This window comes from Haliotis asinina, chromosome 15, assembly GCF_037392515.1.
Source record: "Haliotis asinina isolate JCU_RB_2024 chromosome 15, JCU_Hal_asi_v2, whole genome shotgun sequence".
Taxonomy (NCBI): Eukaryota; Metazoa; Mollusca; class Gastropoda; order Lepetellida; family Haliotidae; genus Haliotis; species Haliotis asinina.
Genome location: NC_090294.1, coordinates 43474860 through 43619038, shown reverse-complemented (window position 1 = coordinate 43619038; position 144179 = coordinate 43474860). Strand labels below are relative to the sequence as shown.

The following is a 144179-nucleotide window of genomic DNA, read 5'->3' as shown; positions in this document are numbered from 1 at the left end:
TGTGATATGCTGGTGGCCAAAGCAAAACGAAGTTAAGACTAACGCTTGGTTTAGGGCGTCTTCGCATCATGAACCACAAGTGTATGTCACAAAGTTTTACTCGAAACACAATTAGTTTTTTTGGCGACATATCGCATGCAAACAATATATTCCGACAGTCAAGAAGTAGAACTGCGTTACTTTTAAAGGAAATCGTATTATTTATTGCTAAATAATGACAACATAACAAAGAAGTAGTGTCCTTCATTTAATTCCATTAGTGCTCTCAGTGTTACTTCTGTTTTCGAGGGTATTAGTTTTAGCTTTTTAGATTTCCAAATCAGCTCGAAGATCTTGTTTAAAGCCGTATGCCTTCAGAGATGTATCATAAGTGTTACCTTCAGTCAAATTATTCATATATTTATTTATGTTCAACTACAGTACAACATTTAAATCCAACCTGGCCCATAAAAAGGACAATGAAAGTTCTAAACCTTTCGGCATATCAACTTAGAGAAAATATGAAATTCAAACGTTAAAACAGATTTAAATGCTTCTGTGTTTTGACGTCGTTTCAATGCATATTTGTAGCGTGCCCTTCCGACACATATCGAAAATTCGCCAGCATCTGCCTTTCGTTTTAATCCGTATTAAAACCAATATTTTCTTCGTAAACCGGTTCATTTCAACATTTAAATATCCACAATTGCAATCAGTGCCTGTTAGACTTCAAACTTCCCGCGTTCGGCGTGACTGTCCACAGACTGTCCGCCACCTCTCCAGACACTCTGGCGTCTGAAGACCAGTGTTAGCAGATCGGACACATGCACACACCTCGGACAGTGGCCTGTTTGTAGGACAGATTACCAGATGAAGGAGAAAGTAAATCTCCACTTCTTGTTACACCAATACAACTTAAACAAAGCCCAAAACGGCCCCCAATTATAGGTCTTTTTCGTTAGAGATAATAAAATTTTCGAAATCATTTGGTGCGATATACAGTTTATTTTGCAATTATTTTGCCCAAGTTGTTATTTTAGTCATTTATTATATTAAAATCTATAACACTACCACAATCAAATCTTGGACGCATATTTAAAACTGGAATGCATGAGAAAAGAAAGGGTTGTCAACTTCTTCATTGTAACTTAATGTCTCTGCGTGTATGCTAACTCATTTTCAATCAAACACAATTCTGGTGTCCCCCGCCGCCACAGAACTTGCATATTACTAAAGCGGAGTTAATCCAAACTCACACTAAACGTTTTGAATGCACGCCTTAAGCAGGAGATAACTTCAACATCACTACTTGCGTAAGTTAAATTCGTAGCACTTTCTCAGTTAAGTACACGTTCTAGCATTATTTTTGGTAAGTATTACATCCAGAATTTGAACAAACATCCACTGAGTGGGGCACCTAATGGTCAGCATACAGTCAGACCCAAACAAATGGAACCAACCCAAAGAAATTGTAACCAGACAATAAACAGTCAACATAACGTACTTTGTAAACCTCTGTGATAAGTGAACGTCGCCATGGCTCCATACCAGGGCCTAGATTTTGGAAGGTTTCATAGCGCTAAGGTAGTCGTAACTTAATGTTAATGTATGGCAATTACGACTATCTTAGCGCTAAGGTAGTCGTAACTTAATGTTAATGTATGGCAATTACGACTATCTTAGCGCTAAGGTAGCCGTAACTTAATGTTAATGTATGGCAATTACGACTATCTTAGCGCTAAGACAGCTCGAAAATCTAGCTCCTGAACTAGAGACAATACCTATGAGAAAGTGGTCAAATTTAACGTTAGATTCATAACTGCAGATTACAAGCGATGGCAAGTAATTTAAGGTATTCTCACTTTAAAATTTGTAAAGTTGCCCCCTAGAAAAAAAGCTTAGGGGTTTGTTAGTATATGGAATACATTAGTTTATATAGCTAAGTTTTTTGGGTGAGCCCACAATGTACATAACATGTTACATATATGCTTTGGAGTAAAAGATGCATGTATAAGGGAGATAATTCTTGCAGACATGTCTCGTCAAATGCTTCGTCCATCTGATTTGTAAGTATATATCCTATGTAGACATGTATATAACTAGACAGAAAGAAAATAGCGTCGTTCGTGTTAAATGAGAATCCCCACAACATGTTAAGTCGTTCGTCTTTTTTCATGCACATCCGATTATCTTAGAAGCTTGATCTTAAGTCCTCTCGTTTTCTTAAGTGCAATCAGTAACTGTTAGACTTCAAACTTCCCGCGTTCGGCGTGACTGTCTATAGACTGTCCGCCACCTCTCCAGACAGTCTGGCGTCTGAGGACCAAGATTAGCAGATCGGACACACGGGCACACCTCGGACACTAGGCTGTTTGTAGGACAGATTGATGGACACAAAGACTATAGCGGGGTAAGGTTAAGCTCGTTAACATTAAGCCTAAGACAAAAAAAACTAGTGATATGCAATTATTTACGTCATTCAAATCTCTGAAAGACGCCCGATTTCAAAGAATACGAGTGTGTCGTGTTCACGTTTAAATATCCGATAGAAGCAAAGATAAAGTAAAAAACAAACAAAAAGCCCAAAACACCCGGTTCCTTATTAGAAATCTCATGAATAAATAAAAAATGTACGTACACACGTGAAGATTTAATTTGACCAAAAATATTTAAAAAAAACCCCACATACTTTTTTTCAAACAGTCACTAGGCTGTAAACGCAACCACTCCATGTTTGTTTGTTTCAGCCACTCGTACACATAGGCATTTTTAATTTGCCGGGCACTTTAACTATTTCTATTTGAACAATATTTGGAACAGTTTAATGCTTCGGCACGTTTATCGTTATGATGTTTATTACGTTGTGTAGTTTCTGAAATAATAGGTATTATGTTAACTAACTGACTTTAACAGAACAGCGATGCCGCGTAAATGTTTGAAAAGAGTTTTTGAGAATTAGTAAGTGATATAGTTTTAAACCATCAGAAGTATTCTTACATTGTTAATGTGTTATTACATACATGATATTAAAAAATAAAAATAAGAAAATTTTAGTTTTTCCTTGGAAATCAGGCTTGTGTTTTCACAGCCTAAGTACCATTTTATATGATATTACACGACAATGTGCGTTGGTACAACCATTGTATACATCATTAAACTCTGGATAATCCTCCTAAGGCCTGTGCACATGCGTGTAGCCAACTTTCCCGTTAATCCTTATTTAAAATTATTATTAGTTTTTTTCAAAGTGTAATCAGGCGTTATAAGACTTGAAACTCCCCGTTTTCGGCTTGAGTGAGTCTGTAGACTGTCCGCCACCTCTCCAGACAGTCTGGCGTCTGAGGACCAATATTAGCAGATCGGACACACGGACACACCTCGGACATTGGGCGCTTTGTGGGACAGATTGAGAGAGAGATAAAGACGTAACATCATGAAGACCACACTACTATTGCAACTTTTATGAACTTAAAACCAAATTTAAACTGAAAAAATATGATCATAGAAATGATTACAATATAGAAATTATAAAAATAAACCGAAATTTCTCTAGACGATTTCCTATTTGAAATATTATGTTTTCCAGTCCAGTTATATATAAAATAGCTACACAAAAAATTATATTGTATGCATAATAGTCCATTCTATTATATTTTCTTTAATCATTAGTAAGTTCAATTCATTTCTTAAAAATTGATCACAAACATTAAATTTTAGGCAAAACGTTTTGTTAACCAGCTGATAAAAATACAAACCTCAATAATTTTATCCTTATAGTCGTTTAAATAACATGACAATGTTAAGCTGCAGCAATAATGCAATGAAAACCAATATCACGACAAGTGCACAGGCGACCTAGCCTCCAAAGGTATTGAAATTGAAGAAGAAATCACGGGAAATATTGCCACTTTCTTTCGAAAACATCTCAAACAGACTTGCTATAACACTTGGTGTAATTATGTTTTGCATTAGAGTACAGAAAACGTATCTCGTATTTTACCTACTAGTATACAGTGGTATTTTGTGGCATTTACAAACAGGCCGAATTGCTATGGCAAAAAAAACCTTTTTGATTCTTATTTACATGAGAACATTCGGAATACTTGTGACTTTCTTACATATTAACATGGAAATGATTCGCATACATCACTTTGGTTGATGGATGATGTTTCATAGCCAGTGTAAAACATTGTGTTCTTTATATTGTAGACGACAAAATAATCATAATGATGATGACATGATGATGATGATGATGATGGTGATGATAGTGCTGCTGATGATAAGAACAGACCATGCATGTAGTATTATCCCGACTGAATCACGAGAATGTACTTATAAGCACCAGTATCAACTAGTGATGATACAAAGTATATCCTGTCCCATAGGTGGCGCCTGTCACAGCCACATGCAAAGACAAGCTAGTTGCTCGCTTGTAAAATGTGGTCAAAATCTAAGTACGTAATTTCAGTTCAACTGTAAATATTGTAAAAACCTATATGTGGGAATTTCACTTTTCACTTGAAAAAATAAAGTAGAAGTGTCAATATGGAATAGCATCGGATATCACTTTTGTCACTGATATCACTTTTGGCGATGATGTGTCGAGGTTGGTAAGCATGTTGTGCAACAATATCACTTTTCGTTTCTGCAGTTTTCATCAGTTGTGCTTTTAAAGCAAATAGCGTCATGAAAGCATCAACGCCACTGCACATTTCAACATATATGCCCGTTAAATTTGAGAACAAACGCTTGTTTTCACATATCCTTAAATGATTCAAAGTATTGTTTCTGAATATCTGATGGCAGGGAGTCGAACCTTTCGTACATTTTATATTCGGAATAAATGATAAATTCAACTTCAAGCTCAAAAAGCAATTTTGCATGAATGTTTTTCACCGGGACCCTGAATAAAACCTCCAAATGTTTCATCTATTATTAACATAATGATGTAGAGTTTCAGTTATAACATTCATCGCTTTGCGCTTGCGCTTGGGAGATAAAACTTGTTTGTAAAATACCATCTGTCTAAGTTCAGTCTCAACAAGGAAAACAAATTATACCTCTTAAATGCAATACGAACGCTATATTAAACGTTTCCCCACATGACAGGTCTTAAGCGCCAATTAAGAGTATGTAATAAAAACACCAGATATAATTTATGATAAAACGGGCTTGATTTATTCCAAAACAATAGTCAACAATAAATAATCAAATATACATAGAAAGCAGGTATTCACAACAAACATTTTACCACTGTTGAAACAAAGCTTTCTCTTTCTCCACTTTTATACCACAAATGCCAGAATAATGGGAAATTTAGGTTTACCATTTTTATCTCGTTCCGTGTGTAACATAACAACTGGCTCCCTTGAAACGTTCCGTGTATCTAACCGCGACAACTGCTCGCATTTGGCCAGCGAAAGCCGTAGTGCAGGTTTGTCATCAGTGATTGAGAGTTATGCACCTTGAGTTAGTGAGAGTTATCTTCCACTGCCCACAAGGGGGCGTGACTGTTGACAGGACATACTAGGTAGGTGCCCATGAGTATTCAAGATGTGCGTTGTGTTGGTGTTCTTTTGTGGTCTTCTTCTTCGCTCTCGGATTCAGAATCGGATTCTTCGCCTTGGTAGAGGTCCAGTGTGGCGAGTTTTGCTTGCTGTTGCTCAAAATTCTGCTTGCGCCATTTGATCCTTCGGTTTTGGAACCACACTTTGACTTGTGCTTCCGTCAAGTTGAGCGATGCAGCCAAGTAATATCTGAAATACAGAAATCACATCATTATAGCGTATACCTTAAGCTTATATATGAATCTGACATATCATATACGTCTAAAAATAAAAATAAATGCCAGTTACTTAAATTCAAAAAGTAAAAAAAAATATTACATCTAATATATCTACAATATTTGTATTTTTAAATTTCTCAAAACTTAATGCATTTTCAGTTACACAATTTTAAATATATTTTTATTAGAAATATAATACGAGGCATGTTTATATAAAATATATAGAAGAAAATACCATTTTTGCAAAGTAAAATACAATTGTGACATATTTTGTTTTTATTTAAACGTATTTGATTCATTGAAGAAAGGAATTGGGCACAAAGTTATCCAACTTAATGACATAATTCTTGATGCTTACCTCTCAGTTCCGACCATGTACTGTTGTCTCTCAAACTCTTCCTCGAGCCTTTCCAGCTGTTCAGGGGTGAAGATCGTGCGGACACGTTTTCCTTTGCCGGATGATTTCCTTTCTGATTTGTCTAAAAATAAATATGAAACGTATGCAGTCATTGCATTTCAATCGGCCTGCGACATCATTCATTTTCGAAGAATCAGAAGAATTATGTCAAGGGAATATAATATATAGACATACTTTCCACTCCTAAATGGAATGCATATGTATATTTGATGAAAGCAAACGCGTTCCTTTATTTAGAAAAATAATTTTTAGCATCACTTTAGTATGATATAGGCCTATCAAATTTTATTGTATACAGAAAATCAAAAAGCATTTTTTCAATACTATGATTTTGTAATAAAATATAATATAATATAGTGTGTGTGTGTGTGTCCACACTGTTGTGACGGCGAGCCTTTAGCGTTATTACACAATTATAATTTTGGGATTAAGAAAAAGAAATAAGTTAGAATGAGTTTCCCAATTTTATCAAAAACATATTAATCGTTTATGAAGAAAATGAACACAAAATTATTCTTTTCTCGAAAAAAAAACCCCTTGAATTTCAATGTAATTTCATACGTTGAATTGCTCAACAAAGATAAAATGTTTCACATACCTTTCTGATTAGGGCTCTCCTTTTCATCGCTGAGGGTGGGACTGTGGGTCTGACGGTGGCTGGGGTAGGGGTTGGAGGCCTGTAGACGTTGATGGCGGCGGCTGGTGTACCCAGGGTCCGTATAACGCTGTCTTGGGGTGGTGTCACATCCCGTTGGGTAAGGCTTGTTATCCAGTGCACGTTCTGGAGATTTCCCGTCCCCACTCAAAATGGCATCTATGGTGAACGCAGCGGACTTGGGGGACCCTTTAAATGTCCCTTGGGGTCGACAGTACACTTGACAGGTAGGTAGAGTCTGCATAAATGCGGGATGAAGAGACCAGTCCTCCTGCTTCTGAGCAGGATACATTTGCATGTATGGCCAAAATAGATAAGGCGACATACCATTCTCAGCGTAAGCTCCGGCCTGCATATTGAAGTTTTGATTAAAATCAAATCAAAATTTTAAATCAAAAGTTCCAACTTCTTAATCGGAGAAACAGCAAAGAAATGCCCCGGCAGTAAATGTCCACGAAATAAATCCAAGAATCGAAGTAATCTTGTGATAAATTCGTTTCTTCAAATACAATTAACTTAAAGTGTGCAATGTTTTTAACTCTAAGGCTGATCCTTCCTTGTAGAGAGCCGAGAGTGATATAAACAGCTAGCGTTCTGAGGTAGTTTATAAACCATCGAGGAGGCGGCACTTATTGTGAAGATCTGCAATAACATCACCCCTCGACCCGCAGTTCAATTGACCAATCAGAGCGCAGGGCACGGCCCAAGTCGTTTCTCCTGTCGCGATCCAATTGCAGCTAGCGCGGAGAGAAAATTGAGGGTGAAGAGTTATTGAAAGAACAACAAAAGAAAGAGGAAATGAAACAAGTAATGGACACAAAAGAAATCGCTAAAATCCACGCATTGGCGTGAAATAACGGGCAGCGCAGATCACGGTCTTACAAGAAAACATCCTATTACAGATAACCCTCAATCTCCAAGATACACACTATGCAATTAGCAACACCTAACTGTCGCCGTTTGCGGGTAAACAACCCTTTCACGCGCAGCAAGAGGAATTCATGTAAAACATGTAAATATGTCTGAGACGGTATTAGAAGAAATGGAGCACAATTGCAGTTAAGATGTTCCGGGAGACAGCGACGAATTATCTTATTTTGAATTGAAAATATCTCGTGGCGGAATGTTACACAGTTTAAGAAATAATTCTGTAAAATATTATTGAAGTCTGTCTGGAACGTCTAATATTAATGCACAGTGGTGTGTGAATAACATGCAAGGCTGATTTATACATTATGAAGTTAATAATATTAAAGAATGAACTAGGATAAACGTTCTTTTCCGTGGGACATTTTTCTCGCTAAAGTAGAATAGCAACTGAGGTACGTTGAGACATAAAATTACGAAATAAAACTTACATGCTGAAAAACGACACAAGATGGCTTAATGCTGTAATTTTCTTTAATCGAACATTTTCGTCACTGTTAAATTCAGCATTTTAAAAGGAATATGAATTGTCTTTTCAAAACATTAAAAAAAACCCCAGATGCACTGATCCAGTCACACAGCGAATAGGATATAAATGTTTAAAATATGTAACAGTATTTCACAAGACACACATAACTCCTAATTCAGTGTGGTTCATAAACGATCGAATCGTAAAACTGGTTAATATTCCTTATTTTCTATGAATTGTATTTATTTATTTATTTTTTAAATAATGTACTTGAATTATAAACGTATTTTCGAATGTTTGTATCTAATACGAAGCACGATGTGAACATACTCTATATCAGGTTTCCATGCCATGTTGAATTTGCTGATTTTACATATTTTAAGCGGATATCTTAATTTTATTTCGAAAGGATGTTAGCAGTATTCCCCGAAAAATCACCCACACCCGAACTAATTCCTTAATTGAGGTCACGCGTGACACTTATAATAGCTTACCGGGTTGTAACTGTATAGAAACTGTTAGTAGCATTGTAACAGACAATATCGTGTTAGCGTGGAGATGTATAATTATATATAATTATTTCTACCTGGCCAAATGTTGCCAGCTGCCTTGAGCTATGACGTTGTAATTAACAACTTTTACCGGAAAATATTTACCAACTGAGCAATTATGCCGGTCACATGTTGTTCGGTAATTTGCGTTCGGAAACAGTGAAGGTAATATAACGGATGTGTCATTTCAATCTCTCGTCTCTTGACACAGACTTGATATCTTGTCGATCGCTTCAAGTCTTGACAGCAGTTTTCTCGGTGTTTCGTATCTTTGAGGCTTCATCCTTATACGAAGGCAAAGACTAGAATATATTTTCCTGTTTTCTGTGTAACAATTTCTTCTTTCCAGAAAAAGATAAGTGTATATAGTTTATTTGATCTGGTGGTAGTCGAATGGATGTAGTTTGTACATTTCCTAACGGACGTACTACTTTAGAAGTCATTTTTTTAAACATCAGGACATTTAGAATTCAAATTTGGCATAACCTGGAATATGATATTTTGGAGTGATATAACATAGTAGAATTATTTGTTGAGACAATCGGAAACCAATGCACAGACGCGCTAATCGATATCTCCATAGAATTGAGATTCTTTCGGGCAAAAGAAAGTATGCATCTATGTTTGTTGGCGGCCATAATTATGTATTTGTCATTTAGCTATTTGGTATCAAAGATCCATTTTCTTCCTTCCCTATGCAGTGTTTCGGAGTCTCTATCAACCCAGCAACATTTTGAAAACCTACGTAATGTTTCGGTGAAATCCAATATTCTTTTGTCTGTCAATTTGGAATAAATCCGCTATTGAAACCGTTTTCAGCGTGAAAGACGACGTGATTAAATAGGACATAAAATTCCATTACATCTGTTTCGTAATGTAAAACAGAAAAATATTATCATGTATAGTGACGGGTAGATCTTGCTATCAGAAAAGCATGGACAAATTGAGATTTAAAGCTTTAATATCCATGTTCAACGGAATTGGGAGTAATAATGTACCTAAACATAATGTATAATAAAAATAACAAGTACGTAAAGGTACACAATCAAAATGCTACACTTTCCAGCATCGTATTTAAATTGTTCAAGACTACCCACCAACCGTTTAGACTCTCATAAAGCACTCACCAATATGTTATGTAGATATATATGGTTACATCGACGATGGATTTTTCCAGTAACTTGGGGGAACCAACTGCAAAAATTACGCAGGGGAATTGCACGGGGATCATGCATCAAATTGCTGAAAAGCATCTGCAAATATGTGAACAACTGCGTTTTGATCTAAAGCTGTGTTAAGAATTCGCCAATTTTAACTGAGTTTCGTCATTTATTGGACAATTGACAAAAGTCTTTTTAACGTTACGAATTGATTTTACAGCACATCAGTTCATGTGTAAACAGCACCTAATATTTTACAAAATCTAGACTAGAATAGTTGACTGAAGTAAGTGGCTACATTTACACAACTGAGTCTATACTTTTGAAGGACAGTATATCATGATCACTTGTAAAGATGATGAAAAGCGTCATAATAACACGTACAATTCGTGTCCTTCATTCTGACGGCATCACCACTGAACACGCCGGTTTTTCTTAATTTTGTGACTGTCACTATGGTACGTCAAAATATCTATTTGAAACAGTTTTTATTTACATATTATTATGAACACCAAGTGTTTATTTTGATATATAAATAATCATCATATGGAAGTAAATCTTTGATAAACTCCGATCGATTATTTCAAAACAAGTAAAGATCAATACTTGTGTATTATGAATAAATTGTCGAATGTACGAAAACATCATGGAGTCCTTAAGTGTAATTAAATTGATAAAGGAAAAATACACAAAACAGACAAAATAAGACATCAAAACCTTTTTCTCTATACCCGATAACCCTAAAATAACAACTTTTTCATTTGGGTTTTTCTATTTTAAACTGCATGCATATTGGCATATCTTTTAAGATACACGCCAATAGAGAAATTTATAGTGTATTTTTCTATAACAGAAAAATCTATGAAATATCGCAAGCAAGCATGATTTTCGATTCAAGGACAGTGTTGTAACAAAACGGAGACGATGTTGTTGTTTCCGCGACCACCAGTGAGCGTTATCTCTCTATAACGAAACACAAGTCTGGAATACACTTAAACACTCATTCATCTTTTGTTTATTATAATAGCCTTGTTTACCATAATTGAGACAAAATGCCTCTGGGTACAATCCACCCTCAATCAGTCTCTTTAAGACCAGTTATCGAAGTCACTGGAGGGTTTAGACAGCCCCTTGAGGACTCCACGCATCAACACTCCGCCCTGTACCACAGTGCTAGAGGGTATTGTGGCTTTCCAGTGAACGAATCCGAAAACACAGCGACAATGCTAAGAAAACAGGCCTCCCGGCTTACGAGGTACCCCAGACAAAATCAGGGTGGATCTTCGTCAATAAAGACACCCGTAATTGAATTAACTGTTCAGGGTCTCAAGGAGAAACGGTGTTCACGATAAACCATCTTTTTAATTACCAAGTCGATGAAGTTTGTCGTACGAGCCTCCCGGCATTGGTAGGCTTTACGGGTAGTTAAGCAATGAGCATAGAGAGGTCATACAGAGAAAGATTTCCATAACTTGAAATGCTCTTACTTGCGAAATTTGAGAATCGGCATTCATGGATTGCTTGGAAATGAACATCTAATCTTCTGGGGTATAAGAAGGTTTGGGGGCTTTGGAACACCCACGCTGATGTGCACGTGCAATTCTAATAAACTTTAGCCGATCAAGGAGAGACCCTTAGCTTTTAATGGTGATCCATCTAATTTCCCAGCACAAAGAGGGTTATCAGTAGCAATCAACTTTATTCGGAGAAGTTTGTAAGCTTTGGAGGGTTCGCTACTTTGAGAGTGGTGTAGGTTACAAGATGAAGCTTTGAACTCGAGCTAAACCAATTCACACTATGGTGGCAAGTTCTTGCATAGGCTAAGACCTTCGTAACAACGCATATGGATTGTGGAGTTGAACGTACAGCAAACTGCTTACGTAAATACTGAATGTACGTTTGTTGGGGCGTTAAATGAACGTTTAGTATAACTGACGGAGGCTGTTGTTAGGATTATAATTATAAACGGAAACTTACTTAAAATTTAAAAACAGTGGTTGGGCGGCTGCGGTTATAGTACCGTCAGTTCCGTTCATCGTCCAAATCGTTTATCGGCCCGTCGTTACCTATACCGAAACGTCGCCATTTTTGATATAAAAAATTTGATCATCCATAAAGTTGTGTCATCTCTAAACCAGCAACTTCTAGAACGCCACTCAAACATGTCTCTGTAGGGTCGTCGCTAAGGAAACGTTGCTGAATTTGAGAGAGTCTCTGCGAACCTAGTTTGGGTACAAATTATAAAATATTCAAAAATTGATATACGCGTCTCTTAATACTCACTTAACGACAACTTCACTTTTTTTATTTTGGAAAATGCACTTTAATAATGATTCCATTTCGAAAATAAAAATGGTGATGTTTTCGAGGAGGCTGTAATGCTGTTTTCGATCTGAAAGTGGGATAAACACAGTAACGGTGAAATATTTATTGATTCTTCACAGGCAATAACATTTTGGTTCTTAAAGTTTACAATCGTTTTACAAATTTAAAAAAACACAACAACGCAGTTTAATCCATCCAGAACGCATGGATTGTAGATGGTGCTGGTTTTGTAGAGGGCTGAATCGTTTGCTTGAAAGAACCTATATATTCCCAAGGGCGCTGGGTGGTTTCCACTCTTGATCTTTAATACGTCTTTGCGTTTTCTCAAAGTTCCAGACCAGAGTATGGGTGTTGTAAATGTATACACAAAAATGAACTACAAGCAGAAAACGACAAGGTTTGGTTGACTATAGTTTTGTGCGTTTATTATGATATAGTTCACTCAAGCATTGGGGGCTTGGTAACAGAAGCAAGAGAAGCCCCGGACAGAAATGGATCAAAGTTTCTTTACTTGTTTACCAGTATACCATTGATTCTTGCGTTATGATGGTGAATCCTCCCGCCTGCCTTCAAAACACCATTTTCATTATGTAAACAGACCCCTTATGCGTAAAAAAATCTATAGTGCTTCTCAGCAATGAACAAATGACAAACACTGGAAAAATAGCGAAATATTAAAAGGAACGATATTTGAAGTATCGAGTCAAACCACTATGAATATTTATCGCCCGTATCATCGTCAGTTAGTCTTACACATTAATTGGTTTGATACCCGCTAATTGATTAATTAAAACCCGAACCCCTTTAATGTTATTGACCAGCCATGCGGGTCGCTTATCTCCCTTTGTTAGCCGCCATATTGAAAGCACCAGTCATGAGGGTACATGCGGCATGTTCACACGTATTTAAGACATGCTCAAAACGTGCATTTGCCACGTCAGTCTAAGAATCAATTGGGCATATGAGCAACAATAAATTCATCAATCAGTTTAAGGTTATTAGGGAGAGATAGTCTCGATCAGCGATCGCTGATAGTTTGTAAAATGAGGGTTTCATGGGTAGGATAATTGTTGTAAGTGTTGATCGGAAACAGTCCCTGACTTTAATTTTGGGTTGTATTTGAAATTTGTTGGTGGAAGCAGAGAGTTTAATAAGCGTAACTGGCTTGTAACATGGTACATTGCTTTTCTGTATAATAAGGTACCTCAAAATCGGAGTTTGATTCAGTGAACGTCAGTTTCAACTTGCCGTGAACTTTGAAGCGTGTTGGAAAACAAATGTCATTTGTTTAATTGTTTCAAACGATTCCAAGAAGCGTGACAGCATTAAGAATCAATCGGAAACTAAATACGCAACTACAGTACACATCAGAACAAGATTGATATATAGACTACCGGTATTCAGTCGTGTAAACGTGAAGTCCTAATTGAGCAAGTGCAAGGTACAATACAGAACGTCATTGCAAATTAATACCCACTCTTGACTATCATCAAAACCAAATTCTGGTCCTTGTTAAGGGAAAAATACCCGTGAAAATCATATGGATTGATCAAATGTCATGAATGAGATGACGCTTTGATGGTAATATAAAGTAAAGTGGAAGCTGTCTAAACCGGCACACATCGGGACTGAAGATACAATCCGGTTTAGACAGCATGCCGGATAGTAGAGGTGCCACTGTTACCTACAACTAAAACTGAACCAGTTTTGTCACTCTCACGTACATCGTGTGGGTTTGTCAGTTACTGCATACTGAAACAAGAGTAACTTATCTTTGTGGGCAACCATGTAGTTTCAGCACAGGATAAATGGATGGCAATACGCATCCGTCCGCCTCTTTGCCATGCGCTGGATTAGACATCTCTAATTACTGTATAAATACACATTTTGGGCGGCTCATTTCACACCGAGAGCCAGAGTGGGGAACTGCCGGACTGCAGAGTTTTTAAATGATGATAAAAGAACAAGCCACGAATGTGACGGAGATTTTATGCTGCCGTTGACAACTGCCGGATTGGACAGATGCCGATTTTGAGAGCTTTTTTGGTCGAGTCCAATCTGTTGATGACTCACGCCAAGAAAAGTGTAATCCCAAGTAAAAGTGTAAGAAAGTGTAATATCAAATATGACATGTTACATTTGACCACTTTCTGAATGTGTAATCATGAATGGACCACTGAAAATCAGTGATGACACCAGGTGTTCGCAAAAAATTGTAAGCATGTTATGCTCCACATTGATATTGACATCTGCATTGACGTTTCGAGGCTTTCCCTGGCACCTTCATCGGGTTAGCGTCACCGATGGCTAATCGTACAGCAACTGCTTGTGGTAGATTGTAGGGCATATGTGACTTAGCGTATAGCTGTAGCAGAGTTGTAGCAAACAAACAAACAAAAAAAACCCAAACAAAAGAAAAGAAAAGAAAAGAAAAATACCCCCCCCCCCGAAAAAAACAAAACAAAACAAAACAAAACAAAACAAAACAAAACAAAACAAAACAAAACAAAACAAAAAACAAAAACAAAAACAAAAACAACAACAACAAAAAAAAACAACAAAACCCCAGAAACACCCAAAAGCCAGAAACCCAAAGAAACATGGTTGGGATACGATGATATGTGTAAATTACTTTACTGGCATGGTCACCCGGTCCCGTTACTCACCTCACTTCACCATTACTTATTCGTCAATAATTCGATCAGTACCATTCCTGTCTGTACTTTCAGAACGTTGTGTTATTTTATATCACCCACTAAACCTAAAACTCCATCCTAAATGAAAAAAATGTGCCCGAGAAACATTTAATTATTTTTATGCAGCTCAAGTTACCAGTTGGGTGTCTTGGAACTCTCTTTCTGGATATTATAAGGACCGGGTAGTGTTTGTTATCGGTATAGATTTGTTATTGATACTTCAGAGACATAATGTAGCATTTGCTAACGGTAACGACTGTGCCTTGATTCCTACAAGGACTAATATTGTAGCATTCGTAAACGGTATAAATATAGTCTTAATAATGGTAATACCTGATATTGTTTGTCTTTCTTGACACCTGATAGGTACTGATATTGTAGCGTTTGTCAACGATATAGACTTTATCTTAATAATGGTAATACCTGATATTGTGTGTCTTTCTTGACACCTGATAGGTACTGATATTGTAGCGTTTGTCAACGATATAGACTCTATCTTAATAATGGTAATACCTGATATTGTGTGTCTTTCTTGACACCTGATAGGTACTGATATTGTAGCGTTTGTCAACGATATAGACTCTATCTTAATAATGGTAATACCTGATATTGTGTGTCTTTCTTGACACCTGATAGGTACTGATATTGTAGCGTTTGTCAACGATATAGACTCTATCTTAATAATGGTAATACCTGATATTGTTTGTCTTTCTTGACACCTGATAGGTACTGATATTGTAGCGTTTGTCAACGATATAGACTTTATCTTAATAATGGTAATACCTGATATTGTGTGTCTTTCTTGACACCTGATAGGTACTGATATTGAAGCGTTTGTCAACGATATAGACTCTATCTTAATAATGGTAATACCTGATATTGTGTGTCTTTCTTGACACCTGATAGGTACTGATATTGTAGCGTTTGTCACCGATGTAGACTCTATCTTAATAATGGTAATACCTGATATTGTGTGTCTTTCTTGACACCTGATAGGTACTGATATTGTAGCGTTTGTCAACGATATAGACTCTATCTTAATAATGGTAATACCTGATATTGTGTGTCTTTTTTGACACCTGATAGGTACTGATATTGTAGCGTTTGTCAACGATATAGACTCTGTCTTAATAATGGTAATACCTGATATTGTGTGTCTTTCTTGACACCTGATAGGTACTGATATTGTAACGTTCGTCACCGATGTAGACTCTATCTTAATAATGGTAATACCTGATATTGTTTGTCTTTCTTGACACCTGATAGGTACTGATATTGTAGCGTTTGTCAACGATATAGACTCTATCTTAATACTGTTAGGAACTGATTTTGTAGCTTTTAGAACGGCTTAGTCTCTGCCTTGATGCTACGAGCACTTATTAATCTCACCGATTCTGATCAGATCGACAAGATGTATCTAATGTCTACCTATTAACACCCTGGCGCTGCGGGGCTGTTGTCAGACTGTTAAAATGTTGCTCGGCAATCCAGACAAGAAAATTCTTCACAGTCCGTTTACAATACCACTTAAATTAATTGCCCGCTGAATCAAAGACATCGATCTGTTGTTCAATTAAAGCTCCCACAAAGTTCTCAACGAAAACAGACATGATCGATTTTTGCTAATAGCGTTTCAATACTTCACTCATAATGGATACCTGTAGTTGAATAAAGCATCTATAATTATGATGCCATTTGTTGCCATTTTCCGATGTATTTTTTAATAGCAATATACGGAATGATTGAGAAAAAGGTTAAACAACTTAGGCGCGTGTTTAAAATCCCCAGCGAACATCGATCTATTTCTAATTAGCGTCTTCGTCTTGAAATAGATTTATTGATAATTATTTTCAGAAAATGAACAATTGGTAGGTTTGGATAACGTTAAACCGATAATACGCCCATTAATGATTTTAAAACGCCCGATGAATGCATTCGGTTGGTTATCGTATAATTAATACACCTTAATTGGAACGAAATAGCTGAATTTGAAAAAATATTATTTTCAATTACCCGCGTGTATTGTATACAAACCTAATCGATCTATTAGCTGTACGGTATCGCGTGTTCATATATTTAAACACGGTGTCTCTAATGAAAGTACTATGGTGTGAATACCTAAAGCTTGTGGTATCATACACTTTAATTAGAGTCTGCGATAGAAGGATATATATATATGTTCGTCATTTTTGTTGCATTTTGTTCATTTTGAAAATACGATGGGTTACAGACGTTGTTCAATTATGTAAATATGTCTTGTGTTGTGAGTTTTTGTGTATTTAGGTGCACATTTTCCATAAACACTTAGGGATTTGCTTGCGAACAAAGAATATTTCAGATTCGGAATACTTTAATTTGATCTTCTGGAGGCCACCAGAGGCAGTTTACATTAAGGTAGCATGAATAATTAAATCGAGCTCATTGTCTGTCACAATGGAAATATATTCCGAGAATGTTTTCTGTTCTCATATTTTACCAATGTATTACAACCGTCACAGGTTTATAAAGAAAAATGTTTACTCCTGAAGTTCGAGCATACACAGGATCTGCTTTGTTTGGGGGCAGTGTTAGAAATAGTCGGTGGCCCGTTAGGCCGTGGCTAGTAAAAACCCAGTCGGGCCAGTAAATCACTGGTCAATGGCCCGACTGGCTAGTGAATTTTCATAGTGTCATTTTAAATATATCACTCCCCGGCTCGTTAAGTTATAACTCATGCAACGTTATGTCATTGTAAAATGTTCATCGTGACAGCAGCGTATTGATGAAACCCATGTCGGTCCGAAAAGACCATATCCTAATCTATTTTTATCCTAATCTTTCCAATCCTAATCTTTTGCTCTCTCTCTCTCTCTCTCTCTCTCTCTCTCTCTCTCTCTCTGTGTGTGTGTTCATGGCGAGTGAACTGATTCCTCCTCTTTCTACACAAAACTCATTCCTTTTTGCCACCACCATCATCATCATCATCATCATCATCATCATCATCACCGTTAACGCACATGCACCATTACCAACTATTTTAACACATCACACTTTAATATAACAAATGCGACTGAATATGTGTTTCTTCCTTGTCATCATCATCACCATCATCATCATCACCATCACCATCATCACCATCGTTCTTTTTCTTGGTCGCTCACTGCTTCCGACACATTTCCCTCTCGAGTAATGTCCATTCCATGTAATGATTATAACCTTGTTCTTCGAGTTGGCACCGAGAACTTTACTGTCCAAACAACACGCCACTCTCTTTTCTGCCCCGTCTCCATCTTTGTTTTAACCTCGGTTCGCCTCGGCAAGTTTCCGATCAATCACTTACGGCATTCGGCTAATATCGGTAGTTGCCGGGATGGGATCGTTCGTCCGAATAATGGCGGACTCGGCTGACGTCGACCAAATCAAACTAGCGGGTATTAGATCATAAAAAATGCTGTTGAAGTCAAGAGGGGTCTATTTTCGCTCCAAATGAAGAAATTAATGGCGTGAGATTAGATGTGAGAGGAGATAAATTGAGTGGAAGTCGTAGTAATTGAGGCTTCAGACACGCGGAATTAATCCGAACACCGTCTGTGCCAACGGAATACGACTATGCTTGATGACGCGATGTTTAGCATCTCTCATAACGTACGCTTATTGAATGTTGTCGATAACACTAAATATAGACCATATTTCAATTTATTTAGATAATTTAAGTTATGTTTCAGCAATACATCATCCTGAACATATGTAAATTGTTTAAATTTTAATTACTGGCATTGTTGTCGTGAAAACCTCTGAGATTTCCTATCAAATATCTCGAAATGAAAAAGAAAATTGATTTGAAATGCCATCGCAAATAGTTCATAATACAAATGCATGAACAGAAAATTAAACGCGATACCATTTTTAAACGCTAGATTTATTGTCAAGTTACGTGATGAAAATATTTGAATAATCGAGAACAATTTGTTTTTGGTGTCACAGGGACGATATCTGTATAAATCTACATGAATCTGTATGATTTTCATAATAATAATTCAGATATAAACTTTTGTATAAACAATCATCAATTATAATATTTGTTAATGTTGGAGATGTATATAAGTAGCAATTGAATACATTACTTACAAAATAAAGAATTGTAAGATTATACAATATAGTCAAAACCACAGATGTAATAAATGCACAAATAAATAGCACAAAGACATCATAACTTGCAGTTAAAGTGTAGAAATATAAATTGTATGTACTTTCAGAAGAAAGTTGGTTCAATACGTATAAGACAAAATGAATAATCTAACGCAAATGTCATTTTCATTCTATGGTAGGTGTGGCAGTTTGTAAAGGTAATTTAAAATAAAAATGGAAAAATACTAATTTAGTCTCAGATTGTTTTGTTATAAGCATACTAGGGTGATAAACTTTGTACACCTCTTCCATACACCTAAAAGAATCGAACGTTTTACAGGAAGATCACGAAAATAAATAATTGTATATCATACCCCCACGGTTACCCCTTTACTCTGAGCATCAAGCAGCTGGTCCTTAATTACCCCAAAACGTTAAAGTGAAACGACATTTAATAAGCTTACACAATTAAGATGACAACCATACCAAATGATGTAACTACCATTGTAATATTTTTCTTCAAAAAGTCAGTTGAACATTTCCTTAAAGATAGTATAGTGTCAAAATGTATTTTACCACTGCACGTATATGGATCACACTCATACGTTAATTCCCTGAATACCTTATTTAGTATTTCACTGACTGACACATCAGTTTGTGCTGCCAACGGTTATCGACGCGTATACCCTATAATTACCATCTACCTCGCGAGCATTTCGTTTATCCAGTGTCAACTCGCAAGTATTTACCAGCCTCGAGAGCAATAAATAAACCTGTTGGGTCGGCAGTGGAAATTACATAAGTAAAATGAGCCACAGCTAATTTTCAATTTTCTCTGCCTCGCGAGGCATTGATGAGTTAACCATATTCATTGTTCAATACCTGCCATAACTATTGTAGTCCGTGATTGGATCTCCGCCCCAACAAAAGATTACGGGATTTGGTCAGTCTCTAGCCCTGCGAAATTCTCCCCTGAATACTAATCGCCGGATATACGGTAGGCATCTTCTAGCCTCGAGATAGGAAGCTGATGAAGAGCTGGAATCGAGCAAATAAGGACCTCATTTGAATGTCATTTCCTGAGAGTGAACCTGACTGGCTTTATGAATCAATTGATTGAACAATTGAATCAGGTAGTGCCACACCCACATCGGTTATCTGTTCTCGTGTCACGTCAGCTGTGGTCAATTATGTTGGTCAGTGAGCTTTTAATTGCAGGTACTCCGGACAATTACACAACTACCATAGCATGTTTAAAGTATGCTACCGTATTGGCAATTAAAGATGCATTATAATTTTCAGGTTGTGCACACTTGATATGGAAAGGATAGGGGAAATTGAATCTCCCTGCTGTACCCGATAATGGCTCTTAATAAAAACTTTCATGTGTAACGGTAACCCACTTTAAGTAAGGAGAACGCCACAACGAACAAAGGAGCTTTGTTATTTAATGCCGGAATATAATTTTCAAACGTATTTGTTTTGAAAAATAATTAAGCATGACTTCATATGTTCCAAATTCAACATATTATTTCCAAGTGACTGCGACGACAGCTAAAACATTTAATATATCCGAGAAATCTTGCTTAAAAGCAGAGAACATTATACAATTGAGACATTCATCAGTCTGTGTTTATGGATCACTATCAAATAGTGATGACACCTGGTGGTCAGGGAAAGGTGAACGTATCCTATCTTCTAAATAAAAAAATAGAGCTATCAAAACTTCGTTATATACCTCTGATTTTCAAACACAATATGTTTATTTCCATTCTACCATAATCGCGTTATTCAGAATTTAAAACACATACATACTGTGTTGGAAAATCAGAGGTATATAACGTGATTATATACCTCTAAATGACTTTGATTAACAAATCACAATCCAGTATGTACTGAAGTCATGGCAGAATTTTTATTATATTAGCTGTGTGGGATAGTGGTGTACCAAGTTAAAAATGAAACTCTTGACGAAAAGGAACATGGTTTGTTTTGGAGGTTGCAAACACAAGGGCAAATGTATTTGAGTTTTGGAGACAGAATCAACATGGTACTAAATCAGTTTGTCTGAAATGCCATCTGTACAAAAGCTACTTCGTGATTGTATTTATATAATAAGCATTGTTTGTAATCCTTGAGGCCGGGGTAAAAAGGTCCGTTAGTTTAACCCTACAGTATTTCTCTCTTTGACTGTGGAGTTTTATGGAACTTTAGACTCCAGTACGAAAGAGGAGGAATGTCTTTGGGTTTGAGAGTCGAGTAAAACGTTGAACGTACTCAGGCATGGCTCGAGTAGATTTCTCGGAACCAAACATAATGAATTATGTGGTCAAGTTTACCAAATAAATGGCGTGCCTCCTATACATTCCATCATGGAAGACTGTTGCGATGCAGTCGACAATCTACTGACTGCAGCACTTAAAAACATTCAAACGCTTGCATTTCAATTTCAAGTTATTATATTCTCAAATATAAGCACCCACGGTGGTACAGGTACAAGTTTTCTGTACATAACAATGATGACTACAAGACTTCATGACTACAAGATGGTGGTTATATTGTACAGATAATAGGCGACATTAAGACATTTTGGTTGAAAACAATTATGAAGATTTAAACATAATCAGATAAACATAAAAACCCGTGTAGAAATTCGGCATATATTTACACGATCACATGCACTTGAAGGTACTTACCTATTATGCATATAAATTGTGCAAAGTTCTGGGTGTCATTTACGTTCCTGGTACTGAACGTGTTGTTTTCGCATTTTATTAAATTAGGGAACTTTTATACTTATTTGAGGTGAATTTGGATCTGCCGTCTTAAAACACTTCACATTTAAACATTCAAACAAACACATACGGTTTGTTACGCTCTTGAGGAAAATAGACTGTCGGGAAAACAAGGCATTCCCAGTGTGTGATGAAGACAAAATCTGAATACTATTGTTAGTCGAGGTGATGCATTTAATACGGCTGTCGTTACTGTTTCCATATACCCTGATTTGCTATGCTTTGACTAGTTTCACTTGTAACGCTTTGATAACGTTCGATAGCAAACATGTTCGTGTGTATAATTTCTCTTGTCCGGGAGCGTGCTTTCCTGAAGGTGCCTTAACCCCCGGATACCGCGTGCTTTTTTGTGATGCTTATTTTCATTGGAGGTTGAGGAAAAACGATGACATGATTATATGTCTCTCTGGCATCCAGTTCCTTAACGAAATCTACATTTTAATTTTTAAAAATCCCAACAAATCAAATATCAGTCATGAATAATTCTCCACTGTACAAAGAGTACGTTTCACAGTAAACATCAACGTTTTGGTAAATTTTTCTTTCTTTCTGAAACATACAGAAATTCCTCTCTCTCTCTCTGAGTCATCGTGATATTTCGTTAAAAATACCACCGAGTCGCAATCAAACATGAAACATTGCAAAAAAAGTACATATCCCGTCGGGCCTGAAATTTATAATCAAAAGATCGATTAGCAGTTGATTTAGAACACAAGCTAAATCTCACTTTTGATCTCTGGGATCCATTACTGGGGAAATGAGTACACACGCGTTTATACTTGAGTTACCGATATCGACCTCTGTTGGTGAAGCGAAAGATAGTTATTTCAGGTCCTCCTGGGCGCTGAAGACGTGAGGGACAGTTTCTCTAATTGAATCCTTGATAATGTCAGCGATTGTCAATTACACGGTGATATCATTATATTTCCCCGCTAATCGAGAAACAGAAGGCGGACTCATAAGATAGGAATTCCGCTTTAGATCGAAATGCGCCTTTTAGCGTAAGGTATCCGGGAGACACGAGAATGAAAACATTCGTCTCATTTCCCGTTTCCGAGAGGCCCCTGTGCATCTCGTTTGACCACGATTGACATTGCATTGTGAGGTTAATTAGAGTTATCGACATTATTAGGCTATCAATCAGGAAGTATTAGACGAAATATTGCACGAATTAAAACCCACGTGGTTCGCCAAGCGTTCTCTTGGCCGCCTCAGTGCTCCCTTAGGTACTAGGGGATTTATCATGGGGTTGTGTGTTAGCTAGGGCAAAGGCGAACGGAATGTGCTGGAAACGAAATCCCGGGAAGTCTCGTATAGTCTCATGACCTCATCGCCATGTTAGCGAATGTGTCGCGACGAAGCATTATGAGATACGTTAATGAAGAGGCAATATAAAGCCAGTTGATGAATTTTCTTTGCTGCCATAACATGGTCAGAAAGTTAATGGGTAATGTCAACACTGTAGTTTGCGGACGTTCTTGATATAGTATTATAAGGTTCTGTAATGAAGGAGGTGATTCAGGGTCAATAGACGGCATCAAAGCATGTTCCTTGATCCAGGTCTATAATTACATTATATACTTAGGGAAAAAATAAGGGATCAGATGAAAGCACAAGTGTTCCCCAATTTTCTTCCAGGTTTCTTAACAGCGATACAACGCTTGTGATGAAACCTTAGAATAAATGAAAGGAACACTAAGTCTTGTCCTTTCGTGTCATCATTTATTTTTTCCCCTCAGTATATTATTTTATTTTATTTATTTATCAGACTTATCCAGATGTCTGATTAAACGAGGTTTCCTTAGTTTCCCGACCAGCGGCTCCATATACTTTCATGTATCATTATCAACTCCCTGGGAAGTATACAACCCAAGTTACTTACTGACGCTATTTTGGCTACATCTACCTCACATATGGGGTACTCATTTCTTGCTGGATGAACAGAGGTTCATTTGAACTACATCACTTGACCCTCCCTCACCGACGAGGCCGCCAAAACACATGCAAAGGCGATTCAGTTATACACCCGAAAAAGTAAGACATCCCTTTCATGTCTACAATAAGACATCCAGAAAGCTTTGGTGACGCCTTGAGTGTTGTGACGTTGATGGAACAATAGCATAACTTTGGACAAAGGTCACGTGACGTTTTTAAGGATAAAATATATCGTTAGGGAGAAAGCATTTTTCGACTGCACCTTGAAAAATGTGCAGTAAATTATGAATTCCACGAATAAAAACAAGTTGGTTGGAACTGATTTATTAATGTTGACATAAAGTTGTCATCCTTCTTCTCACACTGTCTTGTTGAGAGTTCTATATCTTTAAACGAAGACTGATGCATACGACTTTTTGTCCATGAGGAATTGCCACAAACCGCTGATTCAAATCGCCTTCAGCGCTTGCGAGTTCAAGACACCGAGAGTTCATATACCAGCTCTGGTGGGTAATGATTCAATAAACACATGTCTCATTTTTAGGGTTGCAGTTGTTATATGTGTTTAACGTAGCTACCATGGTCTAAAGTTGGATCGGTTGGTAGGTTTCAAACAATACGAATAAAAAAGAGTTGATTTGTACAAATCGACAGAAATGACAAAAAAATCTGTATTTTTTATTCTTCTTTATTTAGCTTTTTAGGGATTGACTATCGATTGTATCTGGATAACACCTTTCTGTTGTCTTTTACATTCAGAATTTAGATATACATGTATATGTCACATCTGCTGTCAAAGTTGATTATTTTGACTCCATAACACATGGCCTGGATTGGACATCGAGCTAAGTCAACAGAGAGCAACAGAAAAAAGCACCAGAGAATATCAAAACAGACTGAAACAGATTGTTATTTGTCACAAAGTTAAACACATCTGTCATCAAAATGTTTCTATACTCTTCAATATATGACTGTGTATTCCTAAATGAATTATAAAGAAGAAAGTATATTTACGTCTAGCACAATGTCGTCTTGGTCCTAACTCGGATAAGCCTTTAAAATAAATAGCATTCAAAAGTCTGGTAATACATACTATATACTCAGTGGCAAATGCAAGGGACCCACTGTATTACCGCGTCGTACACCCTCAGATTATTCTATAATTGGCAGCTATACTTCCCGCGCTTTCAGGGTGTATTTGGAAGAAATAGACAACCAACAGTACATTTTACGGGCATCAAAGTACCTGCATGTCCATATTCATTGTTTCTGAAAGCGGACAACATTGGCTCCACTCGGTCGGTACGTATATCTCTGACTGAACGGCCAGCTCCATGAGTCAGAAGATGATGCTAGTTTCTTTGTCGCTGTTTGGAGGACAGCTAGCCTGCCATACAGACCCTGAAACAAATATAGACAGGAAAGCCTATGGAAATCTAGAATATGTGACAATTCATATTACCACAGTGTCTGCAAGTGAAGAAAATGTTTAGGATTTATTTCATTATATTTCATTGTCCTAATTTAGGAACTGTAAAATAATTATGTGCATTTCAGAGACAATAGGTTAGACTAGAACACAGCGGACTTCAACAAGTAAGAAGTCACGGTCGAAGATTCCCCTCAATAATAGCTATCTTCAGCTGCCACCACTGAGGATAATGCTGACAAGAATCTTGATATGATTTGTTTTCACGTCTTTTTATGAAACGTAAATGTCGTGTTCACGTTTTACATAAATTCAGAATGGCAAGCTTTCCGGACCTAGACAACATACACGTACACCATTTTACCCCTTACATCTCAGAACCCAGAAAATATATTGAATACAGATACATAAATACACAAGGTGTTTAAATATACTTGAAGTACAAGCACTGAACACCGAACGGTATTGTGAACTCAAGGCTTGCACCCCCTTCATAAGATCAGCTCCGCTTCCCATGCGAATAGATTTATTTAATATAAAAATCGTATGTACGTCAAATTTGACCTCTACATATCTGTTAAGGATGGGAAATGTTTTATAATAACCTTCAATAAACGTAATAATGTGACAAATTCACAAAAACTATTTTTATGATACTTTTGTTAGCATCGTGCGCTTCAGATATTGAACGATTTGTTTAATGATCTGTGCATACATCACTATCTAGTGCCGTAATTCATTTATGAAATTTGAATATAATCTTGTATTATTAGAAACAAATCAGACCTGGGTTCTCTAAACCTTGGTTTCGTTTGTTGGTGGGGAGAAAGATTTGTTGCAAATGACATCGCTTCTTGTGTAACTTTGCCTACATGTCGTACGCTATCATGCATCAAAACAATGGTAGTTACATGAAGTATGATGTAAATGTAATATGATGTAAATGTAATATGGTGTAAATGTAATATGATGTAAACGTAATATGGTGTAAATGTAATATGGTGTAAATGTAATATGGTGTAAATGTAATATGGTGTAAATGTAATATGATGTACATGTAATATGGTGTAAATGTAATATGATGTACATGTAATATGGTGTAAATGTAATATGATGTAAACGTAATATGGTGTAAATGTAATATGGTGTAAATGTAATATGATGTAAATGTAATATGATGTAAATGTAATATGATGTACATTGTAAATGTAATATGTGCGACTTTACTCTTTACAGCTTTTCTCGTGTGCTGTTCCACTTCACTCTTCCCATCAAAAGTCCCTGACACGTAATCGACCATTAAAAAGAGAAAGATAAATCTATATCTAATTATGAACAAACCTGATAAATTATCATAATCTTGTCGGACTCTTTCCTTTTTAAAGGGAGATATTTATCGTGAGGGTTACGGTATGCAGTATAAATTTGAACCCGATATGATTCTATCTCATGGTGAACATATATTCATAAATATATTCAACACGAAAAAGTGGCGAAATCGATATTATAAACCGCATGTTTTGAGGGAAGCTACCATTTTTATATGAGCGGAATATCGTCACCATAACCTGCATCTCGATGTGTGCATCTCTGTTATAGGGTGGACATAATTCAAAACAAGAATTATACGCAACACGGAAAAGTAGTGAACCACACATTTTGAATTGAATTTATCGGAGGAATATACTCATAACTTGCATTATGAAATGATCCTGTCAGATGATGAACATAACTGAATAAATATGTTCACAGAACAGTCGAGAACTCGCTGTTACAAGCCACAAAGACGAATTTGTAAGAAATAACACAACACAAAGACGGGACCTTAATCAATAACACTCAAACCCGTGTCAAACATGCCACACCAGTGACATATACCGACCATTGGCCATATTGTACCCCACCAACCCGACTAGCCTTCATCGATTAAAATGAAAAATAAACATTCCATGTTTGGCCCCGTGTGTGGCAGCCTAATTGATTGGAAACGGTTGAATAAGGGAGACAACCGAGACCGGATTGTATTATTTAAGTCGAATAAGGGGTTAAAATCAATCCGCGTTGTTGGGCATTCTGAAAACAATCAAGCTGATAGTAAACGCCATTTTCTAGATAAGGTTTGGATTTGAAGGTTTGAGGCGGCGAGAATAAACGCTGTATATTTCTTTGTGTTATGTAATGCAGTGTAAAGTTAAGGCGAGATAATGTACGTATTGATTCTATAATTGAGAGCGTTTGTGGCTTCCTTAAACAAGCCATTCATCAACTGTTTATCTAGATAATTGTCCATGCACCTCGTAACACTTGTAAATTAAGCTGACAACATGGTTTAAATTAATTTTGGGATAATTGTAACTTTATATAGACGTATCTTGTTTCGTTCAGCACTCGACTCCCTTAGGGGGTCCGGGTGGATTAAGCACCCAGTAACTTTGTAAGACGAACGAAAGGGTCGGATGGTCAGGTTTACTCGGTTCATGTCGTGTCACAGTGACCTTAAGGTGTGGAAAATATGACTCATAACATCAATCACTTGCCTGTTCCAAGGTGGATTGTTTTACATGTTGATGTCATATGTGGAGAATTATGTTGGTTGACTGCCCTGTTCAAGTGAAAAATGCAATACCCGTTAAATGAAATAAATATATTATAATGTTCAGTTTGTTTTGTGAGGATTTGTAGCACAAAGTTTAAAATAAGCGTTGAAAGCCCATAGTTTGGCGAGACATACTGACATGCACAAAACATCACACCCTTGAAGGCAGTCGCCAACATTACGACCTTGACGTCTTTGTGACGTCATGTGAAGGTCACCTGTCATTGATACCATGGAATCACCATGGAATATGCATATACATTAACATAAAAAATTACACATTAATCATGTTTGGTTTACTTTAACCAAAATGAAATACGTGTGCGCATATATGTTTTACTTGGTTGTTTAGATAGATAAGTTTCTAATAATAATTTTAGCATGATGTTAAATACTTATCATTAAAAGCAATCATAATAAAGAGGGGAAACTTTTCAATTACAGAGTCTCGCATGCACCGTAACTGTGTCTATGACAATACGAATGGTAGAAATTAAACACATGGCCAATAATATTAGCCTGTTACAATGGTGTATTTTTTGTTTACATGAAGAAGAGATCTTTGAAATCGTCGGTGGGTGTTTGTTATTGATAAATGGTAATCTGTACTTGATATATTGATTTAATTGACAAGACAACAACCACTGAACATCGCTGCTTTATTTCCCAATTAGTATCAGAGAGTCCCTGTGCTTTTCAATCTGTCTTACAAACAGCCCAATCTCCGACTTGTGTCCGTGTGTCCGATCTGCTAATATTGGTCCTCAGACGCCAGACGGTCTGGAGAGGTGGCGGACAGTCTGCAGACAGTCACGCCGAACGCTGGAAGTTTGAAGTCTAACAAGCACTGATTGCAATTGTGAGTCGTTTAGGTTCGACACAGAAATGCAAATTCTTTCCTTAATACGGATTAACAAAAAGGCCGGTGTTGCTTGAGGATTAGTGGAGGACATGGTTTGGAGAGGACAGGGTTCGCAAGAGATTAACGCATAGGTACGATCAACTGGTCTCCGTCTAGTTAGCGTGACGCCCAGCTGCCTGATAACAGAAGATTGTAGTTGTGAGGCAAAATTCTTTGCTGTGGGTTTAGGAAGATGCACGTGTTATCATGCGTGTAGTCACGACGGCAGATTATCCGAGTTTAGACGCTAAGGATTGCAGATCAAAGATGGGACATGGATTAAGGTTACAGCTCATGCTATAGAAACATCGGGTAATGTGGTCTAAAGCACTGCAGAAAAGAAGCCGTGGTATGTTGTTCAAGCTGGCGACATTTGGTCAGTCTTGGTGCTGTCTGTAACCTTCGGCTGTCTAACCTATATATCCACTTAAGGAACGTCTTGGAACGTCATTCTCAAGTTTGAATTAAATATATGATACACGTGAGCATTAAAATATCACCTGTATGTCAAATAATTTAGATACATAATTTATATTTACTTAATGTGTTTGTAATAAAATTTATATCAGGACATAAACAATTATTTTCCTTTGTCATCAACCACAACTGATAGTTTTACCCTATAAAATGACAAAATGACTGATAGTATAAAAAAATCCAACAACGCAAGTCTTGTTTTCAACCAAACTGATCATGTGTCCACATTAGATGTACAGCATTATTGTTTCATGTTACAATGACGCATGACTTGTCCACAGCAAATGTTCTTTGGTATCGTCTCTGTATCTTTGTTATTGGTCTGATCAGTACATGATATATTGATTTAACCGGGGAGACAACAAACAACGTCCATTGCTGCTTTCTTTCTCAATCAGTATCAGAGAGTCCCGCTGTCCGCTGTGTTTATCACCCAATCTGTTCAACCAACAGCACAATGTCCGAGGTGTGTCCGTGTGTCCGATCTGCTAATATTGGTCTTCAGACGCCAGACTGTATGGGGAGATGGCGGACAGTCTATAGACAGTCCCACCGAGCGCGGGAAGTTTGAAGTCTTAACAAGCACTGATTGCAACTGTGGATGTTTAACGGTTGAACCGGACCTAAATGCAAATTCATCCTTTATACGGATTAATAAAAAATGTCCGGTGTTGCTTGAGGATTAGTTAGGGGTAAGGTATGGGAATGGACAGGGTTCGCAAGAGATTAACGCCTAGGTAGGATTAACCATCACTGCTTTCTTACCCAATCACTAGCAGAAAGACGATGTGCTTCTATCACCCAATCTTTCCAACTAACAGCCCAGTGTCCAAGGTGTGTCCGTGTGTCCGATCAGACGCCAGACTGTCTGGAGAGGTGGCGGACAGTCAACAGACATGCATTAGGATTATGAATATCGGATTACATGGGCACAGCTTTTCAGGAGAGGCACCTCGATGTAGCCATTTTGGTAGACCGGTCGGTACTTATTGTTTTCCGCGGCTGTCTTGGAACTGCAAGATCTTCGGTTCCAGTAAAATGTTAATTAAGACACGGATGATGTCTAAAATGAATTGTTAGCTTATATTTAATTCCACCCATGAAGATCCCGTCTTCCACAACCCATTCTTGTCATAAGAGGGGACTAACGGGCACAGCGGGTCGGTATCGCTGACTTGGTTGACACATGTAATGTGTCCCGCTGCTTTCAGGTATTGGATTATATGGTCCAGAATCGATGTTTACAGACCCCCGCCATACAGCTATAGTATTGCTGAGTGCGGCGTTAAACAACAGCCAGACCAGAGGTGGCGGACAGTATACAGACTGGAGTTTAACTTTTGAGTTTAACTTGATACTTTATCAAACCCTAACATCTCAAATCTTCAAGAAACGAACGCTGCCCGGAAACATTGCTCCTGGTTTAGCGATATATCATGTGTGTTTATTGAGTCAAGTATTCTTTTTACGGCTGAAGAAAAGCAGATAGATGTTTCGTATATACAGTTAACATTGCTTGTGTGCAGACAGAATGCGTAATGGTTACTTGGAGATAATATGTGTGTAGCTAGGACTAGTTCAGATGTATGGAACACCGCTATTGGATAAGTAGTGTCTACCACTTTCAAGTACCATAAAGTTGCAGGTTATATATCTGCAGTCACTGTCACTGTGTTTTATCTGCCTACCTATCTATGTGTGTCTGAGCTCGCGTGTGGGCGCCTGACACGTGACAATGAGGTTTAGCAGTCCTGTTTTAAAGAAGAAGAAGAAGAAGAAGAAGAAGAAGAAGAAGAAGAAGAAGAAGAAGAAGAAGAAGAAGAAGAAGAAGAAGAAGAAGAAGAGGGAGCAACTTATTTTATTTTCGTGCTACACACTGTAAGGCAATGTCAATAAGAATACACAAACTTGCATAGTGTCCGGCCAGTATGGCTCATGAGACGAAAAACGCATCATGCATGTAAATATAAACGAAAAATATCAGAGTTCTTACCTACATGTATATATAAAATGAAAGTTATCACCAGTGCAAGATCTAAAGTTAGGAGGAGAACACCCTGATCCTGAGACGAAATACAATGTACACCTAACTAGGTTGGTAGAAAGGAAAGACTGGGACAGTGGGAAACTCGTTAATCCATTCACGCGCGTCACTAATTAGATGACGAGGCATTTGGCTACCTGAAAAGAGTCATAGTTACTAGTGTTTTATCCTTTCCGACCTCGCTATAACCTGCCACTCTTAACATAGTACACAGTATAAGGTGCAAGGCAATGATCAGTGATCACGCACAAGGAAATCGAAATGTATGGAATTGAGTATACTTCCTGATGGAGAATTACCCTTCGCATATCATCTTTCAGCATCCCCCTTGTCTTGTGGCCGCGGGATACAGAAGCGGATTGTCACACCCCTCTCGAAAAAACGTGAAATCATCAGCCATGTTTGGAAGAAGAGAATCTCCAAGGTCAACAAGCAATCCCGTGGGGAAGTATCAGTCTGGTTATAAGACAATATTATTTTTCTGTCGCCACACCGATTGGGTTTGATAATATCCCAAGGACAAAGCCTCAAGGAGTTGAGAACATGTATAACCTTCATGACTACCGATAAATTGTAATATTAAAGAGCTGGTTATCGATTTTGATCATAGAGATCGATAACCGTTAACTAAACCGTTGATTTATCGATAATTGTCGAAGACTTAATATGAGCAAAATGTCTGAAACAAAAGTACATGTGTATTTCACATCGTGGGTGACATGCTTTTGTATGGAGTGTTAACAAAACAGCGTCTTGAAAATAATTTGGAGCAATGATATTTCCGACTATCGATCATTTCAACCAGCCCTATACCCTTCAACATGTGATAGGAATAATCAAGTAAGGTACAATGGTAATATTAGGATCAGTTCGATAACATTGGCAGATTGAAATATAAGCCTATCGAAGTCGTACAGTGAAATTCAATAAAACTATGGTTGTTCGGTATACCTCGTTATAATGCCACCATTTGTCTTGGAGAAAATACGGTAGAATATCCAGGTAGGGCAGTTAGATAACAGAATCGTTGGTGACACGGCACTGTCTTTGCAATCAACAAGGTCATTGAGCTGGTATCTGCTGTAGTTGTGCCTCGACTGAATACAAAGTATCCTTGTGTTATACACTATAAAGATAAACGTAGGTAATTATGTTCCCGAATTAGATAACTTGCTAGTCTAAAATGCTGGTTCAAATCCAGTTACATTTTCTAAATTGATACTTGGCCTGGTTGGGTAGCTTAGTGGGTAAAGCATTTACTAGTCACCCGAAGACCCGGGTTCGATTCCCGCATGTGTGATTCCCTCTCTCGCTCGTAATGGACACATATATATTGTAAACCCAAATGTGTTTTTTAATAAACATTAATGATCTATCCATTCTCTTGTATTGTTAAATCCACTTGCTGATGTGTGCAATCAAAAGTATAATCTTTTACCTTTAAGAACCTGATGGTGTGTCAGTCTGAAGATTAGTCACGTTTTCGATTGTACCAATAATTACGCTTAGTCTGTTTACGTTTTCAGCACATAACAATCCTGTGCATTGGATATGTTTTAAAAAATGGTATTCGGTAAAATGAATAGTGTCCACCCCTACATTCTAACCCGCAGTAACACGTCGGACTGGCTGAAATATTTAAGTCAAACAGATCTGTTTCAAAGTGCTTGGACGGTCTAGAGCGTATAGTGTATACTTAACCGGCATATAGCGCGGTATTTGTGTGGGTGCCTGGCCTTCCTGCTCACAAAAATAGGGGATGGAAATAATAGACCTTTGTTATAAGAAGAAATGCTCTTCAGATACTTGTAATTCCTGTTCGAGAAATCCAGCACTGTATGAACGTTCTAGGTCGGGGGTACCTTCTTTGGTCATATATTTCAACTATGTGGCTTGGTGCATCTCTAAGTTGGTCCATATCCAAACAAAAGATCATCTAGAAGTGTGTGGGTATAACAAAAGCATGTCATGGATTTAATGTTACTTCTGGATGCCGCGTGTTCGTGTTCAGTGCCCAACCGGGTTTTCAATTGTAGTGATTAAAATGAGTCGAGGTGTTACGCTAGTAAACCTGCCCAGATTATACACAGGTCGCTTTAACGTAGAATATTGTCGACTGACGCGTAAAAGAAGAATCAAAAGAATTTGATAGGACTCCTAGATGCGAAGAATATACAACATAGGAGAAAAAAAACAGCATCTGCTTCAAACGCTGTGGTAGACGTGAAAATGAACAAATATTCTATGACTAACACTGTGAATCATGAATAGTTGCAGTTAATTAATCAAAACCAATCTGCATTACAGAATAACGCAAAAATCACACTACCGGTTTTCCACACAGCTTTAGTAAACCCTACTAACAGAGAACCGTGCGTTGTTGGGATGGGACGAGTAATCCGGATACTCGGGACGGATGGGTAATGAGTTAGACCCAGGTACCCGTTTCAATACCCGGACCCGTTATGATCATGTGACCAATAGATTCAACAATGGAATTTGTTATTCGTTCATGATTATCCATTTGTATTGTCTTTGAATACTGACATAATTTTGCAGTCACCTCTTTTGAACATAATGCAAGGTTAAAGATATCGACAAACTCTAAATTTTGCCTCCTACGAGTCCTAGCTGAAGAATATATTGTCGTTTCTTGCAAATTTGACGTCAAGAATTAACACAACGCATACCCGGATAGTGAAAACTAATAGGGGATGGGAAAATTTGTACACGTCCAAGGCCTACTGCAATAAAACATGTCTAGTCGCAGTATTTAGTGTGTAAAGACAAGCGCTTTGTCATTTCCTTGGACTTGGGTTAAACGTGGAGATTTTACGAACACTTCACCTCAAAGAACACTTCACCTCAAAGATGTTTAATTTCATAAATCTCTTTTTTTTGGTACTCCGACTGGGGTCGATGCCCCATCACACACTATACTTTTGAATGTTTATAATAGAGGTGTGCGTGACACAATACTATTTTGTAGCATTATACTATTTTTGCCGCACAAGGCTCAGGGACTCCAAAAACTGGTTCCACAAGTTGGGAATCGAGTGAGTGAGTTTAATTTAGTTTTAGGCTACACTCAGCCAAAATTCCAGCTATACGGCGGTGGTCTGTAAAAATCGAGTATGGACCAGACAGTCCAGTGATCCACAGTATAAGTGGGGAATCGAATCCTTGGTTTCCTTACTGACAAGCTTATAAAAATATTAAATCAGCCAACATTAAGTTTTTTATCAACTGTATTCAGAGATGTGGTTCCCATTTGGATATTTGGAGTTGATCCGTGCCATGTATCAGTAAAAATGAAAACAAAACACAAAAGAATACAGAAAACGAATACATGTATTCATTCATTCACAAACAAACAACAAAACAGAGGGAAAAATAAGACGTTTTTGTGTTTCCTGGCCTTTTTCACAAGTACCTCAAGAGTCTATGAGTCACTTATCACTTATGAGTTTTTTGTGTGTAGATGGTCAACATCAGAGGTCCTTCTTCTTAAACACATTCTTAACTCGTCTGAAGAGGTTAGCCATCCTGGACAGTAAGGTCTTCGGGAAGGGGTGGGGTGGTTGGGCAGCTTCCTCATCACCAAGATCTACTTCCACAAAGTCAGTGTCGTCCACGATGAACTGTCCAGCAATGGTGAGTGACACAGAAGGGACAGAGCTGGGACGAAGGGATTGAGGGATGAGCAGGTCAGACAAGGGGGCAGGGACGGTCTGGGACTCTGACTTGGGGTGCTACAGATTGGGATGGAGGTTGAAAGAAAAGAATGTTACGAAAGATCGTGGGGAGATGGAGTTCATGTAGGAGAAATCAAGTTATTTGTTTCTAATGTATAATGATATTATAGCCCAAAAGCTTGAAGGTATACCGAGATTAATGTGATTTGATGTGAAAGGCATGTGAGAGATTGAGAAGCACAGAGTTGAACATGTTAAACAGTCTTCCAAGAGAATGATAATACTTGAGTTTCCTGATGGGTTTACTTACCAGACTGTTGACAGATTTTGTCGAAAATGATTCATAGAACAATTTAAAAGGTTAGTCCTGGTGCAACAAAAAACCCAGTTGACCAACCAAACCGTGGGTATTTTACTGATCATAAAGGAAGACAGGTAATTGCAGATAAAAGAGAGAAGAACTGAAGGTGAAGGATGTTCTTGGAATTAGCAATGGTCAAAGTCTAGAATACTGATCATCAGTGGACAACATTATTCCTTTGATGGTTAATAACTATTCACCCAGTCTTTCTGCATGTTCAATATTTATAGCAAGTCAGTGAAAACACACTGTAAAATCATTACGTGTTTCCTGTAACACCTACTGGGCAATGGTTGGGATAATTAAAACATGGGCATAAAAACTCCATACATACCCAATATACCGGTTCTCATTAAAATCATTGCAATACGTGTCTTTTGAAAAGCGTACTGCAATATACCTTTAATACCGTGCAGTCATTATTGTAAACATTTCATACATTGTGAGTTTAGTTTTACGCCGCACTCAGCAATATTCCAGCTACATGGCGGCGATCTGTAAATGATCGATTCTGGACCAGACAATCCAGTGATCAACAGCAGGAGCATGAATCTGCGCCACTGGGAACCGATGACAAATGTCAATCAAGTCAGCGAGGATGACTACCCGATCCCGTCAGTCGCCTCTTAAGACAAGCATAGTTGCCTATTATGACAAGCATGGGTTTGCTGAAGACCTATTCTACTCGGGACCTTCATGGTTCTAAGATACATAGCGTTCATTCATGTCAGTGAATGCTATGCACCTTAGTGAAGATCTTCGATGTGAAAAAACGGAAGCATTTCTTATATCCGCAAAGCGCAACATAAGTCTGAACTCAAATATGAAATTGTCTCTTCGCCCTTAATGGACGAAATCCATAAGTGACTTATTTTAAACTATATATAATGACTTGGCATGACATTCCGTCCTCCATATATCTGGGTGGTTACCAGACTATGCTACCTTTGATGTCGTTTTTGTCAATATTCTTGCCATATGAATCCAAAATAATCAATCGAGTAAGCCCATATTGGTAACAACTATACCATTTAAAACGTTTTCATAAACATAAATAAAAAAGACCAATCATTTAAATTATTTCATGCTGATCAATCAACAAAACCCGACACACTAAGCTATACCTATTCATCCAAAAGTCTGCATGCGCAAGGAAAATCGGGTACCAGTTTCGATTACTTTTTTAGATATCGCGTTATTTTATGAGACTTGGTTTCTCCTTGACAACCGTTGTCACATTGATGTGAGCATCGACGCCATTGTTGTTGCTTCATCTGCATTCTGTTCTGAAACTCGGACTGCGTATCCTTTCTTGCTTTTCTTGAACCTGTCACCATGGAAGCGAACAGTTATGTTCGAGGTACAATTTGTATTTAGTTTTGATTTGTTTTTTGTCCTTCTAGATATGTACTGATCGATATTTCATATGTTGCAAGATCTAAATTGTGAGTCTTCAGTTCAACAAAATTGTTTAAACAACCATGTGCTCGTGGTCTTTTTTACTGTATACACTATCTATGTTCACCTTCTATACAATTTATCAGTGTCACACAGTAACAGTCACTGGGTACAGTTACAGAATACCGGATACATGGGCTTGTGTCACGTTACCATTTCCCTAACGCAATCTTTAATCTTACCTAACCCTAACCAAACGTAAACTTGCCTTCTCTCAAACATGGCCGGTGTCCGGTATTCTGTAAACTGGAACAACTGTAAATCATATCACTAACTTACAAAACACAAATTCATAGTGTTTACCGATGTATTCTTTTACCAAAGTATTTACTATGTCTGTGTAACACAACAACACATATCCAGAATATCAGATAGCTAACAGCCATATTGTTTAGTGTCAGTCACCCTTACTCTAATGCTAACCAAAAATTTCTGTAGTCTTACCTTTTTAAGGTGTTATGAGTGCAGGTAAGTTAGACTTGCTAGTGTGCCCCAAAAAGCATAAGCCTGACATCTGATAAGTGGTAACCATTTTTATCATTTTTTACCATTTTGTACTCATGTCATTTCATTTCCCACAGTTGATCGGATGATCTGGTTCCCCCTGCCTTTGTCCCCCTTGACTTACCCTGACCCTTGTCCAGTACGTGTAGGAGGAACGCTTTAATGATGCTACAGTGTTTACAGTAACATGTTGGAAATATTCAACATGCTGAAACAGTTGATGAAATGATTCTTTATTATCCCAAAAAGAATTCGGTCCACTGGCACTGTCTGCTAATCGATCCTCTAGATTTCGTTGTTTATGTTCTGTTCTCCTCTTAATGTATGTTTTCGTCTGCAATCACCTCACTTTCTCTGTAATGAATATATACCCTTAGGACTTTATATTTTTGTAACAGTTGCGGTGTCTTTTTACTAAGGACATTATCAGTTTTCATGACAATTCATTCAACATTCTTTTTCATCATGACTAACCTTTTAGAGAGGACCTGAAATCATTTTGGATGAAACCTGTGAATGTCCTGGAAACTAAACCCATTTGAAAGAGTCATTACACATTTTCTCTTAGATGACCTTTTACAGATACAACTGTATCTTAATATCTCACAAGCCTTTCAAATCAAATCACATTTTTCTTGGTATAATTTTAAGCTTCCAGGCTATATTGTTATACATTAGAGATGAATAATGATTTCTCCTACATGAACTTCATCTACCCACCATCTTTTCTAACATTCCTTTCTTTCAACCTCCATCCCAATCTGTAGCACCCCACATCAGAGTTCCAGACCATCCCTGCCCCTTTGTCTGACCGGCCCGTCCCCACCTCCCTTCATCCCAGCTCTGTCCCTTCTGTGTCACTCACCATTGCTGGACAGTTCATCGTTGATGACACTGACTTTGTGGAAGTAGATCTTGGTGATGAGGAAGCTGCCCAGCCACCCAACTCCTTCCTGAAAACCTTACTGTCCAGGATGGCCAATGTCTTCAGAAGAGTAAAAAATTTGTTTAAGAAGGACCTCTGAAGTCGACCATCTACACAAAAACATTTGTAAATCATTTTAGGACTGTTGATGCACTTGTGAAAATGTTTGGGAAATACAAGAAAAACATGTCTTATTTTACTTCTGTTTTGTTTTGTATTTGTGGATGAATACAGTTTTTGTCTTCAGTATTTTCTTGTGGTTTTGTTTTCCTTTTGTACTGAGAAATGAACAGGACCCAAACAATAAACGTATCTCTGAAAACTGTTTATAAATATTATGTGCTAGCTGATTATGAGTTAGTGAATTTAGTTTTATGCGACACTCAGCCATATTCCAGCCAGATGGCAGTCTGTAAATAATCAAGTCTGGACCAGACAATCAAGTTATCAACAGCATGAGCAACGATCTGCACAACTGCGAACCTAATGTTGTACATCTACACAAAGACATTCCTACACCATCTGGCGACTCTTAAGACACTTGTTAGATTGTGTCAAAATGTACTGCTTGCAGACTTCATGGTAACTGACAAAATTTCTGATTGGTAAGAAGTAGGGCTGTAGGATATTAGCAGTATACTGGTATGTTGCAATATGCTTTTTTTCCTGAGAACTGGTATATTGGGTAAAGATCACTTGTGAAGTTTTTGTGATGTTCTTTATGGTTTCAATTTAAATCTACACATATTTTTATTCACATGTTTTCCTTTGTTATTCAATGACAAAACTGCGTACTGTAACACTAGAAATTATATAAACAGGAAAATAGTATCCATGATTATGCACCTTAATTTTGAGATTGCTGGTTTCAGAACCATAACATATATGTTTTGGGCCTTAAAATGTAGAAATAGGATTGACATGCACAATTAGTGCAACTCATGTCAAACACTTTTATCGCAATATATCGCAATACAGCTACCTATATTGCAAATACAGGTTTGTTGCCAATACACAACCCTAGTAAGAAGTACAAGCCACATTTACACATCATTTGAGATATCCTTGTGGAGACTTTTCATATGATATGACAGGCACTGTAACTAATAGGAAAATTTGAGTTGAGAAATGGCATACATTATTAGATGAACATACTGTTTATTGCTGTGTGTACAGAAGGTTTTCAAACCTTATGCACAAAGCTGAAGATATATTTTTTTTAACTGTTAACTTTTATGTTCCATTGGTCATGCCAGTTGTCCAAAACTGGTAACAGTCAAACTTCTCATTTTGTGAAAAATAACTCTTTCAAGAACCATTTCGGTACATAAACTTATATTGTATGCAAATTCATTGCCATACGGTTTTTGCAGATGAAGTAAAAAACGTCCATGAGCCCCTGAACAATATGTAATCCTCTTGTTAAAACTGGATTTGATTAGAGCAAGAAATGAGCACTTGATAAATGACTTAAAAAGAAACAATGAGTAATACTTATATAATCTTGTTTATTATATAAATCACTAATTTATCACACATATCAATATTCTCATTTGTCTCAGACATGTATCTCATCCGATGTCCTCTTCCATACGCTTTAAAGGACAAAAAGAAACCTTTCATTGTTCATTTTTAAATCCACATTCCCACATGAACATATTTTTCTCAAGACACAAGAAATCTGGGATAACACAAAGGAGCTATGTTCACTTCAAAAACATGCAACCCTATTCTTTGTGTGAGAGTGGAAATGAGAATGTTATTGGGAGATTTTTAACTATTTCACTTTATGCTGTTGCTGTTGTTGAACACTTGAGTCAGCAATATCAACAATAATTGTGTCTGGGCCTGACAATATCCACTGGTTGATATTATGAACAAACGTTCATGATGTTGAAACACAATGACATGTAATCAGTTGTCACCAAACCTTATCAAATAATCTTCACAGAGTGCTCTAAACATTCTTAGTGATCTTCAACTGGCCGTTCAAAACTTCAAAGTCGAATACTAAACTTAATTCCTTGACTTTGTGATGTATGCCCCAATCCAAAAGTGAGGCAGGAATATTAGGGACCCTTGACTTTAATACTAAATTTCATGTGGTGTAGTTCTAAAAATGTTACTAACAGACCTGTTACTGACATGAAACAAATATTCCCAGAAAACCTGATTTTATTAACCAGTTCATATCCATCTTTCCATAAACCCTGGTTTATGACAGAATTCTTTGAAAGACATTCTGTTCTTTCAAAAACAATTAACTCACTAACCTGTCTGGACCAGACGTCATAGTATACAGACCACACTTATGTAACAATACTTTGCTTTGTTAAGCCTTAAAGATAGAGAAAAGCACCTCGCCCTCGTGTCAGATACTTCAACATATTTCTTCAAAATAAAATCTCACATCTTTGTACATTTCCCTGAATCATTTTTTCTTCTTTCTAAAGTTCCTTTTCTTTGGGTATTTCTTGTTGCTGTTGACATTTTCCTGAAATGCCTTGACAAGTTTATGAGTCAACACACCCTGTTTCGCCAGGTTATACAGCACTGCTGCATCTCCTTCCGAAACCACACTTGTGTCATTTGATTTAATAATCCGTTTTAGATCCCCGGAGATGGGTTTTTCCCATTTGTGTGTGTCATTGCTGGACAGTTTGCTAGCCAGTTCAAAGTCACTTCTTTCGGGGTCGGTTTCATTTCTCTCAAATGCCTGGATTTTTCTTTCAATTTCAAAATCGTCCCTGAAGTCTGATGTGACGGTAGACATGTTCTTGCTGACTTTAAGTAACTGGGTGATGTGAGCTACGCCTTCATGGATAAGGACATCCAGTTCCTTCTGCATATCCCTCACAGGTTCTGTATCGGGGAACATGTCTGGGAAACGGTAGCTGGGGAGAAAGAAAGTACAGCTTCATGTTAATGTTATAAATCTAACGCACTATTTATTCCAAGAGCTTCATTTACAACAATATTGGTTACATCTTAATTTCTTTGATCACATGAGCAATACAGAGTTTTATTCTCATTAAATGTTGCTTATCACATGTAAGCCAAAGACCAAACTATACAGCAAAATCAGAAATACATTAAACGCAACTTAAAAGCATGAACAGATTGTTAGTTCACTCCCTCAAGTGACAAGCAATGATTAAGGCCACCTCATCCTACAGAGAGAAATCCTACATGTCATTCTTAATGTTTTGCGCCCATGTCTGAGTCTACTTAGTTCGATGATCACGTAAACAATCCGAGCCAATATGCCAATATCTGACCTATGAGTATGGTTTGTTATTTCATGCTCGTTCTGCAATATTTTAGCTATATGGCTCCGAAGTGTAAATAATCTGTACCAGATACTCCAGTGTTCACTATAGTAATAGACAAGTAATAATCTGGTTACATGGAGCTCATACGAGGGACATAGCCGGCTCACGGTGCTATACACATTACTGCGGGCAGTATCATGAACATCGATCTACGCAGTTGGGGTATGACTTGTGTGTCAACCAAATCAGGGAACTTGACCACCCAATCCTGTTCGTCACCTCTTGTGACAAGCAGGGGTTGCTGAAGACCAATTCTTACTTGATCTTCACAGTTTTCATGAGCATGTCTCTTAGTCTGACAACAGTGCTCCAGGTAATGACTTGTTGATGACATGGTTGGTCTTACAAGTCCAAGTCCCAGATACGACATCCTTATCTTTTCAAATGTTCAAGGACAATTATCAAGCAGGGTTCATTATACTGAAATAAAAATAGAAATTGAGCTCACCTAAGCCACAGGTAGAGGTCAAGGACATCAAACACCCCCTCCAGATGGATGAGATCGTTGATGGTGGCTGGTTGGGCAAAAGGCCAGTTGATTTGAGTCCGAAGCTTTAACAATGTGAGTGGCTCACTGCGGCTGAACTGACGAGCAAACTGTGAAGACAAATTTTGCAAATGTTTTCTATATAGCTTGGACTTGAATTATGAAACGAGAAAATGAGCAGTCATGTTATTGAAGTGAGATGGACAACCGTATCATCAGTACACTGTCCCCATCGGTCTACACAGAAGACAGTACTTTCTGTCGCTGAATCTGCACAAAGCTCTTTGCATTATTTTTAGTTGATTTTTGTGTTATTTTATGGACTGTTATTAGTGGGGCTGCGATTTGACCTTGACCTTAAATTGTTGCACACCTACCTTGTGACACACTCATGTGTATGACAGCCTTTAAATAATTGAATCTGGACCAAACCAGTGATAGATATTATGAACATCAACTCTACACTGGAGACAAACTATTAAGTAAGTTCCAAAGTCTTCACACCTGTTCTAATAAGTTGCCTTGAAAGACACGGTTAGGGTGATGGGGCCTATTCCAACAAGGAATCACTGCCATGCCAAAGATAGTACACCTACCTTGAGGAACATGGTACAGACAAACGGTTGTTTGGTGGGAATTGGGGAACAGCAGAACACATATTTAGCTCGGAGTGGAAGGGGTACATGTTCAATCAGATCAGCCAGGAACTTGAAGTCCTTGACATTACACAGGAAGTACTTGTCCTTGTCCAGCACGGACAGGGAGACAAAGATGTCCTGCAACCATTAAACACAAATTGTAACACAAAAATTACAGTGGTCTGTCATCTGATTTTGTTGAAAAACATGAACGAATGGTATTCAGTTCCCGGTAATTGCAAGACTATCTGTTGTGTATAAACATGTAGTGGTGACATCATTCTAATCATACTGTGATTAGGAAGTCAGAATGACATCACAAATGAACAGTTCCAGATGTCACCAAAGGGAACCAGCTGACACTGCCAGCTAATGACACTTCACTGCTGTACCTATACTTGATGTAAATGAGTGCAGACAGTACAACCCATTTGGGCCTTTTGATTTACTTTTGTGTTTACAATGTTGGTAATATCACATGATACTTTATCTCCAAATGGGAATGTCCTGGAAACCATCATCAAATGCTTAGTGAGATTGGAAAATTGGAGAATATTTTAGATACAATTGTTTCTAAATGAATATCCCAGAATCATCTACTCAAAAAGACTCTTTAAACCTGAACACACACAATGTTGTCCCACTGCCACTAAGCAATATTCCAGCCATATTTTGGCAGTCAATAAATAATTAAGTTTGCTAGACACTCGCGTGATCAAAACATGAGCATCAGTATACATAGTTTAGTTGGCTCTTATGACAAGCATAGTTTGCTGAAGGCCAATTATAACCCTGATCTTAACAGGTCTACTGGGAATAATGCACTGCCTATACTCACAATCAGGTTGGAGAGTGTGGCCTTAGGCAGGTGGTACGCAAACAGTTCAATCTGTTCTGCTGTTGGATGCAAACCTGCTTGCTGCAATATCAACATAGTATTATCATATTCCTTTGTCCACAACCTCCATCAAACAATTTGCTATGAAAAGTCAATCTAATATCATGCAACACCATAACACAGAAATAAATATGATCTTCATGCATCAAGAATTACTTGTATTGGCTCAAATTATAAAATTTTCCTACCAATGCCAAAACAATCAGGAAACATGTAACACCTCCACATCGAGAAATGACGCTACAAATCAATATCATGTTATAACCACTTCACACACAGAAATCAACTTACTTGTAGCGGCTCCACATTCTTGCTGACTGCGTCACCTAGAAGCTGCAGGTCACCTTTTTTGAATGTAGTTACCTCCCCTTTCTCATATGCCGTGTTGTACCTGCCTGCACGACCTGCTATTTGCAGGGTCTGGGACGTACTAATCACCTTCATCTCCATCTCGCCCTCCTCGTTCATGTGGGGCTTAATCATGGTGTAGAAGATGATGCGCTTGATGGCGCTGCAGGAACAAGTGTCACCAACAGTAATCACAAGAACAAAAAGGCCCAGGATGGTTTCATGATGTAACCTTCACTTAGGATAACCTTAGCTCCCATTCTTTAACATTACACTAAGGTTACCTTAGTGACTTATGATCACCCTAGTGCTTAGTGAAAGGAGGCCCAGGTCTGTTTTGGGAGCCTTACATACAGTAGCATTTCTAATACCAGTCTTCATCTGACAATTCCCAAGCAATATTTCAAATGATCTGTAGTATGACCAGTATCACTATTAGAATGAAATCTTGCTACTTATTTTCTAAATTGAACACCCAAGCATCTGTTTTGTCAGCAGATATTATATCTTCCATTTTCTTCAGGACAATACTCTGGGCGGCATATTTTTTTCATATTTCGGATTACACATTCTTGATAAAGTACAGATTCTGGTACTTTGGCTGGGTTGAATTCCATCTGGGAGTCGAACCCACACCCTCAAGAGTCAGGCACCCAATCGCCAGCACACAAAGTCACCTGCAAAGCGCTGGCAATTAGGCGCCTGATTCTGAAGGTGTGAGTTCAAATCTCAGATAGGATTAAACCCAACAAAAGTACTGGAATCTGTACGTCTCCAATTGCCCAGGAAGATTCACTCACAGATTCAGCCCCATTCCTATGGCATCCGTGGCGACCATTATGTTGCAGGGGTCATCTGGGTCATTAAACTTCTTGGACTGTGCCAACTTGGTTCCTGAATGCAAAATAAACTTGTCTAGGAATTCTTCAAAATAATTTTGATACCTTTGTGTACAATCGACAAATCAAACAAAACAACCTGAAAGTAGATGGAGAATGACTTTAACAGGTACAGGGTCAAGTTACCTGTGACCCAAGTTACCCACAGCTTGTTGTAAACCAGTCAGGCTTACTGACTTGGTTGACATATGCCATTGAATCCCAACTGAGGCTTGTGATGTTGATCACTTGATTGTATGGTCCAGATTTGATTGTTTATGGAATGGTGTCTTGTAGCTGGAACACTGTGGTGCTTAACAACAAACAAAACTGGGTCTGTCCAATGAATGCTATGAGTAAAACTTGTATAGGTACAGTTCTCTACACTCCTACTTCACAGGACCTTCATATGGCCATAAAGGGCCCTTAAACTGTAAATTGGGGATCCTAGAACTCCCATATTTGTGAAATGAGGTAAAACCCAAGTTGAAAGTACTGAACTGAACTACAGGACTATATTACCTGGTGGAAGTCCTCCGTAAATGACAGCACATTCCTTATTCCGCATCTCCAGCTGACGGCTGACATGATAGATGTCATTTTTCTTGAAACACACAATGCAATCTCCTGGTAGAACATTGTCAAAAGATTCTGTAACAAAGAGTGATTGAGTGAGTGAGTGGGTTGGGTTTTACTTTTACTTATCGCTTTTAACAATCTTCACAGCAATATCATGGCAAGGGACACCAGAAATTGGCTTCACACATTGTACCCAGGTGGGGAATCAAACCTGGGCCCTCAGCATGACAAACGAATGCTCTAACCACAAGGCTACCTAAACACCTAGTCTGTAACAAAGAATATGAAGAGTGACATAACAATACAGTGTGCCCTCCAAATAAGCTGATTGCAGGGCTACATGACGCTCCTTAGGTATCAACTAGTCACTCAATTGTGTGAGTTATTTCTGATAAGATTTAAAGCTTTGCAAATCAATTCCTTCTTAATGATGGATGAAAGCCCCACAAGGAGCATGTTTCAGATGTTTAAAACTTTGGTGGAACCCACATTGGGTACCCTATGGGTATGGTGCTGACAGATCAAGAATTAAAGATACAAATTGAAAGTAAAATTCTAGGGCTTAATGGATACATGACTTATAATGTCCCTTTCTTTCAATGTGCACTGTGATTTGACTTACATTGTGGATTAATGAGATTTTCAACAACTGGAAAAAACTATATTCCAAATAGTGATAGTAGTCCAGTGTGTGAATCTACCAGGGGATATAGGAAAATAGGGCTTCTGACCTTTCAAATCTGCTTATTTTTTGTGAACAAATGATGTTTACTAAGTCTTGAATGGAAACAAGCAATAAATTGCACATTGCACACTTACAAACATTAGGCAAGGTTACTTTTAACAGAGTCTGCTTATCCTAAAAGAAAAGAGAAATAAAGTATAACCTGAAAAGTTCTATTCAAAGTTCTGTTTTTGCTAAATAAATACTTTCCTTTCAAAAGACATGAGCATCTAAGAGAGCTTGACTAATGCTGTTCATGTAGTAAAGATAAAGAAAATATACAAATGTCTTGAATGAAAGATTCATTTCACTTGGTAAGGCACAAGAAAAATGACAAGGCCAGACAGATTTTATTTGGTGTTATACCGATCTGCCAGTCATATTTTTTTTTCAGGAATAATATAATAGTAATTCTCCCTGCTCGAAAAATAAAATTCTGATGTTTTTATTGGCCAAAAATGTAAGAATTTTTATTTTGGGGGAGGAGGAGATTGTTTTCAGCCCCATTTACACTTAATTAATTGCTAAAAGTAAAATACTTTTCCTTCACTGGTGATTATATTTTTATTTTTTTCCATCCAACCTTTAGATTTTCTGAGGACAAAGATCTGTAAAACAAAAAATAAAATTGGTCTAATCAAGAAAATAAGAAAAAAAACCCCATTCATATAAATAAAATATTTATTAAATGAATGGCGTTTTAAGTAAATAATGTAAACATACCAACAGGTTTATTGGTGTAGGTGAGTGTTGTCAATCTTTTGTACCGCTTCACCTGCAAACACAAAAGGCATTTCAGGTGAAACACAAGCAGGGCATGGGACTCCCCAGCTTGAATCAGTAAGCCAGCTTGGGTAGGCAGGAGCTTACTGAAAAGATACAAATGTGTCTTTCTTCATTGCTTTTCCCCAAACAAAGACAGTCAATCAGGCATTATGTAATCATGGGTATTCATCAAAGATTTGCTTTAACAGTCTCAAATCTAAGTGATTTGCATGCCATGTACAAAACCAAAAGGTATGATTTATGAATATAAGATTGAAAAGCACACTCTTCTGAGTTTTATCATCACATCCTTGGAATTAATTTGAAATCATAAGTGGTTTGTATCATTTCTGCTGGGAAACATTCAACTAATCAGAAGCCTTCATCTCTGACCTGTCCTCTGACCCAGGTCAATATAAAAAGTACCAGCCAATCAGAAACCTTCATTATTCACCTGTGCTGAGTGTAACATTTGACAGACTTCAGTGCTGGGGAGTCTGTATCACAAATGTGTGAAGCCCATTTCTGGTGTCCCCTGTTGTGATATTGCTGGAATATAACTGAAAGCAGTGTAAAATCTTTCTCATTCACTGCTCCATGACAATGTCCAAGTCGACACACAAGGCCTCTGGTGAGTTCCCTGCTGAAGTGTTGCGGAATATCAACAGACTGTCCAAATTCAACCTGACCACCTGGACTATTCAGGAAGACAGTAAGCAGACAACTCTGTCATTGACATTCAACAAAGACTCGCCAAGCAGTTCAATGACATCAAGTGTCAAGCATGAAGCTCCTGTGGTTGTAGATGCATCTCCAACACACAGCACAGTGACAGACCTGAATCCTGATCAACCATTGAGAGGGACTGGCATACAACTCAAAGACCAAACTACTGGTCAGCCTGTGAGTAATCAAAGGAGCGTTGAAAGTGGTAAAGAATATCCATTATTGCTGAAAGAATATTTTGATGAAGGTCAGAATGGTTTGAAGCCTCCCTCCAATCTTACTCCAGAGCCTGTCCAGTCACAGGTGATTATCATCACAGATGACCCTATCATGCCTCTGAAACATGAAATCAATGAACCTGCATCCCCTTTAATATGCAAATCTAAAGTATTACGCTGTACATCAGAAACTGTATCAAATAGTTCTCATCTACTAGATTCTGTTCCAAAGAAGAAAAGGAAAAGGCCACGACAGATCAAGAACAAAGGGGGTGACAACTCTACAGAAAACAAGGAAAATATTGACCCAAATTCTTTGAATGCTAAAATGACAGTAAAACCAGTACGTCTGACAGAAACAAAAGACAAACATTTGCAAGCAGACGCCAACAAAATGGTTTTGAAGGAACAAGAAAAAGACATGAAATCAAAGAATAGCAACACGAAACAATCAAAGAGGCCAGCTGATCAACAAAATGAACAGCCTGAACAACAAGCTGATCAACAAAATGAACAGACTAGCAAATCATCTTCAACAGATCAAAGCACAAGTAAACCAAAACCGAAAAAGCAAAAGTCCACCAACAAAGCTAATAGACAGGTTACGAAGGCGAGAAAGAGTTCATCCAAGATACCAACAGTCGGATACTATCTTGACATGGCCCTCTTTCACATTGACCTTGACCCAAGGAACATTCTTCATTATGACCGTATGTACAGTATCCTGGATCATTATGACAATTTCTTCACTCTCAGATACAACTCAGTAGTAGATCCATGGTTTCAAGAGATACCTGGAGACCAGATTACGCTAGACTGGCTTATGACGACTGGTGTCTTCTTGCCATGGTATATACGACACCAGGTCACCCTTCGGGTTATAGCCAGAATGTTTTGGAATGGCAACATGAACAATGCCGTTTCTAAAGAAATGAGCAGAAACATTGAGATGCTCCTTACATGATGTCTTGTAAATACTGTACTCAGATGTAATGAGACTTCTCTTTCTAAGTTGATACCTGTTAGTTGTATCCTCTTTGTGTCAGAAACAAAATAAAATCTGATATTCCGTGTCACACATTCTAAAAGTTAATGTGCAAAAACAAAACTGTCAATTTAACCCAGAGGTTGACACGAAAAATTGTCATTGTCAAAAATTACACCTTGTAGCATGACTATGTCCAATGCAGTTCCCTGTCCAAATAAACAATACTGCTTTGTTGTTGTTGTAGTATGGTTATTGGTTCCTGTTGTTTAGCCGCATTAAGTATTCTGGTCATATTGCAACGTGTCTGCTTGAAATATACTGAACAGCAAAAGAAGCCAAGTTTCGAAAAAAAAATGAAATGTCAAAAAATTAAGCATTCGTGTTTATGTCTTCCATTTGGAACCTTGACAAAGAAACTTGCGTTTCTTTTGTTGTTCAGTATAGGATACAAGTTTCAAGTGACACAGCCAGTCTCAGATATACTGTTACTCTGGTGAACCCCAGAATGCATTGGTACTGAATAACCTTGAAATATACCACAGTGAGAGTTGGATTTTAAATCCACAATTACAAGTTTTTGTCATTCCTAATTGATGAAATAATATTGGACCTTTATATGCTATTATGGCCTATTTTCTTTATAATGAGCGAGTGTAGTTTGCACCAATATTTCAACAGTATCACGACAGGGTACTCCAAAAATGTTCTTCACACATTGTACCTATGTCGGGAATGAAACCTGGATCTTTGGCGTGATGGACAAACACATTCACCACAAGGCTAACATACTGCCCCTTTCCTTTACAAGCACTTGTGACATTTATGAACACACTGCGTCCACTGTCGTTTAATTCACTGGATGATTATTTGTGTTTCCTTGTGGTGAGTCTTGTCTATCCTGTACCAAAAGTTGTTTCAAATGATGCAGTGCTAATGCTCGCAGTGCTCGTCCAATATGGCTAAACATGATGTGTCCCCTGGAGCTGAGTGAGTGACTTTAGTTTTACACCACACTCATCAATATTCCAGCTATGTGGCGGAGGTCTGTAAATAATTGAGTCTGGACCAGACAATCCAGTGATCAACAGCATGAGCACTGACATGGGCAAATGGGAACCGATGACATGTGATAACTAAGTCAGCATGCCTGAGCTGGATCTTCAGTCTTCATGAGATGGTCTTTGACCTGGTAACAGTGCTCCAGATAATGACTTATGACATGGTCTTAGAAGTAGCAGACACAGCATAATCATTGTTTCAAATGAGAATAATTCATTACAATTATCAAACAGAGGTCATTTATCTGTAGTGAAAATCTGCCTCTTACAACAAGCGATAAGAGAGTAAGATTCTGTATGGACAACAACTTCTTTGTTACATATGATGCGATGTTTCGGTATGGATCCTTATACTGCTGTCAAGCAAGAGTGGAGTGTTGTAAACCAAAAGTTACTGTGTTCTGTAATCTGATTGGTTGAAAAACATGATTAAATGGTATTAGATTCCCGGAAACTGAGAGACTATTCACCGCGTATTGACACGTAAACAATTGTTTTGTTGTGTCATCAACAGTAGTGACGTCATTCAAATCATATTGTGACGTAAAGTTAGAATGACGTCACAAATGAGCAGCTCCCGATGCTACCATGGGAACCAGCTGAAACGGTCAGCTGATGACACTTCACTGCTGTATCCGTATTCGATGTAAACGAGTGCAGACACTAAAACCCTTTGGTTTACTTTTGTGTTTACAATGTCGATAAACATCATGTGTTGGCCAAATTCCGGGTGTTATTGAGTATTTGAAGCACGGGAATATTTCATTTGAAACCTCCGGCTGACGCCGTCGGTTCCCAATGCATTCCCGTGCTTCAAATACTCAATAACACCCGGAAATTGGCCAACACATGATGTTTATCTCCTAAATACATCACAGAACAGACTTATATACATGAACAGGGATAATGACAAAATGTAGGTATGAATCAAAGGTGGGGGATTAACAACAATGGATGGTGGTAATGATCTGACAATACGAGGAAGCCAGTGGTGACTGTAGCCGAAACAAAGTATACATGGCTGATAGGGTAATTAGTAATGATGGCTTGTGAGCTCTAATCTGTTATCTATATCAAGTCATTGTATGCGGTTGGGATGAGATATCCCTGATCTCTGTTGATTGAGGGCTTGTGTCTCCGGATTTGAACTGCTTTTGCCAATCAAACAAATCTTACAACAGGCATTGTCACTTTTTGTGGTGAGCATGGGTTGCTGAAGACCTATTCTACCTCAGATCTTCATGGGTCGTGGATTAGTGAAGCTTCCACCGAATCGTTTTCCAAAGTGATTGCAGATGATTGATATAGATTGATGCAGAAGATGATTGTAACTCCCATACATTAACATAGACTTCTGACAGTTGTAACGCCATGACCAGTTTGTGGAATGGGCCCCATGTCCAGTGGCTACAGTGTCTGCCAAGAGTGGTTCTGTTCCCGGCAGCCTCATACTAAAAGACTTTAAAGATAGCACTTGTCGTTAGAATGTCTTGCTTACACCAATAAGGTGATACATATGGACTATACTGTGTGTTTTAGCGAGGCATTGATGTGCTGTTTGTACCTCTGCCGCTAGACATGTAATATAACCTAGCATAATTCCACACCTGCACAAGCAGATGCAAGTGTGCACGCACTGACATTGCAATGCAAGTGCATTAATGTTGAATGTGCTGATGGTACTTGTACAAATGTTTTGTTTGAGAGTGCTCTTTTTCAGTTAGGTATAAATAGTGGTCCATTTGGGATTGAATCCAATCCAGATTTTGAAACCACATTCCCAAATTGAAACACTTCATCATCAGCCTCTGAAGGTGTAATCCTACACCACACATGAAACATTGGACTACTTTCTAAACAGTATCATGTATGACATTCATTGCTTTCAGCCATAGTAACTCTGCAAAGTTTCACTTGTCTGAGGGGTACACAGAATGCAAGTGAGTGAGTGACTGAGTTTAGTTATATATATATATTTCAGCAACATGGCAGCAGTCTGTAAATAATCAAGCCTCTGGACCAGACAATCTCATGACTACTTTTCTGGAAGCTGCAGTGGCTGGGTGAGCTACAATGCTCGCTTAATGTACAGACGATCTCATTCGAAGAATATGGACCTGGATCCACAAGGGAAGTAAACCCACAAAAGTCAGGATTTTTGCTCTACAAAGAAAGTTTATTCACCAGAACTGGGGTTCACATATTGCGCCCATGTGGGAAATTGAACCCAGGTCTTCAGCATGATGAGTGAAAGCTTTAACCACAAGGCTATCCCACTGCCCACAATACTCAACTTAAATGAAGGGGAAAAGGAATGATATAGAATGATCCAAGACTACAGCTTCCATTATTCATATTATTGGATCATAGCAATTTCATTATCTGATTTTCATCATGATCGGTAGACTACCAAACCTCACCTCAAATAATAATACAGTACTTACAAATGAAGGAAATCAATAATTGTGTTCAGTAATCAGTTGCTTGACAATATCTCTTCAGATGTTTGGAAGTTTTGTTTAAAAATAAATGATCAAAATATTTGGAAAAAGTTCACATAGAAACTAATATAATAAATGTACTGTGGCCTTATAACTACCAACAAAACCCTAGGTAATCAGTTCACCTTCAGTTAGTTGTAGTGTTCTGATTAATAGAAATAATCAAAGACTGGTCACAGTGGTCAAATGCCCAAGCAATCTATCACATTTCTCATCATCATTTTGGATTACTGTTTTAGTCTTTGAAATACTAGAGGTGGAACATATCTTCAAAGTTATTGGGAAGGTGTTTAATTCTTAGAAAACTCACTAACTGAAAAATTATGAAATTTCTTCAAAGACTCTGGGAAGTTTAAGTTCATAAGATCATAGTCATTTATTTAAAGTAGCAAGTTGCAACATGTTATACATATCTGTAATAACAACCTGAATAGGAAAAGCTGAAAAATGGCACTCACCATTTTTATTCAATGACTGCTTGTAAGTAATGAGCAAATTCAGTTATAGATTTCCAAATTCTCCCAAATGCAAGAGAAAAAGACTCTTCACTACTTTGTTCAGTCAAAAAGATACGACACAGCTTGGTTTTCGTAAATGTACACAAAAATGAGACAATACATATCTATCTTTTTATTGTCATGGTATGAGTGGGTGAGTTGGGTTTGACAACGCTTTCAGTAATATTCCAGCAATATCATGGCAGGAGACGCACGAAACGGGCTTCACACATTGTGCCCAAGTGGGGAATTGAAGCCAGGTCTTTGGTGTGACTCACACCAAGTGAAGCACTGACTCAACACAATACAGAAATGGACAGGCATGGTCTCACTCACTCATTTAATGCTGCTCCCTCGAATAACTCAGCAATCTGCTGTTTTGCGACTAGTTCTGGCAAAGTGATTTCACTGCACAACACATCAAATTTCTGTTACTACAGTGAAAAGATCTATTTTCCCATTCAGAAATCTGTCAGTCACAGTTGAGTAAAAAACATACTAGTTTATGGCATACTTGCTCAATTTTCACTCTTTGCCATTCTGAGTATGGCTGTCACACCTAAATATATTTCAACAAACTCAGACAAACAACAGGATGCAAAAATGCAAACCTGCATGAACTGGAAAACCTAATAAACCAACACATAAGGATTTACTTTCAATCACCTGTCAATCACATCAGCTTGTGGTCAAGCTTGGACAGGTGATAACCAACTGACTCTGCATTTGTCAAACAAAAGAATTCTTCACCAGCTTACATGCTAATTGGTAGTCTTTGTTGTGTCAGGATATCTTGTATTATGTTAACATTCAGTAACATAAACAAAATTTCACAGTCCACCTTTTTAACAAATTATTACCAAATACAAATCCAATACTTAGAATGTCAAAGACTACACAATTTAACTGACAAGAAATTTCTTTTCATGAAACATTCACCCTAACACATGAATGAAGAATGTTAGCCAATGAAAACGTTTCAATTTTATCCAACCATGTTCTATGATAAATATATCAGCCAATGGGACCTGTTCCCCTGTATCATCAAGCCTGGAGTCTGGTAAGTGAGCCAGTTCTGCTCAGACACCACAGCAATGTCTATCCTAGTTGACAAGTCCTACAATGTTCTGCCAGATGATATTGTTTGGAACATCACCAGGCTGTCAAAGTTTAATCTGACTTCCTGGAAAATCACTGAAGGAGCCAAAGAGGCCAGTATCTTGATGTCTTTTGACAAAACTATGTTAAATGCAAAATATTCTCAAACACTGCAGAGCAAATACAAAAGTTTCAAGTCCTCGTTTACCGAGTCAAGTTTATTGAAGAAACTGACTGAAGCACCTCTGGAATTTGACCCACACAGTCCAGTAAAACCCCCTGCTGCCCATGTGCAATTGAAGGACAGAAGCAGACAAAAAGATTCACAGTCTGAAGATGAAGAACTAAGAAAAGAAAGCCGATGTCTTAATGGAGATATGAAAAGCAACATGGCCGACAGTCAATCTCCATCAACTGATGATGATCCTAATCCTGGATCTCAATCAGTTACAAAGCAGATGAAATTCACTGAAGAAACATTAAGTGGAAAGATTACAATCAAACAAGAACCTATGTCACCATCATCGCTCAAGATTCATATCAAGAAGGAATACGAATCCCCTTCACTAGACAATATGTTGGACTGTGTCAAAGCTGAATCTAATTGCCCTACAAGGAAGCAGACGTGTGATCAGAAGGATTATTGTGACTCTGATAAAGAAAATTCTAATGAAAAATGGCCTAGAGAAAAGGTGTCTTTTAAATTCAAGCCTAACACCGTAAGCACTGTGCCTACTAAGACCAAGACAAAGAGAGCAGATCCTGATACCAGCGAGGAGCCTAGCAAGTCAATCAATAAACAGTCAAAAAGTAATGAAATCATCAAAGACAGGAATGATCAAAAACATGAAATTGAAGCAATCGTTCCAAATGTTACAAAGACCAGAAAAGAGCCCCAGACCAAAACAACGCCCTCATCTACTGACAATCTGTCTAAAACATTCGCCAAACTGACCATGGATCCCTCAGACCACTTGACCAAAGGAGAAATACAGGACTCAAGAGATACAGATAAAGACACAGTTTCTAAAAAGTCCGACAAAGGACCACGGTACAAAGAAACAGTGAGATATTTCCTGGACAAAATCAAACGAAACATTGACTACGATCCGAAGAGGATGGAGAAGTATGACATTATCTACAGCATCAAGGACAGCGAAGATCACTCTGGCTTCTCCATCAAATACACCAAGGAACGAAAGAACAAGACACCTACAATAGTAGAGCCTGTTTCACTTAACTGGCTGCATGCAAATGCTGACATAATACCCCTGTACACGTGTAGACAAGCAACATACAGAGTTATCAAGAGAGACTTTGCTGGTTGTGACCCCTGTGACATTGTTCCACGAGAAAAGCGAAAACTCATCAAAGACCTCCTGGACTGACAACTGGTGTTGTATGGTATATAAATTATTCATCTGAAGGTTTCGGTGACCATGAATTATCATGTCATATTTTGTGTAACTGTGATTCAGATATCTTGTCAAATTCAAATACTGCATTTGCTCAGTTATATCTACTGCACGTTTTGTTCACTTAATTTTTTAAAACAATCTCATTTGGTAATAAATTCTGCAATGATTTATTTGTTTTGTTTACCTCTGAAAGTGACTGAGTTGGTTTGAAGCCACTTTGATTAGTATTTGGTAAATTATAAGTTATCACATCGTGTCGAGGGAAATACAGGGTTTTATCAGTCCCGAGTAAGGTTCCGGCGAGGGGAATACAACCTTATGAGGGACTGATAAAACCCTGTATTTCCCTCGACATGATGTGATAATTCATGTATCTAGCTGAATGGTTTCACTAAATCAAAACAACACAATTTCTTCTTCTGATGTTGTGGCAAAATGTTTCATTGCTGCCATGTTGACACCAGTTGATTGTTTGACCTCAATGCACCGCATGTTACTAAAAGCTTGTCGATGCACGCTTTTCTCACTTCACGTCGTCACGAAGGCGTAGCGGGGTGATATGACTTTCGTAGTGGGATTACATGACTTTTATACTCCCACTCGCGGATCGTGAGGGATGAACATGGTATCTTATCAGAGTCACGTGGACCAATCAAAACTTGACATTCTTACATAAGGCTAGATAACACAGCATGGATGTATGTAAGTGCTGTATATATGCAGCTTCAGTAAAACCTTTGAGAACAAGTTAGCTGCTGACATATATGTAGATGCATAATCCAAGAAACCAGAGGCGATTAGAACAAAAAACACTCGCAAGTGTTCATGAATATCCGTTGCTGAAAGAAAACAAAGTCTCACATACATACATAAGAGCAATCATGCCAAGATGTTTAACATGGCGTCCAATGTTGTTAGGTGATATTTCAATTATTAATGGCGCCTCTGGGAAGAACCTCTTTTTAAATATTTTTATTCATTTCAGTGCAGCATTTACAAAAGTATATAACTTTGCTTTGATGGCATAACAATGTTGACATAATAGACTAGCATAACAAGTGCAGTAGGTAGTGCCTAATATAGCCTCTTGGGAAAAAACTGTCCATAAGCTCCATGTCATGAGAGAAATGATGACGGACTGCTGTGAGTTCTCCCTGGTTTATCGAGAGGATAGTACTGGTGAGGGCAGTTACTATTCAGCAGCCTTTCTTGTGTATGCGCATGCTCGCTAAACGAATATTTGCTCTGTTGAGAACGCCTCAGGATTTGAGTCTACAATCACAGGCTTCTGAGTAGCCAAGGGACTCAACTCTGCACAACGAAATGTAGCACAGCAAGTACCTGGGCCACCATTTTTAGGAGTAATTGAGTTTAGTTTTAATTGCACTTAGCAATATTTCAGATATATGACAGCAGTGGAGTCTGGATCAGACAATCTAGTGATTAACAGCATGAGCATCATAAACATCTATCTCCATTATCAGGGTATGATGAGCTATGTCAAGTCAATGAGCCCGACCACCTGATACCTTTAGTCACCTCATACGACAAGCATGGGTTACTGAAGATCATTTCCAAATGGCATCTTCACGGGTACCATTTTCAAGAAAGCATCTGACTGTTTAGATCATGTACATTTACAAGAACTCTAGAAATGGTATTAATGAAAATCTTGTGTGGGTTTTAAGACATTTTCGTTAAGCAAATATAAAATTATTATATTAAAAAAAAGAGTGAGTGAGTGAGTGAGTTTAGTTTTATGCTGCACTCAGCAATATTCCAGCTATATGGCAGCAGTCTGTAAATAATCGAGTCAGGACCAGACAATCCACTGATCAACAGCATGAGCATCGATCTGCGCAATTGGGAACCGATGACATATGTCAACCAAGTCAGAGAGTCTGACCACCCAATCCCATGAGTAGCTTCTTACGACAAGTGCAGTCGCCTTTTATTGCAAGCATGGGTTGCTGAAGGCATATTCTACCCTGGGAAATCTCTTGGATAATTTGTCATAAAGCATCTAAAGAGGCTCATTTTATGGCATTAGAAATTCAATGTAAAGCTTACAAAGCACATGCTAAACACTGGAAGTCAGCCACTGTGAGCACATACCTCCATTTCGTCACCTGTGGCTAAAGTCATCTCCTTCACCAGATCAATGGCTGTCCCCTCCCCACACAAATGGACCTCATCTGCGTTCAGACCCAGAAGGGCTCGTGTCCATGCCCAGCCTCGGTTTGGGTCTCCCATCATCTGTATCTCGTCAATAACAGCCACCTCATCTGTATGGTTGCAAGGGGTGTCAAAATACATCACCTTATTCGTGTACTGATAGATTTGTAATACCAGTTACTTGAAATGAGTTTATAAGCATCGATTTCCGATATTTAAGCCTTAACTTAATAATGGAAAATGACCCCTCTCGATGACATATGTAAACCCCATAATTTAGCTCAGGGCATAAATTCAGGAAATGTTTCAACTGATGAAAATGATTCTAAGACACAGTAAAAAGGAATAAACTATAACAAAGATGTAATAACACACATCATCTCAACCATAAACAATCATCAAAGAACGCAAACTTTTAAACCTCTGAATCTTTCAATTATTAAAAATGTTCTGTACAAATGAAAATCTCTAACTGCCTACAATTCTTTTACATGCTGACATTCGCCATGTGCTTTTACAAGGAATGTCACTCCAACCGTAAAAATTTTAATCTTACTGTAAGCTTATGAGCTGAATAACTGGAAAATATCCCGTTTTTAAACCCATGGGCTTTATTTTGAGAAGGCTTAAATACAGGAAATCCCAGTACCTGGTACATCAATCAATGGCGTAACAATGTGAGTTCCAGAATATTGATACCACCCAGTAAGTCAACCATTCACTGCCACATAATCCATTATATTTGTTCAGAATTCCATGATGGACATGGTTAATAAAAAGGCAAAAATAGCACTTAAAATGTATTAATTGCAGGTAATGTTTTATGACAGTATGACCCAAGCCGAATGATGTCTCATACCCCTCTCGTGGCCATGTTTACGACTGGGTCCTGTCTAAGTGCAAACGGGCATGGAGATGAAAATAGTCTAGTACTATTATCAAGGAAAGATAACTGTCAACTTCTAAACATGGCCCTTTGAATATGCCACATCCCGTAGGCAAAACAGAATACGGTCATATTCCCTTTGTAGATATGTTTCAGTGTTGAATGTTGTTGATCCTTTAGCTCAAAGTTTATGCATAAATAGTGCTTTACACAGTTTAGAGAAGTTTCAAAGTTCAATGGTTCCACTATTTTCATGTTTAGAAATGCGTTTTACTCCACACAATTTGATTGGTTTGCCACCATTCTTGGAAATGATGGCGTACGAGAGGGGTATGAGTCTTCTTGTAGGTCATGGAAAGAGGTGAGTAGTTATCAAAGGTTCCATGACTTGGCTGTTACTACCAGCTGTTGGCTGGTAATGTTTCCCTTTTAACATACAATGTAACCACTAATCCTTGACCTTAATGAATTACAGATTATTAGAGATTATTGTATGCAGTACTGTGAATTCTATCTACATGAATGACATCAAGAGCACGTCTACATACAAGGTGTAGCTAAAGGGGCCATCTCAACGGTACATGCCACATGACTGGCAGGGTCGTCCTCACTGATGGCGTATCTCTTCTCTTCCCCAGTCACCAAGTCACACGGAGTACCCTGAAACACATAAGACACAGATAAAAATACAATTGGAACTTGGAAACATACTCAGATGCCATGTCTTGATCATATATTAATAAAATTCAATGGTTTTCAAGAAGAGATCTTCATTGGGGTACAGCAGAGAACGTGCAACAGATCTGTTATATGGTCTCTGGGTACAGATATGCATTTTCTACGACCGAAAACGTCCTGTGACAGCTGTAGTGGTATTTAAAAAAAAATACTGTACCAAAATAATAATGTCTTTTTTGTTTGTTACAGGGCCCCCACCACAAGGGACTACCTCCCTTACCACGCATGTGTGTCAGCCAGCTACAACCCTTTAACCAAACTCATCATCCCTTCTGGTGTGATGCTTCCATCAACGCTAACTAGACTGGGCTAACCAAATGTCTGACAGTTGAAATACTGTATGTACATAGTCCTTAATTCCATTATGGCATGTTATAAAGACACTGTTACAGCTGTCATAGGACATCTTCAGTTGCAGAAAATGCATACATGAACCCCAAGGAAGATTCTCTTCAAAGAATAGGAAACCTCTAGCAGTTTGGCCAAGTTACTATTGGAATCAACAAATAGAATTCCAGTCAGTAGACCGGTCTCCATCACTGCTGGAGATGTTTTCTGGACAAGAAGCAGCTAGCATTAGGGACGGGAGCCAGTCTAAACCAGTCAGGTCACGCTCTGGCCCAGGGATGATTAAACGTAACATCACTGCCACAGGGTAATTTGCATATCATGTGACCAGACTTTTATTATGTTTGTAAACATATGCGCATATTCTTAAGTGAATAGATGGGCCTTATGCAAGGTTTTCTGTGAGCTTTTCACAATGTCCTGCACTCTCACATTTATAGTCCCTACAACTGTGACAGTAAGGTTTATGACATTACATATTTATTTGTCAAAGATTGCATTGTTTGCCCTTCATTGGACTTTGATGACAGCATGTGGAGCCATACAACCTATCTCAGCAAAGGATCGCTATGCAGATCGAAGTGTTCTAGGATGTTTTCTAAGTGAAACTAAACCATTCTTTCAAAGGTGTTCAGTTATATGTGTAATCATATAAAAAATAAAAGGGCTAAGAAATATGATTGATGTATTGAATGGACTGTGCAAGATCTGATGAATGATCACATCTTTCTTGCTTGTGTCAGATGTACTATGCTGGTGGCATGGAACTCTGAGGCCAGTGAGGCTTTAGCTTAAGGGTGGGTACTCTCATATTTGTTGTTAAACCTAAATGACACCCACCAGCAAGTCATATTATACACGACGCACACTGAAACATGATGGGGCTAGAACTCACAGCTTCATTGCTCTTGTGGAACACCTCAGAGACCAAAAGTTTGAGAGGTCCGCAGTAAATACCAGATTTGCCCGTCAGGTATCTCTGCAGAGCGTGGTAGGTTTTCCCGCTGTTTGTTGGACCTGCGTGGTAGATGATCTTCCGTTGTTTTGCCCGAGCTTCAGGGTACCTGGTAGTGTACAGGTCAAACAAAAGACTTAGTTGAGATCTCCTCAACATGAAGGTCAGAAATGACTGAATGCTTGCTACGTCATCCTGCTATTTACAGATCAGCAAAGTCAAATGTGTAACACATAATTTGGATTCTAGGAAGAGTGTGTGAAGTTTTACACTTCCTTTAGCAATATTCCTGCAATATCATTGTGGGGGACACCAGAAACGGGCTTTACACGTTGGACCATGTCGGGAATGAAACCTTTATAGTCTGCATGACATACCTTTAAAAAAAAAAAAGGGGGATATTCCATTTAGCAAGCATACCATTAGCCAAAACAGAATAAAAGAAAAGAAATATATATCTATCCAGATGAAACATTTCCAAAGGAATGGAATAAACTGTCACATTTTCGCTAATTGTCTTCATCATCTGTTTCCTCATTGACTTCATCATTTGCATTTTATCAGTCTTGTAAATTCAACAGTCCCCATGGGAGATAACTCTTGATTACACACATGTCAAAGATTTCACTGTTTCATAAATATACAATGTTATTACACATTACACATTGTGTACTAACATCACATGTTCCCAGAACAAAGTATGATGATTAAAACCAAATTTTGTCTGTCATTCACCACCCATCTCCAAGTCACCATATTCAACTGTTCTTTGCTCATTTGCATGTAATAGCATTTATATACAAATGCAATTTGGTTTGTTTTTAAAAAATCAAATTTAGTGGACTAATGTTCAAAATCATAAATAAATTGTATTCATATGCACAACGCCCGTTACGATGGCATAATGCACTCATTCTGTAAGTTGAATACTGAGACATTATCTTGCTAATGTTAGGCAAGTAATCAATAAAATACTAACAAATGTCCTGTGTAATATCAAATTTTATGAAATGAGTATCAATCACAACTTTCACAAATATGGTATTACACAGGCCACCGTTTAGTATTCTCTGTATAAAACACAAGGTCTTCCAAAAGTGAAGTAGCCCACGGTCAAGCAGCCAGGGACCCGTTTCACAACACTCTCGTAGGCTTAAGATCTGGTAAGTTTCCTAGTCACATCCCAACTTCCTATACTGTAACACAGCAGGTACCAATGTTACGAGAAATGTTACGAGGTCTTTGGCTTATGAGAGTTTTGTGAGACGGGGCCCAGGTCACTGATTGACCTTACTGATGGCTCACCAGTTAGCCGGCTGGCGCAGATCACTGATCTTCTTCAGGTCCTCCATGCAGTCAAGGTGTGGAAATACAATTCTAGCATGATCCAAGAAATACGGAAATAAATCATCTACATGACCTGAAAAAACAAACAAACGCTGTGTTATATGGGTCTGAATTGGTATTTATCATAATTGGGAACATAATGTCATAAACTAACACAATATTTCTAAATAGTAAGTCAGCATAAAAGCTTCTAAATTTTCAGTGCAACACATATATCTGATTTCTGGGACAATCGGTGCAGCTCTTACACAAAAACGATAAATATAGCTATGGAAATATCTTATACATTTTTGACTGCCTTGGTGTATGATACATTTTACAAACGAAAACATACTGGGCAACACAAATTGATGTTTAAGCGCACGTGCCCAAGCATTTTTTTTTCCTTTTTTAAAACCTGTAACAAAAAAAAACTGTCAAAGTATCGATCCATGCATTCAACACATGAGTAATCCATAAACAACAGCTATAATGACTACTAGATCCCCACTTCCTTCAACAACAGGTACCCACAGCCTAGATTTTCTCCTAATATACTGAACAGCAAAGAAATGCAATGTTCTTTTGTCAAGTGTTTAAACATGAATGCTTACTAAACGTGAATGTTTACTTTTATGAGATTAAATTTTTTCGAAACTTGCAATTGTTTTGCTGTTCAGTATACCATAAAGTCAGGAATGGTGAACATGTTTGCTGCTTAAAGCTACGCTCAGAAATATCCAAGCTATACAGTCTGTGAATAACAGGACAAGACAAACCAGTGATCAACATCATGAGCATAGTTCTAAGCAGGGTACAATGAAATGCGCAAACCAAATCAGCAAGCTTGACCATCTGATCCTTTTAGCTGCCTCCTATTACGACATGCATGGGTTGCTGATGATCAGTTCTAACCCAAAGCTTCAAAGGTCTACTACACTGAGAGATAGGCATGTTTATGATTCAACCTACCAGCACCCTGAGAAATATCACTGAAGACGATGTGCAGATCAACGGGAAGAGTCTCAGATTCCACACAGAAGCCTCGAAAACTGACGTAAGATGTGTGAAACAACCGATCTGCAAGGAAGAACAGAGTCGGCTGTATGCAGGATCAGGAAACAGTTTTGTTCATACACGTAAACTTATACATCAACCATTACCGGTTTCCAGAAGAGATATCACATATTAAAGATCAAACGATATTTGCGAACTACTTTCATCTCCCTTAGCTGTAAACAAAGATGGCCACCACAATTGAGTTACTTTTGTTCATAACACAAAAGCTAACTTAAAATGCCACTGAGAAATGGTGAAACTATAGCACTGCAGAATCTAAAGCAATAAATCTTAGCACTACTTTTCGTGTGCTTGTGTTTCATAACGTAATGGTATCACATGTTCATTCTTCCATCACTCTTGGTCACTTGGATGTATTCATACACAATTCTTCAAATGAACTTGTTACAGGAGTGATGTTTCATTTTTTAATTTGTCTTAAACTACAAATTAAGTCCCATATTGGATGATAATCAGGAAATAATATTTGTAATGTAAAAAAAACCATGTAAACCTCTAAAACAGTATCAGATAAAACATCAAGCAACGTTCACTCATTATACCCACAGCTGCCCTGTCACAAAAGTTAACTTAATGGTCTGTTTGAGAATGGCATGTATTGTTTAATCATAATTAATTATAAGCAATCAAATGATACCTGGCAAAAAGAAATCAACCTGAAAACCCTTTACTAAAATCTTTACAGAGAAATGTTCCTTACTGTCAAGACCATTTTCTTGAGCAAGTTTGCGGATTTCTTGACGACGATAAAAGTCACTTAGTGCCTTTAGAATATCCTCTGAAACAAAGCAAAACACATTGCATCAAAACATGCATAACTTTATACACATATATGCTCAAATCCACTTCCAAATATGCCTGAACTAATAATACCACCATTTAGGTAATAAGTCATTTCGCCCCAAACACATTCTCCCTAGCAGTAGCACAGTTTCACCCCCAGTCATTTTACCCCAAACACATTCTCCCTAGCAGTAGCACAGTTTCACCCCCAGTTACTTCACCCAAGTTGTTTCACCTCATTTAGAGGCTGTTTCACCTCAGCAATATAAATATCATTACTATCAACTGTAAAATTGTTTCAATTTTATAGTAGTCTATTTATAGTGTAGACACAGCATATTCAGACTGTTTGAATGACTGCATCTGTTCATATTGGCAGGTGTTGGATCGAGTGATGTCCTTCAGTGGCAACTGCAAGTAGCTGCCTCAGACATAAATGAATTTGTGAAGAGTTCCTTGTGTGTGTACTGTGTCCAGAGAGGAAGAAGATTGTTGTGGATCTTCTTCAATTTGTCTATTGTTTATTGTAAACCAAAAGTCACTGTGTTCTGTAATCTGATTGGTTGAAAAACATGATTAAATGGTATTAGATTCCCAGAAACTGAAAGACTATTCACCGCGCATTGACACGTAAACAATTGTTTTGTTGTGTCATCAACAGTGGTGACGTCATTCAAATCATATTGTGACGTAAAGTTAGAATGACGTCACAAATGAGCAACTCCAGATGCTACCATGGGAACCAGCTGAAATGGCCAGCTGATGACACTTTACTGCTGTACTCATACTCGATGTAAACGAGTGCAGACAGTAAAACCCCTTTGGTTTACTTTTGTGTTTACAATGTCGATAAACATCATGTGTTGGCCAATTTCCGGGTGTTATTGAGTATTTGAAGCGCAGGAATGCATTTGGAACCGACGGCGTCAGCCGGAGGTTTCAAATGGAACATTTCCGTGCTTCAAATACTCAATAACACCCGGAAATTGGCCAACACATGATGTTTACCTCCTAATTGTCGCACTTGAGTTTTCACTTGGTTGGAATCATTTCTCAAGAGTGGCACAAGAGCATATGTGAGATATAAGTTTAAGTCTGATGTGCCATCTGAACTGAACTGAATTTCATTTACACTCCAGGAATGTACTGCAACATTATGGATACAAGCTTACATCATAATGTACAACTTAAATACACGTATGAAAAATAAAGTGGTCACAAATACAGTCAAGTCTCGTTAATCCAACCCCTGTTTATCTGACAATCAGCTTTATCCGACACTTATGTTGGTAACAAACTGAATAAACATACTCTAGTCTCATTCATTTAGTCTAAGATCCTTGTTAATCCAACAATTTGTTGTGCAACAGATGATATCGGATTAACAAGACTTGACTGCATTTCACTTGGGGCAAGAATATACTGTGCATACATTTAACCAATTTCATGAACAATGGTATACTTATGCAATAATGGTTTTCTTTTGTAGAAGTGTTGCTAAAAATGGGACATTATCTTTTTTGTAAAATATTGCTAATTTCCCTGTTGTTTCTAGTTTCTTAGAGTGAAAAAGCTGGTTCACTTTGTGCATACTCGAGTTTCTATAGAAACAGTTCTTGATACATTATTTCCTTTCCCTATGTCAAGGTACGGAAAATTAACAAAAAGTGAAATTCACCACCAATACCATTTACATTACAGAGTACATAATCTTTCATTAGAAGTTTTGATCCATCATTCTGTTTCAGTTGGTGGATAATGGTTTGAAGTTCTGAAAATAAGTAACTCCCTCCGAGTATTATAATGTAACCTATAAATTCAGAAAGGTTTCATATTTCAATTGAGAATTTATAAAAAAAATCATAAATAGCTTCTCTTGAAGATTTTTCGATGTTTGGTGAAAACAAAATGCATAGTTTGGGTGGCTTTCTCCGCTAGGTTCATTTAATATTTAGGTGACACATCACAGTAGCACTTGCCTGATTGCTGAAAAACAATGCCTAATTAGAATTAACAGATTTAAGTATAATATCATTGTCAATGTATACCCAATTACTTGGGGTAAAACAACTCTTAATTAGGGGTGAAATAGCCCCTCATGTGAAACTGACCCAGTTTGGAATTGGGATGAAGCAAAACAGGTGAAATGATGTGGGGTGAAACGACACAGAACCAAACAAGATCATACGATCATGAGCAAGTGAGTGAGTTTAGTTTTACGCCACACTCAGCAAAAAAAAATATTCCAGCTATATGGTGGCAGTCTATAAATAATTCAGTCTGGACCAGACAATCCAGTGATCAACAACATCAGCAGCAATCTGCGTAAGTGGGAACCGATGACATGTGTCAACCAAGTCAGCGAGCCTGACGACAAACATAGTCACCTTTCATGGCAAGCATGGGCTGCTGAAGGCCTTTTCTACCCCGGGACCTTCACAGGTCCAGGATATCTGTGACCTCCTAGTCATCATGCCACCGTGTTTTGACATAATCTTGTATTGTTATACTAATCCTGCATGTGATAAATGTGTATCAAATAGATTAACATAATAATTCATATTATGCAACAAATTGTAACATATAATTACAATAACATGACTAAGACCATAAGAAATTTCAACGGACTCCATTATCAGATCCTTGACATGAATTCAGCTCCAAATCAACTGTTCACAGGGTGCCATATTTGGTTATGTTGAGCAGTAAACATCCATAAGTATGTGACAAACAGGAAGTCATGAGACCACATTTGTAAACCCCTTTAGTCCTGAAATTTTGTTAAATGTTTCTTAAATTGTTTCTCAAAGAGCTGTATTTGCCACTGATGACGGTGGTCTATAAATAATCTAGTCAGGACCAGACAATCCAGTGACCAACAGCATGAGCATCAATCTACTCAACTGGGATATGATGGCATGTGTCAACCAAGTCAGCAGGCCTGATCACCTGATCCCGTTAGTTGCCTTTTATGACAAGCATGTGGTGTTGATGACTAATTTTAACCCAGATCTTCAGGGGTAGCATATGTTTTCAACTCATACAACAAAGTAGATGGGTCTTGGATGGATGTGTCCGTGTGACCCACATTTACATCCTCATCATCACCTAACATAATCTTATTCTTGGATTAACAGCTCCAATATACATTTAGAAAAGAAACAACATTACAGTTTAAGCCACTGATTAAATAGGTAAAAGCCAATAACATGATTAGTGCAAGTGTATTATCATCAATGAAGCCTATGATTTTATGGATAACATCTTCATGTTTACTGCACTGAGGGATGTAGATTCATACACCATAATCAAGCAAATAGTGACTAGTGGTAGTCCCGGAAGTTCGACCTCTGGGTCGAAATATAAATATTTTGATGTTGTGACATCAGTGTTGTTTTAAGGGATTAAAACACTTGTTTTCTGCAAAATTAAAAATATGTCTTCCCAGGCCATGAAATACAACATGTGTACCAGTGGGCTTACTGGGTGAATTAAGTTCACACAATTCATTAGTAGTTATTCGGTTTAATACATTCACTTGCATGCTATAAGAAGTTTCCACAACTTCATCATCATTTCCACAACTTCAGTTGGATAATATAACTAAGTTTATTCCTACTTGTCATGGTAGAAGATACATATGTGTCAATGGCATGTGTTCATTGTGAACAAGAAGAAAAGGAGAGACAGGATCTCATGGAGATGCCTTCAGAAAGACTGCAGATAAATCTCAACAACGAACAACATTATCTCCAAATTATCTGGAGACCACAACCACGGACTTGTACACAACGAAGTCAGTCTAAGTAATCTTAGTCTCAGTGTATTTCGTTACACTTCACCACTGAGTCCAACAAAACCTTATGGGAGGTCGCATCAGGTAACCTTTGAGATTGACCAATCAGAACACAGCTTACCAAATCGCGAAAGTGCACATTTGCAAATACCTTTTGAACTTTTTATCTCGAAAAGGTTCATACCCGAACGATTCCGAATGCTATATAGAGTATGCTCCTTTCCGGGTGATCCAATTGGCGTACGTACAACCATGTACAACGGTGAGTAAACAGTCACAGAAAATAGTGTTTTGGGCAATATTCAAGGATGTCATCTTGCGGAATTATTAGCTAATGGTAATACCATTGGGAGTATGGCATTGCCATCTCAAGAAGATTCTGGGAAGACAACATCCCAACCTTTTCCAGATGACTAACTTCTTGGAAGGTGAACAAGGACTGAATGAGGCAAAGATGATTCAATACAATGCCAGCCAAGGACAGCCCCCAAAAGATGAAGTACAGAGATTTAGGAGAGAAAACTTGTAGTTCCAGGTTGCAAACAATGCCCTGACATTGTTGGAACACCTGAACAATGCTCCCTATTCTCTGAAGTAGTTGAGCTCCTGATTCTAGGTTCACGTGTATCTGTGTTGCCTGTATATTTTGCTTTTACCATATATGAATTGTATTATTTAATTTAATTCATAAGAAAGTGGACATCTGTATCGCTAAAAACATTTTATGTATAATGTTAGATTATGTATCATATTTTATGCTACTTAAATGTCACATGCAACCAAAAAATCAAACACAGTTAAAACACAGTCATCATTTATTCATGATGCATTGGTGATTAAGCCTGATAGGTGTTAATTGCATGTGGTCAGTGATTGAAGTTGTGCATTGCATATTGTCATTAACAGAGAAACAGGCAGACCTGTAAGAGTCAATAAACCAGAGATTGAGTTTCCTCTGTCCTCTGTTTTATGTACCGAACAGATTGTTTACTTGTTTGTATACACAACCAAGACTAGACTACTGCTCACGACCTCATACTCCAGGCAGGCATACTGTTTCAAGCTCCGCGAACATATTCACTGCGCATGCATTATGAGCGCAGCACAGCATAGCTGTTGAAACCATCTCTAAGAATGCTTAGATAAAAAGGATATTTTACAGATTGATTCTTGTCCAGCTATTATCCGGTGAACATTTTAGCTTTAACTATATCGTTGTGAAAACACTGACTGCCCATTATTTAGAACCAGTCGATCTTAAACACATATCCCTGCAAACCGACCAGTTTGTTTTAACACTCATCCAAACGTTGAACTTACAGGACCTCACCACTGCAACCAAGTGATGAGAAGTATAAATATACATAATATATTTCAACAATCATCACATTAACGTAAGCATGTAATTGAATAACAAGTGGTATTGAATGAGACCAGCTGGGAAGTAAGAAAAAATGGCCATGAAACTAACAAGGTGGGGGGACTGAGTAGTAAAACAGGTGAAAGATAGGGTGCCAATTAATGAAGTCTGCAACTCTTTGCAGGCCTCTGTTATCCATAATGTTCTATGCTTCATTACTGACTCACCAACTTCTAGAAAGAAATTTGTAATGTCATCCCTTGAGAGCGGCACCCTGGTGAGTGTGGACATCATGAACATGTGACAAGAATAGAAGGTTCATATTTCAAACCCCATCTAACCTTATACCATCTACTGCTGATGAAATAATAATTGAAATATAGCGAAATAAACCAAACATGTCCACAACAAACCTTTCTTCAAGATTCCTGCAAGTTCAGCACCAACATTTATGTCATCAGTCCTGTCTGACGGATTTAACTTTATAGGCTGAAAGAGTGAACTGAGATCCTTATTTTTGCCGTTTGTTCGGTGTCTTTTGCAAAACAACAGAATTGATGGAGGTGACGATAAAACCTTTGGCGAAATAAGCATAAAATGTTTATGTTTTAGGTATTTAAGAATTAATCTTGAACTATAACGAGTTGTAAAAGCCATTTCAGGGGTTGTCACGCCAATTCCATCCGTGAATATGTAAAAACAAACAACGTAAACAGCTATCTGACGCCGGCCGTAACTTGTGTCATGCTGTCAGTTATTTCTTATGGAAGCTGACATGTTGACTGTTGTACTATGGGTAAATGTTTCTAATCTTATTTTTTTATGTTGAATCTAATCAGCATGTGATTTGGACAAAGATATAAATCTTATTGCTCTAAACATATTTATCTATATGCTCTTGGTAACAATTCTTTCATATAAAGAACCGGAAGTAGCCGATATCATTTCGAAAGCAGTCGCGGCAAGTCTAACATAACAATGACAGCTGCACCGTAAACAACGCATTTATTTAAAGGCAGAATGGCCTCACAGGTATAGCGACAGTTAACAGAGATGTCGTTTTCTGATAACATTTCATTAGCTGACATACATACAGGTTGCTATACAGCTAACAAGATTAAATGGAACCGCAACCAGGTTAAGTCCAGTTGACTGAACAGTGCACAAGTTTGGACGTGTTTTTCGAAAACCGCAAGCAACATTTGCTCGCATGCTCGCACATGTTTTTTGAAGAAACACCGTCTCATTCGAACTTTCACTAATTTGTGTTTGTTAAGCAGAGATAACCTGATGAGTCGTTTAGCTCTTTCACTGCTGAAATGATGATTAGGCAGGAACGAACTGGATAATCATTTCAATCAACAGTCACACATATTTGGTAAATTATTCTCAAACGCTCTTTTCAGCTGGAATTCAAACTACAAGAAATACAGTGATTTTGCATCTGATGGATAATAATGGATCCTTACATATTGTTGATAGGTTGATACATGTTCTTGATGCATATTTTATTTTTTTCAGGTTGATGCAAGCAAGTGGTTTGAATTAACTGAAGATTCGGACTCAGATGATGAATGTCAACCAAAACGTCACATGGCATGTCATTCTGTTGACTGTGACTATGATCCAAAGACAAGTCTTCGTCTGAGTGACGCAACACTCAGTCAGCACACACTGGAGCAGAGTCAGTCGTTTGACTCTTTTGGTGACAAGTCCAAACATTCAAAAGTTTGGGATCCAACTCTCAGTCAGTATACGTTAGGAAAGAGTCAGTTGTCAATGTCTTCATCAAACCAGGACAAAATGGATACCACAGGCTGTAAAACGGTGGATGTTGAAAGCTTGAACTTGCAGGTAACAATGAAATATTGACTTCTTTTCTTTGCAATCATTGGCGCCCAGTACAAAATACTATAATTTCTTCCTTCTTTATGCCTAATGTGGACATGACAAAGTTATAGACATTCTAAGGAATTACAACAAGAGTATTATGCATGCTGTGTATGAGTGTTTTATATGCTTTTGAAGATATTTTCATCTCGAATATGTATAGGTTCTTAATGTATGTTGATGCAATATATTGTATCCCCACCTCATATAAGTTAAAACAGATCTAAATAATGTTTAACTTGAGCAGAGTTATGCAAATATAAATAATATCTATGGCTGTATATTGATTTCATTAAAACTGAGATGTCTTGTTTAGTTGTTGTTGCATCTACTCAGATAACAAATGTTTCCATTTTTGTAAGAAGCACACTCTTATTTTTATATTTGCTGCTTATTGTTGCCGAGATTGCATCATGAGCCTGTATTATGTATATGTTATTATGCATGCAAGCAGAACTGCTCTTCGGTAACCCATACTAAATGAAAGAATTGACAAACAGTATTGGGTTGTAAGGTTTGCAGATTGGTTGGTGCAGGTTGTCATACTACTGTTGTGTAGATTAAAAATGCTCAATCACCATACTGTCTGGTCCAAACGTGAATATTAAAAGACCTCTGTCATACTCATAGAGCTGTGGATTTCCTTGATGTGGTATTAAATAACAAACCATTGGATTCTAGCAAGGCTAGCAAATTGTATAGTGTGTTGATTATGGTTAAGATAGTCAGTCTGATGGGTTTTGCGACAGGTTAGATGTTGACATGGCGATGCTATGTGTGTTGTGTTCAGTTTCAGACCCTGCTGGCTGATGACAGTCAGGATGAGGAGTCCACTCAGCTGTCGTCTGCTTCAGACCAGCAGCTTGGTTCGTCCATGGATGATCCTTGGAAGTCAACCACAGAAGCATCTGAAGGTACACCAACATGGATTTTTCACAATTTTTTTACTTATTTCTGTGCACTGTTATACACTGCAGACATCAATGTTCAGCATGACTTGTGTGCGTTAGTTCACTTTATTGGTAGAGTTGTGTCCCTTTGTCACATCAAGACACTGTTGTTGCTACCTAGAATAGTTTGAATAAAGCATCAACTACTGGTTTGTTATTGTATATTTTATGGTATATTTACCAAATATTTGTGAGATGTGTCATAAGTGATTATGGATTAATTGCAACACTCATTCTTTGCTGTCCTGATACAGTTAAGACTGAAATGCTGTTCAAATTATTTCAAAGCAGTATACGATCCTTTTGATTATTACTGATCATGTTGATGTAACCATTAATGTAACATGTAACTTCATTTGCATTCAGTATATTCAATTACATCATTATGAATGATTCAGAAAGGTTATAAACTTTATCTTTGCGTGATCCTTCTGTGTGTTTGGAAAGTGAAATTCACTGAAAAACCATAGTTTTGAAAAAAAAGAAAAACATCTGTTGTCTTTAATTACTTTTGAGTAGTATGTAAATTCTTACAGGTATGTTGTATGTTTTGGAATTTGTTTTATTTTTCGTTCAGGTGCAAGCTTGAGTGAGTACCCCTTGGAGAGCCTAAGACTGTGTCTGGACGACATGGGACAGTCTGAAACAAAGGACAACAGTGACTGTGAGGAGGTTGTCAACACTGCCATATCGGAAGTGTCGAAGAACTTCATCACGGGCAATCTCTCTTCCTACCCACTCCAGTGTGGAGATAGCGACTTGTCCTCAGATGATCAGAAGGTTCACCAGAAATCAATGGAGGGAAAATACCCCGAGACTGCATTTGGCATGTCTGACAGCGATTGGGTGACGGAGTCTGACACTAATGTGAGTCCGAGGATGGAGAAAAGCAAGACAACGGAGAGCACCTTCAACTCGATGTCCTCATTCTCCCCTCCCCTCTCTAGCACAGTTTTAACAAACATGAGCGTAGCCTCAGCTGTACAGAATCATGCACTGTCTGTAATCCAGGAAGCTTCTGTTGACAACACTGCAAGTTTTAAAGAAATGCCCAAAGATCTGTCCACTGTGTCAACATCAAGAGGTAGTTTTTTGGGCAGGGATCATGAAACCAAATATCTTGACTCCATAAACACAAAGCAGAGTTTATCCATGCCATCTCTTGATAGTGTTAAATATGTCCAGGATTTGAAGGATCATACGAATGAAATTCTTCAAGATGGAGGTTCCAGAAGTCAATCTGCTGGAGCTGAGTTTCTGTCCAAGTTGACAGAAAGGGAACGAAGGTTTGATGACAAGAGTCTTTCTTCCACATCTGTATCTGCCAAGTTCAAGTCATCAGATGCAGTACCCAGGACAGAAGGGGCATTATCATCTATGGATGATGGACAGTTACAGTATGCCCCATCTCATGTTGAGGTGCAGAGGATGGGGTTGTCACAGGATAGGGTTAGATATGGTCTCGACAATCTGCCAAGTACTGTGGACCTAGCTAGGAAGTCCGAGATGATACTAGACAGGACTCTATCCAAGCTCAATCTAGCTGGATCAGGGGAGGGGAGACATTCATTCCCACTGTCTGGCCATTCAAGTGTGGCTGGAGATGAGTACAAACGACATTCTCTGGGACGTCTTGAGAGTAATCTGCACGCTGCACCAAAATCTTATTCAAGACAGGAGGAGTTAGTGAAGACATTATCAGGGTCAACACAGTCGTACCAGAGTGATGACCTCACTCGGTCCATCAAGTCTCTGAGCTCTGAGGGCTCCAGCTCTGCTGCTAGTGATGAGGTGGCCAGGCTGATGGCTAGAAGTGGCAGCTCAGCTGATACGACTATGTCAAGGGGAGATGAGTCAGATGCAAAAGATGGTTGTCCCGAGTCAACAAAAATTAATCTTACTCATGAAGGAAGAAGGTCTGAACCATCTCAAGAGGAATGTGGTGTTGAATCTAGAGTCAGCAAAGTCTTGGCTGAAACTGCTTATATTAACACATACTCTTCAGATGCTTATGAAAACAGGAGTTCTAATTATAGCACTCATTCCTTGCCTCTTCCAAAAGAAAATACCCAGATGACAGCTAACAATGTTTCCCTCCCCCCACCCCCACCCCCACCAGTTGATCCACAGTCAGTCAGTTCTGACCTGCCTCTCCCTCCTCCCCCTCCCCCTCCCCCTCCCCAGGGAGAAGAACTGTCTGCCAGTTTGGACTACAGGAGACTGCATCAGGACCTTCAGGAGATTCAGAACAGTTTGCAGAACAATCTCGACTTTGCTGATTCTGGCAATGAGTCTGTTCAGTCTAATGATGTAGATAGGGAAAGGGAAGTTCGGACGCCTGTTGGTTCGGAAACTGGGAGTGAGATTGTTCCAAGCACCACTAACACGCCTGAGCAGAGTCGTCGTCTCCTTTGGGACTACGGAGCAGATATTGCTTGTGCGGGAAACCAAACTGGTCGTTTCACATCGAGAGACACTGACGCTACAGAAACGGACTCTGAAGATCATCCAAGGTCATATGTAGATAGAGCTCAGGTTGCCCAGAATGCTGCTAAAAGACAGAGCTATAATTCAGAGGGTGAGGAGACTCATACTTCCGGTAGCAGCAACACAAAGGCTGAGGATGCAGCCCCAGCTCAAGGCACAGATGATGAACAGACAAGCGGGATGGGAACCCCAACCAACCGCAGCGTTGACAACATACTGTGTTCCTTCCGTGCCCAACGGTCTCTCATAGAGGCGCAATACTTAACCGGCATGGCAAGTCAGGTGTCCCAGATCCTAGAGGGCCAGGACCCCCACAAACAGGCTCATGGAATCCTTGACCAAGTCAACAGCCAGGAACAGGAGCTACTGACTAGACTAGCAAATCGACCTCCTCTTGATTCCAGCTTCACAGACACGTCACTGAACGCCTCCAACAGAAGTATAGTCCTCACTGACAGTGATGTCAGAAAGAGGCTGGAAATGTCAGGGCTGAGCTCACCCGACAGGAGCAGAACCTTTGGCCATGCATCTTTTACTGAATTTTCCACTCCCAAAAAGATTAATAACCCTTTTGCAGCTTTCAGTAATGCCAAGAGCTTCCTTTCGAATCAGCTCCAAGAAATGTCCAATAAGACCTTTGACCACAGCATAGAGTTGAGGACACCTCTGCGTCGTGTGGTTGAGTGCTACCCCTTGTATGGGTTCAGCAAGGATACAGAAAACAAATCAGCAAGTTCTAACCCAGCACAGTCAGATTCAAGGATGGATACAAAACAGGTGTTGTCTACCGAGTCAGTGCACAGCAGAGGGGGCAGGTATGTTCTTGTCCAGATCAATTTAAGCCCAAATGGGTACAATGTGTGAGGCCCATTTCTGGTGTCTGGCATAAAACCATAATCACCAACTCTTCAGTTAAGCTCCAAACTCCAGTTGTTGTGTTATATAACATCACAATGCAATGCAAGATATTGAGTGTCTTTGTATGCAGGACTTTGACAATATGGCTGTCAGGAAGGCCATGTTTTAAGTCAGAACATGTGGGCACAAGTCTACAGCATTATGTGTTGCATGTTAAATTATGTAATTGAATAAATAACTGGTTCTTGAAACACACTATGCTCCAATTTGCAAATTATGGTAATGGTAACAGTGCTAGCTGCATTGGGATTCTTTATGATTACAAAAAGGGCATGATGGAATTGAGACTTTATTGATGTTTATCAAATTTTGTGATCTTTGATCTTGTGTGAAAGTGATTCTGTATACCATTCACAAATCACCCAAGTTTTTCATATTACTGTCAGTAGTCTGTTGTACCATGTGTTTGAGTAGATATATTTTTTCATTTTTCCTTATCCTGACTCATGCTTATTTGCTTGTCTCCCTCTTCCATCCGAAGTTTTAGTGGAACATTTGAAACCCCTTCAGGTTTTCTTCTTCAAAAGGGGACATAAAATAATACTCACTCACCAGTACCCTTCCTTTCCTCCATATTTTGGTGCCAGTATTGATCACATGACCGGCCATATTTGTCACTGTCTCCTTTGCCCAACAGGAAGGTTGTGTGGGCGACTTGGGGACTCTATTAAGTCTATACGGCACTTCTCTTGTTTTTTTCTTTTCAGACTTCAATCCAAATTTTACTGTATATGTTTTTCGGTCTGTGTATTTATTCGTGTGATGTAAAACTTTGTGTATAATTTATTATTGGATTTAGATTTTCCGTTGAAGGAATCTACGATTGTGTGCGAATACATGGAGATCTCCGATGTTTGGCGCAGGTTTCATGTGCTCCTACTCAGTCATCTACACATATGCTCACTTGTGTATCTCTGGGACAAACCAAACAGCTAAGTTACGGACAAGCCTGAGTGTTAGCGAGGGAATCAGTATTGCACAAGATTTCACAATGATCATTTGACTGCAACACTGGTGACGTCACATATGGAATCTAAGACTAAGCCCTGCGCAGAATGCAGCTATATTTTTCTTGTGTCTGGAAGTCATCTGCAGATGTAAACAACCCTTCCAACGTTAGAAAGCCTTCATTTACAGCCCAGATCGCAGTCTACAGCATCGTTCGATTGTCTTCACAAGACCTAGATGTCTTTTTACAGCCGATGCAATGTTGTCTGTCTGGAAGTTTGCAGCAGCAGATGACAGTTTCTGCCATGCCAGCCAGCCAGCTATAAATACACTTCAATTGGATGATAGCTCGCTCACAACATTTGATTCAGCAGATTCCGGTTTCAACATCTTCATTATAGATGAAGCTTGTACCTGTTGGTACTACCTCGCCAACTATCTTCATGAATATTCAACTGACTGAAACATTCCTGCAGCAACAAGCATGACATACACATAATGGTATCACATTGCTGGAAGGTTATTGATGAACTCAGAGTTGCATCTGACGCAAGTTCTACATTCTGGGGAGGAAGAAGTGTTGAAACAAGATTCAAGTCATGATACCACAAGTTCTTCTCTCTCCATTACCACTATGACAGTGGCAGTGTCTTCTCGGTTATTCACCTCCGCGCAGCATTTGACCTGAAGGAGAAGACTACAACTACGTCCATTACAGTGTTTGCACTGAGATTGGCAGTGCCTTCTAGGACTGCTAACCTCAGCACAGGACATGACACACAAAGGGAGGTTACAATTAAAGCTGCTTCAATGGTTTGTGAATCCTTGTTTCCAGGTTAGCTGACCAATATTGGCGCTAAAATATGGAGGAAAGGGAGGGTACTCATGGGTGAGTGTGATTTTTCTTTTGAAGAAGGGAACTTCGAGGGACTTCAAGTGCTCCTCTAACACTTTGGATAGAAGAGGGAGACAAGCAAATAAGCATGAGTCAGGATAAGTATAAAATATCAGTTTTATTCAGAAAATTACATTATGGTGATGACTTACCTGTTACAAAATGTTACCCATGTTTAGGGGCCGACCAGAAGGTGTTTCACCAGAGGAGTTCCCGTCTGCCCCAGACTTGACTTCCACTACGACCTCGTCCCATTCACTCACAGAAAGAAGACTCGCATCATCAATGGAAAGGTGGGTTGAGAGAACCAAATCCATTTTTTCAAACATGAAACAAGCCTTAAAGCTGTTGCTGTAGACACTATGAGCTCATCAGATAATACCTTTTTCTCACTATTTTCACCATATTTAAAACAGAAACACATTTTATAGTGATATTTATTGAATATTTAGTTTGAAAATTCAAGCAGTTGTGTTGTTTGACAGAAATGTGTCAGAGAGGGATGTGATAGCTGACCGGCCATGGTCTGGAACTGAGTATGGTCAGACCTCAGGCAGTGTCCAGCGAGATAGTCCCGAGTCATCCCCAATTGAGTCAGACCTCAGTGGTGGTCAGCGCAAGGACAAGCTCCGGCCATACAGGTCAGTGGGGAAGATGGCTGTGTTGTGATTGTTCTGTTATGATAGTGCATAGTACGGATTGTAGTAGAGAAGGAAAGACTGACTTTGAAATTCCTAGCACTGCTAATATAGTTATAGAGATGTCAGATGGAATCAACGACAATCAGCATTGTCTACATGTATCTTGTGGGTCTTTTTATAAACGATGCTGTAATTGTGAGAGAAAAATTCTTTTTTTTTTTTGTTTTGAGTCCCACATTAAAGTTTTCATGTCGTTTTGTCCTGTTTGTCCTAGTAGAAATTTAATCCCAGCTTGGGTAACATGTGTTTCAGACCTACTGGTAGTCGTGACCTCTATTACACAGAGAGTGACACAGGGTCGATGGCTGACAGTGTCACAACTATGGAGAGCACGCACACAGGTAAAATGATTTTGAAATGTAGCTGCCTTTTGAGAATGAAGGATTAACGCTAGGTGTTTCATCTATAATGCAGGGTTCCTAGATTCCTCAAGCCCTCTTAGTGCTCACATTGTTGTATGTTAATGTATGGCACTTGTGACTATCTTAGCACTAAGAGTGCTTTGAAAATTGAGGCCCTGGGTTCCAAGATTAATGCTACTTGTGCTGTTTTTAAAATACAAAGTTTCCATGTAAACCCCTTGCTCTGTTCATCTACACTGCAAAGTTTTTAGATTAACCCCTGGTTCCCTGCGGTTGATTAGAATGGAAGGTTTGCAGATTAGCCCTTGGTATACCATGTTCACATAGAGAGAAAGGTTTTCCAGGTTATCCCTTGGTTTACTAGTTTAGATAGAGAGCAAGGTCTTCAGATTAAACTTTGGTCTACCATGGTCATGTAAACAGCAATGTTTCCAGATTAACTTTGGTTTCTTTTGTCTGTGTTTGCAGGATCTGATGATGCCACTGCCCCCTACTTTCCCCCTCATGTGCTGGGTACCCGGGGGGATGCAGGCACCCAGCCTCCCATATCACGGAAATATCAACAACCAGGCATTCACATGGAACCGTCTCTATCAACAATAGAGGAGAAATCAGTTTCAGTAAGATGCTACAGAGTGAAATGTTTGTGGAAGAATGACATTTATAATTCTTCACACAGTGTGTATTAACCCAATGTGCACCCAGTTTGCATTGTTGATTCATATCAGCTAGTGTTTAAAGCTAAATAAATCTGCATCACTTTGTTTGTTCATATATTGACTTACTTTGCTTTGATTGGCTTCTCTTGCTGTGAGACTTGATGCAGAGTTTCACAGCCAACACCAGCTTATACAGGCATCTTGCAGTGAATTTACGTTGATTTGTCCATGTTTTTCAGGATGAAAGAGACAAAATACCCATGGAGACTAGCTGTACTGGTTTGGAAAAGGTTGGAAGCCGGGATGTGAGATCAGAGAAATCGCTAGATCAAATGCGACCTTCGAGTCCTCGAGACACTCTCAGTAAGACGAGTACCAGATCTGCCCTGGAGATTGACTCAGGAGTCGGGACGAAGAGTAACTTCACCACTGCCACTATGACTGATACTTTGCAGCTGAGAGAGAGAAGAAATCAGATGGAACCGATGGACGATGATAGGAGGCACATGGATAGTGTAGACTACGGTTCTCGTTCAGACCAGCTGGTGAAAGACGGGACATATAGCGCCAACCTGAAGGTGTTAGATACCCGTGATGGACAAGGGTCAGACAGGAGAATAGAAAGTAGGTCACAAAGTCAGTTTGAAGAAGAAAGGTCAAGGTCAGATGAAAATTTGCCATGGACATCATCTGGTAATTCTGAGAATCCCCAAAGTCACGCTGTGGAGGGTAGGTCACAAAGTCAGGTTAGCGATAGACAGTCAGGGTCGGGACTTAAGTTTGGAGGGACACCATCTGGTAGTCAAATAGATGATCGACGTGCTGCATTGCCCTCAGAGAGTCGCACCAGTCAGGATTTGGAAAGTAGGTCACGGCAAAGTGGAAGCCATAGTACAGGTCATGGAAATGGAAGGAATGCATATGATAGCCAGTCTGGAAACACAGAAGCCAGAAGATCTAGTGATAATGTTCTCAGTAATGGTAGGCAGGTCTCTGAGCAGTATGTGGAGTACAGATCAACCGTCAGAGATGTACCTGACCGTGACTATAATGATGGTAGGTTAAGGTCAAGGTCGGATGGTGACCTCATTGACAGGCAGCCCAGGTCTGCATCAGCGGCCCGAGATGGTCAGCTTCCTGAACCACCAGCCTCACCGATCCACCCACATTCAACACTGAGAGACTCAACGATGAGATCAGATCCAAGACACTCCACAGCCATTGACACTAGCACTGACCATAGGAACAGCATGGGCAGATTCCAAGATAACCACATTCCAATGGAAGAGTAAGTTTTGTGAAATATTCTTTGATGAATACTTTTCTTTACTTTATGCAGTGGTACTTAAGTCTCTCCTCATCTACTACTCTCTTATGTGTTCTGGATTTTGATTTCAGAGATCAAGGTCAGAGCTCACAAGGATCATCTCTGAGGAGTGGGAGAGATGGGCGTCAGAGGTCATCAGATCGAAAGGATACCAGACAAAGGATGGAACAGAATAGAAATTCAAGGTGGGATAACAATGACAATTCAGTAGCTTCACTACCAAATTTTATGGAATGTTTGCTTCATACTAATAGTCATGCTATGTTCTGCAGCACATACAGCATTTTTTTAGTTAATATTTTATTGTTCAAACACTTTAACAAAGAATGGACCCTCACCCAGGGTAATGAAGGGCACAATATCACTTAGGCTGAAATAAGCAGTAATACATGCAACATTTCAGGACACAAAAGAATTTTGTGAAGTCTTTCCTTCAGTTGATGTGAGCCAGTGAAGTTTCCTGACTTAAGAAATGCCTCTACCATGTTACAGACGGGGGCAGGTGGATGTAAGTTCCTCTGAAGATGATGGCCACCGAGCAATTGACCGGGCTCCTGTGAGTCGGCCAGCCCAGTTGCTGAGGGAGACTCTAGAACAGGAGGCAGATCCAGCTGTCCCTGTAGACATCAATCTCCTGTGGCAGAGGTTCCAGGAGCTCAACCAGACTGACAGTGACACATCCCTCAATACCACACGCATGGAAACCCTTGCCCAACTACTGAGGAACCCAGCTAAGCATCTGGTGAAGTCCTACTTTGAAGACCAAGAGAAACAGAGAAAGACCAGAGAGGAGAAGACGTCTGAGGAGAGGGAGAAGAGGAGGAGTCAGAGGAGGAGTCAGAGGAGCATCAGCGAGTCGGAGATAAATGGGAGCTTCTCCGAGGTGATGGTGAAGGGAAGTCCTGAGAAGAAGGCAAAGACTAGTTCTGTGAGGAAGATGAACAAGAAGAATGCTGGTGAACGAACACAGGAAGGGGTGGAAAATCTGTATTCAATCCCAGAGGATATGAGCTTCGATCAGAGAAGGTACAAGAAGATGGACAGTCTCATTGATCCTAATATGGAGAAGTTGAGGGAGAAGATTCGACGACAGAAGGAGAAGATAGAGCGAGAGCAGAGGAAGGAGCTGAAACGGATGGAGAAGCTGGTGAAGCTGGAGCAGCTGTTGTCGGCAAAGAAAAAGGGGAAAATCAGCGAGTCAACTTTAATGGATCAACTAGAGTACATCTCTACAACGTCTGCTCCTACAGATTCCATGGAGGACATGACGGAATCTACGCTGACCATGTCTGGAGCAAATAGTGAGATTCTCACTGACGACAGCACTACTGCTAAGGATAGCAGCATTGAGATGCAGATGATAAAGTTTGCTCGGAATCAGCCTCCTGAGGGAAAACATGATGCTGGTTTTGGAGAATATCTGCAAACTGTTCAGAGGGACATTGATAAGAATGGAAAAAGTAAAAAGGCAGAGAAGGTTCGCACCAATCAGAAGCTGAAGGAACAGTCCAAAAATAGAGCCGATAAAAGTATGAGGAGTTCTATGGACAGGTCGGTTAATGAGACTGAATCTCTGTATGATTTCCGTGAAGTTGATATTCAGATCCAGGAGAGACCAAGACACGTCGACTTCCCACCAGATAGTAACCGAAGGGCAAGGTCAACATCTAGAGGATGGACACGGGATGCTGCCACAAACTATCCATCACCTTTGTCTCGTAGTCCTGTGAGTCCTCATAGACACAAACAGAAGAGGACGAAGTCAGAGGGCATCCAGACAACCCCAAATCTTCAGCGATATGCATCAAAGTCAAGGTCACCCTCACCAGGTCGTAGACCAAAGCAGGTACAGATGAGTGCGCCTTTTGCCATGAGAGAAAAGACAAGTCGGAGTCAATCTCCGCCATACTCTCGTTGCTTCACACCCGAGTCCATGGGAACCCAGCACTCAAGACAGAAGAAGAAGAAACTACCAGCCAGTCCAAGTGAGTGCTTCATATTTCCAGTCAGCAGAAGTCTGTGATTTGATTTAAAAGATTTAAGGATACAAGTCATAACAACTAATGTGCTACCAACTGAGCATAGTTCAGTAACAGGGATCACCTGAAATGTTTCAACAGGAAACTAAGAGAAAAGAATATCATAAAAAATGAATGGTTAAGTTTGTTCAAATCTGTACACAAATTGATGTCTTTTAGCGGCATTTAGAAGTTGGTATATATGACCAAGATATTTTATGGATAAATCTTCTTTTAATTCTTTGATACACGTTTCTGGATCATTTCAGACCCCTTCATCAGTGATGGCATCAGGTGTCAGTTCACCTGATGAAGGGGTCTGAAATGCCCGCTGATACGTTGTGTGTCAAAGAATTAAAAAAAGATTTGTCCATAAAAGATCTTGGTTGTACACAAATTATCTTGACGAAGTTATTGAAGTAGGTGATTGAAGTAAAGTGATTGGAGTGATTGGTTGAAACCTGGAGTATGAAGATGTCTGAAGTCAAGTGAATGGTTGATGGAATGCATGGCATTGTGCATCTCCTAGACAATAAGTAAGTGGTTGGTACTAAGACTGATATGGGAAACAAAGTGCTTGACAAATATGTGTTAGGACATCTATAAAAGTGAAGGAAAAATTATTAATGACTTTTGCATGGATAGTGCTTAATACAGGGATGGCAATTTTCTACGGATCTGTGGATTTCTGGCAATTTTATGTCAAGCTGATCACTTGTGATTGAGTCGTCTGTATCCCCAATTAATGACACAATATTGAGTTTCCAGTTGAAACCAATTTTCCTGTTGCCATCCCTGTTAATAGAAGGTGAAGGTGTAAGTCGAGTAAGTAAATAGTTCACAGGATGTTATCATCTTTTGCTGATGTCATAAAGTATACCAAAGAAGAAGGCATTTTTGAATTCCAGAGGGCATTGCGTGGTATGTGGAAGTGAAGGATCCTCGCCCCTGGAGGCAACCCCTGAGAGAGAGGCAGGAATATGCTGTGAAGCAGGCATGGGTGGCCCCGGGGAGCAAGTCCCAGTGGCAGACAGCACAGCCGCAGGGCATCATGGAGGAGGAGGATGAGGAGAACCAGGGTTACCAGGAGACTGTGGTGGACAGGATACAACAGCAGGACCTTCAATCCAAGCTCATTGAGGAGGAGTATACATTTAAGAAGTCACAGTCTCTGCAGGTTTGTCTTTGGATAAGGTGTTTAAAGTAGAGCTATACTGGACTTTTGTATGTGTCACGCGATTATGAAGGATGGGGAACAATGGAAGTCCCCGTTACTGAATTGCTGGGCGGTTGGGTAGCCTAGTGGTTGAAGCCTCTGTTCAACTTGCCTGGAAGATCTGGGGTCGATTCCGGATATGTACAATGTGTGAAGCTCATTTCTGTCTGTTGTGGAATATTGCTAAAAGCGGCACAAAGAAAAACCCACTCATTCATTGAGTCATATGCACTTGTGCAATATACAGAAGGAATGCAATAAGTTCTTTCTTCTGCAGAAGGTGGATTGTTCCTTATCTGTGCTTAGTTTAAGGACTTTGTAAATTATGTTGTTTGAATTTCACATGAGATGTCTTCAGTGTCATCAATGAAAGCATGAAAGCACTGAGGCATACAGGCAGACGCACAAATGCAGACACACAAATGCACACTGACATGCACACACATACAGATTAAGTCTTTGCTCACAACCCGTATTCTCTGTGTCAGGATGCCTTCAGACAGAACATGCAGAAGTTCATATCTCAGTCTCGGGAGCGACAGAAGCGGATGACCTTGGCAGCAGATCACCGCCGTATGCAAGAAGAGCTGAGGCTGGAGAGGGAGAAGATCTTTCCTGTCCAGAGAAAGCATGGGACCAACCTTGATGTACATCCTTATAGTGGTATGTCAGGGATTAAAGGGAGAAGATCTTTGATGTCCAGAGGAAATACAGGACCAAGCATTATATATATATTATCCCACTAAATATAGCCTGTTTCTTATTCCCAGTTTTGTTTCTTGAACTCTCTTGACAACTCTTACTTGATTTCTGGAATTGACTCTGAAATATACCAACATAACAACCACTGAATAATTCTTTGAGGCCGTTTCTTTCCAGAACATTTGTATCAGCCAAAGCGACGTGTATTCACCAGACAGGAACAAAAGGATCACACTCAAAGGTGAGACACAACAGCTCATACCTCACCATGGCAGGTCACATTGACACCAGACTGACCATCACCTCTAACTTTTTAGAAACCATGGGACCTAGGAAAATAGTACTTGTGATACCTGTACCAACGATAACAAAATTTGATGTGACTCTCCTTCATGAATGTTTTTGATAGTCATCAAGATGAGTCAACACATCTTAGTGTCAGTGTAAATTTTAGTGTGTGGATTAGACTGTTTCCTAAGGTTGTTTCGTTATGCATTGTAGAATATTTTGTTTTCTGAGTATACTCAAACATGAGATTGATGTTAATCTGCAATAAAAGACCCCCAGCTAACTTTTCAGTGTTTTCTTGTGCTTTGCTGCTGTCTGCTTTCATGTCTGTATATTACATTGTCTTGTAGAATATACAAGCGACTCCCGGAAGTTATGAGGAGAGAAGAAGATCGAAAGCGAGAGAACCAGTACCGACTGAACCGACTCAAGTCGAAGGTTTTCACCAAGGTGAGGCAGATATTGGTGGAGCTGAATACCATTTGATATTGACTTTGGAATTGTGTTGATTGAATTTTCTTGTCTCTAAGCCCATGCTTGAGGTAACAGGTGACTAACAGGATCAGGTGGTCTGACTCACTGACTTAGGTGACACGTCATTGTATCACGGTTGCATCGATCAATGCTCAGGCTTTTGATCATTCCAGACTTTATTACAGTAGAAACCGCCTAAGTAAAAACTGCTTAACTAAACATATCGGATAAGTAAGCACTCTTCTTTGGTCCTGGCAAACTTCTTCATTAATCATCACTATTTGAGTTCTGTTAACTAAAATTGGATAAGTAAACAATACCACTTAAGTAAACGTTTTTACATGGTCCCTGGATGTAAATTACTGACCAAACGAGACCTGATAACTAAATTAACGATCACCACATAATCTGACATGAGGCACATGTGTCAGTCACCAGGTAAATAAACATCCCACTTACAGCTTCTCTGGCGTAAGCAGTTTACAATACACTGACAACTGGAGGCCAGCCCTGATGAGTTGTTCATTGTTATATGTAGCTTGGGAGTATCAGTGAGTAGACCGGTGCAATAAAACATGTTATATTACTTACAAATCTTGTCCGTTACTCTGTCATTTGTAGATATTGATAAGTTTGGATAAGTAAAAAACCTGATAAGTAAACAATTTTGACAAGTCCTTTGAAAGTTTACTTATCAGGTTTCCACTGTATTTACAGACTGCCACCAATAGTTAGAATACTGCTGAGTGCAGCGTTAAGCAAAAATGTTGGTGAATAATAATGAGGCCTCATTTTAAAATATGGCGGACTTGTGACAGCACTGTACCAGGATGTAAGGCTGTATGAGAAAGAGATTATATTCAGACCAGTTAACCTCCTTATCCCAGATAAACATTGTCACAAGTCTTTTCCCAGTCTTCAACGCAGCATACATAGCATACAGGTGGAAACACATAAGCCTCCTTGAACTCTGAATGCTAGTCCAAGGTATCTCAAGGTGCATACTGGTGCTTAAGTTTTAAACATAGGGACATAATTGTCCTACATGTGAACCGAATGACCCATGGGACCATCATTTGAATGAGAACATTTATCTTTTAGGAGATAAACATCATGTGTTGGCCAATTTTCGGGTGTAATTGAGTATTTGAAGCATGGGAATGCGTTTGGAACCGATGGAATATTTCTACGTGTCAAAATGCAGTGAATGGTCTTGCAGTTTCTGGGAATCTAATACCATCTGATCATGTTTTTTAACCAATCAGATTACAGAACACAGTGACGTTTGATTTACAGTGCTTTCAGAATACTAAACCATAGGGACGGTCAAACTAAGAATATATATTTGGTAATAGCTAGTTTATGATTTGAGAAAGTTACTAATTGTAGAATAAAAAATTTAAAGATTGACATTTTAATTTATTTGAACATTGTGTCAGCAGACCATTCAACAAAGCAAATGAAGGGTCAGTAGAAGTGGTAGGATCTTAGGTCATAATAAATGTCTTTACGCTCCAGCATAGTCAATAATTATACTCCTGCTATGTGGTAACTGGGATATATAACTGTCATTCCGTCTGTCCTTCATTCCATCTGTCCTTAAAAAACTTTGTGCAGAGCATATCTCTTGAAGTTTATGTGCTAGGTTCACCAAACTTCACACACATGTTAATCATTACCCATTGATGTCTTTCGCTGTATTTTGAGGTTTTTCAGAATTTTGTTTTTTGCTGTTTACATGGAAACACGACTTAGTGCCAGATGTGTTTTATGGTTTTGTTTGAAGCAAATCTCTTAAAGTTTACATGCTAGGTTCACCAAACTTCACACACATGTTAATTATTAGCCACTGATGTGCCTTTTGCTACTTATGTTTTTTCAGAATTTTGGCTTTTTTGCTGTTTCTGTGGAAACCTGACATGGTTTCAAATGTGTTTGATGGTTTTGTCATGGGCATATCTCATAGAATTTACATGCTAGGTTCACCAAACGTCACAAACATGATGCGCCTTTTACTATATATTTTACATTTTGTGTCAGAATTTGTTTTGTTGTTGTTGTCCATGTAAACACGACTCGGTGCAAAATATGTTTGATTTTTACCTGGCCACAGCATATCAACGAAACTATACTTGCTAGGTTCACCAAACTTAATACATAACTTAATCAGGACCCACAGATATGCCAGGTGCTGTTTATTTTCAAAATGTGATTATTCAAAGTGTAACGTTAACTTTTCACTTTTCATGGTCTTTCTTTGTGTCATATGTACCAGTCTGTGGTTTATTCTCTGTATCTAGAATCTCTGGTCGGTCAATAGGCTACAACAAAAATCCGAAAATACTAGGGCTAACACTCGACCCTAAACTCACATGGAATGCCCATATTGACCGGTTACATCATGACTGTCTAAAGAGGCTGAACCTCATGAAGGTCATTTCATCAAAAGCTTGGGGGGCCGATTTTACCACCCTAAGAACATTCTATCTGACATATATCAGGAGTAAGATGTCATATGCCATGGAAATCTGGTCATCATGCTGCTCAACGAGAATGAAAAGACTTTCAACCTTACAAAATTGTGCTCTCCGTCTCATAGTTGGTGCTCTGAAAACCACGCCAGTTGGGTCACTTGAGATAGAAGCAAACATCCCTCCACTTCAGATCCATTCGGAATCAGTTATCCTGAACAGAAGGATTAAAAATCACTTCCTTCCAAAAGATTCTCCAGGGCATCTCAAGAAAAACAAAGCAAAGAACTCCTTCTATGCAAGATCCAGCAGGCTACTCAAGGAAAGAAACATCTATCTCCCTTCTAGGTCAGACCCCAACTTCTCTCCAACAGCAATCATGAATGATATACCACCATGGCAATGGAAACCTCCAACCATAGTAACATCAATTCCAGAACAAGCCAATAAGTCAGAAAACCCAGTCAAGTTGAAGATGCTAGCCTTGGAGTTAATCCAGACTAAATATTCAGAATACAGAAAGATCTACACTGACGGCTCCCTGGATCCAAACAATGGAAAAGCTGGGGCAGGCATATATCTCCAAGACGATGAGAGTAGTGTCATCATTCCACTCACCCCCTGCTCAATCCTCAGTGCAGAACTTACAGCAATAGAAAGAGCCTTGCTGGAAATTAAAGATCTTTCCAACTCCGGTCCTTACACCATCCTGACGGACTCTTTATCATCCCTGCACACTCTGTTGTCATACAAACCTACTGAGTACTACCATCAAACCAAAGCCATCAACAGTCTGCTACAAACCCTGAAAACTGTCATCTGCCTACAATGGATCCCAAGCCATGTAGGGATTATTGGGAACGAAAAGGCTGACGAACTTGCCAAGCAAGCATCTGAGTGTGGCCCTCTGCTAAAACCTATGTCATCTCTACCTAGTTTGAAATGCAGAGTGAAGGAAACCTCTAGTGATAAATGGTCAAATATCTGGCTCAATAACAGCAAAGGTCGAAAGTACTTTGAACTGCAGGAAAAACCCAACAGAATTTTCTACAAAAATATCAAAAGAACGGATTAAGTTACCATCTCTAGAATCCGACTGAACCACTTTCCCTGTCAGAGCTATCTAGCCAAATATCATCTGGCAACTGACCCCATTTGCACATTTTGTAATCAAGAAGAGGAAGATCTTGAGCACATCTTATTCAGATGCCCCGAATATGATGAAATCAGGTCAACAGCCAACAACAATCTTAAAGAAGCCCTTGAAAACAGAAATAATGAATGGGCTCAATTCATCAATATAATCAAGAGGAGAAACGAGAGGGTACATGCAAGGGCCACGACGCCAGAGGCATGCTCCACTACCTAACCTAACCTAGATTAGTTATTTCCTTGATGTTATCAACACGTGATTTATTTTCCGTATCTACATGGATTGTTTTGTTAATTTCGAAAGTACAAACATAGTTCTGATTGATTCTAAATAGGCCCATGGCAAAACTATTATCTAACATGTATATAAAATTTAGTAGAGTCAAGGAGAAAGTTTTGTGAGCTGCTGATCCTTGTCACATTATATATCATATCGGTCATTTCCATGTCTCAAAGTGGGAAGCGGGGATATGACATCTGTGCTCACTTCTACACGTGTATTTCATCATGTATATTAAAACGTTTCATATTTGTGTTTCAGAGAGTCCAGAGACACATTCTGATAAAAGCTGGGAAGTACTGAGGGTGTTTCTCCTCAACAGCGCCACTGTGATATTGATATTTATTGTTTCCGAACTGTTTTCTGTTGGTACAATAATCATGTATGAGAAGATAGCTCATTTATCACTGATTCACATCGACCTGTAGACCGATCAACAGTTCATCATTACTCAAACCTTTGATCAATTTCATGTATTGGGACAGTGAAAACTGCTAACCTCCATGTGTATTTATTACCTCAGATGTTAAGAGTAAATTTCAAAGGAAAGTTGATCCTTTATGAAAATTTATTCAGTGTTTCTCACTGTATCTACGAATTGTATATAGATCATATTCATGTATTGAAGATGGAGATCAAGTGGTTAGAGTGCTATATTTATGTTATCTTTTGATTGGCTTCTATAGCTAAACCTTGATAGTCTGGAAACCTTGTATTCTGGACAGCTCTCGGGACACACTTTTCCATCAATATGAGGGATTTTACTCTCTCATGATTTATTGTCAAGGTATTTGTTATTCTGGGCAAACATTTTGGAAATGGAACTGTCTGGTTTAACAAGGTTTCACTCTGTAGGAATGATGGGTAATCTCCTTCAATGTTCTTCCGTCCATTCCGTACTGCCTGGAGACAGTAGTGTTTTCAGATTATTAGTACAATGCATTTTCAGTAATGTAGTTTTATATATAAGGTGTACAATACAATACCAACATTATTCAACATGGCTTTGTTTTGTTTGGAGGATTGGAGCTTGGTCTATCCTGAAGAGGACATGCTAAAATAACTGAGATATTGTTCAAAACAGCATGAGACCAAACTGACTTGTTTGTACAAGGAAGTCAGAGCATTTGTAGTTGGTGACAGCTGAATAGTTTAGTTATATGATGGTGGGTCCACTCAACATGTGGAGAGAACCTGTTACTGTGTGCCTAGAAATATTGTTACAGTGCTGACAAACAGGATTAGGGTAAACTGGATTCAAACCCATGATCACTGATTCCTAGCACATCAAAGTGACTTAACTCTGCACAGTGAATTCTGCAACTGAGACAACTGGGTTACCAGTGAACATGAGGACTGATTCAGGAAATGATGACAACTCTTGGGATACTCTCAGCATCTATTTATTTCCCATCTCTAGGGACAGCACTTTCATGACGGAAAAACAATACAAATCTTTTTGTAAACTGCATGCTTCACAGTTGTGCTCAGTCCTCGTCTATATTTACACTATTTATCTACTTAACTCTTTTGTGTCAACACAACACAATTTAACAGTTTTCCAAAACATCATAACAATCAGATATACATAAAGATTACTATTGAGCATTCACAAATGCTTGACAACTTGATTCATATTTGCTTAAACTTTTCCTGGCCTTGGCAGTTCAAATTTCATTAAATACATTATTAAAAAAAGTTCAGGACTGCCTAATTCTTTCATATTACTTTGGTGATAGCTTGAATAAGAGAAGCAATATGAAAGATGACCTTGACCTTTTGGGAGTATTATATTAATCTTCTGGCATGCACAGCATACTAGAGGTAGCCATGGCAACCAAGGTCAACATGGTTCTCAGTTGCTCTGAGAAACTCCTATGGCTCCCAAATAAGTCCACTGAATGTGATCCAGTGAAGTCCCTGTCTCTGTATTGTTTGTCCTGAAAGGTTAAAGAAATTGGTGGTTCGAGGGTTGTCTACCATCATAAAGGATCATGTAAGGCAGTCTTATGCTATCAATCACTGGACTGATTATTCAGGTAACTGGTTTGTTAAATACTGAGTGCATCATTTGTGCTGCTGAAAAAGTTGAAGAACACATGATTCTTTAACATCACTAAACTAATATCAAATTAATGTTCTTGAAGTTCTTTTGAGCTCATTTAGCTGTCATGGCTCATCATTTTCTGTTCACATATTAAAATTCCTTTCAATTTTTCAATACACTGCTACTCAAACTTCAACACAAGTTGAAAATAATTTCCTGCCTACTGCATGGATGTTCTAAGACTTCTGATTGGCTGCTCTACACAAGGACCGACTATATCACATTCAACGGTTTGCCATAGCATGGGTAACTGGAAATAGGTATTCCAAGGATGCCATGGTAACAAAGGCAGGATTATTGTTCTCAGATAGTTCCTTGGCCAAGAAATGATATTTCTACTGCCTTTGAAGTTCCTATTTCATGGCTTTAAGTAGAAATGTGTATTCCAAGGATGACATGGTAATGAAAGACAACATTTGTTGTACTTGAAACATTTCTTGGTCAAGAAATGGATTTACATACAGGCACATCTGGTGCCAATCCCTTTAATGCTTTTAGGTGTATTAGGAATAACATATTTATAAACAAGGAATAAACAGTGCTGTTGTACAAAAAACCCTGCAACTTAGTGACCTTAGCACTTGGATTGCTTTCCATAACAGCACCTTCATGTACAAACAAAATCAACTTTTGTCCTTCAGACCAATTTTTATTTCGTACAGATCTGCTGGTCATAATTTTTCAAGAATAAGAAGAAGGAAAAAAAAACACAATTCTAGGCTCAAAAAAAAAAAAATCATAATACTTTTATTTGCCAGTAATGTAATTTAGTGTGTCGATTGTATGATACCCCATATACACTTAATAAATTGCCAAAAGTAACAAAGTTTAGGATTTAAAAGGACTATTACTTTGGTGATTTTCCTCCCACTTCCTGCCTTTTGTTTTTTGAGGACAGAAATTTGTAAAATAAGAAATAAAATTGGTCTGGCCTTGTATGAAATCAAAATAACTTCATAAAAAGATTCAAATTTCACCTTTGATGACACTGAAATTCACTATTCTAGTGGGAGGATTAAGAGGGTTCCATATAACTTCGAATAGTGTTGTTAGCATATGTAACATCACTCAAGCTTTGAAACTTTAGGCATTTCCCTTTTTTTAAATTTCTACCTACTAAAACAAAATACATTAACAATATATATTGAGACCAATTATACATACTCTATGGTTAAGATTGTTTTCTTTTGCATATCAAATAATATGGGTGAGTAAGTTACGTTTTACTCCACTTTCAGCAATATTCCAGCAATATCATTTAGGAGTAATGAAACCACTAGGCCACTAAATGACCCAAAAATATGACAAAAATGTTTTGGAAGAGATTCTTAAAGAACTGATGAATTAAAATGAGTTTGACATGAATAGTTTTAAGCCCTCACTTTGTGAAATGCTTGCATCTCTGGCATTGTGAGAGGATTATGTTGGATGAACAAAATTTATGTACCAGTTAGTGGAGATTCATCTCGTTGAAGGTTCCAATCAGTTTAAGCATGTCACAATCCTTTGATAAACAGCAGTTGTCTTGTAAATGGAATGTGTGCTACATGAAACTGATTTATTGTTTTTGGAATGACAATGTCAATGTCCATCCTGGTTTCAGTAAGTTCCAAACTAACAGCACACTATGATATTTACACCTTAGACAAAATCTTTATAGCACTGAGGAAATAATAATCAACTATGAGATTTTCCCCCTTCCAACCTCACCATCAACCCAATATATAAGCAAACTGTATTTATCAACAGCATATGTATATAGAAGCTTTGAAAAGCTTGATTACATTAAGGGATAGTAGGTACCCTCCAGTAGGAAAAAACATTGTGTTTTGAGGCAATCCGACTAGAGTTACTGCCCTTTATAAAAGGGAGACTACTCCAGTTACCCTCCAGAAGATCTTAATTTGCTTGCTCAAATAAGAGACACAACTCATCTAAGTCAAAACTGGACAGAGCACTAAGAGTGATTTGGCCAGTGATCTGTTCATATAACTACATGTACATGCATGATTTTTGTTTGAGGACACACGCAGGTTTCATATTCATGCCACTAAGTCTTCATATCAATATTGCAAGATTTGTCTCATCGACATGGGTCTTGCAAGATCAACCAGTCGCATTTACAAATTTCTAATTATACTCTTACAAAAAGCAGGGGAACTGTTCTTTTAATGCACAATTGTCGAAATTTATGAGATAATGTGGGATTGAATCAATGTTGATGCAATAATAATGGATGTTTTGAGAATGTGTCACTACATGGGTTTCACTCAAAGCAAAGCTGTTGGTTCAGTTATCCCCCTTGTTAGGTGACTGGACCATGACATGAAAATTTCAGGTTTACAATTTTCAGTCTGTGGTGTGTGATTTGACCCAGAAAACCCTGACCATGCACAGATGCAAGAAATTGTGTTTGTGTGTGGTGATAATGTGAACTGATGCTCTATACACAAGATGAATGTCATTTTAACGTTTCTCAATGGGTTTTCTTTCTACCAAACTTCAAAGTTCAGATTCCCCTACTTTTTTTTAAGAGTATATATTCATGATTGGATACTTGACTGTACATTGTACATGTTACTTGGTGTGTTGTTTTTATCATGTCACAGTCATGCGCTATTGGTCAATTATTTGGATATGTTAACGAAACACACCTTTGCAAAGACATATTGTATATTTGGAGATTGTCTGATGAAAATGCAACCTGACTGGTATTATGGAATTATTCAGACATACCTGAAGATTTGGTCATACACAGATAATAATGTAAAATAAAATCTACATATTTTACAATATATCAGATTCGATTTGCCAATAGATAAATTATTAAATATACAAGCAGGAATAGTTTCATGGTAGTTTCATAATAAACACAATTTCCTCAGTACAAGGTCACTCACATTAACGGAAACAACAAAATGACACAGTGATTAAATCGAATAAGACCATTTTGCCATTATCACAGCATTTATGACACCAACTATGAAAGGATGTAGCAGTTAATTTTTATAATATTGGTACATTCAAACACAACTGTGTCCTAGTTGAAGGATGCTACACAAATATTTATCTAATGTAGAGTTGTCTGCAACTGGACATAGCTGAGAAATGCTGACAAATGAAGGACTATCAAGGCATAAACTTCTTCTTCAGCATATCAGTAAATGTCTTTTACTGGCAATCAGACGTTGTTATAGATCAAATATATTATACAGTTGAAAGACTAATCTTCTTTAATTTTTTTACAAACAATTTTACGGGGTTAACGATTCCACCAGGTGAACCGACAGTTGATACTATGACCTTGACCCTACATCCTCAATCTATACTTTGCATCAAAACAAACTTATCAGCAAATGATAGTTGTATTGAAAACAGTTTCTCTATCAACATGTTACATTGAACAGTTCTGTAAAGAAAACATGTTCATATTAATATTCCATTGCCGACAAGCAACAAGTGAAAATGGAGGCGCTCAGACAACATGCAGATCCTCGGATGGAACATTAGTTCAATAAATGCCTGTAGTGTTATGAAAAATAGCATCTCTTATGGACATATCACCTTACTCCACATGTTATGACGAACTGCAGACAAAGATTTAAGCAAATAAGAGAAAATAGCACATCTTATGCCATCCTCAGTATCTTGAGGGTATACGTTCAGATGAATCCCCACTATACCCTGGATGCAACTACAGCTAGGCCCGATAAATTTATTACGTCCCTTGCCTGGCTTTTCTATCCAATCAGGTGTATACGCTGGGAAACTGAGCGAACCAATCACAACCTACTTTCGCTTTTTAAATTACCTAACCGATTAAAACTTTTCAACATGAACCATGCACAGGTTCCCTCAAAGAGGCAGAAGGAGTTCTTGCATATATTTTTTAAAATTTCTCTGACCTATAAATGTGTCTGTATGGTTTCCCCCAAATGTGAGCTGCACTGTGAACAAACCTTCGCAGCTGCGACCGATATCTTTGTTGACACTGGCAAGTTCAGTTGTAATGGCGGCTTAGCCGATTGGCTAATGTGAGAATGTGGAGCCAGCAAAGGGAGGTAATGAAATTTTTGGGCCAAGTCATAGATGCATCCAGGAAATAGTGGAGACTTATCGGAACGTATACCCTGGAGATATCAAGGATGATCTTATGCACACCTCAGCCAATTCCAAAAGGAATAAGATTATTCCAAATTATGAAATAAAGTAGTTCTCACATATATTTCAGCAAACAAGAGGGGTATTATGGAAAATACCATATCTATCATACGTCTCCATAAAAGGTACAAGTAAATCTCAGCAAATGAAGGAAGTATGGAATATAGCACTGTCCCTGATGTGTACTGACAACAAATCGTAGCCTCTTAACTGTGGTTGCCATGGAAACAGGTATGCTTAATACAAATCCACAAATCAAATTTCAAAACATGTACACACCCCAAACACACAGACCTTACCAAAATCATTCACAGCAAATCTATAGTTATATCACAGGGAGACACAAAACTCAGACCGAAAATTGTTAAAAATGTGAGCAAATGAAAAAAATCAGTACCAGTCCTTTCATCATGTGTTGTATCAGTGTCAAAGATCTGATAAAACAACTTGAAGACTATCAGCAGATGGAAATTTAATCATTGTTCATGAGTGAACAACCGTGTGCAAAAATAGCATATTTCATCATCAATGATCACTGATATTGGTAGGTTCAACTTTTATTGCAGGCTAACCTGTAACTATTTGTTAAAAAGATAAATTTAATCATGGCATCTGACAAGCTTTGACAAAACTCCAACACACTTACTCATCAGTGATCACTGATATTAATGGCTTGGTGCAATTGGGCATCAATCTTCATTTCAGGCTACACTGTGATTTGGGGTAAAATATAGGAATTTATACACCATAACATCAATGGATTCAAGTAATCATTCACATCACAGCAGCTGTTTATCTGAGAAGCTATAAGCTTTAATATAAAATGATCCAAGACATTTTTTCTTTAGATTGTTGTGTGAATTTTTGTAGGACATTGTGACATGACTTATTTATCTAAATTCTTCAGTCCAATGAAATTTGTATGAAGTAATATATAGTCAAGTCTTCTTAATCCGACCTCCCTTTATTCGAAAATCGGCTTTATCCAATGCTTTTGTTCCCAACAGATTGAATAAACGTACTTTAGTCTCATTCATTTAGTCCGACATCCTCGTTAATCCGATAATTTGTTGTGCAATGGACGATGTCAGATTAACGAGAGTCAACGGTAAATGACAAGTCAGATGAAATGCTCTTTATTCTTTCTTCCATTCATTACGCTGTAATCAACCAACATCTTTCATCTAAATTTCAAAAATGTTTCCACACAATTCACTTAAAAATGTAAGTTATGGCTGACAGCATGACATGTACTTGTACATGACATGTACTATGCATGTACTTGCTTCAAGAAAATATTTTACAATACACGCACCAGTTCACAACTGTGAATTATAACTCATGATAAGATACTTCTAGATGACTAAGTACTTCTCACTGATAAGTGGACATTATTTAAATATTCACGTCAAGTTAAAGAACAAGTAATTCTTTCTCATGTCTACCTTTAAACTGACATATGGCATGCCATCACAGATGAACCATGCATAAAGAAAGAATCAGGACCTAGATTTTTAAAACTCTTCTGGTCAAGTGCATTACATTAACTTACGACTATCTTAGTGCTAAGAAAGCTTTGAAAATCCAGGCCCAGGTTTTCTTTAAATTCCTTTGAGCAGTATATGTTCAGATAATCAAGGAATCATAGTTTGAAAACCATTTAAATAATCCATCACAATCAGTCTGATACAAACACTGTTACAATTTGCCTATAAGAACTGCCCTGCATTGCTATAAAACCATGCAAACTCATTTCTGACTGGGGTTAGTTGTACTTAGTAGTACGTAACAGTACCAACATGTTAATGAGAGTTCTGCATACAGATCTGTGTAAAAATTGGTCAGTACCTCACAGATTTCCATTCACTACTTTCGGCCATCATCAGGAATACATGAGAATGATTTTGTTGATTTTCATAACAAAACAATGAAACAATTATGTTGTGGGAGGGAATAATACAGACGTACTTGTTGCTCTGCCTACTGCGCTGCATTAGGAGAGTCAAATAAGGACTGGCCAATCAATCAGTTGATCGAGAGCACATACCATATTTATTAACGTGAAATGGAGAATGTAGTGTTTAGAAAACTGTGAAGTGGTGACGTTGTGTGTAATCTGGTGTGACATCAACATGCTGTCATTTTTACAAGCCCTTGTTGAAGTAGACCCTAGATGGTGGGTTTGGTAGCGCCAATAGTTTGTCACGGACCTCCGGCTCTAGACTGCTTACTGCCATGGAACTGGAAATAAAGAGGATTACAGTTATTTTGTTCCAGAAAATGGAATGTTATGACAGGGACTGAGTGTGATAAAGAGGATTACAGTTATTTTGTTCCAGAAAATGGAATGTTATGACAGGGACTGTCATGTTTGGTTTTACACTGCTTTTAACAATATTCTAGCAATATGGCGTGGGACTCCTGAAATAGGCTTCAAACATAGTACCCATGTAGGGAATTGGACCTGGGTAGACCGCGTGACGAGCGAACAATTTAACACTAGACTACCCTACCACCTCTGTTTTGAACTAAGTGACTGAACAGAAAAAACAGAATATGGTCCTCGTTTGGCCCATAGAATATATATTAATTAACCTTTTCATATATTAATGAACTTGTTTTGGACCTACAATACAAAAGTATTTCTTGAGACTTTACTCATTAATTTCTTGACTACAGTAAATAGTTGAATCTCAGTGTTTTGAACCCATTGTGACCAGAGAAAATGTTAGACACATCCTAGTATGACCTGAAATCACAAAACCAAGTTTGTTCTAGCAGACATCATGGACCAAGGGAGATAATTCATATATTGGAACAAGATTTACCTCCCATGCAATCCTCTTCTAATATACAAATGAATATGTGTTTCAAGAACTGACAATCAAAATTCATGATGAATATGATCTTAGATATCGGAAAAAGGCCTAATATGCCAACTGATTTCAGGATGTAACTGTGATAAGAAGTCATGACAGAAGGTCTATGAAAATAACTCACCTCTTCTGAGGAAACAGGGCACAACATAGAGGGGTTGCAAATACAAGGCTGAAAGACGAGAGTGAAGTGTTACTGCACTGTACAGAAGAAACGCATTCAGTATCAAGGCCAGAGACACAAGTACACGTCACAACAAACTATATACAAGAGCCAAACATGAGAAGGACATGCATTATGCTAACATAAGATGAGGAACATTTACATAAAGCTTCTTTGATATATTTTGAAAACTTAATTAAGGTAAATGAATCATCAGTGTATACATCAGCATGTACTTTGTTTTAAACTGCATCAGTGGAACATACTTCCTGATCGTAATAGACATTGCATTTAAACATAAAATGAAATTATCTTCAAAGACAGCACAATGGCAAAATGTACAAATTTTCGTATTTCTATCAATGTCATTTTGACCATAAACTGTATTTTACAATACTTTTGTTATGCTTTACTTTCATTAGAAAAACACTCAAGTAATTCTGTTTGCATAAGGTTTAGAAACAGCCAAATCCAGTCATGAGTTTAAAGTAATTTTAATACATATTTTACATTTATATTCTAATACTTACAAAAATCCTATAAGGGTAACTTGTATGGGTGCATTCAGCCATGGCATTCTCTGGACACATAAACATTGGATTGGTTTAGGCAAATGAGAACAAACATACAGTATTTGTGTCATTGGTTTTGAAGAATTCCATTGCAGATCTTGGCATAACAGTTCAAAGGTAATGAACTTTTATCAAACATTTCTTCTTAAGATAATTCATATGACTGAACTTAAAATAAAAAGGATCTTGATAAAATATGAAATCTACTCACCCTTAGAAATTCCTTTTTATCTAGATGATTCATAATAAATGGAGGAATCACTGCAACGGAAAACAACAACATTGAAGTTTTCTTGGCTACCTTCCCTTTTTCTATATATACTTTCAAACCAGCTTCCTACAAGACATGACCTCAAGTGTTTATTAGCCAATACGAAGACACCTTTCCATTCAGTGCAGGAAGACTTATACAAAGAGTTTCATGAGTTTAATGAAAATGGTATTTCACAGAAACGAGTTTAGTCTTGTGTTAATTACTCTCCAACATATGTAGACAGAAACTGCCTGCAATGTGACGTCAGCTTTCAGATTTAACCAAGGTGTACTATGATTGTGACATAGGTATTAGCATTGTGATGTCATCATTTTAAACCATTATGACATCATACATCTAAAAAAATTACACTGCAGTATCTCCCATGGGTGAGTAATAGAGGATTTTACCTTTATTGTTTCAAGGGAAAGACAACTAATATCACATCAAAACAAAAAACAAATATTGCTTAGGATATAATTTTCGAAGAATGACTAGTTGTACTGTATTTATACTAATCCAAATCTAAATGTTTTTAATTTTGAAAAATAATACAGTTTAGTCAGTTGTTGAGGTCAGAAAACAATTGTTAAAATTTGGACAAAAAACTTCATGCATAAATATGCCACTGCTCAACAGTGACATGAAGAATGTTTTATATTTGTAGATTGTTTGCACATTTCTTGGACATTCAATAATAAGTGATCAGTATTAAGATAATGATTATCCACCGCTATGATCTACTTAAGATCACCAGCTCAGTTAACAGTGACACAAATTCCTATCATTCTGGGATGAGTAACTTGGATACCCGGGACAGGTGGGCAATGAGTCAGACTGAGGTACCCATCTCAATAACCAGACCTGTGACTAGTGACTAATAGATTAAACAATGTATTATGTTGTGCTGTCATGATACCATCTTTGAAAATTTAGACATAAATTACAGTAAGAATTTACAAACTGAAAAACTAAAAATTTTAGTCTCCGAGCTGAAGAACTGATTGCCATTTTTTGCAAATTTGATGCAAGGAATTAACATCCAGGTTGGGCAGGGTAATGGGGGGTGGGTACCCGGTTTGAAAATTTGGATCTATCCAAACCCTAGCTTCTACTTACACATCCCTGGAGTGGCCATCATCACCCTGGATATCACCACCTGGGTGATGGCGGATGTTGCAGCACGGGTGGATGTCCCCACACGGTTCCCGTCCTCGTCAAGTATAGGAATGCCATTCAGTAGCTCCCTGAAACAACACCATGTCTATAAAGTTGAAATCAAGAAATTCATCAAACAGATAAATCTATAGATGTACATTACTTTGTTTTTTTAAACTGAAACCATTACTGCAACGTTTTGAAGTAAAGCAAGGAGATTAATGGCCTTTCTGTTTGTTTGTTGAAATCTGGCCATTCTGAAAATCACACAGAATAATGTGTTTTTTTGACTCAAACGATTTTATATGCAAATACTGCAAAACTTAAAAATGAAAGTATAGACTTTCCGTACTTGCTCCTCATGCAGGGGATGTTGATACAGTTGGCGGCAGCAACAGCAGCAAAGGGAACAAACCGACCAATCAGAGGAGGGAATTTCTGGAACATAGGATGAGAATCGACTACAAGAAAGCCAAAGTTGGTGTTGAGTGAGTTCAGATTTCTGCTGCTCTGTATTTCAATTCTGCCACAAACTGATGCTGGTCATGGAGGTGTTCTGCAGGTGATGCTCTGTAAGTGATGTTCTACAGATGTTCCATGGGTGATGTTCTGCAGATTTTTTGTGGGTGATGTTCTGGACATGTACTGTGGGTAATGTTCTGTAGATGTTCTTTGGGTGGTGTTCTGAAGATGTTCTGAGGGAGATGTTCTGAAGATGGTCTATAGGTGACATTCTGAAGATGTTCTGCGGGTAATGTTCTGCAGATGTTCTGTGGGTGGTGTTCTGAAGATGTTCTGAGGGAGATGTTCTGAAGATGGTCTATAGGTGACATTCTGAAGATGTTCTGCGGGTAATGTTCTGCAGATGTTCTGTGGGTGATGTTCTGAAGATGTTCTGTGGGTGATGTTCTGAGGATATTCTGTGGGTAACATGTTGCAGATGTTCTGTGGGTAATGTTCTGAAGATGTTCTGTGGGTGATGTTCTGTAGATTTTCTGTGGGTGATGTTCTGTGGGTGATGTTCTGGAGATGTTCCATGGGTGGTGTTCAGCATATGCTCTGTGGGTGATGGTTTAAGCATGTTCTGCAGGTGATCTGTGGGTATGTTCTGCACATGTTCTGTACATGTTCTGTGGGTGATGTTCTATGGGTGATGTTCTGAACGTTTGGTGGGTGATGTTCTGTGGATGTTCCATGGGTGAAGTTCAGCAGATATTCTGTGGGTGATGGTTTAAGCATGTTCTGCAGGTGATCTGTGGGTATGTTCTGTACACGTTCTGTACATGTTCTGTGGGTGATGTTCTATGGGTGATGTTCTGAACGTTTGGTGGGTGATGTTCTGCAGATGTTCCATGGGTGGTGTTCAGCAGATATTCTGTGGGTGATGGTTTAAGCATGTTCTGCAGATGATCTGTGGGTATGCTCTGTACATGTTACGCGCATGTTCTGTGGGAGATGTCCTGACCTTACCTTCACCATGCTGTTGAGGGTCAGTGCAGTAGTGACAGCTCCACCAGTGGCCAGCACATACGAGATGCCCAGATGCCTAGAAGTAGAACATGGTTGAGGCTTTGTCGGGCAATGCATCTTACTAAGACTGGAATTATTATCTATTAGGCCACTTATTAGAACAAGGAGATAAAAGAACTCAAAGTATCTGCAAACTAGACTGCATGAACATTGGTTTCCCCAACTGTATCTAACTAAGCAAACAGTCATGTCAATGAATCATTAAATGGATATTTGTACAAATATATCGAGCAGAAATTGGTAATTCACAACATCAAAATGAATTGTCGTCTTCAAAAGATCAGATCAGTAACCCAGATAAAGTCAGGTGTCTTGATGTCTTGATGTCTCCTATAATAATTATGTTCTCTAATTCACCATAAAAACACACAAGTTTTTAGCACTAACTCACACACAAATATGTTCTCATGGAGATTCATGGAGCTTCATTTAGAATTGATATTCAGCAAGCCATGCTTGTCGTATGAGGCTACTAAAGGGCTCATGTAGTCATCATATCCCTAGTGTGTAGATCGATGTTCATGATGTTGATCACTGGATTGTCTAGCTTAGTTGAAAAATGTCATTGTATGTCATTTGTGCAGATCAAAGCCCATGAAGTCATGGATTGTCTGGTTCTGACTCACTTATTTACCTGTAACTGTCAAAAAGCCTGATAATTGTTGAGTGTGGTGTTAAACAACAAACAAATAATAAAGATAAGAGCTATGGAGGGTTAACAGGTCTTGGGTAGACATCATATTTTGATAACAAAAGGGAGATTTGAGGATGCAGGTTGCCCTACTAACACCCTTCAAGGGTACTGACTTTGCTGATATTGGAGAGTCTCCGCTCCTGTTGGTGTAGTTGACAATGGCGTTGAATGACTGATTGAACCACTGCCAAAACAACACAGCTGGGGTGGTCCTGAAAACATAAATCAACATAATGATGGCACTTTTCAATATCTGTCAGTAGTTCATTGAAAAGATATCTTTTCATTCTCAACATTATTTGTACCCTGAATGTGAAAAGATTTGTGATGTACATTCTGTACACCTCATGTTCCGAACACAAAAGCTAACGTTTAAACCAGCGACACAAACCTAACTTGAATTCAATAGTTGTATAATTATTTAGTGTTATCTTAAGTGTTCAGGTAAATACAATTTTTTGAGTGATTAAAGGCCTGTTTTCAGGGTGTGACTTGTAGCAACCTGTAGTATCTACATGTAGACTTAAAACTTGTATCTCAATGAGTTGATACGACTTGGATTCTCATGACAATCTCGTAGTTTTCTTGCGAAATGCCGTCAACAAGTGATAAGGAGACACTGGGGTTGATGGTAATGGAAAAGAAAAAGAGATAAGGAAAACCCAAAACCATCTGGGTTAGGAATTTTCTAAGACTGGATTTGAAAAAAGTTCCATTTTAGTTGGAATTAATTCAAGACAAAATCAAAAAGCAGTCAACTCCAATGAGGAACTTGATATCTGCAACATGTCCAACATTCCATAAACATTCTGGCAACAAGTAATAATTAATGAAATACTCCGTGTCACGGCAATACTCTCGCTTTGAGAGCGGGTCATGACATCTCTTAAAGTCCATGTTTACAAAGGGACTGAACTCTTGTCTTACTGCTTAGAGTGTTTCTGATTGGTCAATTCCATACAATCCATCACATGAAATAAGGAATTTTCTATTTCTCTCAACTAGCTTTTGACAGGTTGAGAGCTTGTCAAAGTTGATGCAATTTGGATTTTCTCACACTGCAACTAGGGTCGATTTTACAAGTACAGTCAAACCCCATTGTGTCGAACTCGTTGGGTCCAAGGGGAAAGTTCGACTTATCCGAGTGTTCGACACATCCGTCAGCATTGAAAAGACCAAGAACCAACACGACCATGTTGCTTAACACATCGTTATTTTGCAGTAGGATACACATACGAACAATATATCTTTGCAATAAACGTTTACAGCAGTATTGATCTTTAAATTACAACATATTCAAATGTAAATCAATTCAATCACTTTATTCGTCATGGCAAATAAATAAGCATACAAAAAGATAAGAACAAGAATAATTTAACAAACTCACAAGCGATCCCATTTAGTTGACAGCACTAATTCATTTTCAGTCAGTATAAAAAGTTGTATAGTTCATACAAACGGAATCGGAATGTACATACATGTACATGTGGGGAATTTATCTATGACAGCCTCGTATTTTGTCTCTATTGTCTTAACAGATAATTTTCGCTTTTTAGGTGTAACATGCGATCCAGTTATCCCCCCGGGCTGATCGGGTCCTTCGCTGAATTGCCCTGCCATGTTACTAACCGTACTGGTTAAAAATATTGATCCTACACCTTAAATACTAAACCAAAAACAAAACATCAATTTAGATAATCCAACTCCGTTTTCCTCACTTCTCATTTTGTATTTTCAAGGAAATCACATGACCGCTAACATAGACTGTCACATGACAACAACATGCGCCATTGTTTGTTTAGAGATATCCTGTCGGTCCGTGATCAACGTGTCACTGGTAACAACTTAATTATGGTTAATTGTTTGAGTAAAATTCAGTTGGTAAGTGTGCTAACAATGTGTGTATAGATGCGTAGTTAAACATGTCACTTGATTGTTGAGTCCGTTAATCGTTACTTTTGATCTTTAGGTAGCACGTTTATGAGGATGACTTCCGATTGAGCGACTGAAGTTTTCAGTTGCAACAACCAGCTTTGACAGTTCGAGACAAAAAGGGTAAATTTGTACTTATTAGAGCTTTTGGGGACCCTAAAATGAGTTCGACACAACCGGGAATTCGACACATCTAGTTCGACACATCAGGGTAAAAATAATGATAAATATAAGGAAATCGGCAGGGACCGAGATGTCAGTTCGACACATCCGAGAATTCGTCTCAACTGAGTTCGAGACAATGGGGTTCGACTGTAGTTATCAAAGTCGCACCATGAGAACCGGCCTTAATGAGCATTTTAAATGGAATGCTGGAACCCACAGTGAGGCAGCTGATTCAGTATTCATTGAGCTTGAGTGAAATGAGTCATTGTCCACAACAGTGAAAAACACGGGTGCCAAAACACACCAGCACCATGTTTGATTCAAACATTGCTACAAGCTGCAAAGAACATCTGTCTTCCACACACACTAGACTGTTGTGTTTTTACGTTTGAATCAAACAGCATTTAAGCTTGTATGACTATCAAATTTCAGGGTGTTCTCATACATTACTTTCACATCTCACAAGATTATTTTGGGACCATTATTCACATTTATCATAACTGCTTGACTGGAATATGAGACACTAATATCAGACATGTATATATTACTGTTTAGAAACAGAAGAATGATAACCCAACTGTACTTAGCTTTCTGTAGTTTCTGTTGGCACAGGGTAGACATCAACTTAGGCATGTGTATGCACATAAGCCATTAATGATGTTTTCATTGAGTTTGTGATTAAATACAAATTACAGAGTATTTTATTTATACAGGAACATACTCTAGTTTCGACAGATTAGGAATCGTTCATATACTGGACAAACATGGGCATATATGCAAATGTTTGAAATTTTCAAAAATGATGTATTTATTCATTGACACACTGATAAAATATCAATCACAAAAATACCATCATACTAAATTATTTTGTCCAGTGTAATTTATGGCTAGGTGGGGTGATGATAATTTTTATGGAGTTGCATGAACAATGTGAAAATGTGTAACTCTAGCTGACAGTGTTTGTTTATAACTGAGGATGGCCTGTTGACCTCTCATGGCACAATGTTCAAGGGGAGCAACTCTTACTTGTAGAATGTCATCATGCAGCCTGTTATTGTCATGTTCATCGGAACCTGAGCAGACATTCGTCCAAGGAGGAACATCTTCTCGCCAGTGTCAGGATGGAAAGCAGAGTCGTACAAGTGTTTTGCCTTCCATATCTCATCATCACTCAGGTTGGACAACGGATCTCCTCGTCTGAAAAACAGTGAGTGAGTTTAGTATAGTTGTATTCTACACTCAGCAGCATATTCCAGCTGTATGATGGTGGTCTGTCAATAATCTGGACCAGACAATCCTGTGATATAAAGTATGAGCATCGATCTTCGCAACTGGGAATTGATGACACATGTCAACCAAGTCAGTGAATCTGACCACCCTGTTATGTTAGTGAGCAGTTATGACAAGCATAGTTGCCTTTTAATGGCAAGCATGGGTTGCTGAAGATCTTCACAAGGCAATCAAAATACAAAAAGTCATTTCAGATAGGGCTTGGATGGTTCAAATAATCTACTCGTGTACCCCACCCCTATTACTCTACCTTACCCAGATACCCAGAATTTTAATTCCTGACATCAAATTCATCAGAAATGGCAATATATTCTCCAGCTCAGAGGCTAAAATTTCAAATTTTCAATATCTTAATCATGTATTGTATCTAAAAGGAAGTGACTCTAATTATGTCAAAATCTTCAAAGACAATACAATCTTTTAATCGAGAAAGAACAACATATTACATTGTTTAATCAATTAATCACATGATCACAACAGGTCCAGGTGCTGAGACATGTACCTGGGCCCAACTCAATACCCACTGTTCAAGATATTTGGGTTATATGTAAAAGCCCTAGTTTTAAAGGGGCTCTGTTACGGAGCAATTTCCGTGGACAGGTGGTTTCTTTTGTTATTGTTTTTCTCCCGTGAGTACCTGGATGATATCCCAGAATTCGTGACTGGTTCGTGATCTCTGCTGCGCCTCCTATATGTGCAATTGATAGTTAATGTGTAGACTGATCAACAAAGATGAAGTCATTTTACTTTGTTATTAGGAAAACAAATCAAACACCTTGAAGTTTACTCATCTGCCAGTGACATAAAAAAACCTGTTAGGACTGAAAAATATCGAAGTCAGTGTAGGTATTTATATTTAGTTCCTTGTCACATTTGTATGCATTTTGAAAGTTAATAAAAATTCGACACGGTGTGCTTATGCTTACAGTGAATTTCTAACATGATTTTAATATCTAAACATCGTATAGATTTCCAACGTGAATCATATTTCACACACCCCCTAATCGTGACCTAGTGCATGTTTTCTGTAATACAGATTCTGCAGAATGCTACAAGAAATAAATTAAAACAAAATGCAAATATTAAATTTAAGACAGACGAAAGTTATAACAACAATGTCAGGTTATTACCTCGTTCAGGAACGAATCCATCAATATCCACATAAAAGAACGATATTCCATTCATCTGCAGCTGGTAAATACCTATGTCTCTATGTCTTTCAACAGTCTAACATGCGAAAAGGTAACACATCGTTTAAGAAATTTCACACAGGTGTATACATAATCTCATTGATCACCCAGGACAGCACACCTGGCAACTAACTGTATGATGTTAGCTATTAGTTAGCCAATAATGAGCAACAATCAATCAACGCAGTGGCGGTTAATTCTCTGTTGTTTTTACACTTGTACTTTACGACAGGGTGTATTCAGTATAGATTACGTAAATGATAATGATAGTAATTCACTTGTATACAGCCTGGTATCCATTTGACTAGTTGCTCATTAGACGCTCTAATCAGAATCTGATTATCATTACCCCGGATAACCCAAGCTGCCTCTTAGGCGCTAGAAGGCTATAGTCACAGGTCTCACCGGGTACCCATTTTCTGCTGGGTGAACAGAGGCAAATTTGAACAAACTCACTTGCGTAAGGTGAGACCACATGTTTCCCATGTGCTTCATTGTGGGGCAGGACCGAAGTCCTAGAAACTCTCAGGAGTTAAACTGCCAAACACGGTCACCCATCCAAGGACTGTCCGAGCTCGACGGTGCTTAACTTCAACTGATGGTGACCTGAGCACTACGCACAGGACCTCTCGCCACCACACTCATATACACTGCCTTTTTGACAAATCCGGTGTGGAAGTGATTAATCAATCAGTGCATTATCGGTTAACCCTTTGATCAATGTTTGTTTTTGTATCTCAGCTGATAAACCCTCTTGCATCACTTACATGCACATATTACATAACATACAATACATTTGCCACTACAGACCTTAATTTATAATGTTGAGTATTTACTCCAGACAGGAGAAATGCCAAATGGGAACCCATGTCGAGTAATTTTAGTGGTGTTACTACTATTTATACCCGTTATAAATTCATTAACTGACCATTAAGTGAATGATGACAAATAACACATGTAGGTTTATACCATCAAATGCGAGTTGCAGCAAGGAAGAAACACTTTTGGGCCGAAACTGTTTTGATGATACCAACGGAACTTCGTTGTTATATAAGAAATACACATAGGTATTTGCTGTGTACTTGGGTAAATGGGTATAATCAGTTTTTTCACATGTAAGAAAATTTTCAGATTTCTCTACCAATGGCAAAGTCGTTACTAGTTTACAAATTCAGATAAATCAACTGTGAGTTTTTATTATCATAGATAATAAACCAGGGTCATAGCTACCAAAATTTACGTATGATGTTTGCAATGACAGCTGGACCAACTCTCAAAACTACCTAAATATAAAGCTTTGCAATCTTTCGGACTTATATGAAACAAATGGCTTGCTACGTGTATGTAGACATCATATTTTCACATGACATGATTATATATTGAGGTGAAAAACACAGAAATAGGATCAAATTGGATCAGTCACTATACCATCTAGGCAACAGAAAAAATATAAAAATACACTGCTGGGATATTTTGTTATCAGATAATCAGATAACGAATACCACGGATATTTTTAAATAATGGCATGTGATGGGAATCAGGCCTCCTCACTTTTTAGGGTGATGAAATTCTGCTGATGTGGACAGGAACCCAGTCCCTTTGTCCATCATGGCTGAGAGAGCGGGTGCTGACCAATTTGTTGCTTGGTTTGATAATTAGACTGTTGATGAGAAACATTACTCGCTCCGCATCAGTGCCCCTTTAAAGTTTGCCTTACTTCATCAAAATCTGTGATGGTAGGGGGATTCTTGCCAGGGATTGATTAAAACATACCCTAATTTCAGTGGAGCAAAAAACACAACTAGTTGACACAGTCTGTACCAAACGAAGTCAGCAAGCATTTGGTTCGTTGTAGTTTCTATACAAAATATTGGCCACTAGAGGGTGCGAGAGTCGATTTAATGCAACGCCTAATTAAAACATTCAAACTTCTTAATTTGATGTTGAAATCTAAATGTGTAACTTTATTTTTGAATAAATGATATAATATGGTAGCTTCAAATAGGGCTGATCATTAGTATTATTGAGAGTAGTATTTATAGCGAGAGATGTGTGGTATGAAACAGTACCTGTAACCACTTAAACCACAAGCAAATACTTTAAATCACGAAATTTTTGCGTCATGATACTTTTTGCGAGTGGCGACCAACAGACGTTTTTATGTCACGATATTTTTGCGACTTACCTAATTCTCAAAACATAGTTTAGTTTGACAGTTTCAAAGCTTACTTGCATCTGAAAGTTCTATCTGAAGTAAATCCAATCACATATTAAAGGTTGCCGCTAATCTTGAACACCATTCAGTGGAGTACTTCCACATGTATGCAATCAGTGATGTTTTCTTAAAAACACTAGCTGCATAGGCCAGATAAGATTAAAACAGTTCAAAGGGATTAAATTAAATGGAATGAATCAAATAAATTGGCACTAATGAAGGACCAGTTTAGTCAGTGTCGGCAAAGCTGTTGATCTCCAGATGGATGGTCTCGGCCTTTCAGTCTAACAGTCTCCAAGAAATGCATGGTTGGCGCCTGTCTGGACTATCGGACGTACTGATTGAGTGACTTTTGTTTAGGCATCCATTGTTTGACATGTGACACGTGAGGACGAGTAATGCTAGCAATGTCATTCTTCGCGTTGTTGTCATTGGTTAAGATATGTATTGTCTAGATCTATTGTTAAATATATTTACTGGTGAATAATAAGGCGAAGATAGGACAGGTTGTTTGCTGATTATTCATTGCATTTTACCAGCAAATTACGTCATATTTTTGCGAGCTCAAGTCATTTGCAATTTTCGCAAAAATATCATGCTCGCAAAATTTGAATGATTTACAGTACTCAAGATTCATGAATGATACACCTTCACCATTCACACATAAACTAGTACATCACATATTTCATTCTTTAATGCCTGTCACGATGAAAAGGGAAAGAAACATGTGTGTCCACTTTCCAAAACACATCAACATCTAAGGTACAGAACAAACAAATAACCAGATGCTAGATGAAATCATTTGCCTCCTTATATTTACTGTTTGCCATTACTAGCTGAATTACTTGGCTGGTCATATATGACAATTAGCTTGGAAATGCATGCAAAGTTAGGCATGCAAATAACTGAGCAGCAGAGTGTGGTGACCAAATGGTATATTCTATTGTTCATATACATTTGACAGCTGTTTTGTACGAGTCATCAAAGAATATTTCATCACCAAAGCATGAGATGCTGTTTTATTTTCTTTCAGTAAGATAGGATGAAAACCATTACTTAATCGAGATAAACATACATCAAAGTGTACAATGGCCAACAAAAGCCTTTCACTTTGAAAACAGGATGTTTTCATCACAATAAGTACAAGCAGTGAGTGAGTGAGTGAGTGAGTGGGTGGGTGGGTGTGAGTGAGTGAGTGAGTGAGTGAGAGAGTGAGTGAGAGTGAGTGAGAGTGAGTGAGAGTGAGTGAGTGAGAGTGAGTGAGTGAGAGTGAGTGAGTGAGTCAGTGAGAGTGAGTCAGTGAGAGTGAGTGAGTGAGTGAGTGAGTGAGTGAGTGAGTGAGTGAGTGAGTGAGTGAGTGAGTGAGTGAGTGAGTGAGTGAGAGAGAGCTAAATGCCAGAAAAAACCCTTCGATGCAGATTTAATGTGACGGGTCTCATGCTCAAAAACCTATGGACATTCTCCAGAGCATACTCCTTACTATGTGCTTTGTATAACATATATTATACTTTTGTATGAAACAAGTCTCTTTTGTCAACATGTCAACATGGAAGGATTAAATTGAACAAAACTGTTTACATTCAGAGTAATAATAAATGACAAAAGATTTTAAAAATATGAAAACACATATGCCAAGCAAATTTCACAGCAGTTGAATATGTTTGATGAATTAATGCCATTTTCAAAATTTTGAAAAATGTATAACAGATTTATTAATAAATAGATACAAATAAGAGATATATGTAAAGAATCAAACCAAAACAACATTCTGCACCCTACACTTGAACAAACCCTTTCTCTGAGGCATTCGCATCTAAAGTCAATAATCACTAGTGAACTTCAATTTTCTCATGGCAAAGCCAAAAAGAAATTGATCTGAGCCTCTATGGAAGACAGTTTAACCTAGAGTCTCTGATATTGCCTCATGGTCAATTACAACTGAATTTCCACGACAGATGAAGAGGGTATCATGGGAACGTAGCTCATTAGATCGATTCGATCAATCGCGAACACATGGTTGAGACACCTCAACAATACCTTGGCTTCAGTGATTTCATCTCAGCTTTGTCAGTATTAGTGAAATCAGCATGACTGATATCCCTGATTTAGAATCTAAAATATATTAAAACCAGAAATTTACGTGAAACTTTCAGAAATTTTCAAATTTGAATTTTGTATAAAAATATAAACGGTCTTGGAGTTTGGGTATAGCAAGAATGTTAAACCACACATGATTTACTTCATTTCCACAATAAAATACCACGGACTTATGATTGCCCACTGTAGGTAACAATTACTATTTACTAGTGCTTACTAATGAGGGAGATACTGTGGATGTTGATACTTTTAATTCTGAAAAGCCATTGTTGCCTATAAAGACACAGCCAATGGCCAGATGTTGCTTACAAACCATTTAGTAATTATCACTTGAAAAGTCAAAAGCTACTTAAAATTTGCCTGATATTTGTAGCTGTATGTATTGTTCTAATTGTACTGGTGAGGTATGGTGAGGAGTGGTGAGGTGGGATATGGTGTGATGTGGTGTTCTATGCTGTGGTGTTCTATGCTGAGGTGAGGTGAGGTAAGGTGAGGTATGGTGAGGAGTGGTGTATAGTATGATGTGGGGTTCTATGCTGAGGTGTGGTGTGATGTGGTGTTCTATACTGAGGTGGGGTGAGGTGGGGTGAGGTGAGGTGAGGTGAGGTGTGATGTGGTGTTCTATGTTGTGTTGAGGTGAGATGTGGTGTTTTATGCTGTGCTGTGGTGTGGGTGTGGTGGTATGGTGGGGTGAGGTGAGGAGTGCTATGGTGAGGTAAAGTGTGGTGAGATGAGGTTGGGTGAGGTATGATATAATGTGTTCTATGCTGTGGTGTGATGTGGTTTTCTATACTGTGGTGTGGATGTGGTGGTATGGTGTGGTGAGGTAAAGTGTGGAGTGGAGTGGAGAGGGGTGGAGTGGTAAGAAGTGAGGTGTGGTGAGGTGTGGTGTTCTTTACTGTGGTGTGGTGTTCTATACTGTGGTGTGGGGTGGTGTGGTGTTCTATACTGTGGCGTGGTGCTCTATACTGTGATGTGGGGTGGTGTTCTATACTGTGGTGTTGGGTAGTGTTCTATACTGCAGTTTGTGTTCTATACTGTGGTGTGGTGTGAGGTGGTGCTCTATACTGTGGTGTGGTGTTCCATACTGTGGTTTGGTGTTCTATACCGTGGTGTGGTGTATGCAGGCATGGTGTGTGGTGGTGTGGAATGTGTTATTATGGTGTGTGGTAGTGTCGGCTGAGCTGGTGTGGTGTGTGGTGGTGTGTGATGGTGTGGGATGTGCTGGTGTGGTGTGTGGTAGTGTGAGCTGTGCTGGTGTGGTAGGTGGTGAGTGATGGTGTGGTGGTGTGGTGTGTGATAGTGTGGTGGTGTGGTGTGTGACAGTGTTGTGTGTGATGGTGTGGTGAGTGATGGTGTGGTGTGATGTGTGGTGGTGAGTTGAGTGATGGTGTGGTGAGTGGTGGTGTGGTGTGTGACAGTGTTGTGTGTGATGGTGTGGTGTGAGATGGTGTGGTGAGTGATGGTGTGGTGTGATTTGTGGTGGTGAGGTGAGTGATGGTGTGGTGAGTGGTGGTGTGGTGTGTGATGGTGTGGTGTGTGGTGGTGTGGTGAGTGATGGTGTGGGGAGTGTTGGTGTAGTGTGATGTGTGGTGGTGTGGTGAGTGATGGTGTGGTGAGTAATGGTGTGGTGTGTGGTGGTGTGGTGGTGTGGTGTGATGGTGTGAAGTGTGATGGTGTGATGTGTGATGGCCTGGTGTGTGATGGTGTGGTGTGTGGTGGTGTGGTGAGTGGTGCTGTGGTGAGTGATGGTATGGTGTGTGATGTGTGGTGGTGTGGTGAGTGGTGGTGTGGTGTGTGGTGGTGTGGTGTGGTGTGTGGTGAGTGATGGTGTGGTGTGTGGTGGTATGGTGTGTGGGGGTATGGTGTGGTATTTAGAAATGAAATGATGTGGTTATTTCTGATGTGGCACTTTGGTGTGGCACTATTGTGGTGTGGTGTTCTATACTGTGATGTGGTGTGGTGTTCTATACTGTGGTGTGGGGTAGTGTTCTATACTGCAGTTTGTGTTCTATACTGTGGTGTGGTGTTCCATACTGTGGTTTGGTGTATGCAGGCATGGTGTGTGGTGGTGTGGAATGTGTTATTATGGTGTGTGGTAGTGTCGGCTGAGCTGGTGTGGTGTGTGGTGGTGTGTGATGGTGTGGGATGTGCTGGTGTGGTGTGTGGTGTGTGGTAGTGTGAGCTGTGCTGGTGTGGTAGGTGGTGAGTGATGGTGTGGTGGTGTGGTGTGTGATAGTGTGGTGGTGTGGTGTGTGACATTGTTGTGTGTGATGGTGTGGTGTGTGATGGTGTGGTGAGTGATGGTGTGGTGAGTGGTGGTGTGGTGTGTGATGGTGTGGTGTGTGGTGGTGTGGTGTGTGATGGTGTGGTGTGATGTGTGGTGGTGTGGTGAGTGATGGTGTGGTGAGTGATGGTGTGGTGTGTGGTGGTGTGGTGTGTGATGGTGTTGTGAGTGATGGTGTGATGTGTGATGGTCTGGTGTGTGATGGTGTGGTGAGTGGTGCTGTGGTGAGTGGTGCTGTGGTGAGTGATGGTGTGGTGTGAGGTGGTGTGGTGTGTGGTGGTGTGGTGTGGTGTGGTGTGGTGTGTGGTGTGTGGTGGTGTGGTGAGTGATGGTGTGGTGTGTGGTGGTATGGTGTGTAGTGGTATGGAGTGGTATTTAGAAATGGAATGATGTGGTTATTTGTGATGTGGCACTGTGGTGTTGTGTTACGATGTGGTATAGCTTTTGTAATAACATATTTATGCATGCATGTGTGTTTGTTGTTTAATGCATCACCCAGCAATATTCCTGCTATGTGAGTATGGCATGTAACTAATCCAGTAATGACAGGCGACCCACCAAGTGACCAAGCCTCACTGCCCAGTCCAGTCAGATCGTCTTATGACCTGTATAGATCCTATGACCTCTTCTAACCTGAATAACCACTAGGTCTGACCTTGAAGTGTCCTGTAACCTTCTCAGAGGTCATATCACATTTCTCCTGGGCTTGTGTGTCAAGCACATCATGTCATTCATCTGATGCCCATTTGAAGAAAACTGAACATGGCATTGTGACTAGTCTCTTCCAAAACTGGTCCAGCAACAAAATAGGATGATCGCAATCGTTATTACCCATGCATAAAATATGGCATGTCCAACCATTCGATATGGGCTAGATTTCTGACAACTGTCTAAATATACAGCTAGCGAGCCTCATGGTCTGGTAAAAATTTTAGATTACATGTTCCTTACAAGTAAAATTAATGTTGTGAATGGACTGTCTCAGGTTCATTAAATTATTCATTGGAACTAAAAATTGAGCTACGTTCTTGCATTGTCCAGTCTGATTATCCAAATCCATTTTGGGATGGTAAATTTTGAAGTTACCAGCACTGATGTCTGGCTGGGCTTTAGGCTTATCCCTGATCGCCGTGGCGATGAGTTTGGATTGTTGCATGATTATAGGAATATTTTCAATAACAGCTTCAAATTATACAGGCTTATTTTCCGAAACAATGATGTAACATTCTTTCTACCCATTTTTAAAAAAAGAAATGAGGCAAAACTATTTGGTTGCACTTTATTTCACTGCGGAATATCTCAGTGAACCTCCACTAACTATCCAGTCTACTCGTCCAACTAACTAAAAAAGTAACACAACATAGAGAATATCAACCAGTCAGACCAACTACATCGGTTTGGGGAAAGACAAAATCAGCAGCAGCAACCCACCTGTATCTGTCTACTACATCCTTAGCCTGGTTCAGCTGACTCCCAGACACAAACAGGTTCAGAGGATTGGTGGTGATGAAGAAATGTTTGGCTCTGCCGCTGTATGACCCCTGGTCATAGCGAGGCTCGTCCAGGTTGATTCTCCTCTTGACCACCTCCATGTTCAACTAATTCCTGGAACAACACAGTTACTATAACCGAGTTACCAAAGTTAACGATTAACATAACATATCTTTAAAACCATGTCACCTGTTTTCACCATGGATAAAACTAAACTAAACTCAGGGTTTTATTTTATGCTGATTGATGATTTCTTCATACACATGAATTGTTTTATAATTATATTAAAAACATATCAAATTATACAAAATTACAAATGCATGTTAAGTGTACTTATCAGCTTGATTTGAACTTTAATGAACTACTTTTTATATGTACGTTGTCAAGTGAATCTTTTAAAAAGTTGAAAAAAGAAATCATCAACAGGGATCCAGTACAAGGAAATTCTCTCAGCATTCCTAAACATTCCTTATGTTCACAATATGGTTGTCAATGAATAGGTATGTGTTTATAACATGTTCTTAGACAGAGATGCATTCCTCTTGCTCACTGTAGGAAACAGGCAGCACACTCAATTAGTATACATAAAGCACTGTATTACAACTAAGAGTAATTGTAGGGAAATTGTATTTTAGTGGTCATTGTTTTCACCGCTCTTTTAGATGGTCTGGGTTAGAACATTGGCCTTCAGTAACCAATGCTTGTTGTAAGAGGCGACTAATGGGATTGGGTGGTCAGGCTCGCTGAATTGGTTGACACATGTAATCAGTTCCCAATTGCACAGATCGATGCTCATGCTGTTGATCACTGGTCTGGTCCAGACTCAATTATTTACATACCGCTGCCATATAGCTGGAATATTGCTGAGTGCAGTGTAAAACTAAACTCACTAACTAACTCTTTCACATGGTCTCTATACATGACTTTCTTTGGTAGTGCTGATGGCTAACAGGCTGTAGACTTTGATAGAAATTGATGATCTTTAGGGAAATATATCATAAAAAGTAAGGCAGATGGTTAATAGCTACTGAGAATTTGTCCTTGTCAGCTGAATCGCCATTATACCTTAGGTCATCCGCCTGTTACTGAGCTCGAGGTGTCACCTTTGACACACAATGTTGACTTAAATAGGTCACCCATACCTCGTGTATTGCTAGTCGTGTTCGACCACGACAGTCTAAAGCACCGAGTGATCGTTCATATGCAGTTGAGGAACAACCCATCAATTCAAAATAGCATATGACTGCATAGCATTTGTGTTAATCGGCAAAAAAATTCGAACCAGTTGACATTGTATGAGGCGCACTGTTTTCTACTGTTTATCATCAAAAGCAATGTCGCGTCTCAGCGTGAAGTGATATACTTCCGATTTCGCCAGAAAACATATGTAAAACTTACCTGCTTAAAGAGCTAACTTGATGCTTCCAAACAGCCACTGTTGTCGTTAAAAGGTCCGTGTCATCCACTTGCCTGGGAGGATAAATCAATTTGAGACCAACATGTTGATTTCACAGCGGAAGTTCACATCAAGGTGAAGGTCTTAGAGGTGTGTCGGTGTTTTGTGGTTTGATTGGCTAAGACTGAGGGACTGGAGTTCAGAGGTCAAAGCGGAGATTGACGGTCAAAGTTGCCACGCGTGTTGCATCATCTGGCTACGTGAACGCGTTGAGGACGTCACATTTCCACGCTTAACAAAAACAACAAGACCAAAAATGTGTGAAACGACAGATTTGTAAAAGGAAAAGGATCGATTTGGAGTTTATCAACAACTGTCCAATTATAACACGTAAAACCGGACATGGATATCGGTGGTGATTACAATAGTTCTGCCTGTGCACATAGTTGCCTTTCAACTTTATATTTGTAATAATTTTCAGAATTAAATATTTCTTGGCAGTCGAGCAAATGTCCAAACTTATTTGGTTATGTTTGTGTTAAAGGTCACATGCAAGTAACGAAAATGTATATATTTGTGGTGTGTTGAGTTTTATTTTTAGAGGTGGGTAATTATAGTCCAAACGTTGCGGTGAATGGAGACACAGAGTGGATTCTTCCGTTTGTCAGACAGTGGGTTTATATTATCAGGCAATGCTGTCGCTTCAACAAAATGCACTGCAGTTTAAATAAGTATGTTTTTTTTATGAGTGCGCAGATGGACGTGTAAAAATGTGGGACTATCGTGTGAAAGCCCAAATTAGTGAATAGGGCGTGAATATTGAACAAAATATTCTTCCGAAACGCAAACCTCCCAAAATGCGGAAACGTTAAAACAAAATGAGTTAAAGCTGGTTGCATGCGTGATTAGCAGGTTGTACCCTTGATAAAGAAAAGTATTATCTCCAATGCACCCAGATTCGAGTGGGTGAGTGAGTGAGTTCATACTTAACGTCACATCGGCAATATTTCAGCCATATCGTGACGCACCCAGATTTGTCAAGGGTAACAAGTGAACCTTTATTTCATCAATATTCATTTAGTCAATAATATGTAAAAGTTGTAAAATAATCTAAGCGATCTGATGATAATATTTACCAGAAACATGGCATTCATATTTTAAAGGCTTATTAAATCCCATGTGACGTGATGATTGTGAGTGTTATGATTATATTGGGAACTAACTGCGCACGGTCATCAACATTACACTGATTGTGTAAACATTCAACAGTTGACAACATATTCATTTTTTCAGTCTATTGTTCAAAAGTATATAACTCGAAAAAGGAAGATTCTACTGTGCTTTCGTAGATTTCCAGAAAGCGTTCGCCATGGTTAACCTATTTTATCTTCTTTTAAGAAATGATATCCATGAAAAAAATATTTTGTGTTCTTCTATATTTATGTGACAGCATGAAGCCTGCTGTAGCTGTCGGCGAAGGGAGAAAACTTTCTGTTTATTTTGATTGTTCCACTTGTGTACATGTTAGACTAGGATGTCCAATTAGTCCCTTGCTGTTCTCCTTGTAGTGTGGAATAGGCCATTCATTCATTAGGGGTGACCAGCATGGTCCATTTAATTATTAGTGTGTTGTTTTTATCTTCATTTTGGGAGGTCTGCGTTATGGGAGTATGAGGGTGTGAGCGTGAAAAATGTTTGTGAACGGGTATAGGATACTATTATGGGTGGCATGAACAGGGTGTAAACATGAAGGCAGAGTAGGTAGCAATAAGTTGCAGACGTATAGAATGTTTTGAAATGTGTATGTTTGCGAACGCTACATATGTATGCAAATGCTACGCTCCTATCGATATTCACTTTGCCGTTAGATATTCAAGTATGAACGTAAAGGTATGGGTGCGTCTCCAATGCAATGATAAGACACAAGATCAACACAGTGTGCGACTGGAAAGTCCACTGTACCATGATCTGCGTGAAACTTTTTATGGCCATGTGTATTTCAGCTGTCCCAACTTTCTAGCTTTATGTGATAATGAAATGGCTTTGCTTTTTTAAGAACATGTTTATTTTACTGCCCAAACTTGCTTTTATATAGTTTTAAAATAAAGCATCTATTATATAGCTAATTTTATATTGTCACCGGTATCATATCTGCCACTCACATGAAACAGTCTCTCATAACCGTTATATGTATATGTCTGTACTTTTACATGAGGTGAAACGTAAGTAAAATATTTGTTTCCTTTGTAAATAAACAGTTCATTAATCAGATATATCTAAGGGGTATTAGAAGGCTTTAACCAATGCAGCGGCTGAAAGTGGTGGTGAAGAAGTTTAATTGTTGTGTACGTCGCACTCAGCAACATTCCAGCTATATGGCGTTGGTCTGTAAATAATGGAGTTTGCTCCAGACAATCCAGTGATCAATATCACGAACATCAATCGTCAACCAAGTCAGCGATAATATGTTTGCGATAAGCATGGGTTCCTCAAGACTAGTTCCAGCCGGATCTTCACGGATGGGTGCTTAAAAAGAGGATGATAATACGATGGGGATGACGGGGACGATGAAGATGATGCTAAGATAATGACGATTACAACTGATGATATGATGATGATAATTATGATGATTCTCCCTTGCTGTTGTCATGCATACTGAATGCCTCAAATACTACAATGGATATTTAAGCAATGAACATAGTTATTTTGTTTTATACAAAATATACGTAGAAACTGGCACGTTTTATTGGAAACCAGAACAATGCTGAACGTCAGTTGTTATGGCCAATAGAGACATGGCAGATCATTATAGACTTGTGTGTGGCGATGGGGTAGCCTATTGGGTAAAGCGTTCGCGCGTCACGCCGAAGGCCCGGGTTCGACTCCCCAAACAGGTACAATGTGTGATGCCCAATTTCTGGTGTCCCCCGTGGTGATATTGCTGGAATATTGCTAAAAGCGGCGTAAAAGTAAACTCGCGCCAGACGTATCTTTTGATTCTTAAATATAGAATACAGTTCGGTGGGACGGACTTCACCACCTTGGACCTTCGAATTCTCACTGAATTATTAAAACTGACGTGTCAACCACGTGTTCTCTATGCAGAGTTATGCATCTTATTTCAGCCTGGTTTAGAATCTCAGGTTCATTAATATTATGATTCTTGTAGTCTGTTAAAACATCTCCCTTCGCTTTTAAGCGCCTAGAATGTACATCACTTTGGTTTGATCGCTCATTTTTGTGATATAAGTGATCGAATATTGTCCCAAGCGGCAGTAAACACCGCGCATTTACTCAGAAATATGATAACTGAGTCTTGGGGCATTGTTCTTTCGTCCTACATTAAGTTGACACATTAAGTTGTAACTGAAAACAAATCCGCTGTTCAAACTCACCTCTCCCTGAAAAAGAATTATTCTAAATCTTAGCTTCACGTATACTGTTGGTTATAGCACAGGTAAACTGTAGCGCAAATGGGTTGCGCAGCATAGAGAAAATGACCAGTCTTCCTACATGCGCGCGATAGCGTAGCAAACACCAAAGAACATATTTCAAAGAAACATCTGTTCACAAAGTATCATAATAAAATATAATGTTTAGGAACCTACTGACTTTCTTTATATTCAGGGGGCGGTGGAGTAGCCCAATGGTTAAAGCGTCCGCTCGCCACGACGAAGATCCGGGTTTGAATTCCGTCATGGGTACAATGTGTGAAGCCCATATATAGTGTCTTCCGTGATATTGCTGGAATATAGCTAAAAACTCACACTCACTCACTTTATTTTAAGCCTGAAACTGTGGTATTGTAGACTTGTCACATATTACAGACCTGCGTGCACTTTCTTGGATATATTTATTTCAGAGCGTTAGTGTTTACTGGTGAATGTGACACTAAACAAGATCAAACGTGTTTGTCTGGTGACTCTGTGATGAAGGCTCGATTTGTAAAGTGACCCATGCAGGGCAAGGACATACAGAACACAACTCAAACAGGTGTCACTAAATCCACCCTTTTCAGCATGACTGTTCAAAGGCATCATAGCGTCTTTGCCTGGTTAAGGGTCGATAACTTTTGGTGGACTACCCCGGAAAGTGTCCCAAGCGTTTGTAAAATATCTACACTAACTACAGTCCAGACTGAGTTTTTGCCATCTCGTCAAAAGGACTCAAACCATATTCTGGAACAACAAAGGCCATGAACAATGAGCTGTCGGTTGTCCATACATACTTGTAAATACGGTAATCACACTTTCAAAGTATCGTTTGCAGATATCAATAGGCATGAGACAGACTACAATGAACTCAACGACCCCAAATATCACAAAATTTAAATGCAGAAAAAAAACACCGTTTACGTCGAACCAATTTCCGCATTGTTTCTGATATAACCGCTCTTACCTTTGTGCAGCCACATAAAAACACTATGTATTAATTACATTTTGTTTGAATTTGAATGTACAGTTGAGAAAACTAAACTCTAGAAAAGAGGACTATTTTGACAAAACAACGCGGTATATACTAACTGTCAGGGACACATTTCCAAGAGAGAAATATTAAAAGTATGTTAATATGTTAATATTCAAATATCCTGAGGTTTCGACCTCCGTAATCCGCTTCAGCACGCCCGGCATTAGGGCGTGGAATAAAGGCGCAACAATGTAGAGACCGTGGTGTTTTCTTTTCACGACGGACATTTGATTCTTAGCCGATAAACATATACTGTTTCTGTTATCTCCTTTAATCCTTCATGGTATCAACATTGCACACATTGAATACACAATGTTGTTTCAAACACTGAATGTGTAAAACGTCGATCTTAATGACTATAATGATTATAATGATTATAATGACTATAATGATTATAATGATTATAATGATTATAATGATTATAATGACTATAATGATTATAATGATTATAATGACTATAATGATTATAATGATTATAATGATTATAATGACTATAATGATTATAATGATTATAATGACTATAATGATTATAATGATTATAATGACTATAATGATTATAATGATTATAATGATTATAATGATTATAATGATTATAATGACTATAATGATTATAATGATTATAATGACTATAATGACTATAATGATTATAATGATTATAATGATTATAATGATTATAATGACTATAATGATTATAATGATTATAATGACTATAATGATTATAATGACTATAATGATTATAATGATTATAATGACTATAATGATTATAATGATTATAATGACTATAATGATTATAATGATTATAATGATTATAATGACTATAATGATTATAATGATTATAATGACTATAATGATTATAATGATTATAATGATTATAATGATTATAATGATTATAATGCCAACGAACAATCTGTAAGTAGTGATTGACAAGTATTAGATGAGCCACGACCTGACAAATGACCCCAATTTGCATATATTGAAACGTCCTTCAAAACATTCCATTTGAAACAAGAGAGAAACAGGTTGTCGTCTAAATATTGAAAAGTTCAATTTCCTCGTGCAGGTCGTGTTTTGATTGTTATATCATACTACTGGACACGTGTTAAACAGAAGCGGCATTGAGTTCACGCCACGGTCAACGTGTATTGCACGCGCTTAACCCCCAACCTACCTCATGTACCTGTAGCAACCAAGTGTATTCGTCCACATTCCCTGCCCCGCCTACTTGTCACTAACGGTTTTTGCTGCGCAGACTCATCTAATAGGTGTCAAGCAGTAGTATTTCATTACTTCCATCGTTTTTAAGTACATGAATTTAGTTTCGGTTCTTCTTCTCCATCTTCTCCTAAGCGGCACCAAACAACATATATTGGTGTAGCTCGGCTTGTAGGATCTCAATGAATTTGTACAGCTTGACGGGATCAAGTAACTCGCTGACTTGGCTGACACATGCGATCGTATCCTAATCAACTCAGAAATATTCCAGTTTATGGCGGCGATCTGTACAGACAACCAGGCAATCCAGTGATCAACGTCATGAGCATCGTTCTACGCAGTTGGGAAAAGATGACATGCGTCAGCCAAACCTGACCACCCGATCACGCTAGTCGCTTCTTTAGACAAGTACGGGCTACTGAAGATCAGATTTAACCCGGATCTTCACTGCTGACGTAGTGGTTATATTTGAAGGCAAACTATTTCCGAACTGCTTGCACTACCCTTGCGCCAGAAAGAACATATGTTAGTTTTTTATGTAGTGTTTTAGATTTTTTTATTTAAATTATTAATTTTTAACTTTGAGACATGTGCATGCCCGTGCCAGCAGGTGTTGATATACTGGCCACAGTGGCAGTTAACTATGGCTACAACAGGCTCGTTTGTGGAAGTCGTTATGGCTAATATAGGGGCATGATAATAATTTTGCCACAATCTTTTTCCTGTGTATTCTCTGAGTGCTCATTTTACGTGGCTCCGAATTTCACTCACTCTAAAACCCACTCACTATTTTGAAATTATTTGGGGGTGTTCCTAACCCAATAATCAGATTGAAATATTTCGTAATGGAAAGTTTTTGTTTTATGTAATGGCGCGTTATTACTGTGTGTTATTACTAATACACAGTTCCACTGGGCACTGAATAGTCGACCCCGTAATAACCTAAATGTGTTCTTGTATTTTTAACATATTTGGCCTGACCAAAGGCCTTCGTGTCTTTACGAGGTTGAACGATTTAAAAAAATAATGAGCTGACTCCGGCTCGAAATGCTTCACAGTATAATGCAACATGATGTGTGTTGTGAAGCATTTTGAGTCGGGGGTCATCTCAAATAAATTTAAAAAAAATCTTTTATAGTCGCAAAGATACGAGGGAATAAACGTCCCGAAGTAGATGAAACACAGAAATGTAGAGGTTTTACGACACTTTGCGTGAATCTGTCACTTATTAAAATTACAAGCTTCACCACGAACTACATTGTATAATGTAACGTTCCATTCATCTGTCAAACACTTGTCTTGTGTCATCTAAACATCTATGTTCATCTGTCAAACACTTGTCTTGTGTCATCTAAACATCTATGCTCATCTGTCAAACACTTGTCTTGTGTCATCTAAACATCTATGTTCTTCTGTCAAACACTTGTCTTGTGTTATCTAAACATCTATACTCATCTGTCAAACACTTGTCTTGTGTCATCTAAACATCTATGCTCATCTGTCAAACACTTGTCTTGTGTCATCGAAAAATCTATGTTCATCTGTCAAACACTTGTCTTATGTTATATAAACATTTATGTTCATCTGTCAAACACTTGTCTTGTGTCATCTAAACATCTATGCTCATCTGTCAAACACTTGTCTTGTGTCATCTAAACATCTATGCTCATCTGTCAAACACTTGTCTTGTGTTATCTAAACATCTATGTTCATTTGTCAAACACTTGTCTTGTGTCATCTAAACATCTATGCTCATCTGTCAAACACTTGTCTTGTGTCATCTAAACATCTATGTTCATCTGTCAAACACTTGTCTTGTGTTATCTAAACATCTATGTTCATTTGTCAAACACTTGTCTTGTGTCATCTAAACATCTATGTTCATCTGTCAAACACTTGTCTTGTGTCATCTAAACATCTATGCTCATCTGTCAAACACTTGTCTTGTGTTATCTAAACATCTATGCTCATTTGCGAGTGAATATTTGTAGATGTGAGGGAGTGACTATGCTTTTAAGACACTTTTAGCCGTTCTCAGACAACACAATGCAATATTCACAGTATTCACACATTGGGAATAGTTTGTTGTTTAAACCCACACTCAGCAATATTCCTGTTATGTGGTATCTGTCTGTAAATATTCGAGTCTGTACCAGACAATCCAGTGATTAACATTATGAACATCGATATACAACTTAATCTATAACATGATAGATATCCGAAAAAGTACTATATATGGTTTTAAAAATCCTACCTGACATTGCTAGGGTGTGAAGAAACCCTCGAATACAATAATTTCAGTGCTTGTATTGGGGTCAAGGAAAACCAAGTTGTATGGATAATTCACTTCTTTAGTGCAATGAAAGTGACGTTTCGGTGCAGTAACGAACACCGTTATCAAACAAAGTGAGTAGTAACGATGGGAATATATACACAGCTGCATAGTGAGTACATGACACATGACAAGGTTGATGCACATTGGACTGCTAATTAGTCCGGATGTCTGGTGACTGAACAGGGATTGTAATCTGTAATTGTAGTCAATAGGAGAGTGAGTGAGCTTTACGCCACTTTTAGCAATATTCCAGCAATATCACCTGACATGATTTTCACACATTGTACCGATGTGGGGAATCGAACCCAGACGTGACGAGTGAACGCTTTAACCATTAGGCTACCACACCACCCCGCCAGTTAGGGATCTGGACCCAAGAAATGAAAAAAACAACAAAACAGAACATATTTACACAGATTTCCGGTTTTATTTGGCCAGACTTAGTGGGGTGGTTCTGTGCGTAGTCTTAAAGCATTCCCGTTTTAATACATTGTATTATGAATATTCATTGACAGTTACATTTCAAACACAACCAATGTAATATTTCAGTCAACTTTTGGGTGTTAATGATAGAATCACTCAGTAGTGACCATCACCACTAATTATATTCAGTATACTACGAATATATGGTTCTAGGTCAATAGATCAATATTGATCATACAGTATAGAAATCAATTATAGAATATTTCATTACATGAGAAATCCAGCTGGAGCGATAATGCAATGAAGCGGTCGTATAATGACTCCAGTTTCCTTTGCTTGTGATTGGTATTACCGTACATTTTGAAACGCTATATTTCACTTTATTAGCGATACCATTCAAGGACCAACAACTCAACGCATTGTGTATATGACCTGAATTGCGGCGAAAAATTTTGAAAATATATTTTCTAAACAAATCTACTTCAAATCGCATATTTTTCAAAATGGTTAATATTTATTGGCATCACGCTTTCGTAACTAACTAAATACTGTTACTGTCGGAAGATCTGTATGTGATCCGCTACACTACTTGTACTCTAATTACAACACCGTTATGGTATTGTTTCTGTGCTATTTTTGCTAGGAAATCACACAATCACGAACTTATATACCACAAGAATCCAGTCAATATAACTGCTCTCAAACGGTTTGAGAAGACGCATGTCACATGTATCAACAATGTACGCCCGATCTAGGCGTATGTTTTTGAGAGAAGGTGGGTTTTGAGATTGGTTTTAAAAGTGGCCAGTTTTAATGGTGGTTTTAAATGTGGTTAGTTTTAATGGTGGTTTTAAAAGTGGCCAGTTTTAATGGTGGTTTTAAAAGTGGCCAGTTTTAATGGTGGTTTTAAAAGTGGCCAGTTTTAATGGTGGTTTTAAAAGTGGCCAGTTTTAATGGTGGTTTTAAAAGTGGCCAGTTTTAATGGCAGGTTCCTCAAGAGTCTTGGAGCTCCTCAGGCGAAGGATCGATCTCCACTGATGGCGAACCTCCGTTCCCAGTGCGTCCGTGCGTGTGCACTAGTGCCTCGGGAGGGGGTGGGTGGGCTGAGGCTTGGAGGAGTACTGATTAGATATTTTATCGGCTACTCCCTCAAACACTCCCATATTCCTCATGTAACTGACACTTGATAGTTTGTACTTATTGAATCGGAAACATGTTGTGAGATTAATTCTGTCTATTTTAGGTCAAGAGTGTACGATATATCGTGCCTCATCCCCAACCATCAGGGGAATTAGAATTAATCACCCAATCTGTGAACGATCATCTCACTGGCCATATGTCTTCAGCACCTGGTTTCACATGACCACAAATGCTCGGTAGAATAAACAAGTCTAAAATCGATACTAATAAACCCATAATGTGATTACTTTAGAATCCTCGCGGTAACTTGGGGTTGGTCTCCAACTGGAGTTGTTCGTTGGAGGCGACCGAATAAATCCGGTGGTTGAGCTCGTCGACTTTGTCTGTTGCCCGTCTTCCACGTCCGATGGCGTTGGTCGATGCTCAAACTATCAATCACCGGGTTGTCTTATCCAGATTCAGTTGTTTACTGATGTAACATCGTTATATCGATGTAACATTGATCTGTCAGGTTAATTCATATTTATCCTGACAGCACTGGCAGCGTAACATTTAAGACCATATGAAGGGTGAGTGAGTGACTTTAATTTTACATCGCATTCATCAATATTCCAGGTATATGGCGACGGTCTGTAAATAATCGAGTCTGGACCAGACAATCCAGTGATCAACAACATGAGCCTCGATCTGCGCAATTGGGAACCGATGACCCCGACCACCCGATCCCGTTAGTCGCCTCTTACGACAAACATAGTCGACATATGAAGAAATTTGAAGGGACTCAATGCGTGGACATAAAATCATTGAACTAACACTCTGAATAGAAATTAAATACTTTACCCAGAATAATACTATTTCAAAATTTTAATTTCGATTTTCATCGTGACATTGCGATGATTTTATCCTTTTTAGTTTAATAAATATCTTTTACTAAAATGACATCTGAAGCATTGCATTTCGAAAACAACACTTGGTAGCCTTCGCTCTAACATTCTTTCTCTAGATGAATTTTCCGATTTTACACCGTATCAATCGAAGTATACGGGCTGTAATGTCCAGGGAAAACACCTCCTCAAGGCCAGCTCAGATGTGGAATGGCTTGGCTTTCATCTCGTGAATGAATCGAGTTCTTCGCGGATCGATAGTCACGTGACATACTCGTTAGACGGATGAGTCATCGCGCCACCTACCGTCAGACCGATTCGCAACAACCACTTAGAAGGCGAATTAACCATTCAAACAGCGAGTTCTGTCTGGGACCGACTGTGGAAGAAATGGTTTTCCTGAACTCCTCATGGTTGTCTGTCGTTGTGTAATAAAAACGTTCCGTTAACTCTTATATGGAACCACCTTCCTGGTTTTGTAGTCCGATCTATGTATAGCGTTGCACCACTGGTTCTACAATCATCGGATCTTTATCTATTTTTAATCATTCTGGTTTTAAAGAATTCCATATCATTTAAATGTAGCTAACAGTACCACGCTCCCAAGAGGGTCGTAAATTGTTGCAAGATTTGGCTGCACTGTGGTCAATATGGAAGATCCGTCTGTTTGCCTATTAACCGACTAATCGCCTCAATTCCCCAAGCGCCGTTTCTAAAGCCTTCTGTGGTTATGTGATCACTTGTTTACATTTCTTTCCTCTGTTGCTTTTAACCGTATACAGAATTCGGTCAATGGAAACCTATAAAAAACAACTGACATGGCATGATGTCATTCTAGATTCTGGTGTGCTGTGTTGCCGACGGAGAACAGAGTGATCGGAAATACGAGATTGCGGTTATCGCGTACAGTATGGAGAAAACAGGCTGATAATGCATTAATAAAAGCCACGTTTAATCAAACAAATATAAATATTATAATTGTCGCTAAGAGCCGAACTGCCGTCAGTATATGAGTAAATATGAGCTATACCAGTGTTTATATATCAGCAAATAGAGTTTATGCATGTGTGTATTCCGACCTCAGGGATACAGGTTACATGTGATAAGACTGAGTCAATGGTAGAAAAATAGGTCGCTTGGTCCAAGGTTGAACTGAATGATAAATCAATGGCTTATAGTATGTCTGTCCTTAAAACAAACAAGTTTATGAATCAGTGCAATCGTCATTCATTTACAGGGATATACAACATTAGAAATAATATTATGTATGTTCTTCAGTAAAACTAATGGTAGATACAGGTTATATCGGAAAACAACTGAGTGATGTTGTTACTACCAGTGGCAGATATATAGGTTATATCTGACAACGATTGATGATATTATCCACAACCAATGGTTGGTATATAGGTTATATCTGACAACGATTGATGGATATTATCCACAACCAATGGTTGGTATATAGGCCATATCTGACAACGATTGATGATATTATCCACAACCAATGGTTGGTATATAGGCCATATCTGACAACGATTGATGGATATTATCCACAACCAATGGTTGGTATATAGGTTATATCTGACAACGACTGATAGATACTATGTACAACCAATGGTAGATATACAGGTTGCATCAGACAACGACAAGGCGGTATTGAGTAAAACAATGGTAGATAATATCGATTACATCGAACGATTGAGCGATATTCAGTTCCACCAGCGTTAGATATATGTTACATCAATTGATTCAGTATGACCGATAGAATATGCTACATCGAACAAGGATTGATCGATACTCCGAACAACCAATGCCAAACATTATGTTAGAGAGTACATGATACTGTGTACAACCACTTGCAGGTATGGTGTGAGACAGTGGGGTGTGTCTGTCATGGTGTGTCGTCGTAATATTGAAGGAATAATGATTACAGGTATGGTTCTAGCACACCCAGAAACACAGCAACGGCTATCCGAGATTCGAACCCACTCAGTTGTCTGGTGTACCTTAAGGAACCAACCCGTGAAGATCCGGGTTAGAAATGACCTTCAGTAACCAATGCTTGTCGTAAGAAGCGACCGACGGGATCGGGCGTTCAAGGTCGCTGATTGGGTTGACAGATACCATTGCATCTCAACTGTGTAGATCGATGGTCATGCTGTTGATCCATGGATTGTCTGGTCTAGACTCGATTATTTACAGACCGACGCCATATAGCTGGAATAATGAATACGGCGTAAACCTAAACTCACTCACCAAGGGAGACAACTCTGGGGAGCGAAGTGTGACGGTATAGAATACTACACCACCCATTCCCACTGTCGAGAAACTCGGCCTCCATGAAGACAAATTTACCACCCACAGGATATTAGTTATTTGTTATTGAGTGGCGTCGAAGAACAGGCAAAACGATATCGTGCATTTGTAGTGAAACACAGATTGCTGCACCATATCCTATGCCTAAGGCAAGACCAATTGTTTGCATCAATGATCGTATACCGTTGAGGGATGTGCATTGTAACTTAATCGATGAAACCATTGTTTTACCTTTTCAGTGATGTTTTGTGCGAAGTGTCATCCGATTAAAGTGCCATTTGCATATGGGGGGAGATGTGAATACATCTACTCATACTGAACTCGTTAATCTAAACAGTTTTAAACTGGAACCTCGTCATTACGGCACATTTTGTTTGCAATGTTACAACTACGAAAACACCCATAACCGCAAACCGTTACCGATAATAGTTGAATCTTGTTAAACCGAATAGAACAGATGGGACGGCGAACAAGATTGTCGCCCGTATTTACATGAAGCCTGAATAGTTGTTTAGTTGTAAACCGTTACTCTTGTTTATGTAATTGTGTAGGTACCAGTCTATCTTTTAATGGTTATTTCAAATGTAGTCATCGCCAAATAACCATGGACAATAAACTAGGAACATGAAAGAATCTTCCAAAGCATGACAGGAAGTGAATCTTTCATACCAGATCAATAGCAGTTTGTACAAGGCTTTTCATTAAGACCGAGTTCTGGACACAGAAACATAGCATTCATTAAGCAAGAATGATGGAGCAATTAGTTTAACTACCACAACAGCAACAGGGAACTCGCTTCCGTTTTATGCTTCTATAACACATAAACAATCTTTTGTGACAGACAATAATCTATGCAAACATGTCGGCGTTCATGACAACGGAATAATAAAATGTTTTCACCTTCATTAGCGTTTCCTTGTAACGAATCGACTTCTGGTTGAGGAGTTGGTTACATTGATAATAGCGGGAAGAGAAACCTTCCTGTTTCCATGACAACCACAATGTTTGGAGGTAATTAGTCGATTTAAGTGTGGGCGCGATGGTGATGTTACACGCCTCGACAGTCGTAGTCTTGATGCTGTATGCGAGTTCCTAGACTTAAGATCCACAAACCGAAGCTCACCTAGCAGACGAATATGATGTTATAACTGGTACATTGTTATTACGATACTAGAAATTTACGATTTAGAAACTGTGATCAAACGTTTTGGTCATGGCATGTATTACATGCATGTAACACAAAAAACACAGTTTGTTAATAAAGTATAAAGTTCTTTATCATATTTTTCGGTCCCATGGAATACCATTGTCTTGGGTAAATTAACATTGTGTGTTTTAGGTCCAAACGGGTGATGACTATGGATAATATACCATAACTACGCTGTCAAATAATTATGATGTTGTCAAATAATTGTGATGTTTTAATCATTGGGTGTTCATGAAACGAATTTGGTCGTGTGTTTAGGTAGAGGACATCTATGTACTGCAAAGAAAGAAAACAAGGAACAGACAACAACACACACAACGCGCTCACAAAACTTAAAATGACCCAAAACAACATGTTGTAGGGTGTACCGGTAATGTTGGGTTTTTGACTGGTGTACGGTGTCGGTGTCACAGGTGTAGGATGTGTCGGTGTGGCAGGTGCTGGTGTCGCTGGTGTAGGGTGTGTCAGCGTTGTAGGTGGAGGTTGTGTCATTGTCACAGGTGTAGCGAGTGTTGGCGTCTCAGTTGTGGGAGGTGTCGGCATCACAGGTGTACAATGTATCGGTGTCGCAGATGTAGGATGTGTCAGTGTCATTGGTGTAGGATGTTCCAGTGTCACAGGTTGAGCGTGTGTTGGTGTCACAGCTGTAGACTGTGTCGGTGTAGGATGTGTCGATGTCACAGGTGTAGGTTGTGCAGGTGTCACTGGTGTAGGATGTGTCGGTGTCGCAGGTCTACAGTGTGTCAGTGTCACATGTGTAGGGTGTGTTGGTGTCTGTGGTGTAGGATGTGCCGGTATCACTGGTTTTGCATGTGTCGGTGTCACAGGTGTAGTGTGTGTCGGTGTCACTGGTGTAGGATGTGTCGGTGTCATTGGTGTAGGATGTGTCGGTGTCACAGATGTTGGATGTGTCGGTGTAATAGGTGTAGGGTGCGTTGGTGTCACAGATGTAGAATGTGTCGGTGTCACAAGTGTAGGATGTGTCGGTGTCACAGGTGTAGGATGTGTCGGTGTCATTGGTGTAGGATGTGTCGGTGTTACAGATGTTGGATGTGTCACTGTCACAGGTGAAGGATGTGTCGGTGTCACAGACGTTGGATGTGTCACTGTCACAGGTGTAGGATGTGTCGGTGTCACATGTGAAGGATGTGTCGGTGTCACAGATGTTGGATGTGTCGGTGTCACAGATGTTGGATGTGTCGGTGTCACAGATGTTGGATGTGTCGGTGTCACATGCATCGCTGTTACATGACGACTGACAATCACATGCCCAGCCGCCACTCAACTATGATTTTAATGACAACATGCATATCACGCACGGAATTTCAATATTCGTGAAAGGTGAGCTACATAGCAACGATGAATCTCGAATCGATTTCACTTCTTCAACAAAAGACACAACACACGCCCGTAAAAGATTCTATTGGTGTCTTTGAAATCAGCTTACAAGACAACCGTTACGAGATAGATTATTGGTATGCGTACCATTGTACTCCACCGCCCCCACTTGTATCCACGTGTACATGACTATCATTTGATCGTGGAGGTAAATCCAAAGACTCTTGAGATAATTGTACTACTGTTCGTTTTGATTGTTGTTCAGTTTTGCACTGCATATCCTCGATCACCCGACGTCATTATAGTTCTTTCAGTCTCGAGCAGCTTACTTACACGCGCGACGATTGCCGAGTTGATTTTTAAACTGCATTTGCAAAACTAATTTTAGCTGTCATGATGATCTACGAATAGGTCTGAACGACTCGTTTGAGACTGCTCGAAATTCTATTGTAGAGCTAGCGTTTATAAAAATGCACGAAGGTTTGTCGTGAACTCCCAGCACCACAACAGAACGCCGTGGGCGTGTAGCAGGAATATGGCTGACCTGAAAGCTGTGTTGATATTAAACTGTTTAACTGACAAATCGTGAGTGAGTGTAGTTTTACGCCGCTTTTAATAATTTTCCAGCAATATCACGGCGGGGAACACCACACTTTCTAACCATATGGGCAATCGAACCCGGTGTGACGAGCGAACGCTGTAACCACTAGGCTACTCCGTCGCCCTTTAGTAATGGTCTGTTTAATTTACAAAATCTGGACTGGCATTTTTGTACGAGGGCAGGCAGTCTGGCAGTTAGGTCAGATTTTGTGAGTGAATATAGCCTGTAACCTGACACATCCATGCATCACCAGGACATCTTTTAGAAAGAAACGACAGCCTTTCATCTTGTTTATCACCAGTTTCGCACACAAATATTCTCCCTCATGAGTATGTCTTGAGTGGGTGGCTATTTCTACCTTGCCCTACTCCGAACCGGAATCAGATCGCAGCTGAAGTAGCGAACTGGTTAACAGGTCGGAAAAACCTAATGAGGTTGAGTTCTGAGTTTAAGAAGGTTTTGTCCTCTCTCATGCTGTGTGTAATTCTAATCCAGGTATGGCTGAACTTCAAACAGAGATTTGCAGGAATCTCACACACCTTCAGGAATAATTCACTCGCTCAAAGTTACACTTGAGCTGTGAATGTCCAGAAGCGTATATACTAAAATATTCCATTACTCGGTTGTTTGTCAAAGAAATTGTTTTTACTGTATGTTTTCAACCAAAGTTAGATTTTTCCCGATCACACTGAAATTCCAAATTCAACGTTCGAGAAATAATCAGGTTCAACAAAAAGTGTATCACCAGTTTATGCCAGGGGACCATATCCCAAATATAAATAATTTTGCCTTTAGAGCTATTTAGATAACGAAACTTACTACATACAAGATATAGTGAGTGCCCTATCATTAGATGTAATCACCGACTGACTATAATTTGACGCGAGCTGACATGTAACACCTACATACTCATTGACACATAAAAAAGTCTTTGTGGTTCTGTTTGAGTACGTCGAAAGATCCTTAGACACATCCTAAGGCACTGTTCCAGTTTTATAAAAATCCATGCACACATGCGAATCAGATAAAAACGAAAACGTCAACGGACATTTATTCAAAAATTAGCCCGCGGGTCTGTGAACGTCTTTCAGGGACATGATGACGCTTTAGTTGACACAGAGACATCTCCGAGTTCCAAATCAGACAGACCCAAATAGAGATGATTGAGGATTGGCTCTAACGTAACTGAAAAGCGACAGGTGATTGTATTCGTTTAAGGATTGTCGATACTTCACCATTGCCATGTACATACATATACTTTCCGATGCGGCCATCTTGTTACCGCGGCCGGGGGTGAAAACCTGGTCCACTCCCAATTATTCGCTAGGTGGACGGATGATTAACCTTGATTCGGCCGTATGTGGACGTGAGGCTATCATTAGCGTTTAATGGCATACCATTATTTCAAGAAATACATCCAGTGGCCGCCTTAAGCTCGCTAAAGTCGCCCCAGAAAACGCGTTTCTGCATCGCTACCCTGAAGTGATTGCTTTGATGGTCGGTTCGGTTGCGTTTTGGAGATTGCGATTAGTTGCGTGTTTCAAATATGTATTGGAACATGTGTGTTTGTTGTTAGACACGATACTCTGCAATATTTCTGCTGTATGGTCGTGCTGTTTGAATAATCATGTGTGTACCAGACAATCTAGGGGTCAATATCATGAGCATAGATCTGCGGAATAGGGACACACTGACATGAGGTCAACCAATCAGTCCCACCCAATCCGGTTTACTGAAAACCTGTTCCAGCCTGCGATATAGTCGAAATGTTTTTAAGATTGCAAGATGGGTTTTTCTAGCTTTTATAGCTTTTATTTACTTGAAAACAGAGGTATAAACACAGGTATAAAACATCTTATTTATTTATAACAGACATCTACGTAGCGTCTGCAAGCATTTGTGCTTGCTCATACCGCTAAGACCGTATTATCCCTGTTCACCCAAGCTGCCCCTGTGGCGCAAGAAAGTTAACCGGCACATGACTTATCCCATCGGGTACCCATTCACTGCTGGGCGAATAGAGGCAATTTATAAACATGGATGAGTCCACATGAGTTACGTCTCCTGTGTCGTGAGGAGTCTCTAATCAAACTGCCAGACATGTTCACCTGTCCAAGGATTCCGTGTCCAACATTGCATAACGGCACAACTTAGACATTTTCGACAACATTTTGACCCATATGTTATATACTGGGGTAAAGGCACTATTTTAGATTCCCAATGATGCAGTGATAGACTTAACATTCCTCACGAGTTGCCTGAAGTCGATAGTATTATTGAGAGAAATACATAATTATTTTTGGAGAGGTATGGTATGAAATGGTGCTTTACAGTTCAACTGATTTGTGACCTGGGCCTGCAATAAAAATAAACTTCATTTCAAAGAACACAGTTGCGCAAACAATGTGTCCCTTTGAGTTCGTTAAAACCAGATCTTACTATATAACGTTCTCTCCATATGACAAGGGTGAGTGAGTGACTATATCTTTACGCCGCTTTTAGCAATATTCCAGCAATGTCACGGCTGAGGACACCACAAATTGGCTTCACACATTATACCCTTGTGGGAATCAAACTCGGTTCTTTGGTGTGATGAGCGAACCCTTTAACCATTGTGCTGCCCCATCGCTCCTATGACACAAGGACGAACGTAAGTGTGGACGTAAAAATTGGCTTTACCCTAAACTAAATGTATACCAATCTGTCCAACCGCTGGATACAGCAGTGTGTGGACTTGAAAATTGGTTTGAACCGAAAAGACTGTTTGAGCAGAATCATTCTAATGGTTCTTTTAGCACAGATGCATTCTAATTAGAAACCCGACAAATGAAATTAGATGCTTGGCACACAGATTAAATACTTTGAACACGGAGTGATTGTTTCCAAAAGGAACGTTAGCCCTGTTTTCTGATCTGAGCGCCTAAACACACCCGGAACATTTAAGGATTCGTTTTCACCCCCACGTGATTAAGAATAGAATCCGACAATGTTTTTCTTTCATCTTACTTTCATATGTCTGGGCTAAGTATTACTCGGGTTTTCATTCCTGGAGCTGGCGTTGGACATATGGGAAGGACGTGATTATGTCAGCCATGTCCACCGAAGTGAATGTCAGTGACATATTTGTAGGTCAAATACTCTGAAATATAGACAATTGTTCAGGAAAGTGAACAACCCTTTTCATTACCGTATACCACATGCGGATTCTGTGTGAGAATAGTATTTGATTAGTTTGTTGTTTAACGCCGCACGTTATATTACAGAGAAAATACATTTATCGGTAAAAATCGACCAGACAATCCAGTGATGAACAGCATGAGTATCCATCGACGCATACTGGATACGATGATGTGTCAACCAAGTCAGCGGGCCTTACCACCCGATCCCGTCAGTCATTGTCATATGGATGTGGGCCTCTGAAGACTTTCACGGTTAGTTTCTTGGTTGATGAAAAGACTAAAGACTAAAGACTAATTCTAACCCGGGTCGTAAGGATAGGATTCTGGAAAGAGTCTAAGCGGATTGGGTGGTCAGATGCAGCGACTTCGTTGACAACTTGTCGTCGTCCACGGATCGGTGCTACCATGGGGCAGCATATGCTGACACAACGGCCTGAGCGAGTACCCGGTGTCATAATTGTTTTGTGATTAATAAACACGTAATTATGACATACTCGGGGTCATTGCACTATGTTTTATCATGGGAAGGGTTTTGTCCCTTTCGTTAGTATTCATGATATCAGTCACATGGTTTTCTGGTGTACACTGAGGGCGCTTGGGTAACCGAAAACCCGGGTTCGACTCCCCATATGGACATTTTGTGTGAAGTTCATTTGTGGTCTCCCCCACCCCGGCTGGAATATTGCTACACGCGGCGTAAAATCTAAACTCACTCACTCAGTCACTAGTTTAGACTAACATTAGTGTTAGAGACGGGGTTGTCTTGTTAAAAATATCAAGATGATATTTGAATTGTTTACCGGTTCACTGGCGTCTTTCCCAGAAGTCGAATATTGTTGACTGTGGATTAAAACCAAGCAACCAAAGCAGTTAACCAAGCAACCACCACGTTAAGATGATAATAAATAATAATAAAAAATAACAAACCAACAACTGTAGGCATATCAACCACGTATCAACCACCAACCAACCAACCGAAACAACTTACTAAGCAACCAACCAACCTACCGGTCAGTTAACCAAAACCATCTGACAAAGAAACCAACAAACCAACACCAAAGATCAACCAATCAACCTGCCAGCCAAAAAAATCCAGTCAACCAAACAACCATTCAACTACCTACCAAGCGATTCCTCACCCACTTGCGTTACGGAAAGGGACGAAACGAACAAACAAACGCAACAAACCATTCCCAACCATCCATCCAGCAAGCCAAGTCAGGCATTTAAGTGACCTATGCTGCCAGAAAATGTCCTTATCCATAAGGTCAGGCAAAGTTTTCAAGATTGGAAGTTATTGGCTATCTTCTTCCTACGCGTCTTGTGGCCTTGACAGAATTGACCTTGTCTATCACAACAAGGTAAGCACTTGAGAGTCACCTGTGACAAATATAATGCCTCCCCCGGGGGTGGCTTCTTATGGGTAGCTTCAGGCGCTTACAAATATATAAATATATGCTATCTGACCGGTAAACAGACAGGATTACTTGGGGTCATCCTGTGCTCAATTCTACGATTTATTTCTTACCCATTGCTGTCCCCAACTCTAAGAATGTGAAATAGATCCATTTGTGTGACTGTCGATAAACAAACAAAATCGAAATCAATACACCCCAAACGTACACTCCACCCACCCACCCAATATGCATGGCTTAAAGACATCCTGAAACAAAGCTTTCACCCTAAATCCGCACGGATGCGCGCTAGTCAGGTTTATGTCTATAGAAATTCCAAAATGGTGCATTCATATATGTCAGTTATTTTACAATACACTTCCAGATAATGATCGGCACGAACCTGGGATTCGAACCAGTCGATCCTAGCGGCTAAGGGACGCAACATTTTACGGTGAGCAGCGCGCCTTGCACAATTCAGCTACGTGTGCTTCAATGGTTTAAGGGTTCTCTTCAAGAACTCGGTTTGACATTCGCCCACAAAAACGTCTTACCAAGGAGAACATTAGCACAGATATTGGCATGTCTCAAATCTTGAAGTAGGAAGGCAGACGTCGATTTGTATCCCATTTTTTCTTGAGTGCTTGTTATGGCTTTGAGAAATACACAACAACCACAGCGTTAAAGTCCAAGGCGGAGCTTATAAGCAGTGGTCGCTGATACAGAGACTGTAAGTGGTGAGACAGTCTCAAGGTTTTTCACTTGTTTGTATGTTGTTTTTTTATGTTGTGTCTGTTGTTAGACTCCGAAACATGAGATAGTGCGTGTTTTGCATATGTGCATACGTGCGTGCGTGCGTGCGTGCGTACGTGCGTGAGTTTCACGCCAGTTTATGCAGCACATGAGTGTATTTTAGTTCTGCCAGTGCCAGTTGTCATTGCGAGGACAGCCCAACACGCCCCAGACTACAGATGTCTGCGTCCTGTCGATAAGATTTTTTGTTCAATGCCTCACTCAGTAATATACTTGTTAGAAGTAGTCGGTCTGTTAATAATCGAGGCTGGACCAGAGAATCCGGTGTTCAACACCATGAGCATCGATCTCCGCAGTTGGGATGCGTCAGTCAAGTGTGCGAGTCTGATCAATCGGTCCTTATAGTCGCCCCTTCATTTGAATTGAATGGAAGACCAATTCAAACCCGGATCTTCATTGATCCGAGTGAATAAGAGTGAAATAGGCTTCGCGCCAGTTTAAATAGTATTTGGTTACTCGGCACCAGCGTGTTACCGGTCATCTTTTGAAAACAAAGCCAGCAAACATTGTGTAAACGATTCTGGGTCGGATAAGCGTCTCTTGTGGGTCTCGTTTCTATGCGATTTTAGTTTAACTTTCGTAACTCACTTTTTTCCATAGACATTCTTTAGAACTGAGCTTCAGTAACCCATGCTTGACGGAAGGGCCAACTAATGGGATCAGGTGGTTACACTCGCTGACTTGGTTGACACATGTCATTGTATCCCAATCCCTTAGATGCTCATGCTGTTGATCTCTGGATTGTTTACTGACAGCCGCCATGGGGTTGGAATATTGCTGTGCGGCGTTAAACAACAATCAAACAGTACAGACGAATGTAAAACGGATCTGCACCTGAAGCAGCGTCTGCCTAATCACGTGACATGCTGGTGATTCATATTCTTGTGGGTATATAGTGTAATTACGCACACTCCCACCGGATGGAGTTTGTCAAAGCGACAAAAACAAACTCAGACAAAATGATATTTAGAGAAATCACGCAGAACAAGCTCAGTAATTTATGGAAATAGTGTGTACCGAAAAACCATTAGTCTTAAGGAGAACATATCACTTATTCAAATTTTTCTGTACAATCAAATAGTGTGGTATATAAACAAAAACGCATTTCTTTTATTTGAAACAAGATTAATATTGGATTCAGAAAATAATACATTTAACATAAGTGGATATGTTGATCTACTTGATGAACGAGGCAAGAGGTGTGCCAGTGTCAGTTGAATTGTCTTGGGGAAACGTCTATGTATCAGTAATTGAGCTTGACTTAAATATTTCTAAATATGTCTGTTTTGAGATGTCTCTAGAGGTAAATGTGGTGTCAGATTAAAAAAATAAATCAAAACATGATCCAATAAATAGGATTGGCGGAAGTTCATGCTGACCGGGATCACAAAGCGACCTGTAGGAGGATGAAATCTCCTTGATCCAGCATATTGCTTTCCAGACAAAATTGAATTTACGACGTAATTAAATGTTTTTATACCGAGACGGCTACAAAGGTAACTTTTGTGTGCAGGTGCAATGAGCCTACTGCTTTCAAATTGTCTTATGATTCGTTAAAAAATTTCCATTGATTTATCCTTTTTAACGCCACCCACAAGAACACGTACTACTTCCGGCGTTGAGCGCATGTTGTTACGCAAACCAGTCTATTGCCTGGGATTTCATCCAGTTCTCCGTTGACGTGTTTATGCGGACATTTTCCGATGTAGCTACAGTACCGGTTCATCGGGATATCACTATTAGATCCCAGTTAATTGTCTTCTACTATGTGCATTTCACAGAACAAGCCACGAGAGCAAATAGCGACACTGTGTCTTCAGGTCTGAGGGAAGACTGAATGAATCCGGTAAATGCACGAACTGCTTTGTTCAGAACCCAGTAGTCATCCGCCCACGCGTCTGATCTGTGTCTATTCTGTGGTTGGTCATTTCAGCGATCACAAGTGAACATTGTTTGAACTGCATTTTGTTTCAAATGTGTCGGTGCTTCTAATCAATAGTAAGGACAGTATAGAGAAGGATGTCCTTGATCCCCTCCACCCCTACCCCCCCCCCTCTCACACACACCATTTGCACGTGCAAGTTAATTTAAGCAAATTTCAGGACATTCACCAACTGAACGGCAAAGGATTGCTGTAAGGGAATGGGCAACATTACACACTGCGTGTGACTTGTAAACCACAATGAAAACACTTTTCAAATAATTACTTTCTTGTAAAATGCCAGGCGCGTAGTATCTTGTACGTTTGTATGTTCCTACCGTCCACAGGTGAATAATTTCATAGTAATGCAGCATTTATTAATTGAAGGCCTTTTTACATGTACGTTTGAAAAATATGCCATTCCTTACTCTTTCTACATATTCACAGTTTTCAAGAGGTCTGAAATAATGAAAGTTATTTGCTCACACAGACACGTAATCGTGCACGCACGCGCACAGTTCTCTTTCCTCTCTTCTTTGTCACACGGGCAGACACTTCCACACAGACAGACCCAAAGACGATTGCACTCATTCTTTGTCTTTGCACTTACAGACATGCTCGTAAGCACCCACCCACATTCTCATTCCTCTCGTTTGCCACACAGACAGTCACTTCCACACACCCTAACACTTACAGACATGTGTAGTCTCCCTCCCTCCCCGCCCCCCCCCCCTCTCTCTCTCTTTCTCTCACACACACACAAAAACCAAACAAACAAACACTGTGATCAGTTCAATATATCTGTTTTTACATCTGTCTGTCTCACCATGTCTGTATTTTTGACTGTATCTGTAAGGTCTTTTTTCATTTCCTCCACCCTCCCCTTCCACCCCAATCTGTATAACATTTATTCCCTGTGCCTGGTCGTAAACCAACAAGAGACATCCAGCTTTAAAGCTTTAAATTACGAAACACATCCCTCACACCTTCCACCCTCCTTTCCCCTTCCCTTCCGCGTTGCACTAAAGTACGCCTCAGGTCGTCGGCTCGTATGGCGTGTCCTCCCTCACAGTTGAATATATCAACACACTTATTGATTGAGTCAACACGCTGATGCTGGCACCCATCTCATTGGCCCCTGTCAGCAACACCAGCTGCAAGGGAATACTAATCGATAATATGTGCCGGAAACATCGTTGAGTAGCGAGTACAAGCTATTGGACATACTACCCCTCCGCTCTGAGTACGGACGTAAGGTTGAGCGACCACTTGTTCCGTGATGACTGATGTGGGTATTTATCTCACGTGTACGTCTTGAATCGACCCAGAGACGTCATTTAGGACAATTCCTGCCGCTTAAACGATATTTAGTATGTTGAAGCGTTTGTTATTCGTTATCTTTCAGATGCTTGTTCCCATGAATTGGGCTTGAGTGAGCGATTGAGTGAGTTGATGCTGTGTAATCGTGAACAAGACGTTAGAACTCACTCTCCTCACTTTATCAATTGCCGATGATCATCAAAAGCAAAATGTCAAAGAACTCAGAAAGAGATAACAAATAAAGTAGTTTAAGCAAGATGCAAACAGTTCTGCAGTAAATGGGCATTTATTTAGAGAATAATACATTTGGTGTGTTTATGCGGTAGCAATTCTGAAAAAAAAACAAAACTACATTATAACTTGTTTTTCACTGCGATTCATTATTGTAAATATATGCGCAAGGAAATAAATATCGCTACACCGATGACGTGTAATCCCCATATTACCGTATATAAAAATATTTGGGCGCGCCATACATTGCCTTTTTCTATATGCACGTGCATCAATGGAAGGTGACCATCACCTGCAATATGTGTACCCCTCTGTGACCAAATACAAGGCCTCCTTAGCTGACAACTGCTCAAAGATGGCAAGTTTTTGGTATTCGGAGGTTAGGCATGTCATTGAGGGCTACTGCAAGGGATGTTAGTTGTCCTCCGTTGACTATCGGACGATTGGCCAAAACACATCAACAAACTAGGGACTAGGGATTTAGGGATAAAATGCCAGAGGTTAGTGACAACTTCATGGCAGGATATATCTCAGAATCACAAGAATTCATCCGCTCGTGTTCCACAAAACTGTCCGAACTCGCCGAAACATCGGCGTTTTTGACACCACAGCACACAACTGCACGACTACCTCAGTGGCAATCTCAACGTCACTGAAATTTGAGGTCATGAAGAAGTATCAGTTGGATGAACGTCGATTTCTTTTGTTCATGTGTTTGATGTCTCAGAAATACTACACAACGGAATATCTGCACAATTCGTGAAGATCCGGGTTAGAACTTGTCTTCGGCAATCTAGACTAACAACTACTGTCTGAAATGAACATATTTTATTGAAAAAAAGTTCATAGTAAAAATGAAATGACCTAATGAAATGGAGCCCCGAGACTTCACTTTCAGAAAATGCTAAGGAAATCTAGAATTGCCACATTTTCTAGACTGGTGTGTTCATTCTTGGATATATTTGCTTCTGTACGACAGACTATCAGCAAACCTGCTTGCCTGTCGTAAGACGCGAGTAACCTGATCAGGTGATCGGGCTTGCTGACATGGAGGACGCATGTCATTGAATTCCAGCTGCGTTGATTTTCATTACATTTGTCACTGGAGTATATGGCCCGGGCTTGATTATTTACAGACTACGCCGCCAGGTAACCGGACTATTTACACACCGATTGCTGATAATCACCTTTTCACCTGCACATCGCGTAAAAATGTATAACACATGACGGTTCCAGAACACATACTGCACTGACATTCATTCAACCCTGTATCTGTGAAAGAAAAACGGGACGCCATTGGGCCACTGTTGCCTGTAGAGGATCAGCAAACGCACCACAGTGCCTAATCCTGTTTTAGTGTACGCTCATCACGCCCATGAACCAGATTTATCCACTAGCAACAAACCTAAAAACGTGTTCTGTATGGGTAGGCTTGGGACCTGAAGTGACACGTGTGCCGTTTCTTTTTTAGTTCGGTGTATATGTGCATAGCTCTTACTTCCGGTCTTCCCGTTGACACTGTACGCCCAACAGATGGTATAGATAATAGATGTAATTACATTCAATACCTTGACAACTTAACAATATACTCACCACTGGATATCAGACAAAATAGATTCCGTAGGTGGTACAAAATATGTGTGATGTAGAAAAATATGAAAGGTTCGGAGAAAATCAATAACACCTGGTGGCCATTTCTTTATTTCAGTGGAGATGTGAGCCAGCGGTCCTATAATAAAATCCAAAATTACCAACATTGGTTGGTTGATCACATGTACGTGTATGGGTACAGGTGTTACATGATGTACTTGAGGTAGGTCACATTGCTATAGCGGGTCAAAGATACTAGGCATGGTAGATAAATAGGCTGAATTTCCAGCAACAGATTTCATAGACTATCAAAGACGAAATAAATAAACAAACAAACAATAAACACACCGAGAATAAAACCTTAAGCGCCAGCCTATTTCAAAAGGAAGATGTGAATGAATGTTAGACTGAAGTAAGTGGGAAGACCAGTCCATATTTAGAGAAGGTCCATCTGGTAACTGTTTTAGGAATGTCTTAAAAAATTGTATTTACAAGTAAAGGAAATATTGTTACAGATGTGATGACATATCTTTTTAAATCAAACTAACTATTCCTGTTGTGCTTATACAAGACATTAAATTTAGGTTTCACTTGTTAAAAGCGACAATCATATGACCATATAACAATCATTTCTGATTTTAACTTTTCAAAAGAAGGTAACCGTTCTGAGGAAAACAAAATGCATCTTTTCCAAAAGTGCACGCATCCTGTTGAAAGTAAAATATAATTTCCATTATGGTTTTGTTTTTAAAATGAAATTACTAAACCATATTATGATAGCTCGTGTTTTCTGAAAGATTTCGTATGTCCCAACCTAGATTTTTGCAAAATATACTGGGTGGCGCTATTCAGGGTATACATAAAAAACTCAGGTAGCTGTGTAAAGGGAAACGTATGCTGCTCAAGTATGTGTCAGGCTACGAACAGTTCAGATTCAGCGTGGAAATTGAATTCGAACAGATCCTGGCAAGGTTAAGGGACTTCACCCGAAGACTTCAGGTTTCTATTCAGACATGGTGTTATGAGCGGAGTTTATAGATACACGCTCTCTTGCAACGTGTTGTGTGCGGCTGACATACTTTAGAGTGAAAACATGCAACATCGCTACTCCATCGATGCTCGAGGTTATTATGTAGGTGGCCGAATATGCTGAGTGGACCCGAGTGGAGCCGAGTGGAGCCGACTGATTTGCGTCAGAGGCAACCTACGCGGAACCGAGGTGTCGGAAAGAAGCTTCATGTTGGACCTCAAGAGTCATTCAGCAGGAATCTTCAGCCATTAACTGATGCTACTTTTAATTGCATTCTTGATCCTGCTTTTTGTGACACTTTTTGGTGTCATCACCGCTGACTGAGAATATAGGTAAAAGGTGTTTCAATCAGTGACCTTCTCCATGCCATGACGACGGGAAAAAAACCGTCAGCACGTGGCAACCGTTTAAAAAATATGTTTGTTTTGTTACATGTGGTGGGTTTCACATCATGATCGAGAGTTACCCATATTGCACTTTTATGCATGTGTGTGCACAGGGGCTTGTATTGCTGAAAATAAAACATCCTGGGTCCAACAAGCCTACACTGATATCCATATACATATAAAGAAGGAAAAGGATGTAACGCGCACAAAGTTGTCAAACACCCCACTCTCGATTATGGGTGGGAAATTTTGGATTTCTTACTGAAATAAAGCCAGATAAATTCCCTT

The 144179-nt window shown here is 38.9% G+C and overlaps 6 protein-coding genes across 6 annotated transcripts; 2 read left to right on the top strand and 4 right to left on the bottom strand.

Annotated features, from left to right (window-relative positions):
• Nucleotides 1-5140: 5140 nt before the first annotated feature.
• On the bottom strand, nucleotides 5141-7394 carry LOC137265845 (homeobox protein MOX-2-like). Its single transcript, XM_067801306.1, has 3 exons — nucleotides 6781-7394; nucleotides 6123-6243; nucleotides 5141-5735 (listed from the first exon to the last, which is right to left on the bottom strand). The coding sequence occupies exons 1-3, from the start codon at nucleotides 7190-7192 to the stop codon at nucleotides 5528-5530; spliced, it is 741 nt and encodes a 246-aa protein (XP_067657407.1). The 5' UTR covers nucleotides 7193-7394; the 3' UTR covers nucleotides 5141-5527.
• A 29246-nt stretch (nucleotides 7395-36640) lies between these two features.
• Nucleotides 36641-38292, top strand: LOC137266082 (uncharacterized). The gene is made up of 3 exons (XM_067801583.1): nucleotides 36641-36665; nucleotides 37345-37406; nucleotides 38035-38292. The coding sequence occupies exons 1-3, from the start codon at nucleotides 36641-36643 to the stop codon at nucleotides 38290-38292; spliced, it is 345 nt and encodes a 114-aa protein (XP_067657684.1).
• Nucleotides 38293-39682: 1390 nt separating this feature from the next.
• Nucleotides 39683-69586, bottom strand: LOC137265193 (ATP-dependent RNA helicase SUV3 homolog, mitochondrial-like). Its single transcript, XM_067800535.1, has 15 exons — nucleotides 69206-69586; nucleotides 63554-63631; nucleotides 62746-62853; nucleotides 61753-61867; nucleotides 60388-60556; nucleotides 58955-59066; nucleotides 57461-57630; nucleotides 46800-46851; nucleotides 45296-45424; nucleotides 44696-44789; nucleotides 43839-44058; nucleotides 43488-43568; nucleotides 42608-42787; nucleotides 41973-42121; nucleotides 39683-41086 (listed from the first exon to the last, which is right to left on the bottom strand). The coding sequence occupies exons 1-15, from the start codon at nucleotides 69447-69449 to the stop codon at nucleotides 40624-40626; spliced, it is 2364 nt and encodes a 787-aa protein (XP_067656636.1). The 5' UTR covers nucleotides 69450-69586; the 3' UTR covers nucleotides 39683-40623.
• Nucleotides 69587-69729: 143 nt separating this feature from the next.
• On the top strand, nucleotides 69730-89524 carry LOC137265413 (serine-rich adhesin for platelets-like). The gene is made up of 16 exons (XM_067800810.1): nucleotides 69730-69824; nucleotides 70314-70646; nucleotides 71473-71596; nucleotides 72210-74934; nucleotides 77060-77173; nucleotides 77366-77521; nucleotides 77834-77922; nucleotides 78412-78563; nucleotides 78842-79890; nucleotides 80001-80114; nucleotides 80422-81914; nucleotides 82856-83124; nucleotides 83652-83826; nucleotides 84043-84106; nucleotides 84504-84603; nucleotides 88792-89524. Exons 1-16 carry the CDS (start codon nucleotides 69813-69815, stop codon nucleotides 88831-88833), a joined length of 7011 nt encoding a protein of 2336 aa, XP_067656911.1. The 5' UTR covers nucleotides 69730-69812; the 3' UTR covers nucleotides 88834-89524.
• Nucleotides 89525-93889: 4365 nt separating this feature from the next.
• LOC137265784 (sideroflexin-1-like) lies at nucleotides 93890-116244 on the bottom strand. The gene is made up of 11 exons (XM_067801241.1): nucleotides 116110-116244; nucleotides 114652-114825; nucleotides 105168-105338; nucleotides 102158-102256; nucleotides 101291-101366; nucleotides 100173-100258; nucleotides 99782-99909; nucleotides 98621-98670; nucleotides 98368-98417; nucleotides 97799-97846; nucleotides 93890-97039 (listed from the first exon to the last, which is right to left on the bottom strand). The coding sequence occupies exons 2-11, from the start codon at nucleotides 114810-114812 to the stop codon at nucleotides 96943-96945; spliced, it is 966 nt and encodes a 321-aa protein (XP_067657342.1). The 5' UTR covers nucleotides 114813-114825; nucleotides 116110-116244; the 3' UTR covers nucleotides 93890-96942.
• A 14577-nt stretch (nucleotides 116245-130821) lies between these two features.
• On the bottom strand, nucleotides 130822-134185 carry LOC137265033 (glucose-dependent insulinotropic receptor-like). The gene is made up of 2 exons (XM_067800358.1): nucleotides 134136-134185; nucleotides 130822-131329 (listed from the first exon to the last, which is right to left on the bottom strand). The coding sequence occupies exons 1-2, from the start codon at nucleotides 134183-134185 to the stop codon at nucleotides 130822-130824; spliced, it is 558 nt and encodes a 185-aa protein (XP_067656459.1).
• Between the last annotated feature and the right edge of the window lie 9994 nt (nucleotides 134186-144179).

Excerpts from the sequence above, each read along its gene's own strand:
- LOC137265784 (XM_067801241.1), bottom strand. The coding sequence starts at position 114,812 with ATGGAGGTGGTCAAGAGGAGAATCAACCTGGACGAGCCTCGCTATGAC. Across the intron at positions 101,367-102,157 it reads GACTCTCCAATATCAGCAAA|GCATCTGGGCATCTCGTATG; the intron begins GTCAGTACCCTT and ends TTCTACTTCTAG. Across the intron at positions 97,040-97,798 it reads GCCCTGTTTCCTCAGAAGAG|TTCCATGGCAGTAAGCAGTC; the intron begins GTGAGTTATTTT and ends CTTTATTTCCAG.
- LOC137265413 (XM_067800810.1), top strand. Across the intron at positions 70,647-71,472 it reads TTGAAAGCTTGAACTTGCAG|TTTCAGACCCTGCTGGCTGA; the intron begins GTAACAATGAAA and ends TGTTGTGTTCAG. Across the intron at positions 83,827-84,042 it reads TGATGTACATCCTTATAGTG|AACATTTGTATCAGCCAAAG; the intron begins GTATGTCAGGGA and ends GTTTCTTTCCAG.
- LOC137266082 (XM_067801583.1), top strand. The coding sequence starts at position 36,641 with ATGGAAGCGAACAGTTATGTTCGAG. Across the intron at positions 36,666-37,344 it reads AGCGAACAGTTATGTTCGAG|TTGATCGGATGATCTGGTTC; the intron begins GTACAATTTGTA and ends CATTTCCCACAG. Across the intron at positions 37,407-38,034 it reads CTTACCCTGACCCTTGTCCA|CACCCCACATCAGAGTTCCA; the intron begins GTACGTGTAGGA and ends CCCAATCTGTAG.
- LOC137265193 (XM_067800535.1), bottom strand. The coding sequence starts at position 69,449 with ATGGCTTTTACAACTCGTTATAGTTCAAGATTAATTCTTAAATACCTA. Across the intron at positions 45,425-46,799 it reads CTACACCAATAAACCTGTTG|AATCTTTTGACAATGTTCTA; the intron begins GTATGTTTACAT and ends TCTTTGTTACAG. Across the intron at positions 44,059-44,695 it reads ATAGGAATGGGGCTGAATCT|CGCCATCAAGCGCATCATCT; the intron begins GTGAGTGAATCT and ends TTGTTCCTGCAG.
- LOC137265033 (XM_067800358.1), bottom strand. The coding sequence starts at position 134,185 with ATGTCTAAGTTGTGCCGTTATGCAATGTTGGACACGGAATCCTTGGAC. Across the intron at positions 131,330-134,135 it reads GACACGGAATCCTTGGACAG|CGATGCATGTGACACCGACA; the intron begins GTGAACATGTCT and ends GTCATGTAACAG.
- LOC137265845 (XM_067801306.1), bottom strand. The coding sequence starts at position 7,192 with ATGCAGGCCGGAGCTTACGCTGAGAATGGTATGTCGCCTTATCTATTT. Across the intron at positions 6,244-6,780 it reads GGAGAGCCCTAATCAGAAAG|ACAAATCAGAAAGGAAATCA; the intron begins GTATGTGAAACA and ends ATTTATTTTTAG. Across the intron at positions 5,736-6,122 it reads TACATGGTCGGAACTGAGAG|ATATTACTTGGCTGCATCGC; the intron begins GTAAGCATCAAG and ends TCTGTATTTCAG.